This window comes from Humulus lupulus, chromosome 3 (assembly GCF_963169125.1).
Source record: "Humulus lupulus chromosome 3, drHumLupu1.1, whole genome shotgun sequence".
Lineage (NCBI taxonomy): Eukaryota > Viridiplantae > Streptophyta > Magnoliopsida > Rosales > Cannabaceae > Humulus > Humulus lupulus.
In genome coordinates, this window is record NC_084795.1 from 112,698,625 (window position 1) to 112,842,803 (window position 144,179).

The window sequence follows — 144,179 nt, forward strand, 5'->3', positions numbered from 1 at the left end:
ATGATGGTTTCTTTTTTAGTTTAGTTCGAGGTGCTAAATGATAGCGATCTCATTTGAGTAATTAATATTAGTTTACTAAAATATCATTTACAAGGAACTAAGTGTTTTAAGGATAAAATACAATGCGGGGGGGGGGGGGGGGGGGGGGGGGGTAAAAGAGTATTTTAGTCCCATTGTAGACTGTGTATAAGGATTGAGTGATAATTATGGTCGTAATAATGGATAACTATTAACATATCTATATTGCTTATAGAGCGTTCTATGAATTCAAGAGTGCAATTTCGAGTCCTTAGTGGAGTCACGAGGAATTAATAAGTTAGTAAATTTATTTGTTAAATTTATGATAACTTATTGGAGCTTCATTTCATAGGCCCATGGTCCCCATTGTACCTTGGATAAAATGATCTAGATAGTCTAAATTAATTGATTTAATTATCAATTAGAATTATCAAAGTTGACCATGTCAATTTATGATAGTTTCGTAGAGTTATGCAATTTAGAGAAGAAAAGAGATTTATCAATTGAGACAAATTGGTGTCTAAATTAATAAAAAAGTTTAAATTAATGTTCAAATTATAAATTATTAATTTGATAAAGGATTTAAACAATTCTTTAATTAATTAATCAATAGAAAATAATACTGTCCTTGAATTTAGGTCCAACGGGCTTATAATTAAATGGGAAATTTCACAGATCTATAGCAAATGAGAATTTCGACTTAAGGGCTGTAATTGCCTATTATTTTATTAATTTTTAATTAATTAAGTGACCTAATTGAGCCTTTAAAAGGAATGCTAAGTGAGAGTTCAAAACAGATGATCAAAAGATCTAGTTTTGAAACTTTATGGTTTTAGACACTCTCTATAAAACTTAAAATTATCAATAATATAGAAATCAATCACTTTTTCTCGATAAAACTTCTATGCACAAAATTTTTAAGAAATAATACAACATATACCAAATATATGCAAGATATGAGGGAAAATATAAAAAACAATCATATCTCTATTTTTGTAGGATTTTAACTAATCTATGATAACCTTGTCTTGGTTGGGGAGAGTAAAAAATATATCATTAGTGAAATAGAGTTGCAAACTCATTTAATAATGGACACCATTATTAACAACCTACTATGAGCTAAACTCACGGTTTCGATAATCATAGATTTAGTCCTAGCAATCACCGTTGGGGTGAGTCTATTAGAATTTGACCTATAATTATCTATCTTTCGAAATCTAACATTGTCAAAATAACTAATAAACACCTTCCGTAGTGGGACGAATCAAAGCTTCTCTCGGTCCCATTAAGCTATCGACCATGTTAAACTAACGATGGAGATCGAATACAATTCTTAAAACAAGCTCATTATATAATTAAGTTAAATATTTTTATTATCATTTTTTCGAAAATCAATGACTAAGGTTCTTCAAAAAATTAATTTGTAAAATAATTTTTAAAACCCAAGTCCATTAATTTTCTATTAATTCTAAAGTGTCACATTGAAACAAATTCATTAAAATTAGAATTAATTTGTTGCTAATCAATTATTAGGTTAAACTATCTAGAAAAATAAACCTAAGACAATTAAGTCCAACTCAGAGAATAGGGCATTAACAATTGAGTTTGCATGGAGGAGGGTTGGGTTCAGTATGTCATACCCTCCACTAAGGCCCCCTAACTTCCTTTATTAGGCCCATTATAATCATGCCAAACAAATGGGCCTTCACAAGTGGAATCACCCACAAGAGAGAAATTTAACATTTACATTTTCTAATGGGCCCAAATAAAACCTATCACATTATGAATATTTTATTTGGCAATCAAAACCACATATATATCCAAACATATGGGTCATTATATGCATCTAATCCCAATTGCAAAAATCACATATGGTACATAGATATGCCACATAATTGAATATTCTAATCATGTTACTAAATGAGCAATATCCATGTGTTTATGCAAAAATATCACAATTTTCACATTTGCAAAAATACAATAATTAATTAATCTAGAATTTATCTACACAAAATTAATAATTAATTAAATTTTGGTAAAATTCATAATTAACTAAAAAATTTCTAAAATAATGTATTTTATTTATCAACAATTAACTTAATTATGTCATTTTATGAAATTTATTTGTTATCCAAAGAGCAGGCACGGATGACGTGGCAAGTGATTTCTAGACACGTGGCTGACACCTGGCAGAATTCTGTTAGAGTATCGACCAGTAAAATATTGCAAGCATAGGCAGTTGAGCTTTTCCTACGACCAGCATTGTCATACACTCCACATAATTCAAGATAATTTTATAAAGATCTTAGTCAATCCCGAGATTGTCTCCAATAATTCCTGATTTTCCGATTAATTAGGAAAGAATATCTGTAACAAATTAATGTAATCTTTCTTGAGCCTATAAATAGAGAAAGATAGCTCAAGGAAAGGACTTTTGGCTTTCTAATTCTCTGAGATTAGGGTTTTACGAGTGTATTAGAGCTATCATATTTGGTATATTGTATTGTTCTTCAAAGGTTGTTGAAACTCATTGAACTCTAGTTCTTTGATCACTCCTCTGAATCTTATATCAATAACAACTCAAGTGGAGGTAGGTTATTACCAGATTCTGGGGCCGAACCACTATAAATTCCTGTGTGTTTTAATGTTTTTGTCATTATTCTCATCTCAACATTTCTCTCCATATCAAGCAATTTTGACTCCGTGTCAGTTGACCAAAATCAGGGTCAACATTCTGGTGCTTTCATTGAGAGCTTGATACAATATTGTTGAAATATCAATGGAGAAAACTACCAAGAAGACTGGACAGGCGGCTAGCGCTGCACCATCTCACCCGCCTCCTCCTCCTCCAAACGTGACCGAGGATGAGCAACATTTGGAATTCGATGAGGAAGAATTGGATTCCGAGATCTTAAGGAATACCCCAGGGGTATTGCAGGATGAATTGGCCAATTTGAGGGCCAGCCAAGAAAGTGCTGCCGAGATTATGGCACGACAGAAACAAGAGATTGAGTGACAGCGCCTTGAACTGAGTGAAAGGCAGGCAGAGATGGACCGTCGCCAGAGGGAGGCCATGGCAGCCCTCAAAGCAGCCTTGCAGCTGGCTAGGAATTAGGCTGCACCTACTTCACAGCCTGGTCAACCTACAAATGGGCCGCCCCAAAGGGGTCCTAATCCTAGCCTGCTGATCTAGCCCTCGAGCCCCCAAAGGCCCGAGCAGCCACCAATGCCTCAAGACGATGTCCCCCTAAGGGATTCTGAGGGGCGGCCCCCATCACAGGCTGGTCGTGGCAATTCCCCGCAATCAAGGCAGAATAGGGCCGGCCAGCCGCCCCGATGTCCTAGACGCCATAAGGGCGAAGAGCCAAACCCTCCGAGCAGAGGACAGCGTCCTTCTAGCAACAGAAGGAACTCAAAGACAGGCTCTGCGGTCCGGGGCCCCCCATGGCATGACAATGCACAGGGACCTACCGACCAACGCAGGCCACCCTCTAACACTCGGGAGGTTCCAGACCGGGAAGGCAACCGAGGGAACAGTCGATCCCATAGTAGCCAATCAAGATTCAGGGATGGCCACGATTATAATGAGGCCGACTCAGTCAGAGGAAATGTCGGTCGGAGAAATGAAGATAGAGGCGGGGGCAGAAGCCTACCACCTAGGGATAACCAACCCGAAAGACGTGACGCTGGGGGGCAGCCCAGACAAAATAACATCTTTAACCGGCTCGGAGCTAGCGAGCAGCGAAGAAGACACGAAGATTTAAGAGACGTACTCAACGATCACCGGGAACGGCATGACGAGTACGTTCCCCCAGCACCAGAGGTCCTGGCGATTCCTGGCGCCGTGCAGGCCCAGATAGATGCCCTTAACCTGGCAGTGCAAAAGCTGATCGGGGGAAGAACATCTTATATCGATCATGATAGGAGAAAGGGCACTCCTTTCGTTTAGAGGATAACTATGGCAGAAACTCCTAACAAGTTTAAGAAGCCTACGCTTCCGAACTTTGACGGGTATGGTGACCCGGTATCTCACGTCAACAAATTTGAGATACAAATGGATATTCAGAAAGTGTCCGAAGACGCTCGTTGCAGGATCTTTCCTCCAACGCTTTCTGATGCCGCACAGGAGTGGTGTTTTAAAATCCCTCCTGCAAGTATAGTTTCGTGGGAGATGTTCGTGAAGGAATTTTAAGGATAATTCTATGCGGGTTGTGTGCACCTGACTGAGGCAAATCAGCTGGTCGAAATACACCAACAAGATGCAGAACCACTGAAAGACTACGTTCAGCATTTTATGCGAGTAGCTGCAGGAGCGAAAACAGTGGGAGATGAAGGCAAGATGATGGCCATAACTGCAGGGGTTAAGCGCCGCACGCCTCTTTGGAACAACCTCAAAAAGCATGGAGTCAGGACTACCCAGGAATTTTTGGATCGAGCTGATCGATACATCAAGCTCGACCATGCCATTGCCAGCGAAGGAAAAACCCCAGGCAAGGATAAGGGGACTGCCGAGCCCACCAAAGCCGCCAATGGGTCCAAACCCAATGGCAATGGAAAAGGAAACGGGAACGACAATGGCAATGGCAAGAATGGGGGGAAACGGCCACATAATGAGCCTTCCCCCTATGACAACAAACAAGCCAAGGGTAATCGTTATGAACCTCGGTTCACTAACTACACTGCCCTTATTGAGTCTCGGGGAGAGGTGTATCAGGCCATGAGTTCTAGTGCGCCTTATAAGAAACCTGCCCTCATTCAAAAGGATATTTTGAGAAGAGACACTACCAAGTTCTGTCGTTACCATAACGACTACCGACATGATACAAATGAATGCAACCAGCTGAAGGATGAAATCGAGTTCCTTATTAGACAAGGACACTTGAGAAGATATGTACGGGCCTCGGGAAATTCCCAACGAGAAGCTCCAGGTGCCAACGAGCATGCGCCCACATGCCAACGCTCGCCACCTTTGCAGCCTGACCCCGAGCTGGCACTTTACTCCCCATCTGCGGAGGCCCGCATCTCGCGGGAAGCAGTGGAAAGGCGAGGGAACGATATGCTCGGACCCTACGCCACGACCAGGACATCGAGATGATGACTGTGGAGGACAGGGCATCGAACAAGGCTCGGTCAGAGGAGGGTGAAATAACCTTCTCTGATAGCGACGCCCAACATGTCCGGTTCCCACATTCCGATCCGCTGGTCGTGGACGTTAAAATCGCCAATATGATGGTGAAAATAGTACTGGTTGATATAGGAATTTCAGTGAACATCCTGTTCAAATCTTCACTGGAACACATGAAGTTTTCCGTTAAGGACTTGGAGCCCTGCAAACAAACAATTTACGGCTTCTCTGGTTAGGGACTCGCCCCGGCGGGGTCAATCAGACTTCCAGTGATAGCAGGTACAGCGCCTGCTACCAGGACATTACTCGCTACTTTTATAGTTGTTGATTGTCCTTCGGCGTATAACGCTGTCATTGGAAGGCCCATACTGGTTGATCTCTGGGCCGTCACCTCAGTTTGGCATTTGGTCATGAAATTCCCGACAGACGCAGGGGTAGGACGCGTGTTGAGAAATCAACGAGAAGCAAGGGAGTGTTGCAACACCTCAGTTACAAAGGCGAAGAAGGGAACGTCAAAGAGCACTCCCCCAGATGGGTTGCAGATGGCTATTGAAACGTAAGCCCAATCCGATGATGGAGTCACAAAATAGGGTGTTGCCCAAAGTGAGGATAGGGATTTAGATCCTCGCTTTGAAGATTTTGAGGAAAATGTTGGACCCGTCGAGGACCTGGAAGTGGTCCAACTTGACGAAAAAGGCCCGACCAGAGTTGTGAAGGTCGGCGTTGATTGTCCTTCGGCGTATAACGCTGTCATTGGAAGGCCCATACTGGTTGATCTCTGGGCCGTCACCTCAGTTTGGAATTTGGCCATGAAATTCCCGACAGACGCAGGGGTAGGACGCGTGTTGAGAAATCAACGAGAAGCAAGGGAGTGTTGCAACACCTCAGTTACAAAGGCGAAGAAGGGAACGTCAAAGAGCACTCCCCCAGATGGGTTGCAGATGGCTATTGAAACGTAAGCCCAATCCGATGATGGAGTCACAAAATAGGGTGTTGCCCAAAGTGAGGATAGGGATTTAGATCCTCGCTTTGAAGATTTTGAGGAAAATGTTGGACCCGTCGAGGACGTGGAAGTGGTCCAACTTGACGAAAAAGGCCCGACCAGAGTTGTGAAGGTCGGGAAAAACTTAGAAGCAACCACGAAGCATGCACTGGTGGAATTTTTGCAGAAGAACCAGGAAGTCTTTGCCTGGTCACACAAATACATGGCTGGGATAGATCCTGCTGTTATCAGCCATGTCCTGAACGTTGACAAAAGTTTTCCACCCGTGCAATAGAAAAGAAGGTTGTTCGATAAGGATAGATCGAAAGCCTTAAAAGAGGAAGTCAAAAAGCTGAAGGAGAATGGATTCATCCGGGTGGCGTTTTATCAGTTGTGGGACTCTAATCCCGTACTGGTTCCCAAGCCTAATAGCAAATGGCGAACCTGTGTGGATTTCACAAACCTTAATAAAGCCTGCCCAAAGACTGCTTCCCACTCCCAAGGATCGACCAGCTGGTCGATGCAACTGCAGGACATGAGATCCTCTCCTTGATGGATGCATACTCAGGATACAATCAGATTAGTATGCATCCCCCTGACGAGGATCACACCCACTTTCGGACCGATACGGGGTTATACTGTTATAAAGTAATGCCCTTCGGACTGAAAAACGCAGGTGCGACTTACCAGCGATTGGTTAACCACATGTTTAAGGAGTTGATATGAGTAAACATGGAGGTGTATGTGGAGGACATGCTGGTAAAGTTGAAAAAAGCAGAAGGACATGTGAAGGATTTACAAGAATGTTTCGATGTGTTGAACAAGTACCAAATGAAATTAAATCCTCTCAAATGTTCCTTCGGAGTCGGATCAGGGAAATTCTTGGGGTTTATTGTCAATTCAAGGGGAATCGAGGCCAACCCTGACAAGATAAAAGTCCTGATCGACATGAAGTTGCCAGAGAAGATCAAGGATATGCAAAGTTTAACTGGAAGAATTGCCGCACTAAATAGATTCATTTCCAAGTCGATGGATAAATGCGTCCCTTTCTTCAATCTACTTAGAGGCAACAAGAAGTTCGAATGGACAGGAGACTGCGAGCAGGCTTTCCAGGCCTTAAAGGTCCACATGGCACAGCCTCCTATTTTATCAAAGCCTATCGAAGGAGAAACTTTGTTCATCTACCTGGCGATCACTGAAGTTGCTGCTAGTACGGTACTGGTATGAGAAGAAGAAGGCATACAAAAGGCACTTTACTATGTAAGCAAGAGGCTAATCGGAGTAGAATTGAGGTATCCTCCCATTGAGAGGTTAGCCTATTGTTTAATCTTGGCCTCAAGGAAACTACGTCCTTACTTCCAGGCCCATCCCATTATAGTCTTAACTGACCAGCCCCTTGGGCAAGTCCTGCAAAAACCAGAGGCGGCTGGGCATTTATTAAAATAAAATGGGCAATCGAACTCGGGCAGTTCGATATTACATACTCACCGTGAGCAGCAGTAAAAGGGCAAGTCATGGCTGATCTTATGGTCGTGTTCACTGAGCTCCCAGACAACGAGCAGTGCGAAGAGTCTAGTGCCCCTGAGCCCCAAGATGAAGCTCCTACGTGGAAGTTATTCATGGATGGATCGTCCAACGAAGCTCACGCAGGAGTGGGAGTGATATTGATAACGCCAGAAGGGCATCAATTTCATTGCGCTATTAGGTTCGACTTCACTGCATCAAATAATGAAGCCAAATATGAAGCACTCCTTGCTGGGTTAAGATTGGCAAAAGACATGAGCATAAAGGTGCTGGATATTTACAGTGATTTACATTTGGTAGTGAATCAGGTCCTAGGGGAATATCAAGCACGAGGCCTCAAAATGGTGGCCTACTTAAATAAAACTAAAGATATGTTGGCTCAATTTGAGAAGTATACCCTCCAGCAAATACCTCGCGATCAGAATTCAAACGCAGATGCCTTAGCCAAACTCACAAGTGCGAAAGACGCTGACACTTTGAACATAGTGCCAATAGAGAAATTATGCGAGCCGAGCATACGAGCAGACAAAACCAATATGGAAATCCGAATGGAGGATACATGGATGGCGCCATACTTGGAGTATCTTATGAATGGTGTATTGCCAGTAGATAGAAAAAAATCCAGAACTCTTCAATGATAGGCTGCTAGGTATATACTGGTCGATGGTGTTCTTTACCGAAGAGGATATTCCATGCCACAGCTCAGATGTATTACACCGGAAAAGGCTAAAGAGCTGATGAAGGAGGCACATGAAGGCTTCGGCGGGGATCACGCTGGGGGGCAAAGTTTGGCAAAAAAGATTCTAAGGAAGGGTTACTTCTGGCCGACTATGAACGGAGACTCAATGGAGTTTGTACGAAGATGTGATAAGTGTCAGAGATTTTCCAAAATCTCGTGCGCTGCTCCCAATGAGTTAAAGAAGATGCAGAGTCCGTGGCCTTTCGCAGTATGGGGATAGACTTGATTGGATCCCTGCCAACGAGAAAGGGTGGAGTGAAGTACGCAGTCGTGGCGGTCGAATACTTCACCAAATGGGCCGAAGCTAAGCCACTCGCTACCATAACGACCAAGAAAGTTCTTGACTTTGTCATCAAGAACATTGTTTGCCGATATGGTTTTCCTCGAAAAATTGTCTCTAACAACGGTACCCAGTTTGACAGTGACTTATTCACAGACTTCTGTGAAAGACATGGAATCGTCAAAAGCTTTTCTTTAGTCGCACATCCACAAGAAAATGGGCAAGTTGAAGCAGTGAATAAAATGCTTAAAGACACCCTGAAGAAAAGGCTCAAAGATGCTAAAGGAGCATGGCCAAAACAGTTGCCTGAAGTACTCTGGTCGTATCGAACTTCTCATCGAACAGCGACAGGTCATACCCCGTTTTCCTTAGCATACGGGTATGAAGCTATGTTGCCGGTCGAGTTAGATCCCCCCTCACACCGACGAATTACATATGACTAGGACCAGAATAGCCAACTGATGATGGAGTCCCTAGACTCACTTGAAGAGAAACGGGAAACAGCCTAACTTCGAGCAGCTGCGTACCAGCAAAAGGTCACCCGGTATTTTAACTCGAAAGTGAAAGAAAGAAAATTCAACGTCGCAGATCTAGTGCTACGACGAGTTTTCTTAAACACTTGCGACCCAACTGCTGGAGTGCTCGATCCAAATTGGGAAGGACCATACCAGTTTGAGGAAGTCCTTCATCCAGGCACCTACAAGCTTGCACGCTTAAATGGAGATCTCGTTCCACGCTATTGGAACGGAGAACACATGCGCAAGTATTATCTATAAACAGTCCTTTTTAAAGGACTGGCTTGTATTAATTTTTACTTTTTACAAGTTTCGAAAAAGGGTTAGCCACGTTGTATGGCTAATCGCTTATAAGTGTAAGATCTTTTTAAGATCACTCGTAAAGACATGTTTAGTCCATTTTTAATACGAGATTATGAGGGACTGTGCGCAGCCAGTCATTTTTGCGAACCTTTGTAAATTTATTTTTACAAGTATTTGTTCATTACGTGTGTTGTTTTGCTGTATTATAAGTGTTACGTTTCCTACCGAGCAGTAATGTTTGCACAGGTCATGGTCAAGGCAAGTGGCCAAGGACCTAAAGCTCCTCGATCACTTGAGGGGCATATAAGGTACATCGATAGCAAAGCATACCAAGAGGTATGTAAACACATGAATAAAATGAGTGAAGGCATGCTACAGTACTTAGAGTATTTTTCAAAATTTATATTTTGTTAAATCAAGCCAAAGTACTATGCTAAGTTCGGTCATGTGAACAGATGTTATAATAGATAGAAATATTATAATATCAAAGGGCATTCTTTTACACCGCGAGCAGTACTGCTTGGATGTAATTGTTTAAAGTAAAAGGAAAGTTTGCTGCCCATGCAGCAAATTTAAAAATAAAAATTTAGTCTTTACATCACAACCCGTGGGTCGTGTAATTAAAGAAAAGAAAAAGAATAAAAACATTTAAGGAGCATTAGGAGCAGGAGGGTCTTGCTCAGCATTCTGGTTGGTCGCATCCTCGACAACTCCCCCTTCCTCCGCGCCAGCAGCTGGCTGGATACTTGGGGAAGCAGGGACCCTTGCTCTTTCTTCTTCTGCTGCCAGCCGAGCAGTGCAGTGGGCTAACTCATCGTTCCTGGCATCCTCTGGTAGGTAGTTGAAGTTGGCACTTCGGTTGTGTTTCCAAAAGTCGTAGAAACACCGAAGTGTCGCATTCTTGTACCTCTCTAGATCTTTTGCATTGGTGAGCTTCAACTGCTCCACCTGGCTTTCAAGAACAACTATGGTCTTTTCCTTAGCAAGGTGCGCCTCCTTAAGTCTCTTGACTTCACGATATTGGATTCGACTGGATTCCTGAAAATCGTCCTTCTGCTTCTTCAAAGCTGCCTGAGAAGCTTCATTCTCCGCCAGCTTTGCCACCAAAGCATCCTTCTGCTGGGTGACCACTTCCAACTCCCCAGCATGCCTGGCTTCTGCAGCCTGAGCTCCTCGATGGCTTTCGCGTGAAACTCCTCGACGGCCTTTGCCCGAGCCTGCTTGAAAGTAGCAGTGGCGCGAGTACGAGCGGCAGTTATTGTCAGCATGGATTGCTGTCAAGGAATAAATGTTAGACTATATTACAAAAAGGAAAGGTGAAGACCAAGAGGAAGAATACTTACACTGGCCACTTCGTTAAGAGCCCTGTTCAACCCCCATGCTCTCAGCTTCAGCCATTGCCTCCCTGCAATGGTCATGCTTCAAGATATGAGCAAGGCGATCTTTAGCTGATCGCAGGGAGCGGTTCGAGAGTTTGGTCCCAGGAAGTTCTGCTTGCGGGGTCTGTTCCCTTCGGGCCGCAGGCAGAGGGTTGGCAGCAGGATCAGTCTCCTTTTCAGCAGGAGCAGAAGGCTGGGTAGAAGGTTGGCTAGTAGGTCCGTCCTTGGACGGATCATCTGTTCGACCCTTCTTGGCTGGGGGTGCATGGCTTGATTCGCCATTATGCCTCCTAGCTGATTTTCGTTGAACCAGGAGGACCTCCTCTTCCTCCTAGGTCTGATATAGATCGAAAACGTTGGGGGAAGCCATCTCTACAGATAAAGAAAAACATGCAGACAGTAAGACAAAGGCGGATAAAAAATCATGGCAAATCAGAAAAGAGGTCACAAAGTTTAATACCCGAGCTACAACTACTGGTCACTATACTACTGACTCTATTAGTCATACACTCACTATCTGGCACGAAGAAGTCTGGCCCTAGATTTGGAGTATACGTAAAATTGTCGTCCCCGTCAAACAAGTAACAGGGAATTGGCATGTTATTTAAAAGCAAGATAACAATACCGTTTTCATCTGAGGATTCATCCAAGTCTATGACAGACTCTGTTTCATTTTGTTTCCCCTTGCCTTGGGGCACAGAAGGCCTCTCTGCTGAAGGGACGCCAGTGGGTTCACTGATCGTAACCCCCGTTGGCCTCCTTCGGGGAGGAGACGCCGGAGGTTGTTGCTCGGGATCCCCCTCGGCCGTGGCATCTGCAACCATGGGTCCTCTTGTTTCATGGCAAGGAGCCAGGAGGCCAGACAACCTCAGATTTTCATCAGTGACCAGGGACTTAACGCTTTTTTCAGCGTCTACCATCCTGGCCAGTGCGTTGGACCTCAACACCATGTCTAGTGTTGGGTTCGGACGTAACCATGGTACAAAAAGGCACAATATACTTTAGAGAAGCACAGAAGAGTTTTCTAAGGAAGAGTATCGACCAGTGAAAGTAGCATTTACCTCCTCGAGCGAAGGCCAAGTTGTTCGTAGTCATGCCTGGCGTGAGGAAGTACTCTCTATTGTACTGCCCCACGTTGGAAATATGAGTAGTGTCACTCAGGAACATTCGGCTTCTTTCCTGGTGACAGAGATGAAAAATGCTCGTCCCGTATTGTTGAGGGTTGGACTTAAGGTCGAAGAGGAAGTTGACCTCATGAGGAGTATGTTCTGGCCATTTTTTGAGTTTATAAAGGATATAGAGTGCGGCTAGCACTCTATATCCATTTGGGATAATTTGAAAGGGGGCAACACCAAAGTAGTTGGCCACCCCCTGGTAGAAAGGATGTAGAGGGAGGATAGCCCCCGCCTCTATGTGGCATCTGGACCAAGCGCAATAGACGCCCCCAGGCAAGTTAGCTCTTTGGTCGGCAGCAGGGATTATGAGATTAACCCCGGTATGAGGATACTTCCTACGATAATTGGCAAGCATCCGAGGAGTCACCTGGTTGGTAGGAGAAAGATACCACTCGACATCAGGAAGGTTTTGATGAAAAGGATGAGCCCTGACTTGAATACGAGGGTCTGGGTCGGCATTTTCTCGACCACTGGTCGAGAGAACCCTAGCCTGCGAATCAGGCTGGGCAGGAGAATTTGGATTGTTTTCAGGGTTTGGTTTTTTCTTGCCTAGAGACTTAGAACGGGCCATTCGAGGTGGTGATGGTCGAGGTCTAGAATAAACTCTGGAAAATGGAATCTCATGAACTCGGTCGGTCGGTTGTTCTTCGCCTTCAAGCAGCTGTGCAAGAAGATCGTCGTCGATGGGCCGCTCACCTCCCCATAAATCTAGCATTAAAATCTGCGAACAGAAGAATGGGGAGGTGAGGAAGAAGAATTTTGAAAGTTTTTTAGAATAACGCTGGTCGAAGTATAAAAGTTAAGCTTTTATACAACAACATTCTAACAAAAAACTATATTTTTCGCACGAACAGTTTGAGAAACATATCAAAAAGTGAAAGCAAAAAGTTTTTTGAAAAAGCTTTTTCAACTCCTTTTAGGGCAGGAAAAACTTGGTTTTTCAACTGGCATAAAAATTGAATTTTTACTTCGGTTTTACGTCCTAAAGTCGTGATCTCAACTATCAAACTAACTCGTGACTCGTTAATGGCAGAAGAAATATCATCCTATACAGTATCACCCATAAAACCCCCTACTATCATGCATCTCAACCCAGAAACAAATGAACTCAATAGTCAATCAACAGAAGCATGCCCGACAAAAATATAGAGCATAAAAGTTATGAGACTTACCAGAAAAAAGATCGTGGAGATTTGAGAGAGTTTTCGAGGGACGGAGAACTCACGGACTGAATCTTGAAACGCTGAAAGACGGTCTCCAGAAGAAAATGGAAGCTCTGATTTTAGGGTTTCATGAAAGAGTAATAGCTTGCGTAAAAAGGAAAAGAAGACTTTGGAGAGACTACATATATTTTTGTCCGTGGCATTAAAAGGGAGTAATCATCAATTTCCTCTTTTTCGAAGCATTGGGAAGGGTGATAGCCGTCGAAAGGTTACTTGGGAGCCGAAAATCCGTGATTAGACAATGGTAGGTTACTTTTCCCAAGATTGCACGAATTATTCTGACAGGTCTGGTGGGGTAACCGAAGGGTCGTTTCCTTAAAAGTTTATTTATTGCTCATAATAAATAAACTTGGGGGACAAATGTTATCCAAAGAGCAGGCACGTATGACGTGGCAAGTGATTTCTGGACACTTGGCTGAATTCTGTTAGAGTATCGACCAGTAAAATATTGCAAGCATAGGCAGTTGAGCTTTTCCTACGACCAGCATGGTCATACACTCCGCATAATTCAAGATAATTTTATAAAGATCTTAGTCAATCCCGAGATTGTCTCCAATAATTCCTGATTATCCGATTAATTAGGAAAGAAGATCTGTAACAAATTAATGTAATCTTTCTTGAGCCTATAAATAGAGAAAGATAGCTCAAGGAAAGGACTTTTGGCTTTCTAATTATCTGAGATTAGAGTTTTACGAGTGTATTAGAGCTATCATATTTGGTACATTGTATTGTCCTTCAGAGGTTGGTAAAACTCATTGAACCCTAGTTCTTTGATCACTCATTTGAATCTTATATTAATAACAGCTCAAGTGGAGGTAGGTTATTACCAGATTCTAGGGCCGAACCACTATAAATTCCTGCGTGTTTTATTGTTTTTGTCATTATTCTCATCTCAACATTTTTGTCCATATCAAGCAATTTTGACTCCGTGTCAGTTGACCAAAATCAGGGTCAACAATATTAAATTAATAAAATTAAGGGTTTATACCTTTTTGGACCCTGTGTTTTGTCCCATTACATGTTTGGACCCTGTATTTTGACAAATTACTTTTTGGACCCTATGTTTTGTAAAATGGTTAAAATAGAACCATAAACTCAATTTTGATGAAGAAAAAATTGAATATAACAACACAGCTTTTAAGCAAAATTATTTTATTTTTATTCTAAATTATTATTTTGGTAAATTATTTGTGATTTTAGTTGAGAAAACATTGACCAAAATAGAGTTTAGGGTTCTATTTTAACAATTTTACAAAACATAGGGTCCAAAAAGTAATTTGTCAAAACACAGGGTCCAAACAAGTAATGAGGCAAAACACAGGGTCCCAAAAAGTATAAACCCTAAAATTAAATATAATATGTGTGGGATATTTTATTTTATAGAATAACTGCACAAAAATCTTATATATATTAAGATATTAATAAAACTAATTTCTATTTTTTTTTACAAAAATAATTAATTTTATTATTATGAAAACTAAAATATCTTAAAAATATATATTTTCAAATTCAACCAAAATATCTTATTCCTTTTTTAAAAAAATATCTATTTTCAAAACCAACAAAAATATCTTAGATATATACCATAACTTTAAAAATCAATATCTAATTTTTGAATAAAAATAATCAATTTCATCAATATGGTTATAAAAGAGATATTTTGATAGTTAGAGTTAATTTAACAAAATATAATAATTTTAAATTGAGATATTTTTGGCAAAAAAACTTTGGTGAAAAAAGCCCGCCGTGGGCCCGCACAAGGCCACCGTACGACCCCAGTGACTTTTAACTGTGTGCCAGGCACACAAACTGCCCAATCATTCCAAAAAAAAATTCAAAATTTTGTATAGTTTTTCAATCCTAAAATAAACAAAAATTGCAACAAATACACATAAACACAATATGCTTCATACTAAAACAAATTTCAATCAATTATGCTAAACATATCTCAAAATTCATTAAACATATTCATGCATAAAAAAATTGATTACCAAGGCTCTGAGGCCAGTTGTTGGGAATACATTTTACATGATCATAAATATTTTCACGTATGTTTCATATATTGAACAAACTAACATATAAAACAACCTAGAAACATGTTTCTAATGAATTTCATTAAATAAATCAAATAACAGAGTTTAAGAATCTTACATTTATGCGGCGGATATTGAGACTCATTCCTTCACTCTCTTGCAAAGTAATGAGAAGAGAGTGAACTGGTTCTTCAAACTACACAATCTTCCACAATTTCATTTGATCAGTAGACTAGAGTGGAAAAATCTCAACACATGATATGGGAAAATTATAGAAAAGAAGAGAAAGGATATGAGCAGCTAAAATAGGTCTCTTGAGTCTATGTTTTTACTCTATTCACTTCACTATACCACACAACCACAAAATACTTAGACTTAAGTATCTATTTATAGCAACCCTTTATGGTTAATTCAATTTAATTAAATAATTAAAATAATAGCTTAAAAATACCCTATATGGCTAAATACTATAGCATTTTGCCAAGCCTTGGGAAGCTGGTAATGAACAAATTAAAGGACTTGAATAATACAATCACTTAGAATACTAACCACTCAGAATTGAGATTGAATTGACCTATGGTCAACTTTATGATATGACTATATTAGATAATAACGGTACATTTACTTATCTTTATAAAGTAAATATTGGTTCAATCCGATGTAATAAATACATCTAATCTTATCTACTTTGCTAATGTTCAGGAAAGAACATAACACTACAATGTGTAAGTAGATCATATCATAGATTGGAAAGTCAGTGTGATTACATTACTATAAATATGATTAGCTATATAATTGGGATTTAATAGAAGTTTTTATTAAGCAAATAATCATGAAAATAAAACATGTGAGCAAAGTGATTGACCAAGTAAAAATATGATTTCTATTCTTTTATTGATAATAAAATGAGATTACAAAGAAATTGGGTTTTAATTAGAGCATAAAACCCCAACAGGGCAAACTTTTATGTTCCTGAATATACGACGCTCTCGATTTGATACGGACCTCCCAAGTTTGGGCCAAATACCTTGGCACCAGGATCTTGGGTTGCCAAGAAAACCCTTGGCAACATCAAGCCTTTGACACCAAACTTCCTATCTTGTACTTTGAATTGAAGTATCTAGCCACATTTTGCTGGTAGGACGCTACATGAAGTTGCGAATCTTCCCAGAATTCCTTCACCAGGTCTAGAGATTCTCATAGTAATTCATGATTGGTGGTTGGGTCATATGTATCTCATCAGTATGTGGAGATAGCTGCTTCAACTAGTAGGATGACCTCATATCCATAGGCCATGGAGAAAGGAGAATGGCTGGTAGAAGTCCTGACAGTGGTGCAACCACTCCACAATGCCTACGCAGTTCTTCGCTTGTTCTAACCTCTTCTTTAAAGTGGCCTTAAGCGTCTTGTTGACTACTTCCACTTGTCCATTTGCATGTGTATGGGCCATGGTGGAGAATCTCTTAGTCACCTCATGCATTTGATAGAAATCGGTAAACAATTTGATGTCGAGCTAAAGGCCGGTGTCAGACACTATCTTTATCGAGATTCTGTAACAGCATACTATGTTTTTTTATGACAAAGTCTAGCGCCTTCTTGGAAGTTATGGTAACGAGAGGCTCAGACTTGACCCAATTCGTAAAGTAGTCGACCACAACGACAGCGTACCTCACTCCTCCCTTTTCGGTGGGTAAGGTCCCGATAATTTCAATCCCCCAGACAGCAAAGAGCCAAGGACTTGTCATCTGGGTAAGCTTATTTGTAGGAGCTTAGGGTATGCTGGCATAACTTTAGCACTTGTCGTAGCTCTTAACATAGTCCATAGAATCCTTATTCATGGTAGGCCAAAAAGTAACTTTGTCTAAGAATCTTCTTGGCGAAGCTCCGACCCCCAGCGTGGTCCGCGCAAAAGCCCTTGGGCACCTCTCAGAGAATAAGGTTTGCTTCCTGATGGGACACACAGCGTAGAAGGGGTATGGAATCTGCACAATTTGGTGTCCATGATCATATATCATGGTGCCTAGTAGAACAACCTTCGAGTTGCTCTCTTATCTACTGGCAGATTTCCTGAAACAAAGATATTTGATTATCGGTTCCATCCAACCATCCTGTTGTTGTATGACTTCTACCTCTTTGGGCGCAGAAATGCTTGGGGTAGACAGGTAATCGATTGAGACCACGTTGACTAGTTTAGCATCTTTAGTGGCAACAAGCTTGGCCAGAGCATCTGCGTTGGAATTCTTTGTCTATGGAATTATCGAATGGTGAACTTAAAGTTGTGTAACATTTCTTGAGCTTTCAATAGGTATGTAGCAATTTTCATTCCTCGGGCCTGATACTAACTGAGCACCTCGTTTACCATGAGTTTAGATTGTTAAAGATCTTTAGGCCTTCTGGCTTGAGTTCCAGAGCTACTCGGAGACCGGCAATGAGTGCCTCATACCTTTGAGGCATCGAAGGCAAACCTTATGGCACTATGGACACGATGACCTTCTAGGGATACCAAAATAAGTTTGGCTCCTGCACCATTCTTGTTGGAGGAACCATCAACATAAAGTTTCAATGTGGGCTTGACAGCAGGGGTTTCTCCGACACTCTCTTGTGCTCCCATGAACTCGGTGATAAAGTCTGACAGTTCTTGGCCCTTCATGGTCATTCTCAGGTGGTAAGTTATATAAAATTGACTCAGCTCAACCGCCCATTTGAGGAGTCTTCTAGAGGATTCGGGCTTCTAGAGGACTTTCCTCAACGGATGATTGGAAAGGACTCTGATCGAGTGCCCTTAGAAATATGGTCTCCGCTTCCGAGAAGCCACTAGCAGGCAAAATGTCAACTTCTCCATCAACGGGTATCTGGACTTTGCACCTAGGATTCTCTCTCTTATATAATAAACAGGATGATGGAGACGTATTTCTTCTCACACTAAAGTTGCACTAAACAAAGGTTCTTTATCAATGGGTTTGGACAAAATGGGAGGAATGGCCATGTGTGTCTTCAGCTGCTAGAAGGAATTTTTGCATTCCTCCATCCATTAGAACCTTTGACCTCCTCAGAGGGTATTAAAGAACGAAATGCATTTATCAGTCACCTTGGACACGAATCGACTCAAATCAGCTATCTGACCAGTCAAACTTTGTACATCCTTGTGTTTCCTGGGAGAAGGAATTTCCACCAAGGCATTTATCTTCTCGGGATTGGCTTCAATTCCTCGGGAGCTAACAATAAATCCCAAGAACTTACCCGAGGCCACACCAAATGTACACTTCTAGGGATTCAACTTCATCCCAAATCGGCGAAGAACCGAAAAAACCTCTGCTAAATCTTTCACGTGGTCGGGAGATGTTCTTGACTTTATTAACATGTCATCTACATAGAACTCCATGTTTCGCCCGAGCTAGTTTTTAAACATGCGGTTCACCAGTGGCTGATAGGTGGCACCAACATTTTTCAACCCAAAGGCCATAACCTTGTAACAATATACCCATTATCAGTGCGAATACTGGTATGTTCCTGGTCTGCAACATGCATGAAGGTCTGATTATACCTCGAGTATGCATCCATAAAGGATAGAAGCTCATACCCGGACATAGCATCAACCATTTGGTCAATATTTAGTAAGGGAAAATAATTTTTTGGACATGCTTTGTTCAAGTCTGAGAATCCTATGTATGTTCTCTAGGGGTCATTAGGTTTGGGCACTAAGACTGGCTTTGGCAACCACTTCAGGTATTGGGCTTCCCGAATGAATCCATTGGAAAGAAGTTTGTCTACTTCTACTTTTAATGTATTTGCTCGGGTCGTACCTAGCAATATCCACTTTTGTTGACCAAGGCAACACTCGAATCCACATTTAATGCGTGTCACATGATGTTTGGATCAATGCCCATCGTGTCAGAATGTGTCCAAGCAAATACATCCAAATTTTCTTTAAGAAAAATCACCAAGGCTTCTCGGACTCCTATGCCCAAATTCTTTCCCACCTTTTTCTTTCTATCGGGGTTTGAGGTGTCAAGAATAACCTCTTCGACTTCTTCCACAGGTTCTATGGATCTATCCTCTTGAACCTGTGGATCCAACTCCTCGGACCCTGAATTCTCTTGGACCGCCTGGACTTCCACGTCCTTGGGGGCTGCCTCTTCTTCCACCATGATGGGGTGATTGAGTGACATGTTGTAGCACTGTCCAGCTTCTTTCTGGTCTCCGCACACAATGCGTATCCCTGCCTCAGTGGGAAATTTCATGCACAAAGGGCGTATTGATGTGACGACTTTGAACTCGACCAAGGTCGGATGAGCAGTCTACCACTACAGAAGTATAATATTTAAAAGCTTGGTGAGGGAATTCTCCAAGTGTCACGAGTAACTTAACCTGCCCTATAGAGATGAGTCCTTCCCCCGAGAACCCATATAACGTCGATGTACATGGGGATAAGTCTTCAGTTGTCAACCCAATCTTCTCGAAGGCTGGCCTGAATAGGAAATTCACCGAGCATCCATTATCCACCAAGATCCGAGCAACCATTTTGTTAGAGCTGTGGTTCTCTATGACAAAGGGATTGTAGTGGGAGAACTGCACCCTCTGTGCGTACTCCTCTTAGAAGGAGATGACTTGGTCCGTTATACGCGGAATCTGTGTGGGCAGTTGGGATAATACTGACACTTCGTCATCATGGTTCAGTGCCCGCGCGTAGCGATTTTGGGATCCTCTAGATTTCCCCCCAGGTGAGGTCCTCCAGAAATGGTCCCCACTCGTCTATTAACAAGGGGTGGCCCATGGGCTACTTGCTGTTGTGGGACACCTGGTACCGGGACTACAGCCTGAGGGGGTACCGCTTGTTGTGGAGGTACTGTTGTGGGATCTTGTGTTGTATGAGCTCGGGTTGTTGCGTACTGGTGGAGGTGTCCTAACTTAATGATATTTTCTGTAACGTCCCAAATTACCTAACAAGGCTTAGTGCCTTGATTAAGGGGCCAGAATGGCAATTTATGGAAGTTATGTGTTTATGTGAAATATATGCGTGTAATTATATGATTATGTGAGTTATATGATAATATGACCAGAAATGCATGTTTAGGTGTATTAAATATGCATGTGGGCCCGTTTCTTATTGGAAATTTTTGTAATTTGGCCCGTTATGGGTATATTTGGAATATATGTGCATATATGTAATATATGTGTGAGACCACAATATTATGTGGATATAATTGGGTTACTCAGCACGAGATGATCCTAGGGAGGAAGTTAGTGGGAAAGACACAACAGGACTTAATATCTGACTCAGGGTGAGTCAAAGGGTATTTTGGAAATCTAGTAAATTATCGGGTTATCGGGGAACGGGAATGAATATCCGATGATATATTTGGAGTTAGTGAAATCAGGAGGGAATATCGGGGATTTTGACCATTTTTCCTTTGGGGACGTTTTTGGTAACCCAAGCCTCAAGATTTGCTTAAGGTTACTTAGCGTCTAAGTAAACCTCACAAATACTCAAACAGAAAAAGAAAATGTTCTCCTTTTCTCTCTCTTGGCTACACACTCTCTCCCTAAAACTCCTTGGGAATTCTTGCGGTTTAAGGAGAATCGAGACTAGCTTAGGCTCGGGATTGCTTCGGGAAAGACTTACCATCGATTGGGGCAACAAGGGGAATGATTTCTAGTCCTAAATCTCTGTGTGTTTTTGGTTTTTAGTTAATATTTTGGAGTTTTAGAAACCTAGTTTTGAGTTGGGAATTTGATAGGGTTTTGGCCATGCTTTTGCTTAGGTTTTGATGGTTTTGGGCTACTTAATTGATTGGGGACTTTACTTTTGAGATTTAGCTATGTTGGGATAGGATTTGAGAGGGATTTGGCTTGAAGAAGCGGCCCTATTCTTGGGGTTTGCCGCTCTCTTGAACGCTGGGAGAAGCAGGTGCCTTTGGGCCATTTGAGCCGTGGCACGTGTCGAAGCAGAGGAGAGCTTAGGCTCTCTGCATTGGGGTGGGCCACAGCTCTATCATTTTGAACCGCGACGCTTGAAGGGTTTGAGCCCTGGGAGGGTTTTTGAGTGCGGGAACTCAAACCTAAGGGCTCGAGCTCGATCCTACTACCTGGTTTAGTAGAATTCGACGTCCCGAAGGCTAGGACTCGGTCCAAAAGCCTTTATTCGCTCGTTTTGACGAGATTATCTATTGGTTATGACTAGGTTATCGCTAAGGGTTCGGAACTGGGATCGTGCTCGAGGGTCGTTCATAATACACGTTGCACTCGAACCTAAGGTAAGAAAAATTCACCCAATATGTGATACATGTGATTAGGGCATGGCCCGGTTGTTGATTATAACTATGAATAGGGCTTCGCCTCTGAGAATGAACATGAATTAGGTTATGGTAGGAATGATTCCTAGTGCGCAGCGAAAATTACAGTAATGGTGGTATTGTATACAACAAAAAAATTTCATATAAACAACTTTATATGAGAATCTTTTAATATGCAATATGTTAATCACTATATATATAATATGTATATGGAAAAATAATACGAAACGATTTACCTCTTATAGCCTATCAAGAATCCTTGAATCTTTTCGTATATATGTTGCTATTCCTATCCTCTTTAGAGTTCTCACACCTAGATCTTCCAAGACGTTCTCTACACCTCAAGATGTGGGTGGGCACATAGAGAACAAGGTTCTATTTTGTGAATCAAAAGTATTCTCAACTAATGAGACTCTTGATTACAGCCTAAAGAGAAAAGGGTTTTTTTTTTTTGTGAAAAACATGATAGTTTTTCTTCTCTGGAAGATCTTGTTCTTTCTATTTTCTATCATATAAAATATATAGACATTATTACCATAATAATAATAAAAAAAATCAATCATCTTTTAATAATAATAATAATGTTAAAAGACAAAGTCTAACATTCCATTTTAAAACATGTTTTAAATTTTTTTATTAATTAATCAAAATTAAAAATAAAAATAAAAAACCAATAACTGTTTACATTAGAAGTGCCACATGCATAGAGCAGTCCAAGCCCAATAGTGTGGCATATCCCTGAAACTGGGATTTGTTTTTTTTTTCATGTGTTTTTTATTTTAATTAATTAATAATTAGAAATCCAAATAATGTATCATGTTTTTAAGAAAAAGATAACAACTTAAATTTCAAAATTCAAAATTTAAATTTCCATTATCATCTTATTATTAATTAAATAAATATAATAATCAAAACCAATTTTTACTATCCATATCTATTTATTCACACTTAAATAAAATAATTGATTAAAATCAATAGTATTTCTACAAAATTTCGAAAAGTGCATTAATTCAATAATAAATTGTGCAATATCAATTATCACATAATTGCATATTTATCCCGAAGAATAAATATTCTCTCAAATAGCTCATTCACAGTTTAATCCTTGTATCAACTCTTACATTGATTAGTGTTGATAGAGCCGCCTCGAGGACCTATGGACCAATAATTCCAAGCTCCAATAAATAAAATATTATTAACCAAACATCTTTGATTCAATAATCATATTTATTAATCTCATGATTATTCCACTATAAATATGAGACTGAATTCTTGAGAATTATAGACATATATTTACAGAGTACTTTATTGTAACCATAAAGTGTCCATTGATATAATCATTACATACAAATTAATCCTCTATTGATGATTCATAATTAAGTGGGAATAAAATTATCGTTTTACCCTTTTAATTATATATTGATTCCTAATGTACCATTGACTTTACTAGTGAAGGTTAATTCATAATCTGATTATGAATTTGACGTCAATAACCTTTTCAGTTCCAAAAGCCAACCCAATAGGAAATCATCATTCAATCTATAAGAAGGTATAGATTCCATGTATGTTAAGCTATGTCCCCAACCATATACATCATTGAGTCCCCCAAACAATAGTTCTTGGCCTTATCATTCTGCCAAACCATAATGCATGAATCAAAGGATCAAATGACATATATAGGAGTTCATAGTAACTTTAGGATTAAGATCAGTTTGTATATGATCATTAGTTGATGTATTTTATAATACTGCAAAACAGTATTTAAACAGGTATTATTACATCACATCTGGTCCAATTCTACATAATCTCATCATGTAAAGTACCTCCACTAAAGTGTCCTACTACACTAGTAACTCAGATCTAGGTCACATGTATTCATAATACTAGTGGACCATACTAGTAGCAATTAATCTAAAGATTCCATAAATTTATTTTATTGCAAACTATTTAAGTTCGTCATCTCAATCTCGATCCTCTCATACCAAAATGAGATTAAGACCACATAGATGAACTTGGGAATTTTCTGATATTTACTTAATATTATTATCAATAGTATAGTACATAAGCTATATATATATACAATATTTCTATTCATTTATTTATTACATTAAAATCATTGTCTACTTCAATTGCTTTGAGGATACAATTCTCAACAATCTCCCACTAGCCCTAAAGGAAATGAAGAATTTTCCTTAACCCCATGCTTCTTACATGACCTTGAAAAGATTTAATAGATAAATTGATTTGTAAGATTTTCTTCAATGGCAATCTTCAAGATAGCAACATCTCCTCGGTTGACTATCTCTCGGATCAAGTGATATTTCCTCTTGGTGTACTTTCGCCTCTTGTGACTTCTGGTGTAACGACCCAAAAATCACTTATAAGGCTTAAGGGCCTTGATTAGTGTGTCGGGAGGGCATAATTGGTTTCTGGGTGATTTAAATGATTTATTTCATGATTATGGGATAATCTTGCCTATATGATTATATGAATATATGAAATTCATGTTTACGGGTGTGAAGTATGCATAAGGGCCTTGTTTAGCTTAAAGGGGCATATTTGTAATTTTGGTCTGTTGAGGGCATAAGTGTGATTATATGTTATAATTTTGAAGGCCACATTATTATGTGGATATATTTGCAGTATGTGGATATATTTGCAGCATGTGGCTTGAGGCGATCCTAGGGAGCCAGTTAGTTGGAAAGTCACACAGGACCCAATACCTGACTCGGGGAGAGTCAAGGGGTATTTTGGGTATTAGACATTTATTTGAGTTATTGGATTGTGAAAATAAATATTTGCAGATATATTTGAAGTTAGAGAGTTTAGGAGGGAATATTGGGGAAATTTACCAGTTTTCCCTCGGGGACGTTTTTGGTACCCCGGGCTTTGGGATTAACTTAAGTAAGATAGAACAACATAAAGGAAATAGATATAACTTTACCAAACCGGACCTTCTCTTTCTCTCAGCTCACTCATCACTTTCTCAAACTCTCTCTCAAGCTAACTTGTGGAAGCCAAGGGAATTTGGGCTAGAAACTCAAGGATTTGAGATGGAATCTTGAGGACTAAATCAGTAGAAATTTGGTGGTTCACATAGAAGATGAGGTAAGCATTGAATTATGATGTTAGCTGTTTAATTCTGTAGTTTTTGGCATGGTCTTAGGTGTTCTTGATATTAAATATTGAAATAAAGCTTTGGATGAGGATTTAAGTTAGGTTTTGTTGGGTTTTGATGTTGGGAACATGTTAGAACTATTGTGATTATTAAATTATGTCATTGGGATTGTTTTGGGTTAATTTGATTGAGGTTAGATGGTTGAAAATGGGGATTCTTTTGGGTTCGAAGGGGTCGGGCCGCAACTCTGTCTTGTTGTGTCACAACCCTCTAGAACAGTTGGGATCCAAATTGAAGGGCGAGCCGCAGCATGGGAAGTGCTGAGCCGTGGCCCGTGTGTGTTATGTGGAGAGGCTGGGCCTCTGGTTGGAGGCGGGCCGTGGCATGGGGGGTTTAGGGTCGCGACTCTTAAAAGTATTTTTTACTTTAAGGAGGATTTAGGTGTGGGAACTTAACCTAAGTTGATCGAGATCAATTCCACTACTGTGTTTGGTGGGATTCGATGTTCCGAAGGCTAGAACTTGGTTCGGAAACCTTTATGCAATTATTATTATTGGAAAGCCTTATCTTGGTTGTGACTAGGTGTACACTAGGGCTCGGGAAAGAGATCGTGCTCAAGGGTCATTTCTCGTAATCAGAGTGTTCGGAATTAAAGGTAAGAAAATTGCAACCAATTGTGTGAGTATGTTGGGACTAAGGGCTCCCTATACTTGTATGCATTATTGTATGATGGTATTGTGCAATGTGAACATGAAATAAATGGCCTAAGAGTGTCGGAATTAATATTGGTGCACAGGATGGGGCTCAGCCACTGGTAGCTGAGGACAGCTTAATATTCAGTAAGCTCAGTTTAAGCGAACTGGAGTCAGTGGGGTAAACAGAGGATGCGACCTAAGGGTGTCAACCCTGGTTATTATGTGACTTTATTATTGATGTTATCTTATTGAATATGATCTACTGATATTTGATTATTAGAATGTGGATTTATTGGTTATGTTCACTGACTATGTGAATGTTGTGGACTGCTGAGTGTTTTGTTATGCTTAATGAATTATTTGATTATTGATATTGTTCATGCTATGATGTTATGGCTTTCTTGCTGGGCCTTGGCTCACGGGTGCTACATGGTGCAGGTAAAGGCAAGGGTAACTTGGATCAACCCTTATTTGGAGAGCGCTAGAGGGGGAATGTACATAGTCAGCTGCTCGGCCACCACGGTCGTGGGATGGACAAGAACAAGAGAACCTTAAATGTCTATTTTACCCTTAGATTGGCCAGTATTCGAATATACCTTGAGATTTTCTAATTGTCCTTTATACTCTATTTCTTTTGGGATCCCATGTATGAAATGTTTATTTAAATGAAATGTTTCTTTTATCACCAAAATCTTTTAACCCTAGTTCAATAATGGTTTTAGTGACACATTTTCAACTAAATAACTTGATTAGCAAGTCTTGCACCTTTTTAAATACACAATGTAACAGTCTTGGCTACCTAGCATGTTACATCTTGTTTCCTTTGAATTAGCTACTGCCTCACTGTTATCACATTACCAAACAAGTGCCTTATCCAGACCTAGAAAAATTTCCAGATCAATATAGAACTTCTTGAGCCACACAGACTCTTTAGTTGCTTCACAAACTGCTATGTATTCGGCTTCCATGGTGAATTCTGCAATACTAGGTTGTTTAATACTTCTCCAAACTACAACACCTCCTCCAAGTGTGAAAACTGATCTAGATGTTGACTTTCGACTATCTTTGTCTGATTGAAAATCAGAATTAGTATATCCAATGGGGTTCAGATCTCCACCTAAATACACAAACATGTAATCTCTAGTATGTCTAAGATACTTGAGAATATTTTTTAATGTTGTCCAATGACTTAATCCAGGATCAGATTGATAATGGATGATTATCCCTACTGTATAATAGATGTCAGGTCTAGTGCATAACATTACATATATTAGACTACCTACTGTAGAGGCATAGGGATACTGTTTCATGTCCTCCTCTTCCTGAGGTGTTTGCGGACATTTTTCTTCAGACAATTTAACTCCTGACTGAGTAGGCATGGTGCCTTTTTGGAGTTTTGCATGCCAAAGCGTTCTAGCACTTTACCAATATAAGTTGTTTGAGACAGTGCCAAAATTTTGTTCTTTCGATCTCTACAGATCTGAATTCCCAAAACATATTTGGCTTCTCCCAAATCTTTCATATGGAAATGCTCAGGTAACCATTTCTTTACTTTTAATAATGTTTCTATGTCATTTCCAATGAGTAGAATATCATCAACATAAAGAACGAGGAATACCACAATCTTATCTTTGATTTTTTTGTATTCACAAGGTTCATCAACATTTTGTTCAAAACCAAATGTTTTGATTGTTTCATCAAATCTAAGATTTCAAGATCTCGAAGCTCATTTAAGTCCATAAATAGACTTAAGATGCTTGCAAACTTTTTGATCTTGACCTTTAACTTTGAACCCTTTTTGTTGAGACATGTAAATGGTTTCGTCAAGATAGCCATTTAGGAAAGTTGTTTTAACGTCCATTTTCCAAACCTCATAATCCATGCATGCAGCTATGGATAAGAGTATGCAAATAGATTTGAGCATGGACACATGTGAAAATTTTTCTTCATAATCAATTCCTTATTTCTGTGTGTAGCCCTTTGCTACTAGCCTTGCTTTGAAAGTCTCTACTTTCCCATTTGCTCCTCTCTTCTTCTTGAATATACATTTGCAACGAATAGGTTTAACATTCTCAGGTGGATCTTTAAGAGTCCAAACAGAATTGGAATACATCGATTTCATTTCAAGGTCCATGGTGTTTAGCCATTTTTCTTTGTCAGAATCTTCCATTGCATCTCTATAAGTCAATGGATCATCTTTGTTTGTGTCAGACACAAGCATCTGAACTTCATGTTCATAGCGTACTGGTTGTTTACCAACCATCCCTCTACGACGAAGCTTTCTATTGTTTTGACCTGAACTAGCGATATCATCTGGCCATTTTTCTCTTGCCATTGCTGGTGATTGGTCTTGTTTATTTGAGATCAATTCCTTAAGTACAACTTTACTTTGAGGTTTGTGGTTATTTATATAGTCATGCTCCAGAAAAGTAGCATTCGTAGACACAAACATTTTGTTATCTTTAGGACTATAAAATATATCACCTTTTGTTTCTTTCGAATATCCTATAAACATGCACACTTCAGTGTGTGATTCCAACTTCCCAGTCTTTCCTTTAAGAACGTGTGTAGAGCAACCCCATATACGGAAATGGCGTAAACTAGGTTTAGTACCATTCCATAATTCCAATGGTGTTTTCTGAATAGACTTAGATGGAACAACATTGAGTATGTATAGAGCACATTTTATTGCATAACCCAAGAATGTCAAAGGCAATGATGATAAACTAATCATCGATCTAACCTTATCCAATAAGGTTCTATTCCGTCTTTTTGAAACACCATTTTGTTGTGGCGTTCCAAGTGTAGTGAGTTGGGATTGAATTCCATGCTCACGCAAATGGTCCTCAAATTCATAGTCTAAGTACTTTTAGTGATCTACCTACTTGCTTTTCAGCTTCTGCTCGGAATTCCCTAAACTTATCATAGGTTTTGAATTTCCTTTTCATTAAGTATAGGTAACCATATCTTGAATAATCGTCAATGAAAGTGACGAAATATTTATAACCTCCTCTAACTAGGACATTTAGTTGACCATAAACGTTCGTATGTACAAGTTGAAGTGGTTCTGTGGCTCTTGAACCTTTAGCACAGAAAGATCTCTTGGTCATTTTTCCTTCTAGGCAGGATTCACACAGTGGGAGAGAACCAATAGATAGTTCTCTTAAAAGACCGTCCTTTGTTAGTCTGTTTATTTTGTCCAGACCAATATGTCCCAATCTCAAATGCCACAGATATGTTTCACTATCAAAATCTGTCTTTTTTCTTTTAGATCTGGGATTTGAAGTTTTAAATGATTCAAAGTTATAAACATGCTCGATATTGGACTCTAACATGTAAATTCCACCTTTAGATTTTGCAAAACAAATATCAAAACCATATTTCGAAATAACAATCGAATTATTATTAAAATAAATATTCAAAACTTGATCATGCAATTTTGATAAGGAAATCAAATTTCTAGTGAATCCAGGAATAAAATAAACATTGTCCAGCACAATAAATTTATTATTATCAAAATCTAGGCGAGCTTTTCCAACTTCAGCAGCCAAGATCTCCTATCCACTTCCAACTCTCATGGTCACCTCTTCATGAGCTAGCTTCCTCGAAGTACTAAAACTCTTCGAAGAAAAAGAAACATGATTAGTGGCTCCGGAATCAACTATCCAAAATGAAAAATCACCTTCCACTAAACAATATTCTAAAACAAGCAAATCAAATTTATCCTTCTTTTAGTCTTTCAGCTCTATCAGGTACTTAGTACAATTCCTTTTCCAATGACCGTCAACTCCATAGTGAAAACATGCTCCTTTCAAGCCTTCTTTTTGGAGTTCTTTGCATAATTATTCTTCTTGGAAGACTTGTTGGTCTTTTCTAGTTGTTTGTCCCTTTTCTTGTCCTTTTCTTGGCCACCCCTCCTTTTCTTTGAATTACCATTTGAAGAGGAAGGCTTGGATTCAGAAACATTTTCCTCCTCGACCTTGGTGGAACTTTTGTTTAATGACTCAAAAGTCTGCAACTCATTCAACAGTTGGGTCATATTGTACTCCAATTTGTTCAAAACATAGTTGGTAGTGAATGCCGCAAAAACTAGTGAGAGAGATCAAGTATCACACTTACTTGAGTTCTCTCATCAATGGTTGCACCATGGATTTCTACATCCTGAAATATGCTGATCATGTCTAGGACATGTTCTCTAGCAAAAATATTTTTCTTCATTTTCATATTTATGAAGATTCTAGTAGCATCATGTCTGCACTTATCAGATTGCTGGCCAAACATGCCTTGTAGAGATTCCCAGATCTCATAGGCTATTTCAATAGTTTCAAACTTCTTTCTGAGCACATCGCTCACACTAGCAAGCATATAACATTTGGCCTTATTGTTAGATAAGATCCATTTGTCGTACTTCTCTCTAGCAGTTTTGGCAGCAGTGAGAGCAGGAACCTGGGGACATTTCTCATTAAGGACAAACATGTGATTTTCACATATCAAAACAATGTTCATGTTTGATTTACATTTCATGTAGTTATCATCAATCAATTTTTGATTAGCAAGTAAAGCAGTTGCAGGGTTTGGATTGGACATATTGTTGAAAATTAAATAAATAAAATATAATGAATTAATGCATATAATAAATATCAATTTATATTTGGAATAGTAAATAGGATGGATGAATGCAACACATAAAATAACACACAAAAATTGGTTACTAGTCCACGACAAATTAATTTAAAAGTTAATGGACCGCCTTAGGGTAAGTCAGACTAATAACTAATTAATCTTTAGACAAGATCTCAACTCCATAAGTGAATACTTAAAAATCTCATTTTTTTTCTCTTTTGACTTATGAATTAACGTTAGTTTGGTCAAGATGCACTAGTCGTGCTCGAAAGCCTAGCTACATCTTCGGAGTGTAACCCATTATTTTTCGATCAATGACTTAACTCAAGAGTGTGTCGTAGGGTCAGTGAAACTTGAATTACATCACTAATCTTATTCTCTTATGAGAAGTCAACCTTGTGATAAAATAAACATATTCGGAAGCCTTTCCTTAGGGAGGTTGCAAACAGAGGCAACACGAGGCCATTCCTATGCCTCTCGGTGTTCAACCAATAATGGAAACCATGGGACTTATTGTCATAATTTCATCTCCCACTCACTATTTTAAAAATTGTGTTTTTCTCAAAATCAATATTTTTTTATTTGGCTGTAAAACTAATTAAATTAATTTTACCAAATTATATTCTAATAAATACTAATCCAATTATGCAAAGTAAATAATCGTGCCCTAGATTTTATTTTTCCTTTTTCAAATAGAATACCATTATATTTAATAAAATAATTTTATTAAATAAGAAAATAAACAATTTTAAATTCTTTTTACCATCTTATCTAATTAAGACTAAATTAATTATATTAGTTATCAAATATATATATAATCAATCATAAGCATGTTTCTAAAAAAAAATGCATGCTTAATATGTACTATGTAGGTAATATGTATGGCATGTTGTTATGCATGATAAAGCATTAAACAATATAATCATTTTCAAGCAAATAAATAAATAAGGGTTGGGTGCTTTGGGTATTTCTAGAAAATTACAACACTTGAAAAAAATACACAAAAATAATAAAACTAACTAATGCCTAATAAAGAGCAACTCCTTTTATCTTGGACCTTATCTTTTAGTCTTTGGATCATTACAATTTTAATTAACCATTATGAGTTAAATAACCTTTTAATTATTTTAAACAAATTTAAAATAATCAAAGTTTGGGTTTTAATACACAACAAGTTATTGGGGCCCAGTTGGAATTTGGACTAACCACAATTAACTCAAAATTAATAATTAAAATACATTTATTTACATTAGGCTTAAACAGACACAAATGAATAATTACACATCTATAAGGGTTTTCAAGACACAAACCCTAATAGGTATGTCAATGGTGATCGACGACTGGCAGGGGTGTGGGTGGCTAGCAGGGGGCGCGACTTAGAGTGGATAGTGCTGGAGGCTCGGCGCAGGGCTCAGCATGGGCGCAGGGCTCGGCATGGGCGCGGGTGCACAGGGCTCGTTGGGTGGGGGGTCCGAGGGGTGCGCAGGAGCGCACAGGCGCAGAGCCGAGGGGTGCGTACAACTATAGGGGCAGCGACTCAGACCTCGGGGTTTGTGCTTGGGGCTCGGGCCATTACAGAATTATTTCGAGAATTTAAAAAGAAATAGCAAAAATTCCTATGCCCCAAAATGACTTATAATTTTTGTCTATCTAGAACAAATTAAGAAGCTTTCCTAACCCAAAAACCTCATGAAAACCATGTTGGTAATGTAATGCGATTTTATATTGTCAATAAAAATAATAGAAATTATTTAGTTTCACAACCGTGTTGCTTGCTTGTTTTATTACATGATTATTGAAATGATACAAACATTTATAAAATCCCAAACATATGGATAATTACAGTTGTAGTGAGTAGGTCACAATGGATTATAGTTGTAATTATATGTTCAAAAGAACGAGTCCTAAGATTAAGTTAGTCCATTGGATTTTCACTGATGTGGTAATCTACGATATGATCTACTTACACATTCGGGTTCTTATCGAAGGCATTGACCAAGTAGATGAGATTATATGTATATGTTACATCGGATAAGGACCGATATTGATTATTGATTGATAAATAAGTATCGTTGTTATCGAATCTAATCAATGTCACAACGTTGACCATAGATCAAGTCGATCTTAATTCTGAGTGATAATATTCTGCTAATTATATTATTTAAATCTTTTGACTTGTTCGTTACCAGCTTACCCTACGGTCTAGCCCATACTTACATATTGAAGATTTAGTTGTGTAATTGAGTTGAAGTATTATTCATAGATATGAAATCTATAACTTCTGCATGAGAAGTGAAAATATGATTTCGTTAATTGATTTTTTTGAAAGGTTAAATGATTGATATTTCATTTCAGTTATTAAATTCACTGAAATATCATTTATAAGGAACTTAGTGGGAGTTAAGGATAAAATACTGATGAGGGGTAAAATGGTAATTTGTACCCATCTCGTTAGTAATTCATCGATAAAGGATTGACTAACTGTAATGGTTATAACAATGGATAGCACATTTATAGTTTGGAAAATGCGTTCTATCAATTGAAGAGTTCAATTCCGAGTCTAGAGTGGAGTCACAAGTTATTAATAAGGTAGTGAAATTATTTGTAAATAAATTCACGGTAACTTATTGGGGCTTGATTTCATGGATCCATGGTCCCCGCATCACCTTTGAGTAAATCATCTAGAATGTCTCAATTAATTGATTTAATTATCAATTAGGATTTTTAAAGTTGATTAGATCAATTTTGAAAAATTTACAAAGATATGAGATTTAGAGAATAAAAAAGAATCTTTGGGTAAATTTATTAATATTGATAAATTGGTGTCAATATAAATAAATAATATTAAATCAAGTTTCAAATTATAATTAGTTAATTTGAATAAGGATTTAATTAATTAATTAAAAAATAAATAAATAAACAATAAGTTTTGAATTTAGGCCAAATTGAGATTTATATTCAAAACAAAGAGATTGGGCCCAAGTCTATTTGTGGGAGCCCAAGGCTTTTATTTTTGTTTATTATTTTTAATTAATTTGAATTTGAATTTAATTTTAAATTTAAATAAAGTCCATTAAGTTGCCTATATAAGGAATATGATATCTAGGGTTTTCAAAAGTCAGTCTCAGTTGATTAATTGGGTAAGTGAAAACCTAGACACTCTAATCCTTTCTTAGCCAATATCTCTTCTTCTCTTCTAGATCTCTATCTCATGTGTTGGGAACTAGCCCACACTAGTTCTAGGTTGATCAAAGGCTTGGTGAGGAAGACTCTGTTGTTGATCTAGTTCAATCTCTTGATAATACTCTGCTATAGAAAGGAATCAAGGGTTAGAGAGATTGAAGGAAGGAGTTGTCCCAATTGCTGCGTATATGTAAGTTTTTATACTTAACTCTGTTTTGTATCAATTTCATAGGAGCATGTTATAGGAATTTACATGTTTGTTTGCTAATATGTAAATTACATAAAAATAAATAAAGATGCTGCAATATGTATTTTGTACAATTGGTCTTAGTGCCATAGGTCGCTAGTTTACTTTCATGAATGAACATGTATGAAATTGATTGATATGTTATGCTGTCTATTGGATGGTACATGTTTATGTTTTGTTATGTAAATTTTGCAATAATTTGGTTGTTTTTTTTATTTGTTTTGGGATTGAAAAACGGCACAGAATTTAAAAAAAAAAAAAAAAATTGGACTGATTTGGCAGATGTGGGTCACGCACGCATGAAAAAGCTATTGGGACCCCGAAGCCGTACGAATGACCCGCGCAAGCCCCCAGCGGGCTTTCCCACAAAAAATATATTTTTTTTAAAAAAAAAATTGGATATTTTGTGTGTAGTTAAGTTTAAAATATTTAAAATTGATTATCTGATTATTTTAGATATTTTATCTTTTTAAAATATTTTGAATTGGTTGTCTCATAATCATAATATTTTAAGATATTTTTTTTATTTTGTTATAAATGAAATATTAAAATTAATTATCTAATTATTCAAGATATTTGTATTGTTTAAAATATTTATAATTGGTTATCAGATAAGTTTAGAAATTTTAAATTTGATAAAAAGATATTTTGATATTTTAATATTGGTATTTTGATATTTTAAAATTTGTTAAAATATTTAAAAATAAAATATATTGTCATTCCTAACAACTTAACAACCTAGTTTAAATTAATTTTTTGAAATTGAATTCTGTTTGATAAATTCTATTTTAATTAATTTTATATTTTGCAACTTGTTTAATTAATTATATTGAATTTTTTCTGATGAATTCTATGTTAATTAATTATGGTATTTTACAAAATAGTATATTGTTGTGATATATTTGCATAATTTAATAATACATGCTTATAGAGTAACATGTTAGACTCATCCAATTATTAACATATCAAGCATCTTTATTAAGTTATTTTTTGCATTTGGGCTTTAAATATACGTGTAATGATTGCCCAATTTTTGTATTTTAAAAATGTGGGAAAACTCAAACAAAACTTTCATAAAATGTTAGATTTTATTTGGGCCCAACTGAACATGTAAAGTTTAAATTCCTCTCTTGTGGGTGATCCATTTGTGTAGGCTCATTTGCTTTGCATTACTAGATGGGCCTAATTAATTGAATAACAATTAATAAAACAAAGGTTCAAATTTCTATCTTTTTGGGGCTTTATGTGGAAGTTAGGGAGTCTTAGTGGTGGGTTTGACATACTGAACCCAGCTCTCCTCCATGCAAGCTCGAATTGTTAAGGTCCATTTACCTAAGTTGGACTTAATTGTATTAGGTTATTCTTTTTAGTTGGACCTAATAATTGATTAGAAACAAATTAATTCTTCATTTTGGATTAATTTTCAATAGTAATTTTAGAATTAATGGGAAAAATATAAACTATGGTTTATTGATTATTTTAAAATTTTGGCAAACCTAAGTTGATATTTTTCAAAGAGAATAAAGATACTAAAAGATTTAATAATGAGTTTTAAAAATTTGAATTCGATCTCCATCGTTGATTTAATAAGGATAGAGTTTAGTGGGGCCTCATGGCGCTTTCATTTCGTCTCCCTACGGAAGGTGTTCACTGGGCTTCTTAACATGGTTAAATTTCTTAGGATAGATGGTTATAGATGGATCTTCTATAGACTCATCCCTACGGTGACTATGGAAATTTAGTTTCTAATAATCGAAACCGTGGGTCAAACTCATAAAGTAAGAAATATATGTGACTCTCACCTATCGGGACACATGAGTTTTCGTTACTTTGATTGGATGAAAAAGTAGTTAATAAAAGTCTATGAAGTTTTATTAATTGAGATGTTTCTCTATTTAACTAAGTGAATATTTGTGACTCTCGCCTACTGGGACACATGGGTTCATGGCTAGTTAAAGTTCCTAAGAAATAGAAGATAAGTGTTTTAGTATTTTGCTTATCTCAAAACATTTTGTATATTTTGCTATCTCTAAAATAATTTAATGAATAAATGTTTGTCAAGCAATGCATTGATTTTTACTTTGTTGATAATTGTAGCTCTAGGCTACCCACCCCGTACTCTCTCTAATCTCTAAAAGGCTACTCTATGGAGAGAACCTCACGAAATGTTTGTCCAACATCAACATGGTGTTGATTATGGACAACATCAAGTTCATGATAATCAAAGATATTCCTATTTTTCCTATGCAACAATCAAAAAATCCTTCAAAGAGGATTGTTGATGGTGGTTCGAGCAAAGGAAAGAAGGAAAATACTACTAAACAAGTTCAAGGAGAAGTTGCTTTAAGCTTCTTCTTCGTAGAGAAAATGAGGAAGAAATTCAAACAAAAAGAATAAGAAGTCCACTGGCAAGGCATCAAATGCTACAAAGCAGCTTTGAGCAAGGCCTGATTATAAGTACACAAAAAGGGGGTGTTTCCAACTGGAAGGAGACTGGGAATTGAAACAAGATTACCTGGCACTCAAGGCATATGGAACCCAAGATAACCGATTCATGTGATTTTAGATGATGATACTTCGGTTTTGAATCGTTGAATCAGATCTACTAAATATGCATGTGTGTTTTTACACCATTTTACCATTGGGAAAGCCATGAAGGATAAAAAGCTAAATCTTGGAATCCATCAAGGGTTGTTCGCATCAAACAAGGCAAAATGATACGCTTGAATGAAGTTTGGAAATAAATATATTGTTTTAAGACAATGTTTATTTTATTTCGATTTTCAATGGAAATTTTAATTTCAACTTTTCTTATTACATCAACAACAATTTGTAGTTACTTTCACAAGTAATAAATTCATATTTCTTTAATTGGATATGAATTGTGGGGTGGATGTATGAAAAACGGGCTATACCTATTGAAACTAAACGAACCCTATGTTCTAAATAATGAGTTGTTTAAGATAGCTAAATTTAGCACCGCTAAACCACAAAAGGTCTGTAATGTTAAAAATGACGTACTTTTGGCATCTTTGCTTTAGTCATATTTGTTATGATAGGATTCAAAGACTAACAAAGGTTTGGGCTATTGAGGGAACTCACCAAGGGTGCCCTCCCTGTTTGTGAATCTAGTCTCGAGGGTAGAATGACAAAGCGTCCATTCTCCGGGAAAGGAGAAGGGACCAAAGAACCACTAGGGCTAGTATGTTCAAATGTCTTGGGACATATGAATGTTCAAACGAGGGGTGGTTATGAGTATTTCGTCAACTTCATCTACGATTGCTTTAGAGACTCATGTAAGTACCTGAAGCATAGGAATTTTGAGAATTTCTTAAGAAGTTCAAAGAATTCATTGTTATGGCTTTAAAACCAAATTAGGTAAAACGATAAAGATCTTGCGATTTGATAGGGGTGGAGGATATTTGGATAATTAGAACCAATATCAGTTAATTGAACTTGGAGAATTGTCTAAAACAACTTCCCCAAGGACTCCGCAATAGAACAGTGTTGCTGAGCTGCGTGAATCGAGCATTTTTGAAAATATGTGTTCTATGATAAGCTATTCAACTCTACCGACTTCTTACCCATATATTTTCTGGAGACATACTACCTAGACCGCATGTGACATTTTTTAAATGTTGTGTCGTCTCAATGCTGTCTCCAAGACACCACTAGAATTATGGAATGGTCGTGAACTTGGTTTACGTCATTATGGAATTTGGGGGTGTCCTGCTCATGTCCTAAAGAAAAATGTAGGAAAGCTAGAACAACGAATTGAGGTTTGCTTGTTTGTTAGCTATTCTAAAGGTACTCAGGGTGGTTTGTTTTATAGTCCAGTAGACAGGAAAGTGTTTGGCTCTACAAAAGCTTCTTTTTTGGATAACGACTACATAATTAATTTAAAGTGTCATAGCAAAATAGTATTAGATAGAAAAATGATAAGCTATTGTTCCATCCTCACTGACGCAAGTCGATGAAAACAAGGTAGATCTAGAAACCACTAATCCAAGTCAGAAAGTTACAGTGCCTCGTCATAGTGGGAAGGTTTCTCGGAACCCGATACATATGAAATGGATAGTGAAACCCACAAGCTGGTTGGGGACACACGTAACAATGATTTATAGGCCTTTAAATTGGCAATGGGTAAGTTTGAAATGGATCTTTGACTTGAAGCCAAATACAAGGAAATAGAGTCTAAGTACTCTTAATTTTTCTGAGATCTTGTAGATGTGTCATTGGACTTTAGGCCTGTGGGGTGCAAGTTGATCTATAAGAAGAAGAGGGGAGCTGATGGAAAGGTCGAGACATTTAAGGCTCGACTCGTGGCAGAGAGAGAAAGTTGACTTAGAGAAAACTTTTTCTCCGGTAGCCATGTGAAAATCCATTTAGTAAACACTTATCCATAGCCACAACTCTTGATAAAGATATAAGGAAACAGACATCAAAGAATCATTTTTAATGGCTATCTTGATGAGACAATTAACATTGATCTATCAGATGGATTTAAAGTAGTGGGACAAGAAAGTCGGCAAGCTGTGTAGGTCATTCTATGGACTTAAACAATCTTCGCGCTTCTGGAACTTAAGGTTAAATGGAAACATTAAGACCTGTGGTTTTGAACAAAATGTAGTTGACCCTTTGTGCATCCTAAAATTCAGCACGAGTCTTTTATTTAGCTCATGTACAGCTGGCGAGTAAAGGACAGTAATAGATGATCCATAACTACGTATTTTCTCCACGAAGGCAGCACGATTCCCCGAGTCAATAACACAAGCTGGGGAATATAAAGCAATAACTATGAGCTTGTAACGATTATAAGGCATAGCATCCGTGACACGATCTCACGGTGCATTCAGCTCAGGGTACGCTAGAGACCTGACGTATCCTTGGATCCCTATAAACCCGGATATGTTATATAGATATGCATGGTCAGACATTGCATGTCCACGGATCCCTGAAATCCCAGACACGTAATATAATCGGGCATGGTCAGGCATGGCATGTCCGAGTATCCCTAAGGATCCAAGATCAGTTTTACTTAATGATCAGACCATGCCTTGGGAAAAATTATAATATTTATAATTAGTGTGGCACATGTAACACTGGGGGTCAAGTCACATGATGACCCCAAGACCTGTCCAAGGATTTTCTCTATAAATACTAAGACCTTGGATAGGGAAAAGGGAGAAAATTTTCTGTAAAGCAAAAACTCTGTCAAAATTGAGAGAGAAAATAGTAATAATATAGCCTTGTGGACTAGGTAGATTTTAACCACTGAACCACGTAAAAAGATGAGTGTTCTTGAGAATCTGTTTCATAATACAACTCATCATTAAGCACTAATTCATCCAAGATATATTCTTAATTCACTGTTGGCAAAGAACCGTGTCAACACCCTTGTATTTAACAACTTAGGGAAAAAGACATTGTGGTGCTCTTAATACTTTATGTAGATGATATCTTACTCATTGGAAACAATGTTAAGAAATTATCAGACATAAAGAACTGGCTGGAAACAAAATTCCAGATTTCGTTGCAGCAAGTCGTGTTCTTGGTATATAAATCATCACGGAAAGAAAGAAAGAACTGGATTTTGGCTCTAATTCAAGCGACCTACTTCTCTGAGGTGCTTGGTCGTTAAACCTTGGAAATGAAAAATAGATGGAGGTCGATATCTTTGATGGACTAGAGACTATATGTTAGTATTTTCAGGTGGATCTTTGAACCTGTTAGGCTAAACAGTTTCAGATTTTAGACAGATGTTGATGACAGGAAGTCTACTTCTGAAATATGTGTTTGCTCTTGGGGTGGAGCTATGATTTGGAGAAGTGATAGGTTGTTTGCCATCTCAGTAGCTGTGATTTGGAGAAGCGTTGGGCTACCTACCATTTCAGAATCCACCTTGGAAGCTGAGTACATAGTTGCGTCCATGACGACTAAGGAAATAGTCTAGTTGAGGAAGTTCTATACAAATCTCATTGTTATTCAAGAAATGGAGAAACCACTCATTTTGTCTAGTGACAGTGTTTAGGCAATAGAAAAATCGAAAGAACCTCGAAGCTACAAAAGAGCAAAGCATATAGAGAGAAAGTACCACATTATCGAGGATGTGTGGTGAAGGCGTGGTGTGTAGGTGATGAAGATAGCATTGGAAGGTAGCCTTTCATATCCCTTTACAAAGATATAAGAAGAGAGCATAATTGTGAAGCATGTAGAATGCATGGTTTCGAGAAACATGTCCCATTTGTTTTAAAAGGGCAAGTGGGAGTTTTTTGGGTTTTATACCCTTCTAAAACCATGTTGGACATGTAATGCAATTTTATATTGTCAATAAAAGTAGCAGAAATTATTTAGTTTGACAACTGTGTTGCTTGCTTGTTTTATTACATGATTATTGAAATAATACCAACATTTACAAAATCTCAAATATATTGATAGTTATAATTATAGTGACTAGGTCACAGTGGATTATAGTTGTGATTATATGTTCAAAAGAACAAGTCCTAAGATTAAGTCAGTGCATTGGATTTTCACTGAACTGGTAATCTACGATATGATCTACGTTCACGTTCTGGGTGTGATGTCTTATCTCAGGCATTGACCAAGTAGATAAAATCGGATTTATATGGTACATCGAACTAGGACCGATATTGATTATTGATTGATAAATAAGTATTATGGTTATCGAATCTAATCAATGTCACAATGTTGACCATAGGTTAAGTCAATCTTAATTCTGAGTGATAATATTCTACTAATTATATTATTTAAATCTTTTGACTTGTTCGTTACTAGCTTACCCATAGGTCTAGCCCATACTTACATCTTGGAGATTTAGTAGTGTAATTGAGTGGGAGTATTATTCATAGATACGATATCTATAACTTCTACATGAGAAGTGAAAATATGATTTCCTTAATTTATTTGTTTAAAAGGTTAAATGATTGAGTTCTCATTTCTATGATTAAATTCATAGTAATATCATTTATAAAGAACTTAGTGGGAGTTAAGGATAAAATACTAATGATGAGTAAAACGGTAATTTGCACCCATCTCGTTAGTAAGTCATCGATAAAGGATTGACTGACCAGAAGGGTTGTAACAATGGATAACGTATGTATGGTTTAGAAAATACGTTCTATGAATTCAAGAGTTCAATTTCGAGTATATAATGGAGTCATGAGGAATTAATAAGGTGGTGAAATTATTAGTAAATAAATTCACAGTAACTTATTGGAGCTTGATTTCATAGATCAATGGTCCCCGCATCACCTTTGTGTAAATCATCTAGATTGTCTCAATTAATAGATTTAATTATCAATTAAGATTTTAAAAGTTGACTAGGTCAATTTTGGAAAATTTATAGCGACATGAGATTTAAATAATAAAAGAGAATCTTTAGGTTAATTTATTAATATTGATAAATTGGTGTCAATATAAATAAATAATATTAAATCAAGTTTCAAATTATAATTAGTTAATTTGAATAATGATTTATTTAATTAATTAATTAAAAATAAATAAATAAAAGGGTTTGAATTTAGGCCAAAATAAGATTTAAATTCAAAACAAAGAGATTGGGCTCAAGTCCATTTGTGGGAGCCCAAGGCTTTTATTTTGTTTATTATTTTTAATTAATTTAAATTTAAATTAATTTTAATTTAAAATAAAGCCCATTAAGTTGCCTATATAAGGAACATGATATCTAAGGTTTTCAGATGTCAATCTTAGTTGATTAATTGGGTAAGTGAAAACCTAGACAATCTAATCCTTTCTTAGCCACTATCTCTTCTTCTCTTCTAGATCTTTATCTCATGTGTTGAGAACCAACTCAAACTAGTTCTAGGTTAATCAAAGGCTTGGTGAGGAAGACTGTGTTGCTGATCTAGTTCAATCTCTTGATAATACTCTTCTACAGAAAGGAATCAAGGGTTAGAGAGATTGAAGGAAGGAGTTGTTCCAGTTCTGTTGCGTATATGTAAGTTTTTATACTTAACTCTGTTTTGTATCAATTTCATAGGAGACTGTTCTAGGAATTTACATGTTCGTTTGATAATATGCAAATTACATGAAAATTAATAAAGATCCTGCAATATGTATTTCCTAAAATCCAACCCTTAAGAACATAAACGATTCATACATAATCATCCATCCATTCATATATTACACATAATATTAAAAATGTGTATGATACCCACACAGTATTTACAATATGCAGGGATTAAAGATGGCTCTGGTATCAATTGTTAGGAAAAAATCCTAGTGCGCATCAGAAATTGCGATAAAGGTAGTATTTTATGCAATAAATTAATCAATTTGTATATATAATATGTATATGGAAAAATAACATGAAATGATTTACCTCTAGTAGATTATCAAGAATTCTTGAACCTATTCGTATATATTTCAATCTTTCTATCCTCGCTAGAGTACTCACACCTTGATCTTCCAAGACGTTCTCTACACCTCAAGATGTGGGTCGGCATATAGAGAACAAGGATCGATCTCTTGAATCAAAAGTATTCTCAACTAAATAAACTCTTGATTATAGGCTAGAGAGAAAAGGGTTTGTGTTTTGTGAAAAACATGATAGTTTTGTTTTCTCTGTAAGAACTTGTTCTTTCTATTTTCTATCATATAGAATATATAGACATTATTACCATAATAATGATAAAAAAATCAATCATTTTTTTATAATAAGAATAATGATAAAAGACAAAGTCTAACATTCAATTTGAAAACCTCTGTTAAAATGTTTTCTTAATTAATTAAAATTATAATTAAAAATTAAAAAAATCTATAATTGATTACATCAGAAGTGTCACACGCATAGAGCAGTCTAAGCCCTATCGTGTGGCATATCCGTGAAAATGAGATTTGGTTTTTTTTTTCATGTGATTTTTATTTTAATTTATTAACAATTAAAAATCCAAATAAGATACTATATTTTTAAGAAAAAAGATAACAACTTAAATATCACAATTCAAAATTCAAAATTTGAATTTCCGTTATCATCTTATTATTTATTAAATAAATATAATATTTAAAACCAATTTTGACTATCCATATTTATCTATTCACAATTAAATTAAATAATTTATTAAAATTAATTTCTTTGATTTTTACACAATTTTGAAAATTGCACAAATGCAATAATAAATTGTGCAACTTCAATTGTCACATAATTGCATATTTATCCCGAAGAATAAATATTCTCTCAAATATCTCATTCACAGTTTAACCCTTGTATCAACTCTTACCTTGATTAGTATTGATGGAGCTGCCCCAGGGACTTATGGACCAATAATTCCAAGCTCCAATAAATAAAAGATTATTAACCAAAAGTCTTTGATTCAATAATCATATTTATTAATCTCATGGTTATTCCACTATAAATATGAGACTGAAGTCTTGAGAATTAAAGACATATATTTACAAAGTACTTTATTGTAATCATAAAGTGTTCATTAATATAATAATTACATACAAATTAATCCTCTATTGATGATTCATAATTAAGTGGGAATAAAATTACCGTTTTACCCTTTTAATTATATATTGATTCCTAATGTACCGTTGACTTTACTAGTGAAGGTTAATTCATAATTTAATTATGAATTTGACGTCATAACCTTTTCAGTTCCAAAAGCCAACCCAATAGGGAATCATCATTCAATCTATAAGAAGGGATAGATTTCACGTCTATTATGCTATGTCCCCATCCATATAATCATTGAGTCCCCAAAACAATAGTTCTTAGCCTGATCATTTTGACAAATCATAACGCATTAATCAAAGGATCAAATGACATATATAGGAGTTCATAGTAACTTCAGGATTAAGATCAGTTTGTATATGATCATTAGTTGATGTGTTTTATAATAATACGAAATGGTATTTAAACAAGTATTATTAAATCACATCTTGTTCAGTTCTACATACTCTCAGCATGTAAAGTACCTCCAACAATGTAACGACACAAAATTGCTAATAAGGCTTAGGGCCTTAATTAGTGTGTCGGGAGGGAATAATTGGTTTATATGTACGTTTAATTGGTTAAATGCGTGACTATGTGGCATGATTGATTAATATGATTATATTCGTATGTGATATGCATGTTTACGAGTATTAGATATGCATGTGGGCCCTTTATAGCTTATAAGGGCTTATTTGTAATTTTGGCTCGCTGAGCGCATAAGAGTTATTATATGAGATCACATTATTATGTGGATATATTTACAGCATATGGCTCAAGTTGGTCCTTGTAAGCGTATTAGCAAAATAGTCACAACGGGGTTTAATACACGGCTCGGGGGTATGTGGCAATTTAGAGAATATATTTTGGGAATTATTAGATATTGAATAAGTATGTGGAAATTTATTGGAGCGACGAGATTAATTGGTAGATATTAGGAACATTTGAGGAGCTAGCGGGAATTGGGGAGAAAAGACTATTTTACCCTTAGAGTAATTAATTGGCTAAGTAGTTTAGAGGAGGACATTTTGTTGTTGGGGATGTGATCAGCTAAAGACCTAGAGGTATTGAGAATTCACTAGACACATTAGGAAGATCCCAAACTCACTTTTTCTCTCTCCCTCTTCTCTTACATGATTTTCTCCATATTTTTCTCTTGCTCTTGAAGAACTTTGATGAGCTCAAGCTTTGGAAACAAAGGGGTTTAGTTGGGAATCTTGGGAGTTTAAGCACAAGGGTAGAAGGCTGGAAGCTTGTAAGGATTCAATCAATAGTTGAGGTAAGAATTTATCTTTGGTTATTTTAGAGAATTTAGATCATTATGGTGAAATTAAGGTGAGTATTGGGTGATGAATTTTAACTGATTTGGGATAGTGAATTGAGTAGGATTGTTAAGGTTTTGTGTTTAAAATATGTGCTTAAAAGGCTTGAACACGTAGTTGAGTTTAATTCGGGTTGGGAGGCTTATTAGGATTGAATTCTGAGGAATTTTGTTGGATAATATGTTGAGAAAACCCATAAATTCTGGGCACGAGGGGGTGCGCCGCTACCCAGCATACCCAGAAAGCCTGGGTGTGCTCTTTGTCCTGAAGGCGAGACACGGCCCTAGGAGGAAAGTCATGGACCGCCTCCCCTGAGGCTTGGGGATTTAATCTCTGACTTGGGGGCGCGTAGTGACCCTTAGGGCTAGGTCGCGGCCCACCTTTGGGATTTTTCCATAGGTTGGATTCTAAGATTGGAAGGCTGGGGGGTTCGAACCTAAGCGGTCGGGACGATTTCTACTACCTAGTTTAGTAGGAATCGAGGTCCCGGTGGTTATATATTGTTCCTAAGTATTTATTTGGATTAGAAATTGATGATTACCCATTGGCCATTGTGACTAGGTTAATCGCCAAGTCTCAGGACTGAGGATCGTGCTCGAGATCGTTCTTTATCCTCCGCTCGGAATTCAAGGTACGAAAATTGCACCCTTGTGTGCCTGTGTTGGGACTGAGATTCCTTGTATTTGGATATATGTGTTGTGTAACTGTGATATTGTTATGCGAAATATGAAATGAACGTCAGATAGTCGAAGCTGATGACTTGCACACAAGACGCGACCTAAGCCACTGTGAGCCGGGGTCAGTTAAATAAACAATGGACTCGGCCTAAGAGAGCCAGAGTCGGTTAAGTAAACAGAGGGCTCGGCCTAAGGTCACCAACCCTAATCACTTGTATATTGATTGGGATATATTTATTAACGTATATGTTTGCTATTAATAATTTGATGCTTATGAATTGTTGAACTTATTCGTGACTGTTTTATGATTGATTGATTGCTACTACTCATTATGTATTTGTTGTTATGGTTATCTTGTTGGGCCTTGGCTCACAGGAGCTACTTGATGTAGGTAAAGGCCAGGGAAAGCTAGACAAACCATGAATTGGAGAGCTTTGGGGGCGAGGTGTACATTGTTTGCTGCTCGTCTGCCACAGCCGAGGGATGTTACAGGGCTAGAGCCTAAAATTTTATTTTGCCATTAGAGTGGCCACAATTTGTGTATAACATTTGAGAATTGTAAATTATCTTTTAAACCCTATTTTTTTGGGGATTCCGTGTACCAAACATTTATTTTAGTGAAAATTAACAATTTATGATCAAAGTCTTTTAACCCTAACCTGATAGTTGATGTTAGGAACACATTTTTATTCAAATGACTTGATTAGCAAGTCTTGCACCATTTCAAATAACAGTGTAACGATCTTGTTCATCGAGGGCGTTACAACTTGGTATCAGAGCCGTCTAGGTGTAAGGGTTCTTGAAGACTAGTTGGACATGTACACTTGCCGCTAAAGACAAGCTCACCTCACGATTTGGTAAATTTATATATGCGATTATATTCCTAAATGTTTGAATGAAATATAAATGCTTTGTTGCATGATTAATAGGGAGCATGAGATACTGATAGGGCCTGGCCCTTGACTGTTGTGTGACTATTATGAGGCGTGCTTATGAGCATTTCTACTGTATGTTAATGAATATTTGAATGATTTTGTCCATTTTGATTGCTTATGGTTTATTGAGTTTCAATGGTGGACTATGGAAAGACTGTTAACCTGTCATCATTGCAAGACCGCTGAGTCGTTGATTGCAGATAAACTTGGGTAGCTATGTGTCCAATGCGATCTATACGACTAGCCAGCACAGGGTCTGGGGCAAGAGATGATGATTGGGGACAAAAACCTCCGCCATTCCCTGAGAACTGGCAGCAGATACTTGCAGACATGCAAGCCCGATTACAGAGTCAAGAAGAGCAAATCCGTCTTTTGATACAACAGGCTCCGTCGTTGAGTGTTGCACCTATTATGCCACCTGCTGTGGCACCAGTTATACAGACACCTGAAGTTGGGAACAGGTGGGAGCCACTGTAATGCCTTACTCCCTTAGAGCCATTACCAAGTGATTTATAAATGTGCCACTAGCTCGCTAATCGAGGATTAAGACTAGACAGTGTGTTCAGATTAAAATAAAGACTCATTTAATAAACATTAAGTTTAAAATGTTGGTATTTTATTGAAATATGTAAAAATATTACATTGGGATCCCAAAACACTGTTTTGAGATACAGTTACTAACCAAAGATACAGTGCAGTCAACCTAAGCGACAAAACCGAACATTTACCACGTGTTCCTTAAAATACCCTAGCCATGGTGGCTAGGTAGGCCAAACATGTTCACACCGCTCCATGCCCTCCAACTCATGGTTGTAAGAACCAGCTTCCTTACTCTTACTTCCACCAAAGAGCACCCGTGAGCCGAGGCCCAGCAAGAGAACTTCAAGCACATTATGCAATAAAAATATATCTAACAACTCATATTCAATCAGAGCAATAAACAGATACCAGATCCTACTAGCATGCTCAACTACATAGCATCTAGACCAACACAAAAGCACGATGACATAACAGCCTCTGCAGAACCAATCTCAGATGTAGTTCATGCTCTGACTCTGATTGAGAATAAACCAAGATATCATCAATGAAGACGATCACAAACTGATCCAGATAATCCTTGAACACTCTGTTCATCAGATCCATAAAAGCAACTAGGGCATTAGTCAATCCAAAAGACATGACTAAGAACTGATAATGCCCATACCTGATACGAAAAGCAGTCTTCGGTATGTCTCCCTCCTTGACCCTCAACCGAAGATAACCAGAATGAAGGTCGATCTTTGAAAATACCTTTTTACCTTGCAACTGATCAAACAACTCATCTATCCTTGGCAAAGGATACTTGTTCTTGATTGTTAACTTATTCAGTTTTTTGTAATCAATACACATCCTCAGAGAACCATCCTTCTTCTTCACAAACAGAACTAACGCTCCCCAAGGTGAAAAACTAGGTCTGATAAAACCTAAATCTAACAGCTCTTGCAATTGCGCCTTCAATTCTTTTGACTCAGCTGGGGCCATTCTATAAGGTGCTCTAGACATTGGCTCTGTCCCTGGTGCCAATTCTATCACGAACTCAATTTCTTTGTGCGGTGGAAACCTTGGTAAATCTTTTGGAAACATATCCAGGAATTCAAAGACTAATCTGGTCTCACTGGCACGACCTGAGTGGTGTCAACCACACTGGCTAAGAATCCAACACAATCTCCTTGCTATAAATCTCTAGCCCTGAAAATAAAAAACCATAGGTATGTGATGTCCATGCATACTACCAACAAACACAAAAGGATCCTCACCTTTAGGCTCAAAGGTGACCATCTTCTTTCTGCGATCAATGGTTGCCCCATACTTTACCAACCAATCCATACCCAGTATCATGTCGAAGTCAGTCATAACTAACTCTATCAAGTCCACTGACAACTCTCTGCCCTACACTGTCACTGGCAATTATCTAACCCACCTTTTGGATACTACCAACTCTCTAGTGGGCAATAAAGTTCTGAACCCCACAGCATAAAAATCACAGGGTCTACACAATCTATCAATAATTCTACTAGCAACAAAAGAATGTGTAGCACCAGAATTAATTAAAACATTATAAGGGGTTCCAACACTAAGAAGTTGACTTGTAAATATTGAGGGTGAAGCCTCAGCCTCTGCTTGTGTCAATGCGAACACTCGAGCTGGGGCCGAGTTGTCCGCTTTCTTGGGTTCTTCTTTTCTTACCTTAGGGTAATCTTTCTTAAGATGACCTACTGCCCCACAAAAAAAGCAGCCCCTTGCCCTACACTCTCCCAAATGACGCCTCTTACATCTAGGGCATTCAGGATAAGGCTTCCAGGCCTCACTACCACCTTTACAACCCATTGAAATAAAACAGGGTCGCCTATCAGGACCTAGAGTTGGGAAGGTGTCAGGTAACTTCCTCTTCTGATCACTGGGGCCTCCACCCCTTCCAACACCCATAAATGGAGAACTTGTTCTCTTGAACTATTTTCTGGCTACATTGTCTCGCCAGATCTTATTCTCTGCACTCTCAGTTGTGAGTGCCTTCTCGACCACCTGTGCATAGGTAGTAACCCCTGCCACAGTGGTAATACGAACATCTCGGGCTAGTCTAGGTTGTAGCCCCTGGAGAAATCTCTCCCTTCTGGTCGCATCAGTGGGCACCAGCTCCATGGAAAAATTTTCCAATCAATCAAACTTCAGGACGTACTCAGTCACTGACAAACTCCGCTGAACTAACGTAATAAACTCCTCAGCTTTTGTTTCCCTGACGGCATCATTATAATACTTCTCGTTGAACAGAGTCTGAAACTCTTCCCAGCTCAGGGCATTGATGTTTCTGGTTTGGGATATAACCTCCCACCAAATTCGAGCATCCTTCCAAAACATATACGTGGCACAAGCCACCCTCTCATTACCAGTCACCCTCATGAAGTCTAGGATGGTGGTAATGATGCTCATCCACTGCTCAGCTATGGCAGGATCTGCACTGCCTTCAAAAACTGGAGGTTGCTGCTTTCTGAACCTTTCATTGAGAGATTCCCATTTGTTACCAACCTCAGGCAGTTGCTGGCACCGATACAGGAGGTGCCTTAGATACGCTAGCTACTACAGGAACCTGCTATTGTCTTAGGAGGCGAAGTTCTTCTCCTTGCCTAAATACTGTAGCCTGCAGCTCATTAAATAACTGCTACCAGTTTGCAGGAGCTGGCTGTGGAATCTAACTCTAGTCATTCTCCTTACCCTGATTATTATTCTGGCCTTGATCACCCTGGCCAGCTGGTGATTTGTCTATCTTGGAATCATTCTTATAAACTTAAACCTTGCTGCAATAGTCAATACGGCCAGTCAGGTAGTGATAACTAAACCTCTTGATGCCTCACGGTCTAAGAACAGGCAGATAACTCTCATATTCCACAGTTGTAACACCCTACTTCCTTAGAGCCGTTACCAAGTGAGTTTTAAGACAAAACAGTGTGCAATGAACTCGCTAACCGAGGTTTTTAAAACAAAAGTGTGACTAATAAAAAGGTAAGGCTGTAATATTTGAAAATGCGTCGTTTCATTAAAAACTTTTAGTATTAAACATTTGGGATCCCAAAAATAAGGTTTGAAAACTATTTACAACTTAAAATGAGTTTACAGTTGATTAATTATAAAAATCATATATTATTACAACCATTTCTCGAATAAACCCCCAACCAAAGCAGTCGGGCAGGCCAAACATGTACGCGTCGCTTCACGCTCTCCGTACTCATGGTTGGTTGACTCAATCTATGCCCTTACCTGCAACACAGAGCACCCGTGAGCCGAAGCCCATTAAGAAAACTCATGCAGCTCATAACATATGCAAATTATACAGTTAATCATATCAGATAGTCCACATATAAACAAGTCAACCATTGGACTAAGCAAACACGGCCATGCCGCCCCAGAAGCCTTACCAAAGCCTGGGGTCTCGGTCCTCACCGTAGGGATATCACATGTATCCACTGGGTCCTACCCTGACTATAAGCATCCCATGTGCTAAGTGTTACTTCTGGCCCCACTGCCGTTCTCGGCCTTTCGCCGTTCTCGGCTCCGCGCCGTATCATTCCACTATAATCACATATAGTATAACTCAAACAACATTCAAACAAATATCAATTAATTTTAAGTCTATACCCTAACATGTAATGCAATATAGGGTCGTGCCCCGCAATCACACTATGGGCCCATGCCCTATCCTACGGGTGTTATAGTTTTCCTACCTTTAAATTCGATAGCTTAGATCACCTGACTCCTTGAGCACGATCCCACTCGAGCCTTAGCGCACACCTAGGCACAAACATAGGTCAAAGTCAACACTGAACCCCAAGTCCGAATACCTAGCCTCGGGACCACTCCCGAGCCCCCCGGGAAGTCCTAGATCCCCAAAACAAAGTTGCGGAATCGAGCCTCGATCCCTAGGTCCAAATCCCTCAACAAAAGCCCAAAAATCCCATTCTGTGAACAGTGCAGCGCTACAGCGCTCTAAAGAGGGCGCTGTAGCGCTACAAGCAGAAACACACCCCCAGAAGCAGGGGCTAGCGCTACAGCGCCCACTGACTAGCGCTGTAGCGCTAGTTGCAGACCAGCACTACCCAAAATCGCCTCCTGCGATTTCCTTCCACCAATTCAACCCCAAACTTGTCCAAATCTTTACCAAACTCAAAATCAAGCTTATAAACACTCTCCATTCATCCCAAGCATCCCCAAATCTCAAAACCCAAGCACAAACATCCCAAATCTCAAGATTCACCATGATCAACCCTAAACCCAGAAATTCAGTCAACAACAAAGTTAAAGGCTTAGAATTCTTACCATTGATGCAAATTTCGACCTTGATTCTACCCTAGACCTCCTTAGCTTGTTCATCCTCAAAGCTTGCCCAGAAATTCCCTAAAATTCCCATCAACCCAGCTCAAAACACAGCTCAAACCCTTAAAACTGAAATTTCTAAAAACTTACCTAAAAAGTTGATGTGTTCTTGCTAATCCTTGCCAAATCTTCAAGTCTAACCCAAGATCCTTGATGCTCAGCCTATCATTGCTCTCCACTAAGCTTTGCTCCAAGAAATTTGAAGAGGAATAGTGCAAGAATGCACAAACCGATCCTTTTAGAAAAACCCTCTGTTTTCTCTCTTTTCTTTCTTTCCTTTTTCTTTCTTTTCTTTCTTTCTCTCCACAGCCAACACACTTTCTCTAACAATCCCACTCACTAAATAAAGCCTCATTTAATCTATCTCTCAAAAGCCAATTGACCAAAATGCCCTCCCCATTAATTCTAAACCCTTTTGTCCAAGTAGGGCCGTTTTAGTCATTCACCCAATTCCCGCTAATCCTCAAGTGTCTCTAATATTTTCCCGTTCCCTTCCAACACCTGATAAATCACCAAATAAGTATCCCCCATCATCAAAATTAATCTCAATCTATTCTCTAAATTCCTGCTTATACCCCCAGGCTCGCCCCAAGCCGGGTATAAATTCCCGCCATGACTTTTCCGCTAGCCTGCTCACTGGGATCGTCTCGAGTCACAAATCACAGATACACCCACATACCACTATGGTCTCCACAATCATCACATATCAATGCAGTTATGCCCAACATGGCCAAAATTACAATTATGCCCTTCTAACACGATCCGGGCCTACATGCATACTAATATACATAGCCATGCATCTCATATAAACAAATAGTCATATAACATGCTTTAAATCATAACCATGCATTTAACTCATAAAATCACACATAAATCCCAACATGCCCTCCTGGCACACTAATCAAGGCCCTTAAGCCTTATTAGCTATTTTGGGTCGTTACAATAGTCATACAAACATACAGATAGAAACATGATTATAGCATTCAACATTTTACATGTATCAAATAATAGTTCACAATAAACAATATTGTTAAGTATGCTTTGGCAATAACAGTACTAGTAAGTACGTTCTTGCTAATAGTACAGTATTCAAGGCATAGTTTTAACATGGTGTCTCATGTAAACAGGCAAAGCATTTATACTATATTTAAGCTGTTAGATATATAACAACATAAATAGTTACCAAACCATGAGTCGAGCTTGCCTTCAGTGGTGAGTGTACAAGCTCAGCCAGTCTATAGGAACCCTAAACCTTGGCATGCTTTGATACCAAGTTGTAACGCCCTGGTTACCCCAACACAGTTACTGTGAATTTTGAACTATGCTTAACTCACTAATCAAGTTCTTTGGTTATAAACGTGCTTCTATGTGTTATTAATAGGTTAAGGTGTAAAACCAATCAAAAGGAAAGGATATATTTTATTTAAAACATGAAACTGTTCATGGGCCCATAAAATGTTTACAAGTTATTTACAATCCAAAATGGTCATTATAGTTTCAAATTTACGAACCCGCCGACCTAAGCGGCAAAAATAGAGTAAACCCCCTAGTTCCTCTGAGAACTCCTTGGCCATGGTGGTCAAGTGGCCGCATATGTACACATCACCACCTAAGCTATCCACTCAAGGTTGGGTGAGCATTTCTTTCCCTTTACCTACACCACATATCATCCTTGAGCCAAAGCCCATCATGAAAACTCAATACTGCAAGAATATAATATCAAACGATGATCATAATAATCATCCAGGGCTTTTAGCCCTAATTAGAAGAGTGACAGTTGTAAAAATCACTAAGGTGGGTTCCGTTCCCACTAGCCACGTGACGATACGGTCACCTGGGCTTTACAAATAAGTGATCACGTCACTAGCTTAAACAGAATAAGTGATTGATAAGCAAGTCACCAATGCAAACCAACTGAGTGACCATAGAGTCACTAATGTGGGTTCCGTACCCTTTATCCATGTGACGATACGGTCACCTGGGCCTTCTGGCTCCATCTCTGAGTAACTAGTCATAAAACTAGGCAAGCGCTTTTAGTTTTCATCGAACTTAGGGTCGGTCCGACATTAATGCTCATAATGAGTCATCCAATGCAGAAGTGGATTAGATCTAATCTTTTATTGGCTCTGTGTTCTTGATGCTTATGCCATTCTTGACTCTTAAGTCAGTAACATACGACTAGTGCTCAATACCGCTGTCGAACTTGACTAGTAAGTCATAGCTTCATAAACAGTCTGACACCATTGCGGATTCTGACTAGTAAGTTAGTGTCATTCACAAATAAGCAAGATTTGCTAAGCATTTAATATGCAATCAATGTCCACATTTAAACACTCAACATGCCTCAATATTAACCATGCATGTCATATATATAGGGTGCAGTTTTCTTACCTCTAGTTCGAGCGAGAAATAGTAAAAGAACAACCCTTGAGAACGATCAACCTTTTGATTCCTTAGCGGTTACCTAGCCATAACCAATATAAACTCCCATCAATAAAATGAGTAATAAAAGGTTCACGGACTAAGACCTAGCCTCCGGGACATCGAATCCTACTAAACCGGGTAGTAGGAACGATCCCGAGGCCTAAGATTTGAGTTCCCATGATCAAAACACCACTTTGGCCACAAAAACCCTCACGCACCGCGGCCCTACCTCTCTGAGCCGCGACCCCCAGCCAAGACAGAAGCGCCAACCTCAGGCACCTGCACCAAGCGCCGCGGCCCTCTTTCCCCAGCACCGCGACCCCCAGGCCCTTCAGCTCCACCGCTTACCTACACCAACTCGAGTCGCGGCGCCCAAGAACAAGGTCGCGGCCCCACCTGGAAACTCAGCCATAACCCCAATTTTCCACTTCTAAATCCTTCCAAAAAACCTACCCAAACATCTCCAAATCCAAAAATCAAAGTTCCCAAACATCCCAATGATCCAAAATCATCAAATCCCAAGGCTCAAACAAAGCAAAAACTCATCAATACACAAAATCCAAATTAGAGCTTAGAAACTCTAAAACTCAAAACTTAAAGCTTAGATTACCTTTGATTAAGTTGTTTCTCGCTAAATCCTTCGGTCAAGAAGCTTCTAATATTTCCTAGGATCGCCATGCCTCGATCCTTGCTTGATTCTGACTCCTAAAACCCAAGTGTCCTTTGAAATTACGACGAACGGTCAAAAAGGATAACGAGTGCCAGAGAAAACGTGTTTAAACGTAGTTTTCCTTCTGACAGGTTACTTCAAGCTTAAGTAAAATCAAGTATATCCTAATGCTCGGGGTCCCAAAAATGTCCCCTATGGTAAAATAGTCAAAACTCCCAGAATATCCTCCTGATCTCATTAACTCCCAATATATCATCAAATAATCATTCTCATTACCCATTATCCCAATAATTGACCCCGTTATGACAAAACCGCTAACTTGCATCCTAAGATCGTCTCATGCCGAATAGCTCAAACATATCCACATAGTAATGGGATCTCATCCATAAATCACAAACATGCACCAAAATATACAATTATGCCATCAACAGGCCAAATTACCAAAATGCCCTTATAATGAAATGTGGACCCACATGCATGCATTTATCATCATATAATAATATAATTCACATAAACATGCACAAAATAATTTAATGGCATAATAAATCCATTTTGGCCCTCTCGGCCTCCTAATCCAACCATAAGCCTCATTAGGGATTTTGGGGCATTACATATAACATACCCCAAAATACCTCTGGACTTCTCCCGAGCCGAGTATTTGACCTCATTGTGACTATTCCGCTAATCTGCTCCCTAGAACCATCTCGGATCACACATCTCAAATATATCCCCATAAAACTGGGGTCACACTCACAACACATGCATATTTACATTTATGCCCTCAACGGGCCAAAATTACAAACACACCCAATTCACAGAAATGGGCCCACATGCATATTTAATACACACAATCATGCATGTCTAATCACATTACCACATAATTCATATATTATCATAATTAAATCAATTATTGTCATCCCGGCACACTAATCAAGGCCCTAAGCCTTATTAGCAAATTTGGGACGCTACAACTATCCCCTCCTTATTAGAATTTCGTCCTTGAAATTTATTCACATACGTTGGAACACTAATCTCGCAAACCTGACTTTAATCCCAGATTTAAGTTCTTTACTTGATTACTACTTACGACATTCTCACGAGAATAGTAGTCTTAATCTGTAAGGCCTTCTTTCTTTTATCCAGAATTTCACTGACTTTTACTTACATAGTAAGTTCCACGAAGTTCCCAGGGTCTCCTTACCCAATCATGGGTTGTACTTGTCACCCCTTTCTTCAACATTGACACCAGTAACATCTCATAAGCCTCTACCTGTACTGGGGTAAGGCCAAACTATAGGCCCCTGGCCTAATCCCTATTAGGATTTCACAAACATAAGTTAACTCCTCTTTTCCTTTCTGAACCATCATATCCTTGTTAGTTCATAATCCCAGAACTCCACGTTCTCATGTCTAGACTTGCGAATTCTCATATCCTTGTAATAACACAGACACTCCTAACCTTAACGTTTCTTAATAATTTCACTGGTCCTTGAGACATTTATGATTTAGGGTACTTCCTGTCCCTAAGTTCACTTTCTGAAGTAAGCACTTCTCGTTCCTTGACTCACAATATTCTACTCGATGTCACTCTACGATCCCCTTTTTCCAGAACCTGGAAGTCCATAGGTTCCCATCTGACACCATCACCCTTAGTATCCAATGGAGACGTGCAATCTCCTCTCATACCCATTCTCTCTTTTGATACCTCATTCACACCAACCACAGTGTGCCAACATAATAAGTCAAATCACAACTTTCATATGTATTTTCCTCATTTGTGACTCAAGGTGGTCCGCCCCTCGAGTTCATAATCATATCATTTTATACCAACTCCAGGATAAACTAGAATCCTAATAGCCCTTCTGGCCTCTAATTATAACTTTTTATTTAATAAAACGATTGGGCCATGCACCTTCCGATATACAAAGTGTAGTTCCAATATCCAGTCAACTTCCTGGACATAATAATCATAAGGGGTGACTTAAGGTTCATCCCGCATCTTCCCCTCAATGCCAGTATCCTTCGGACCACTCATCCGATCCGCATAGTTTAACTCATTTACTCCAAAGTGGTAGGATTCTTAACCTTTCCTACAAGATCCTCTTCCTGTGTTTCACATACATTCATTGGAATTTATTTGCCAACTATCAACCGCAGGTTCTAAATCAAACTCAGTCATTACATCATTCTAGCCGTGGTTAACCAGCATGACTATCATCTTCCTATTCATTGTGAGGTGCAAACGATCACTCGAACAGTTACACACAACGCACTTTAACTCATAACATAATGCACCAGAACTCCATATTCTAAGCGAGGACGATGTCTCTCGCATCGTTCTCCTGTACCAGTCCATACATACAAACTCTAATATTGTGGCATGTGAATCAATCTTTATACCAACTTTTGAAAATCTGGTACACAACCATCCATTCAGATCATCTTTATGTTCTAATGTTGCCCCATTCAAAGTATAGATGTCCTCAAAGATACCTCATATAGTAGTAGACATGTCCCTCTGGTCTCACTATGCTTTTCGCCCCCAAGGCGTTCCCTTAGTAATTTCCTTTCAGTTTTTATCTTAATTACATTATACATGATCCCATTACTGTCCATAACATGACCTTGAAACCTTACCTGTATCCTTGTTTCCTTAACCTTGGTACTATCAGTACGGGTGTTATTCATGTTCTGCTTCTAGCTGGGAGTAGTCTGAAAATTCCCTGATCAATCTGAATATGACTCATCAACATTATCCTTGTACTCTCTGCTTATTGAACTTACCTGGGCCACTGGTGCACTGATCAATTTAGAAGCCTTTATCAAGACTCCGCCCTATCCTACTTAGTACAAGTGGAAATTCATGTAACGCCTCTTGCCTTGATCCTTATCAGGGTAATTCTTGAAAACATTATCCTATCCTCGTAGACTTGGCCCTTTTCTTGTCAAACCGCATTGACGTGTCCCATGATAAAATTCTCCGTCTGATCAACCCTCAACTAAAACACATATTCAACTAACCTTAATTCTTCCTGCTGAGCTAAATCTATACTTCATAATGTCTCAAATACTGCTTCTATCTCTGCCTAAATTCCATTACATGCACTTCCGCAAATGTGGTAATTATCCCACCAAATCCTCATGAACCCATCTGAAACTTTATCCGCCGATCCGGTATTCATCTGGTCTATCTGATATAACCTCAATGGTATCTTCCTCAATAGCTAGGCACCCAGCAACTGCAACCGGGTTCTTTCCTTTAAACCTCAGAAGTCACCATCTTCTTCTTCAATCCATGGTTTTCCTTTATTTAACCGACAAATCCACATTCAAGATCACCTCCTATTCCTCATAAAACCACCTTAATCAATTAAATTTATAAGCAGAAACAAGAATTAGAAAGCCAACCAGTCGCCTCCGAGGACCAACCTCGGATTCTAACCATAACAAAACATTCACTCAAGTTGGGGTAGAGTTATCTGTACTCTTTAGTTCTTCTTTTAATGTCTTCGAACAACTCTCCTTGATAAGCCCTACAATTCCTCACTAATAACATGCCTTCATTCCACTCTCACTCACATGATGTCTCCTGCGCCCACAATATACCATGTAACCCCTCCGGACCACACCGTCGCCCTAATGACCGTCCTAAACACTATGAACTCTCCTACAGGACCACGAGTAACAGAACCATCAAAGATCTTTCTTTCCTAGTTACTGGGCCTCTGCCCCTACCTGCTCTCACAAATAAAGATACCTTTGGTCGAGCTTTCTGCCCATCAGCACTCTTACTTCATGCCCCTACTCCTGCGTCCTCTATAATAAGGGCCCTCCCTACTGCCCAAGCGTAACTAACAATTTCCTACACTAGAGTTATCCTAACGCATTGGCCATCCCAGGGTTCAATCCTCAATTGGATCGCTCTTGTCGGGTCACATCCATTGATACCAAACAAAAGACAGATTTGGCCGATCTACAAAGTTCACTAGCATAACCTGTCACTGTCATGCTATTATGTACCGAGTTCCTAAATTCATCGGTCTTTGCAACCCAAACTGCGTCATTGTAGTGCCTCTCATTGAACCATTGTCTGAGTTTCCTTCCAACCTACCAAGACAATATTCTGAGTGTGGGATACAACTTCCCACCACGTTCGGGCATCCTCCCACATAATGCACGTGGCACAAGTCACTCCATCATTGCCTTTCACTCTTATATATAACTGAAGACGGAGCTAACCATGCTCGTCCACTGTTCAATTCTAAATGGGTCCAATCCTCCCTCAAAGACTGGAGGTTAAAACTTCTAAAGTCTTTCATATAGTAATTCTCATCTATTTCCACCATTAGGTTAAGTCATATCTGGTGCCATTATTGCCAACCCTCAAAAGGCAGCGTTACCTAATGGAACCCCATTGTCTACATCACCTAATCTCTTCCTTTTTCCTTTACAATCCTGTAGGTATGTCAGCAAACACTTGCCTCCATTCCCAGAGTCGATGGATGATTCTGGCCTCAACTGCCATCATTCACACTGCCTGATCCAACTGCCTGCCTCAGATACACAACCTCCAAACCTTTTTGCAGCCAACAACCTGGCCTACCAGCCCTGATACTCTTATACAACGCTAAACTACAGCAAGGCAAATCAACATAATAGTCAAAAGATGCACACACTATGATACAAAACCAAAATGCTCATGCATCAAACCTCATTCCCACAAATCACGTACATATTCATCATGCTCCCTATTCTAGCAGATAAGGCAACTCACATCAACAGTTTAAAAAAATAACACATTAATTAGGTTATTTTAATATATAGATAAGTGTTTAATTATGTTATTTATAGTCGATTATATAACACTTTTTTTGTGTTATACTACACTTTAGTATAACACTTTTTTTGTGTTATACTACACTTTAGTATAACATTTTTTTTGTGTTATACTACACTTTAGTATAACACATTTTTTGTGTTATACTACACTTTAGTATAACACATGTGTTATATTAGCTTAGAGAAACATAATCTTTTTCTACTTCCACAAAACTAGGAAAACAAATATGAAAGTTGAAGCCAAATAAGGTAACATAAATAGATTTTTATTAATTACTCAAATGTAATTACAATATTTAGTCTACTAGTCTAGGCTTAAGAAATCATATTACAACATAATTTATGCCCAATTCAGATTCCTTTATCACTAAATACAAAACAAGAAATGTATACAAAGATTAGTGAAATACATTCTTCCATTCTAAAGGACTAAACTACAAATTTTGTCAAGAATTGCTCCAAATAAATCATCTCAATATACCTGCACATTGTAGAAAAAAAGTCATTTTATTATTTAGAACATAAGACTTAAGCTAGTTTCCACCTGTAAACATATAAAGTTTAAATTAAATTTGTAATAACTCGAATACTTGACGAAAAGCAGGGTATAACAAGATGCATCGAATCTCATATCTCATTTAAAGGAGAGGCGTAATAGAATATGGAGCTCAAACAGGTACTAAACTCTAGAATATGGAGCTCAAACAGGTACTAAACTTTAGACCTAAGCAAGCTTGGTACTCCAATAGTAGAGACCCCCAGAAGTAGAAGCATAACAGAAGCTAGATACTAAAAATCAAACACAAAATAAGACAAAAAATCTTTCAGATCAAACCACTATATTCACACAAACATGTAGAAAAACATAAACAAAATAAAAGAGAGAATTGGTAACTAACAGCTAGCTGGGTATAACTGTGATTAAATTAGCTTTGAGCCAACTAGTACAGGCCATCCCTTAGGTGCCTAAACTCACAACCAGTTAAGTCTATCAATCTCAGTATCTATACATGCAATTTATGCCATGAAATACTCCCAAACAGACGAGACAACAACAAGCTAATAACAATATATATACCAAATGTGTCATTAAATAGAAATTCTTATTTCTTCAAAGTAATCAGACTATAGACAATTTTGATTTTACTAAACATTGTTTATAATTAGTCATCCAACATAAAAGTTGAAAATTGCTGCAGTGAAAGAAGCTATAAAAACAGAGGAAACCAAAGCACATGCATATCTAGAATTATCAAAGGAAGTACAACATCAGAAGCAAACCTAAATGTACCATCAGAAGCAAGAGAAATGGTAGACATAACAACATTAATAAAACTAGAAGCAGAATAGAACAAGTGTGAAGCTTGAATTAAACAAAAATCTCTACTAAGATACCAAAATGAATTAAAAAAAACTGAAGCTTGAGAAGATGAGATTTTCAGATAACCAGTACTAGACTAGTTAGAATCTCACATCCATTACTGGAGGAAGAAACCTAAATAATTAAATAATTAAAAAGAAACTAAGACATACCATAAACAAAATGACACAGGCATTATTTGAAGTAAACAACTAAATTATTGCCAAGAGAAAAGAAACACAGGACTGTGTAATTAACAAATTCCATAATGCTAACCTTCACAAGATCTCCTAGCTCCTCGTTGCATTCTAATTTGTCTTCTGCTAGCCAATTTTCCAACAAATTATTCTTGTTCTGATTCACAACAAGACGTGATAGTTCCAATGACTCGTAAGCATTAAGCTTTCTTCTGGTCAAGAGAGTACCAAAATACTGCAAAAGGGGTGGTGTTTGCCCAGTTTGTCCAGGAACACTCTGCAACAATAAGAATAAGAATTAATTACTAATCATAAAGGTTCAGCATAACTTAAAAGTATTGTAATATCCAATTCCACTTCTATTCGAGCTGCCTGATACTGTCTTTTTCCAAGTAATTGACAGGTACTTTTATCTCAATTAGGTTCATAAATTTCCAATTGTTTAAAAATTATAGAAACAACCATTTGAAATTGGTCTCCGATCCCCGGCCCTCTAAACAAGGGGAAATGGCCATTTTGACAGGTATCCCATAGTAACAAACTGCCACAATATGGAATGCCACGTTCTGTATCATTGACAGAGAGTTTGTCTATTCTACAGTCTACACAACCTGAATTTGAGAATTACTTTAAATATACATAGTAAAAAGTTACAGAATAACTTGACCCCAACATGACAACAAAAGCAAACTGGAAAAACCTGAAATTTGGCAACTGTATCAGGAGTACGAAGTAATAAGTTCCTGAAATACATATGGATCCAAACTTACACTTTCCAGTCTTGAGGTCAAATAAGCAAGCTTCAGTTTCAGGCACATGGGGGTGCCCCCATAGCAGTCTTCATTGGATGGTGATAGTTGCAATTGGATTTAAACTTATAATCCCCTGTTTTTAAGAAGAAAGTACACATGGGGGTGCCCCCATAGCAGTCTTCATTGAATATTTTATATTATATACTGGACACATTCCACAATGTGTAGTTTAATTATTTTGACATAGTAACAACAGTTTTAAATGAGATGCCATAACCCACGCAAAAAGATTATTTTGAACTTGAAATGGCTTACATGATACATTTAGTTCAAACCTTCACTATTATGCGAAGGACATGCCGTTCCTATGAAAAAAATGAAAAGAAAAATTTCTCATTGATTATAATTTGTTTAGAAACCGGCATGGCCAAAATACTGAGGTGTCCTTGAATATATTTCTGAATAAATTTATTTCACTACTTTGCATCAACCAAAGCATAGACCCAAATGCCAAAATTTAATTAAGCTGAACGGCTGATGCTAATGTCAATTGAGTTTGATGACAGACACTAAAACAAGACAAACCATGATACAAATAAAGGTAATAATTTTTTTTAAGTGTAAAGAATCTCAATATTGAATTATTTGTCATTATTATTGTTCACAGTAAATCAGATATCTATATAACTAAAACATATCCTCCTTTCTGTTGGTGGGCAGTAACTGATATTGAATAATTGACACTGTTTAAATCAATGTAAAGAAGATAAGGACAATGGAAATAAGTAGACCAGAAATAGTTGCATCAGTCTAGAGAAATATGACGATTAGAGAAATTTAAAAGATTGAAGCAATTTCAATAGAAATACTGGGTTATAAGAGGCTACAAATACTCTGTTTTCTTAAGATCCTTGTTCTGCTTGAAGTTGGCCCAGGAAAGAAGACTATCCACAATGCCAGACTTTGCCACTGCAAGTTTAAAAGGTAAAACATAAACAAAGATACAGAAAGTAATGATAAGAGTGCATCTACATAAATAAGCAAAGAGCTTCCCGAACCTTTCTTTAAGAACTCTAGTGGGAGTTCACATTTAGACCCAAAACTGCTTGGACGAATGGTAAGAGTTCCACCCTTGATTGTGGCAATCGAATTTACAAAGCTAACCTGGTTTAACAAGAGAAAACAATCAGAATAAAACACCCTTAAAAGTGCAGAACAACATCAAAGTACTCTCATTTAAAATAAAAATTCAAATACCTGTTGAAATTGCCCATCACTAAGGCTCACACAAACCTCCCACCTGTCATTCACTTTCTCTGTGATCCTGCAGAGAAATGGTCAAAAGAGTATGTTAGCAAAAAAGATAACAAATGAAGAAAAATGAAACACAACATAAGCTCAAGGGCCATTACTCAGATAAGCTCAACATAAGCAAGATTTCCCAATGAATTCCAGTCCCAGAGTACCAATATTGTGGCACCCATTAATTGTAAGATGAGTAAGTTGCTTGCAACCAGTGGCAATAGCTTCGAAACCCTTGTCACTTAGGAAATAGCAGTCACTTAGAGTGAGATCTTTTAGCTTTTTACATCCATTCCCAATGGCACGTAAACCCTTGAGTTTTAAAATCAGGATGAAATGAAAGAATAAGTACTGAACTTACTAGAAAATAGAATAAAGATATGAAAAAAAACCAAGCTGTTATCACATCTCTTCTATCTTATAAACTAAGCTACCCAATAGCATTTAGAGGCAATCAATAGAAAAATTGAAAAATGAACCTAAGAGCAAATGAAATAGACAAAAAAAAAAAAGCAAGTATGCGCTTCAGTTCTGCAGCCTCCTTGACAGTTATGGAAAGGTCTTTTTGAAGCTTTTCATTGCAGAAGTCCTTGAGCAAGTGATCGGCACGATAGCAAGTCCCAGTTTTCTCATCTTTAACCATAAGGTCAGTAAATTTATCAACATGACCAGATGCTTTGAGAACAACCTCTGGGGTGACACAGGGACAGTCAACCTCCAACATGTTCTCCTCAAGAACAAAATGCTGCAGCAACTTACTCCCAATACTATAATCAGCTGCTCTTGCTGCCTGCAAAAGTATTAGAGGTGAAACATATAACACAAACAACAGCTAAACCCGCAACCTGCATAATCGAGCAAAACCAAAGATTGACAAATAACCACCAATAATTTGTAGACTCACTATAAATTGTTAAAGAATAAATTTAATAAGAAAAATAAGGGAAAAATTAAATACTGCTCATTAGGAGAAAAAATATCAATCGACATCAACCTTAGTAAGTACATTAAGATTAAAAAAAATACAAAAACTGCTATATAAATGATAAACAAAATTACACCATAAAGGACTGACAAAGAAGAGAATAACATACCAGTAATTTTAGATATCAAACGGCTATTAATAAATAAAAAAGGGCTTTTAGAGAAGCAACAAACGTTTAAAAATCATTTTAAAACAATCTTTTTTTATACGCTCAAAGCATAATCATGAATTTCATAATTTTCAACTGAAAGGGAAAAATAACATAAATAAGAGAATTAGAGAGGCATAAGAGATTAAAGACAATTCATTTAATTTCTAAAATTTCTTTTCACCATTATCAGATGCAAGAGAATGATAACTTGGGGAAGAAAAATCAATTTACTCTAGCATATAAAAATAGATTTTGCCACTGTAAGAACATTTTAGAAAAGTAAATGACAAATAAAAGAATTTTAACAAAAAATCATAACTAAATCTATTTTAATAGTATTAGAAATAAATTGTAGACTAAAACTGTCCAATCTAAGATACATTTTAAAAGAAATCATAAACAAAATCAAAATTTGGGGTGTGGGCAACACAGGGAAGGTCACTCTTCTAAAGTAACATATCAATGAAAAAAACCAAAACTTACCTTAATGATAATGCGGTAAGCTCTGATACATTCCACTAGACTAAGAACATTGCCAATGTACTCTAATAATGAGAAATATATAGAAGAAATGGCTTACCTCACCAAGGTGTTGCAAAATACTATAAAGTCCACCAAATATTGTACAGAATACCATATCTGTGTGTCCATGAAATATACCTGTAAAGTAGAAATAAAATAATGTGTCAAGCATTTATGCTAGACCAAGTTGATCTATAAACTAAGCTTCTAACTTCTTCCCTAATTCTTTGTTCAAGATATTTTACAGTGTTCGTCATTAATAAATTTAAACTAAGATGGGCTTCCATAACTAGTGCAGATATTATCAAGAAGCGAGTATGACAAACATCACTCACAACTACTATAGGAGCCCATATTGCAATTATTGCACCAGCGTTATTTTGTACTGCAAGAGAAGCAATTTTTTTGGGGGTTAGATTTAGTAGCTATACCAGGTTTCTGATTAATTTTTTTGGACAAACTATATACAAAGGAACAGAGAAAACCTTTTGGGAAAAGCTCATGCCAGTCATAACTTTTCACACCAATTTTCATGATCTGCTTTGTTGGTCCTATGAGAGGCTTTATCTGCATTATTCCACTGGCCGCAGTTAACAGTAAGTATGCTTTCATGTTTATATTTAACTAGCATAAGAATCAGAAAGATTACAATGAACAGAAATGCTAAGAATTAATTAGCTCTGATTTTATATTTAACTAAAATCTGTTTCTTGTCAAGAAAGCGAAATAATAGCAAAAATATGAATTCTAGTATATTTCTTAAACCTTCAAAGTAATGCTAGTTGCTAAATTCAACATCTAAGAAAAAACTTGGTGCAAGATTGATCTAGAACTTCTAAAAGAAGAAAAAATGCCTTTGTGATGAACTTACCTGTGTCCAAGCAAGTAGATTGAATATTCTCAAATTCAAAGAAAAACAAGGAGATAACTCAAGTGATAGTGCAAATTGGGTGGCAGAAGTAGTCATAAGATTCTCTGCCATTCAAGAGCCACAAGTTCATAGTTAAAGTAACAGTTAACACCAACTAAAGTTTTACTAGTCTTAAAAATACACATGGAAAACTTTTTAAAACATGAAAACACATCTTAATTTCTTTAGTGTTAATTGAAGATATAGAGGACAAGGTGATTGTTCTTTCTTCTTCATCAAATTAATAAAAGAAACATAGGAATAGGATAAGTACATGGCATATTCAAATTGCAAAGAATAAACACAAATTCATTATAGAAGTAACAAGAGCAATCCATTAAATGTAACAAATGTATTATTAGAGAGCCCTCAGATCTCATAGCTATATCAGATCATTAACAATATTAACCACAGATTATTTTCAAAGCCCATTTACATCTTCACCCACCTCGTAAGAGATAGAGAGAGTAGTAGTAGTAATAGTAGTAAAGAAGGAATGAAAGAGAGATAGATAGATAGATATGATGGTGGTGGTGGCGATAATGAGGCAGCAATATATAAAGGGCAATTATGAAAAACCAAGGAGAATTTGTTTCCAATAATGAGTTTTTCCATCACAGGGCAGAAATACTATTATGCATGATATAATCATCACTAGAAGTCAATTGAAAAGATCAGTGAACAATACAATCCAGAAATAAACACAAAAATGAAGTGAAAGTTCCTCCCTTTAAGTGGGTAGGTTCATATAAAGCTTTCTAGGCTGCATGTCCATCAATTAACGCAGCAAAAAAACTACTCATAAACATTTGCCATCATCTATTAAAGAACCCATTAACATACCAAACCAGAACAAATGCCCTCAGAGACCATTTTAATATATAAATGCCCTCAGAGATTAATGCTAGAAATTTCATGAACATTGAAAATTCATTAAGAACCAATCACATCTTCAAGGTTTAAACACCACCACTTCAACCATCACCTTTGGCATTCACCAGCACCAACAACAAACACAGATCATCATCACCACAGCCAACATGAGAAAATAGTAATAAATAAATAAATAAAATAAAATAGGGGATCATGGTGAGTACCAAAGATGGTGAGAGCAGAAAAGATGGAAGCTCAAAATGAAATCAATGCTCATATCAATACAAAAATAAAAGTTTTCATCATCAGGCATAAAGTAATCTAGAAACAAACTAAAGACTTCTATAATACCACTTCACAATTGAGACCTCCACACATCCTCAACCTTGAGCCAAACACAAAAACATAGAAGAGAGAGAAAGAAAAAAAACAAAAGCAGAATGAGAAGAGATGCATACTGCCGTGCCTACCTTCGTTGAGCCCTTCGGCTATGCTGAGCTCTGCCAAGGTCGAACCCCACTGATGCACCTGCCCAAACGAGCCCCCAAGCCTCCACGTCCTACCCAGCCCCTGCGCTGTCGAGCCCAGACCCGAGACCCCCCCACCCACCGTCGAGCCCAACCCTCGAGCCACCATCGTTGCTGTCGAGCCCAGCCCCGAGCCCCCTGCCACCGAACAGCCCAACCCCGACCCCCTTGCTGCCGTCGACCACCATTCCCCGAGCCCCTGCCGTCGTCGTTCGGGCCTAGCAGAAAATATGCGATAGAGAGAGGGAGAAAGGGTTTCTTTCTTCTATATTTAATTTTATTTTACATGTGAAATTTTTTGAGAGAGTATATATTATTTAGCGGGAGTCCTAAAGGTACCGCCTTTTTTTTCTTTTGGTTACCATCCTTACTATAACTCTTTTTAAATAGTCTTATCTTATTGTGTTATGGAAATGGGTGTTTGGTGTAGTGCGAGGCCCACCATGAGAACTTCAAGCACAATATACAATAAAAATATATCTAATAACTGATATTCAATCAAAGCAACAAACAGATACCAGATCCTACTAGCATGCTCAACAACATAGCATCTAGACCAACACAAAAGCACGATGACATAACAACCTAACAATACAGTTGTCCAATAACACATTAGCACTATAACACGACAACACAATAATATGACAATATATTCACACAACAATTCAATATTACAAGAGCACATAACAAAGCAGCCAACAAGCTAAACACATAGCAGCCATGCCGTCCTAGGTGCTTTACCAGGCCCTGGGTTCGCGGTCTGCACTGAGAGGATGACTCCAGCATCCTAGGAGGGACTCGCCCTAACGGCTTGCACTCCATATGCTCAGATTTGCACTCCGCGTGCTTAACACCGATCCCAGCCCCTTGCTGTCCCCGGCTCTTGCCGCTTTCAGCCCTTACCTCTCTCGGCTTTTACTGATTTCAACTTTTGCCGCTCCGACCCTTGCCTTTCCCGGATTTTGCCGATTTCGGCTCTTTTCGATCAGTCATAATCACATGTATGATATAACAAACATAAAACAATACATACAGTACAACACATCACATAGCTCTGATGGGTACAAACAGTTCTCTTACCTTGTGTCCCGAGATGACAATCCAAAGCGATCCCGAGCACAATCCTAATCCTGAGCCTGAGCGGTAAGACCTAGTCACAGCGCATCAACAATAGCCATCCATCAAGTTATAATCCATTAAATAACTTTGGGTTACAATTCTAGTCTCTGAGACCTTGGATTCTACCAATCCGGGGGTAAAATCATTCCCGAGCCTTAACATTTGAGTTCCTAAACCTCAAACCCTCAAATGGCCAACATCTAACACTTGAGCCGCGGCCCAGCCCCTTAAGGGTTGCAGCGCGCTCAAGTCAAAGGCAAAAGCCTCACTGGTTGAGGGACACAGACCGTGACATTCCCTTCCTTGGGACGCGGCGCGCCATGCTGCTAGAGGCTTTCCAGCCTCTTCGAACACACGGGTCACGACGCCTAAAGAACAGGGTGGCGGCTCAAGCCTAAAACCCAGAAATCACACCATTTTCTATGTTTTTCCTGAACTCAAATCACCAAAATTCCACCCTAGACATGAACTACAGCCATAAATAAGTCTCTCAAGTATTCCCAAGTACCTTAAACAACACCACCACAGTAATAGCTAAACCAAAACTCCATCACAGCCCAAAATTCAAACCTTGAGTTTGAAACTCAAGAACATCAATTTCAAACTCATATTTCAATAGGGAAGCACAATAATTCACTTACCCCTTCTGCAAATGATGACCCTAAACCCATCCCCAACTGATCCTAGCTTGATTCCTCAGTCTCCAAGCTTCCACATCTTCAATTCAGAGTCTCACCACAAGAATTTCTCCAAAACTATCAAAGCCACCAAGAGAGGAAGGAAGAGCCGAGAGAGAGAGAGAGAGAGAGAGAGAGAGAGACAGCTGAGGAGTTCTATCTTTCTTTTCCTTCTAAGTGTTTCCCTTAAGTTCTACAACTATTCAGAATAGCTGAGTCATTCAATGGTCAGGTCTATCCCTTGGAAAAAAGACCAACATACCCCCAAATCCATCCTTAACATCTTAATGTCACCAAGGGCAATCCTGTCATTTGCCACATCCCATTAATTCCTCAAGTGTCCTTAACAAATTCCCATTTAATCCCGACATGTCTAAACCATTACTAAACTACTACCCATTACTTGATAGTTCCCGAAAACATATAACTTACCCCAAAATATCTCTGGACTTCTCCCGAGCCGGGTATTTGACCCCGTTGTGACTATTCCGCTAATCTTCTCCCTAGAACCATCTTGGATCACACATCTCAAATATGTCCCCATAACACTGGGGTCACACTCACAACACATTCATATTTACATTTATGTCCTCAACGGGCCAAAATTACAAACACGCCCCAATTCAAAAAAATGGGCCCACGTGCATATTTAATACACACAATCATGCATGTCTAATCACATTACCACATAATTCATATATTATCATAATTAAATCAATTATTGCCCTCCCGACACACTAATCAAGGCCCTAAGCCTTATTATCAAATTTGGGACGCTACAGCCACTGTATGAGCGGTTCTGGATACAACATCCTCCAACCTTTGAGGGAGGATCAGATCCACTGAAGGTCGAATAGTGGATGAGTATGATTACTTCTATTCTGGATTTCATGAGGGTGGAAGGTAATGACAGGGTGGCCTGTGCCACCTATATGCTTAGAGAGGATGCCTGTATTTGGTGGGAGGTGGTATCATAGACCAGGGACATTTCTACCATAAGATGGGATAGGTTCAGAGATCTGTTCAAACATAAATACTATAACGTTGTCGTCAGGGCAGTGAAGGTGAATGAGTTTGTGGGGTTGATGCAGGGAAACTTGACAGTTACTGAATTTTCCTTGAAGTTTGACAAGCTTGCAAAATTTGCACTAGACCTAGTGCCTACTGATGCAGCCAGACAGGACAGGTTCGTCCAAGGGCTTAATGCTATGACATCCCGGGATGTGAAGATTACATCAGCACCCGGGTAGATTACTTATCCTCAGGTTGTTGAGAAGACTCTTACTTCTGAAGAAGCAGAGAATAAGATCTGGAGGGAGAACGATGTGAGACGGGAGGTTCGCAAGGCGGTGCCTCCATACACATGGGCTTGTAGGGGCGGAGGCCTCAGTGATTTGAAGAGGTAGACCCTTGACACTTCAACCACTGTCAGTCTTAAGAGGAGGGGTCGAGGTGCTCAGGGTGGCTGCCAGGGAGCCTGTGAGACATGGAGAAGTTACCCAGAGTACACGATGTGCAGTAGGCATCATCCGGGCAAATGTCTAGCAAAGGCCTGTTATGTGTGCAGGGTGGTGGGACACTTCAAGAAAGACTGACCAACAGCAAATAAGGAAGAATAAGGGTAGGCGGACAACTTGACTCAAGCTTAAGTGTTCACCTTGACGTAGGCAGAGGCCAAGGCTAGTCCCTCGGTAGTGACAAGTCAGCTTTGTAGCGTTGGCTCTTCTTATACTGTATTGATTGAATCTGGTGCTGCACATTCATTTATTTCTAGTGAGGTAATATATAGATTGTGTAGACCTAGTGAGTGTTGTACTGCAAGGTTTGGGATGATATTGTCTACAGGGGAACTGGTAGATTCTAGGAGGTGGATTAGAGCACTTCCAGTGATGGTTGATGGTAGGGAATTATCAGTGGATTTGATCGAATTGGGTATGGATGACTTTGATATGATTCTAGGAATGGATTGACTAGTCCGATATTGGGCTACCATTGATTGTAGGAAGAAGATTGTGACTTTTGAGCTTGAGGGAGAGGATCCCTTTGTTTTTATGGGTGCTATGAATGGACCTCACATACCTATGATATTAGCATTAAGGGCTAGGAACCTATTGTAGGGAGGTTGTATAAGTTTTCTATCTAATGTGGTGGATACCACCAGGGTCATGCCAGCAGGGCCGGGAGAGACCAAATTGGTGCGTGAGTTCTTGGATGTGTTTTATGAGGATTTACCAGGATTGCCACCACACAAGGAGTTTCAATTCGTTATTAGTTAGCGCCAAGTACAAAGCCAGTGTCGAGGGCACCTTATAGGATGGCTCTGGCAGAATTGAAAGAGTTGAAGATATAGTTACAAGAACTTCTGGATTTGGGGTTTATCAGGCATAGCTGCTCGCCATGGGGTGCTCCGGTTTTGTTTGTGAAGAAGAAGGACTGGACTCTGAGAATGTGTATAGATTACAGGGAGTTGAACAAGTTGACGATTAAAAATAAATACCCCTTACCAAGGATCAATGACCCGTTCGATCTGCTGTAGGGAAAGACGGTATTCTCAAAGATTGATCTTCAATCTGGTGATCACCAGCTTAGGATCAAGGATGAGGATATACCAAAGATGGCCTTTCGCACTAGGTATGGGCAATATGATTTCCTGGTCATGTCATTTAGTTTGACCAATGCCCCAGCAACATTCATGGACTTGATGAACAGGGTGTTCATGGATTTCTTAGATCAGTTTGTGATTGTCTTCATCGACGACATCTTGGTTTATTCTAGTTCAGAGGCAAAACATGAACAGCATCTCCAGCAGGTATTGCAAAGATTGTGAGAGCATCAGTTATATGTCAAGTTTAAGAAGTGCAAGTATTGGTTACAATAAACAACATTCCTTGGACACATTTTTGGTGAAGATAGGATCAAGGTGGATCCAGCTAAGGTGGAGGCAGTGAGAGATTGGCAGAGGCCAAGGAACGCCTCAGAGGTTAGGAGCTTCCTTGGATTATCAGGTTAGCACAGACGGTTTGTGGAAGGATTCTCAAAGATTGTTGCACCGACGACAGAATTGACACAGGAGAATCTGAAGTTCACTTGGTCAGATAAGTGTGAGAATAACTTCCAGGAATTGAAGCGACGATTGATTACTGCTCTGGCGTTGAGTCTTCCTTCGGAGGGAGGGAAGTTTGTGGTATATTGTGTCCCATCGAGGTTGGGTTTCGGATGCATGTTGATGCAGAATGAGAAGGTTATTGCTTATAGGTCACAACATCTGGCGCAAACTTCGCCAGTCTGTCAAATCTCAGGGTATACTCAGTAACTGATAACCTATTCTGAGTCAGGTTGATAAACTCATCAACCTTCGCAGCTCGAACTGCTATGCTATAGTATTTCTCATTAAAGATACTCTTAAATTCTTCCCATGTCATAACTGCAACATTCCTCCGCTGACTTACTACATCCCAGCAGATGCAGGCATCCTCCCTAAGCATGTAGCTAACACAAGCTACCCTTTCACTTCCTTCGACCCTCATAAAGTCCAAGATCAAGGAAATCATGTTCATCCACTGCTCTGCCCGCAGTGGGTCCAGTCCACCCTAAAAGGTAGGAGGTTGTTGCTTCCTGAATCTTTCGTACAAGGGTTCCCACCTGTTCTCAGTCACAGGCTGAACTGGAACTGGCGCCACATTCTGCTGTATTGCCAACCCTGTAACCTGTGGAGGGGCCTGTTGCCTCATCTGACAGAGTTTATCCTCTATTCTCTGCAGTCTAGCCTCCATTTCGGCCAATATATGTTGCCAGTTCTGTGGGGCAGGTGGAGGGCCCTGACCCTGATTGTCATCCTCGACCCGACTGCCGCGGAATCTAGATGATTGCCGAGGCATTACAACTATATGTCTGCAATCAGTGACACCGCTCATCAGGCATGATAACAAAATCCAATTCCACCTCCCATTCCCAACAACCAACCAAAATCAAAAATCCAGACAAGATACAAATAGCATATAACACACAACGGGCCTTGCCCTGGCATCATACATATGTTATCACACTCGTCATGCTCTTTATAAACTAAGCAGGCAAACAAGGCATTCAAACACATAGTCAAGTATATTAATCAACCATACCAATCAACCCTGAGTCGAGCTTTTCAGTGGCAGCGTGCGTACATGTTCAGTCAATCTCCAGAACGAATAAACCTTGGCTCACTCCGATACCAAGTTGTAACGCCCTACTACCTTAGAGTCGTTACCAAGTGAGTTTAAAATGTGCGATTAACTCGCTCAGCGAGGTTTTTAGAACAAAAGTGTGATTAAACAAAAAGACAAGGCTGTATTCTTTAAAAGTACTCCATTTCACTAAAAGTTCCAAGAGTTTAACATTTGGGATCCCAAAATGAGGTTTGTAAAATATTTACAACTCAAAATAGATTTACAGTTGACTAATTATCAAAAACAGAGTTTAGTATAGCCATTTCTCAAAATGCCCCCAACCAAAGGAGTCGGGTAGGCCAAACATGTACGCGCTGCCCCCACGCTCTCCGTACTCATGGTTGGTTGACTTTCTCTTTGCCCTTACCTGCAACACAGAGCACCCGTGAGCTGAAGCCCAGCAAGAAAACTCATACAGCACATAACATATGCATACCATATAATCACTATAGCAGATAACTCATATCTAATCATACAATCCATAAGATTTGAACACATACACGGCCATGCCGTCCCAGAAGCGTTAACCAATGCCTGGGATCTCGGTCTACACCGTAAGGATAACCCATGTATCCATTGGGGTCTCACCCTAACCACGAACACTCCATGTGCTAAGTGGTATTCCCGGCCCCACTGTTGTTCTCGGCCTTCGCCGTTCTCGGCCCTTCGCCGTTCCCGGCCCCTTTGTCGTTCACCCTACTACTACCACATTTAGCATTCTCAAATAACACTCAAATATATATAATAATTCATTTAATGCTACATCCTAGCAATAATACAATCTAGGGCCGTGCCCTGCAACAAAACTATGGGCCCAAGCCTTTCTCTATGGGTGCTACAGTTTTCTTACCTGTATCCCGAGCTTTCCGTTGCACCACGGCCGCGAGCACGGTCCTCTAACCCGAGCCTCTTCGGAGACCTAGTCACAACACATATAAAACATCCTTTAATACTAACCAATCCAAAACCACTTCCCGGGACCAATCCCACACTCTCAGAATCCCTCAATTCCTAAAACCATTCATCGGAAACATCCCCCGAACCCTTGGAGCAAAAGCTCAAAATTATGAAATTCCATGTTCTGAAAATAGCCTAGCGTCGCGGCGCTGCACTAGAGGACCGCGGTGCCCAGCAAGATAGAAATCCTTCCCCTTTACTGAAGCAGCCTCGCGCCGCGGCGCCCAAGAACAGGGCCGCAGCGTTCCTTCGCGAACCCAGAAATCTGGGTTTTCCTCTGCATTTTCCCCGAGCCAAAACAATCCCAATTCAACCCAAACACATACCTAAACCCTAAAATACGTTTAAAACTCCAAACAAACCATTTAACAAACTATAAACCTCAACAACAAGCTCAATTACTCACTTATACTCAAAATCCACACTTGAGTTTAAGGTTTCAGAAATTTAACATTAGCTCTCCAAACTCAAACTAGAATTTGAGTAGGATGTAAATCAAACCTCCAAATTCCTAAACCTTATTAGATATGAAAATTCAAACATATTTAAAATCCTTACCTCAACCAAGAGTTCAACTTTGAGCTGATCTTCCCAATCAAGTCCCAAGGTCAAACCACAACGTCTTGCTGAACCTAACTTCAATTTATCCCAAAAGTTCCAAGCAAAGCACATAACTCAGTTCCAATTCCATGATACTATTAGCTAAATCCCATAACGCATACACAGAATTTTACTTACCTCAATTCACTGAGTAATCCTCGAAGTTCCCTTAGCTTAAGTTCTCTTCTTGATCCCAAGAGGTTTGCCCTTAGTTTTCCCTTTCCTCCTCTAGGTTTCCTTTCAATTTCAGCAAGAACAAGATAATGCCTAAGTGTAAAATGTGGATGACTCTTTTCCCTCAGCTGAAGGTTCTTTACCTTGCCAAATTACTATCCTATCCTCCCATAGTTATCCTCTCCTAACTAAACCTCAAGGGCTCTCTTGTCATTTCCCCTATATTACAATTCTACCATTTCTTCCACCTAAACTTCTTACTCCCAGCAGTTACTAATGGTTACACAGGTTACCCAATCACCAATAACCATTAACCACAAATTCACAACTTAACTCATGAAATTCCCCAAAGTACCCCTAGGCTCCTCCTGAGCCGGGTATTAAATCTTGTTGTGACTTTTGAGTTATCTAGCTCTCTAGGACCGTCTCGGGATGTGCATCACATTAATAACACCACACTCACGTGGTACGAATAACGTAATATCATTAACACATTTACGCCCTCATGGGGCTAAGATAACCAATTTACCCCTAACATACAAACAAGGTCCACATGCATATTTATACCACCTAAACATGCATTCTAATAACATATTCATTTAAATTCATATATGATCATATTAATTCACTTATTGCCCTCCAGGCACGCTAATCAAGGTCCTAAACCTTATTAGCGACTTAGGGTGTTACATTCTTCTTCCTGCAATCAATGGTAGCCCCATATCTGACCATCCAATCCGTCCCTAGAATCATGTCAAAATCCTCCATACCTAACTCAATAAAATCTACTCATAGCTCCCTTCCTTCAACCATCACTAACAGTGCTCTAATCCATCTCCTAGACACCAGTTCCCCTGTAGGCAGTATAGTCCTAAACCCCGCAGTATAATACTCACTAGGTCTAAACAATCTATCAATCACCTTAATAGAAACAAACGAATGTGTAGCACCAGCGTCAATCGATACAGTAAAAGGAGAGCCAGCTCTAGAAAGCTCACCTGTCATTTCCGAGGGACTAGCCTCGGCCTTTACCTACGTCATGGTGAACACTCAAGCTGGAGTCAAGCTGTCCACCTTTTCTGCTTCCTCTTTCTTTGCTGTTGGGTAGTCCTTCTTGAGGTGTCCCACCACCCCGCACACATAACAGGCCTTTGCCCGACATTCGCCCAGATGGCGTCTTCTGCACCTCGTGCACTCTAGGTAGCTTTTCCATGTCTCGTCGCCTCCTTGGAGGCCGCCCTGAGCACCTCGACCCACCCTGTCAGGGCCAGCAGTGGTTGAAGTGTCAGGGGTCTTCCTCTTCAGATCACTGGGGCCTCCGCCCCTACAATACCTTGATTACGGAGGCACCACCCTGCGAACCTTCCGTCCACAGCGTTCTCCCTCCTGATCTTATTCTCCGCCTCCTCAGCATTAAGATCATTCTCGACAGCCTAGGCATAAGTCATCCCCCCACGTACTGTTGTAATTCTCCCATCTCAGGCTATCATTGCATTAAGCCATCTAATAAATCTGTTCTGTTTAGCTGCATCAGTAGACACTAGATCTGGTGCAAACTTCGCAAGTCTATCAAACTTCAGAGCATACTCTGTGACTGTCATATTGCCTTGCACTAACCCCATAAATTCATTAACTTTCACTGCCCTGACGGCAACATTATAATACTTCTTACTGAACAAGTCTCTAAAACCCATCCCAACTTAGAGTAGAAACATCCCTGGTCTGTGATGTCACTTCCAACCAAATGCGGGCATCCTCTCTAAGCATTAGGTGGCATAGGCCAACCTGTCATTACCTTCCACCCTCATGAAATCCAAGATAGAAGTGATCATACTCATCCACTATTCGACCTTCAGTGGATCTGGTCCCCCCTCAAAGATTGGAGGATGCTGCACTACAACAATTATGCCCATATATTACATTAAAATATAACATATTTTAAAAAACGCTATTGTTTGACACGACTACAAATTTTATTAGGCGGTAAATTATTCACTTAGGCGCCAAATGAAAGACAAAAGCCAAAAAATCCCTAATAAACCGACGCCTCCTCTGTTTCTCTCTCATGCTCTATCTTTCTCTCTCAGCAACTCTCTCGTTCAATCTTTCTTTCTTTCTCTCTGTTTGTTGCAGGTGTGTAACAAGGTGATGGGGTCCGCGGCTTGGGTCGTGTGACAGGGAGGCTTGACTCGTGGGTCTACGGCGTGGCTCGCTCGTGGGTGCGACGGTGCTTGCGGCGGTAGGTCTACGGCGTGGGTGCGACGGTGCTTGAGCTCACGATCTCCGAGTAATATATATGTGCTCTTTTGGTGGCTGACCTTGCCATTTGTGGTGGACGCAGTCTTCGTATGAGGGTATTAATTATTTTTACACTGTTTAATTTTCATATGTTGTTTACCACATCAAATGTTTGTTCTTGAATCTAGGTATATCTTCTTTTTGAATCTTGTTATTATCTATGGATTTCTTTTTGATTCTCGGTATATCTGTTCTTTCGTAGTTCTCAATTTGGGGTTATATATATTATCATGTTTGACTGAGAAAGTTGAAAATCTATGTTGGGTCGACTAGTTCTAGCTTTGGAAAAAAAATTAAGGTTTAATAAATGCCTCTTCTTTTTTGTGAGCATTAGAATTTCGGGTGTAAGTTTTCTTTTTCTCCCATAAAGACTTCAACTTTTTTGGGTATTTTTTAAAAACAAATAAAAATAAACAACTTTCCACAGTAAAACATGTTATTTATCCAAATTAATATGTATTTTATGTCAAATGATGGATCAATTTTATCATTTAAAATTAGGGTAATCTTGTATCCATTTTAGTATTTTCTCCAAAAAAAATTCCCTCTCTGGATGGTTCCTATATGATGAAATCTATATATTGGGACAGAACTTGAAAAAATTCATGAAAGCTGCAGATATTAATAGAAAGGATTGCAGAATTCTGCAAGGTTGAAGCTACAGTTCTTTACAGAATAGAGCCTCGAAGCTGCAGTTCCTTACAGAAAAGTCCCTCCTACACTTCAAGAACTTCTAAACACAAAGGAAGGTTTTTTATTTTCATAATTAATGAGTACCCTCTTTTAATAAGAAATTGCTCTTGACTATCTAAAGTTGTGGTGTTTTTTTATGGCAGTTGATTGGGAGTTGTGAATAAGAAAGACTATTGTAGCTTCTAAGAGAGAAAGGCTTATAAAATTTGGGAGGAAAGAAGAAATGAAATCTCTTTGCAGGTACTTTCAAGTTCCTAACTTTTGTTTTTTGTTTTTTATTTTCTATGTATTCAAGTTCTAATCTTGTTCTTATTTCAAGAGGTTGTAATTTTCTAAGCTAAGATTATTGATTTGTATATATTTTATTATCAATTAACTATAGATTAGCTCCATAGATTGAGGTTAAAGCTTTAAAGGACTTTTGAATTGAGCTTTTTATGCTTTTGTATTATGGTGTATTGGATGGATATATTTTCTTTTATAGAATTTGCTGTTTTGGTGTGCTTTTGATAAGCAATAGATTGATATTTGTAGCCAAATGAGCCTTGTTTGTTGTATGCTTGCTATGCTACCTACTTGGCCTTCAAATCTCTAGATAGGATCCACATTAATGTTTTCGTAATTTTCCTTGTTGTCTAGATTAGCTCCATATATTGAGATATGCTATGTTAGAACAATATGCATTTTTATTTTTTTATTTTAAGTTAAAAAAATATATTACCTCATATTTAGTAGTGGATAAAACTTTGATCAATGACACTAATGTTTCTAAAAGATTTTTTGTCAACAAACATGGCTTTGGGTATAATGCAAGATACATTTATATATAATTAGTGCTAGTGCCCTCTGTGTATATATGTTGTCTTGTTTGTCTGGTGGCACTTACACTCTGTTTCGGTCTTTGATTATAAAAAAAATCTGAACATGGATGTTTTGCTTAGCTCTCTTTCCTAAATAAAAGAGTTAAGTTATGGAGTATTATTAATAAATTGGATTTATTACATTGCAATTTAATCAAATACTTTTCTGATCTTGAATTTCTGTAGCTTTTGTGTTGTAAAGACTGATTTTTCTCTGGTCTTCATCAATTAAATTGAATCCTTTAGTGCAGGAATTAGCTATAAATGAGTAAGAATCACTACAACACATGTGGTTCTCTTATCTTGTTGAGTTTAAATCATTTAATTGTGTTTTTGTTATATTTATTGTGATTTGACTATTGTTTTTTGAACCCTGATCTTTTTCCCATTTTTGTTTTTTGAATGTCTCTAATCATAATTTAAACTTGTAATTGACAAAAAAAAAATCAAATAAATAATCATTATTCATGAAGTTCCAGCAATAGATAACTCTTTTTCATAATAAAAAATTTGTGACTTTTTCATCTCTATAGTATCATCTTATTTTTAGTGTAAAAGTCATTAGTAATTATAGTGATAGAGATTTGTGCTTTGTTGTGCCTTTGAGTTTAACTATGTTCTGTGTTGAGTTAAAGAGTTTTGATAAGAAAATATATCTTGCAAAGATGATATATGGGTGTCAATCAACAATGTTTGAAATTGTTTTAAGTATTGTTTGTAGCTTTAATTTATATATGTATAAGGAAAAGAATAAACAAAAACTTTATAAATATATTCAAATGTGTGACTTGGAACTTTTCTTAGCTGTTTTTCTTTTCTTTTTTTTTTCTGCTTAAGTGGTGCTTGTTCTTATTTCAATTATTTTTTTGTTGTGTTGTTTGTTCTGTGAATAGATCTATTGTAGTGCTCCTGAGGCACGTTTAAAAAAAAGACTACAAACTCATTTTTTTTCTACTAGTTTCAGCAGTGCCTTTGTTTTTGTGTCTGAATATGTGGTTTATAACGATGACAATCTACTTTAAGCAACATGAGTTATGGTACTTGATAATGTAATAACCACTTCAGGTTGATGTGATTTGGGTTAAACATACTAAAATTTTTGGTAAAACTTAGTGCTCTCAAACCCCAGATAAAAGGAAAAGCATCAAGATATATCTATCCACAGTGGACTTGTGCACATTCATTGATTTTTTGTGCTCTTTATGAGAATTTAATGGATTTGCTCTACAACTTTGCTCATAATTTTGGGTTTGTTGTGTTGGCTATGTTTTTTTATTAATGAAGTGCTAATGCTTTCTTCTTGGAGGCTGATCGGTTCATACCACACTCTGTAATAGTGGTAAAAGTATAACAATTAGTCATGTGAATTTGACACTAAGACAAATTTTATGGTGTGATCAAATTTAACATAAAATCTTACACTCTGTCCATGTCCATACAACTGGTATAATGAATCTATCTAGTATACTATACATATAAATTTAGTGTAATGAGTTATATATAATCTATTCACATCTATAAGACTAAACCATATCAGTAAACATGTGGTTAGGGTCATGATTTGCTCTTGTGAGCTTTGCAGTTTTTTTTCTTGTGGGAATCTACTTAGCAAATTGCTAGTTTCTCCTGCCTCGGAAGGAATTAAGGTTGAACAAATAAAAGATAAATAAAGTGAAAAGTACATCTGCTTGATAAGCAGTGAAAAGTACATTTTTTTTTTCCTTTTGTTTCTCAAGAAAATTCTTGGGGAAATTGGTTTTTTTGCAAGTTTGTACATTATTTTTTAATTATTTACAGGGTGTTGCAATGCTTCAGTAGTCTAATGCAAATTCTACATCCCAAAATCAGATGCAATTTGTGATTTAATATGATTTTCATTTACATATAATCCAACTTAAATGTTTTTTATCCAATTTTTCGTTACCTTAACAATCTAAAGATGAAAGTTTATGTTTTTGGCTCTTATGATTATGGTTTTTCCCTAAACACCAACTATGTGAATTTTTATTTATTGATTGAATCAGTCTTTCTATTTTTTTTTCAGTGTATTTTGTGATGTTTGTCTAAGTATACCCTGCCATTGCTATATTTTTGGGGCAGTTCCTTATGTTTTTTTTCCCAGAGTTGTTTGATTATGAGATAAAGGGTTTTAATCAATTTCCTGAGCAAGGAGGTGTTTTAAGCAGTTTTAAGCGATACAATTAGTCCCATATTGATTGTTATGATACAAACAAATGTATTTTGAATCTAACAAGGAAAGAAAAACCATTTCGTATGGATGTTGATGTTGAAACCAATTATATTATATTGTATCCTTTGAAATAAACTATGAATTATATTGTTGTCATGACTCCTCTGATATGTTTCTCAGTGTTTATGGACAGCATACATATATATGAGTTCTATTTTTGAGTATTGGACAGTCCATAATTTTGTCTATTACTTGCTTTGTTTTTGGGTATGTTTCTTGAGAAGTATCAGAGTTTAACCTGTCTGAAAATTAGAGTAAGAGATATCATTTAACTGTAGTTTTGAAGCTTTGCCCACCCTTTTCCAGTTTTACTGTATAATCTTGCTGCGACTCACAAGTCGGGCATACAATTTATTAAGAACTAGAGCTATGAAAGTGGTTAATTGACCAAGACGTTTGAATTTTGTTAATAGAAGTAAAAAAATGTATAAAGGATGCTTCTAAAATCATATTATATCTTGTATCCAATAGGGATAGTTTAAACAGTCATGTATGCAGTTTCTTCCTATAAAATCAGAAGTTCGAGTCATTTAAAATTTAGTTTTAAATAGTAAATATTGTAGGTTAAGCGGAAAGTTTTCATTTTCAACAAAAAAAAAAAATCATAGATATATTTTTTTATTAAGACGTAAATGATGCCTTTAAAATCATGATATGTTGGATAGTTTAAATGATAAGCCATATGGTTTGAACTCGCAAAATTTAAGATTTAAGGGGAGTCTAGTTCTTATACATATATTCAGAGTTATTTGGTTGAACATTTTCAGGAAATTTATGATAGAGGTAGTGACATAATAATAGTGGGGCATGGAATTATAAAGGCGGCAAACCCTGCTGAGGCAGCTCGTGAGTATCGTCTCCAAGGATGGGATGCATACTTGAATAAATGTGATACATGATGCAGCAATGTGATACATTGGTGGCTGATGCTTTATGGGAAACAATACATGCAGAGGTCCAGGATTTTGTCCAGAATACATTGGCTACTATGTTGAGGACTACCTTTCAGAAGAAGATGGATCTCTCTAGGTGGGATTTTACATTGTTTTTAGTTATTTAAATGCTTAACATATTTGTTATTTACTCTGATTGACTCAATTGGACATTCCATCTAAAAAGTTGATGCTACCCTGATATACACTATGCCTAGAATCATTACACTAGTAAGACACAACAAATTTCGAAATGAAAATATTTCCTTTCCTGAATTTCAAGGCTAATTCATTTAATATCCTATTATGTATATTAGTTGTATTACGAGTAGGATGTTCCAAAAAACTTATATGTTGATTTGATTGCTAATTTTCAGGATTCTTTCTGATATGCGGACCCTTTCAGCAGATTGGATGGCAAACACAAGCAAGTCTGAATCTGAGATGCATTCTCTGCAGCATGGAGGGGAAGAAAGCAAAGGAAATGTATTTTTCCCTAGGCCTGTTGCACCAAATGCTTCTCAGGTTTCTTTTCTCTCACTTTTAATTAATGTTTCTATTTTTGTGTGTTTTAATTCTTTGATGTTAGCTCAGTTTCTATTATCAAAATAATTGTAAAAACTTATGTTTGAGATGAATTGGACTAAAGGAAACACTTTATGATGAATTGGTTCAAATTTTTTCACTTAACTATTAGGGCAATATCTTTGTACACCTTCTTCTGTTTGTATTATTCTTGTCAGTAGAAATGATTGGACAGGAATATTTTTAGTCTTATACAGTGTCTGGTGCACTTTGATAAATTTTAGTATATAGATTAGTATGTTTTCTTTAAAAAATTAGTAATAGTTATGAAGTTAATTTGAAACTTACAATTTGTCAAAATCATATCGTCAAAAGAAGAATAAAATGATAAAACAAACAATAAGATGAAAGGAAGATTACATAACGAGCAAAGCTGGTTAAGGAAGGAAACACTAAAACATTGTTAAATCCACTTCACTAAGAAACAAAAGAATTACTTCAGCCGCTTAGCTGAGTCCTACAAAGTAGGAATTCATAAAAAGAGGTAGAACTAAACAACCTGATCCTTAAACTAAAATTGGATAAGCTCTTAATCAAAATCATATTTAGGCTTCTTTGTTTGATGCTTTTGATAATTATTGAGAATTAGTTGGCACTAATTACTTGAATATGTTTTCTTCAGCTTCTAAGTGAAGAGGTGTTTGATTTCTCAAGAGGAGAGTGACTCAAAGTAAGATAAAGGAGCTTAAACAATCATTGAACAGGTAGATAATTTATGTTTTTTTTATTTTTATTTCATTTTGGGATGCATTTCATGTTTTATATTGTATTGTTTCATGAGTGCTCTTTTTTTTTTCCTTCTGTAGACTTATCATTTGCTTATAATTATATATATATTAAGGACAGTTCTTTTAGATATCCTTTGATGAGAAGTCATTATGCACTTTTTAAGTTATTTTTATTCACTATTATACACATATTTTGATACAATGTCTTCCGGGTGAACTGCCACCACAAAGTCAAGTGATCTGATCACTTATCTTGGACTTGTACCATTATTCTTAGGCATCATCTTTGGGTATTCTGTTTTTTATATTGGTTTTAGATTTAGAGTTTTTGTGTTTTATGTTTCTGTATATAGTTTGTTTGTTTATCCTAGTTGTGTTTACTGTTTACAACATGCTATACATGCTGCTAGTTTTGGGAATTTTGTTTCTGATAGTGATGTGCTATGCAGCCTAGTTTTGTTTTCTGGTTTGTCCTCTCCTGTATCATTGGCTTAGTAATATAATCCATTTTGTATTCTTTGGTTTGAGACACTATAAGCATAAAAAATAAAGTATAGTGGTTTTTTTGTTCTTCAGAATGAGTGGTTTGCATGATTGGAGAGTAATAGATGGCACGTGAGGTGGAAAGCACAACAACCTGGGGTTCATAGTCAAGCACAACAATCTGAAGAACAGCTACAACAACAGCAACAATAGCATTAGCAGCAACAACATCATCCAAACTATAGTTTGAAGTAAAAAATGTTCAAGATTATAAAACTTTATTATGTTATGCTTTCAAACTTAAGTTAGAACTAATATCTTATGAAGTAGACACATTCATGGTTTGAATTAATTAGTTTTTAATGTAATACTTATGGTTTATCAATTTATTGAGAATTACATTTTATGATTAATTTTGTTTTTTTTTATCAAAATACAATAATGAAGATCTTTTAATTAAAAAAAACCATATAAGTATACTTATTAAAATAAAATTTAAAATATATTATCCACACTAAAGTAACAAAATTTTATTACTATATGTTACGATTTAGAAACATATTATAAGCGTAAAAAATCGTTATGGTTTATATAATATAACAAACTAAAAATGTTATCAAAATTATCAAATGTAACAGTTGAAAAGTGTTATGAAAAAAGTACAAGATTAAACTTTAAATTTATAATTAAAAACTCTATCTAAATGTTATTATTTCAATATTATAGCACCTAAAAATGTGTTATTGAATAGTTTAAGATAACACCGAACATAACATTCAAAAACTGTTATAGAAAAGACTGGACTTTTAATAACAGGGGCTATGTTAGCATTTTCAGAAGTGCTATCAATAGTCCCGGATAGCAGTTTTTAAGTGTTATGAATATTGTTTTTTCTTGTAGTTCTGCCTCCTGAACTGCTCATACAGTGGCTCCCACATGTTCCCAATCTTAAATGTTGGTATAACGGTGCCACAACAGGTGGCACAATAGGTGCAGCACTCCTTGATGGAGCCTGCTGTCTCAGTAAGAAAATATGCTCTTCCTGACTCTGTAACCGAGTTTGCATGTCCGTAAGTATCTGCTGCCAGTTCTCAGGGACTGGCGGAGGGTTCTGGCCCTGGTCATCATCTCTAGCCTTAAATCCTGTGTCAGCTAGTCGTATAGATCGCCTTGGACGCATAGCTATCCAAGTTTATCAACAATCAACAACTCAGTAATTAGACAATGATGACAGGGCAACCATCTTTCCATGATCCACCGTTGGAACTCAACGAACCACAAGCAATAAAGACGCAAATAATCATTCAAACATTCACTCGCACACAACAGCAATGCTAATAACCACGCCTCATTATCATCACATAGTAGTCAAGGGCCAGACCCTATAAGTATCTCACACTCCCTATTAATCATGTAGTAAAGCATTTATATTTCATTCAAACACTTAAGCATTTAATCACAAGTATACAATTACCAAACCCTCAGTCGAGCATGTCTTTAGTGGCGAGTGTACATGTCCAGCCAGTCTTTAGGACCCTTAAACCTAAACCGCTATGATACCAAGCTGTAATGCCCTGGATAACCAAGACCATTATACTATATATTTTAAATAGTGCTAGACTTGCTAATCAAGTCATTTGAATAAAAATGTGATCATAAAGTCATAATGTAACACCCCAAATTTTCTAATAAGGTTTAGGACCTTTATTAGCGTGCCTGGAGAGCAATAAGTGAGTTGGCATGTTAATATATGAATTTAAATGAGTATGTGGTTAGAATGCATGTTTAGGTGGTATAGATATGCATGTGGACCCCGTTTGTATGATAGGGGTAAATTGGTAATATTAGCCCGCTGAGGGCATAAATGGGGAAGCCTGCAGAAGGCAATGGGCACACAGTTACAGTTTAGTACCGCTTATCATCCTCAGACAGATGGACAGTCTGAGAGGACGATTCAGATATTGGAGGATATGTTACGAGCCTGTGTGTTGGATTTTGGGGGATCTTGGAGTAAGTATCTCCCATTGATTGAGTTCTCGTACAACAATAGTTATCACGCAACTATCGGTGTGGCTCTGTATGAGATGCTGTATGGGAGAAAATGCAGATCACCGATACACTGGGATGAGACCGGTGAGAGAAGAAACTTAGGTCCTGAGATGGTACAGAGGACCAATGAGGCAATTGAAAAGATTAGAGCTCGTATGCTCGCCTCCCAGAGTCGCCAGAAGAGTTACTCAGATCTGAGATGCAGGAGTGTAGAGTTTCAGGTCGGTGACCATGTATTCCTCAGGGTTTCACCCCTGAGAGGAGTGAAACGATTCAGTGTTCGGGGCAAGCTGAGTCCCAGGTTTGTTGGCCCCTTTGAGGTTCTGGAACGAGTTGGAGAGGTAGCTTACAGATTAGCGATGCCTCCAGCTCTATCAGGGGTCCATGATGTGTTCCACATATCCATGCTCCGGAAATATGTATCAGATACTACTCATATGCTGAGTTATGAGAACTTGGAGTTAGATCAGGATTTATCATACGAGGAAAAGCCTGTTCAGATCCTTGACAGGAAGGATAAAGTCTTCCGGAGCAAGACCATCGCCTTGGTTAAAGTACTGTGAAGAAACAGCAAAGTTGAAGAAGCGACGTGGGAGCTTGAATCTGATATGCGGGAGTGGCATCCTGAGTTGTTTAGGTAATTTCGAGGACGAAATTCTTGTAAGGAGGGGATAATTGTAACATTCCAAATTTGCTAATAAGGTTTAGGACCTTGATTAGTGTGCCTGGAGGGCAATAAGTGAGTTGGCATGTTAATATATGAATTTAAATGAGTATGTGGTTAGAATGCATGTTTAGGTGGTATAAATATGCATGTGGAACCTGTTTGTATGATAGGGGTAAATTGGCAATTTTAGCCCGCTAAGGGCATAAATGGGGAAGCCTGCATAAGGCAATGGGCACACAGTTACGGTTTAGTACCGCTTATCATCCTCAGATAGATGGACAGTCTGAGAGGACGATTCAGATATTGGAGGATATGTTACGAGCCTGTGTGTTGGATTTTGGGGGATCTTGGAGTTAGTATCTCCCATTGATTGAGTTCTCGTATAACAATAGCTATCAAGCGACTATCGGAGTGGCTCCGTATGAGATGTTGTATGGGAGAAAGTGCAGGTCACCGATACACTGGGATGAGACAGGTGAGGGAAGATATTTAGGTCCTGGGATGGTTCAGAAGACTAATGAGGCAATTGAGAAGATTAGAGCTCGTATGCTCGCCTCCCAAAGTTGCCAGAAGAGTTACTCAGATCTGAGACACATGAATGTGGAGTTTCAGGTCGGCGATCATGTATTCCTCAGGGTTTCACCCCTGAGAGGAGTGAAACAATTCGGTGTTCGGGGCAAGCAGAGCCCCAGGTTTGTTGGCCCCTTTGAGGTTCTGGAACGGGTTGGAGAGGTAGCTTACAGATTAGCGATGCCTTCAGCTCTATCAGGGGTCCATGATGTGTTCCACGTATCCATGCTCCATATATATGTATCAGATACTACTCATGTGCTGAGTTATGAGAACTTGGAGTTAGATCAGGATTTATCATACGAGGAAAAGCCTGTTCAGATCCTTGACAGGAAGGATAAAGTCTTGCGGAGCAAGACCATCGCCTTGATTAAAGTACTGTGGAGAAACAGCAAAGTTGAAGAAGCGACGTGGGAGCTTGAATCTGATATGCGGGAGCGGCATCCCGAGTTGTTCAGGTAATTTCGAGGACAAAATTCTTGTAAGGAGGGGATAATTGTAACACCCCAAATTTGCTAATAAGTTTTAGGACCTTGATTAGCATGCCTGGAGGGCAATAAGTGAGTTGGCATGTTAATATATGAATTTAAATGAGTATGTGGTTAGAATGCATGTTTAGGTAGTATAAATATGCATGTGGACCCCGTTTGTATGATTGGGGTAAATTGGTAATTTTAGCCGGCTGAGGGCATAAATGTGATAATTGTATATTATGATTCGTACCATGTGTAAGTGGTGATATGATGGTGATGCACGTGCTGAGACGGTCCTAGGGAGTTATTAGTTTAAAAGTCACAACGGGATTTTATACCCAGCTCGGGAGGAGCCTAGGGGTACTTTGGGAATTTTTTAAGTTGAGTTAAGAACTAGCGGTTAATGGTTATTGGTGATTGAGTAACCTGAGTAACCATTGGTAATTAGTAAGGGTAACAAGTTTAGATGAGAGAAATGGTAGAATTGTATGAAAGGAGAAATGACAAAAAGGGCCTTGGGGTTTAGTTAGGAAAGGATTTCTATGAGGGTTAAAGTGGTCATTAAGCAAGGGTTAGATATGTTTCAGCTGAGGGAAAAAGGGGTCATTCACGTTCAACACTTAGCCAAATTGAGTTCTTGCTAAAATTGAGAGAAAACCTAGAGGAGGAAAGGGAAAACTAAGGGTAAATCCCTTGGGATCAAGGAGAGAATTAAAGCTAAGGGAACATGGAGGATTATTCAGTGAATTGAGGTAAGGAAATTCTGTGTATGTGCTGTAGAATTTAACTAAGAGTATTATGGAATTGGAAATTGAGTTATGTGCTTTGTTTGGTAAACTCTTGGGATAAATTGAGGTTAGGTTCAGCAGGAGGTTGTGATTTGAGCTTGTAACTTGATTGGGAGGAGCAGCTCAAGTTGAATTCTTGATTGAGGTAAGAGCTCTAAACATGTTTGAATTTTCATATCTGATATGGTTAAGGAGTCTAGAAGTCTGGTTTACATTTCTCTCAAGCTTTGGTTTTAGTGTTTGGAATCTGAAACTCAAGTGTGGATTTTGCGTGTGATGGTGTGTTTGAGCTTGTTGGTGGTGTTTATAGGTTGTTAGATGGTTTATTTGAGGTTTTGGGTTGATTCTAAGGTTTGGGTATGCATTAGAGTTGAATTGGGAATGTTTTGGCTCGGGGAAAATGCAAAGGAAAACCTAGATTTCTGGGTTCGCGAAGGGGCGTTGCGGCCCTGTTCTTTGGCGCTGCGACGCGAGCTTGCATCAGGGCAGGGGGTGCTCTCTGACTTGCTGGGCGTCGCGGCCCTCTAAGGTAGCGCCACGGCGCAAGGCTATTTTTCAGGACAGGGAATTTTGCAGTTTTGGGCATTTGTTCCAAGGGCTCGGGGGATGCTTCCGATGCATTGTTTTAGGAATTTGGGGATCTCGAGAGTATGAGATTAGTCCCGAGAGGTGGTTTTGGATTGGTTAGCATTAAAGAGTATCTCTTATGTGTTGTGATTAGGTATTCGGAGAGGATCGGGATAGAGGACCGTGCTCGTAGCTTTGGTGCTTTGTGAAGCTTGGGATACAGGTAAGAAAACTGTAACACCCGTAGAGCAGGGCATGGGCCCATAGTGTTATTGCAGAGCACGGCCCTAGATTGTATTATTGTTAGGGTGTAGCTTTAAATGAATAATTATATGTCTGAATGTTGTTTGAGAATGCTATATGTGGTTATAGCAAAATGAACGGCAAAGGGGCCGGGAACTGCGAAGGGCCGAGAACGGCGAAGCCCGAGAACAGCAGTGGGGCCAAGAATAACGCTTAGCACAGGAAGTGCTTATAGTTAGGGTGAGACCCCAATGGATACATGGGATATCCTTACGGTGCAGACCGAGATCCCAGGCTTTGGTAAAGTTTCTGGGATGGCATGGCCGTGCATGTGTTTAATCTTATGGACTATCTGTTTATCTGTGAGATATCTGCTATAATGGTTGTATGATATGCATATGTTATGTGTTGTGTGAGTTTTCTTGCTGGGCTTCGGCTCACGGGAGCTCTATGTTGTAGGTAAAGGCAAGGAAAAGGTCAACCAGCCATGAGTACGGAGAGCGTGGGGCGGTACGTACATGTTTGGCCTGCCCGACCATTTCGGTTGGGGGCATTTTGAGAAACGGTTGTATTAAACTCTGATTTTGATGGTTAATTACCTGTAAACCTACTTTGGAATTTGTAAACACTTTATAAACTGTACTTTGGGATCCCAAATGTTAAACTCTTGGAATTTTCAATGAAATAGAGTACTTTTAAAGATTACAGCCTTGATTTTTGTTTAATCACACTTTTGTTCTAAAAACCTCATTTAGCGAGTTAATTCACATTTTAAACTCACTTAGTAACGGCTCTAAGGTAGTAGGGCGTTACACATAATCAGGTTAAGGTTAAAAGATTTTGATCATAAGCGGTTAGTTTTCATTAAAATAGATGTTTGGTACATCGGTTCCCAAAAACAGGGTGTAAGAAACAATTTAACGATTCTCAAAAGTATATACAACCCAGAGGCCACTCTGTTGACGCAGTTCTTCGCCAACAGGTAATTAAAAAAATAAGAGAAAGGGATTAGAGCTGAATAATGAACCAAAATAGATGAATGATCTTAAAATGGACTGATGACACGAATACGTTTTTAGGTGGTTCAAAGGTTAAAATCCTTCTACTCCACCAGCCAATATTATTGCTATATTTTTGGTATTTCTTACAAGGTATTTCGTTATACAATAGAATCCAACCCCTTGCAACTCCCAGGCTCTCCATATTTATAGGAGAGGGCACCTGGGAGTTGGTAAGGGGGGTCATCCCGTGACCTTCTTACCCATCATGTCATTTCCGTGACCCTCATGATTAATTCCTAAATCCTGACAAATGAAGTGTGGTCTAATCAATAGTTAAGGGGGATAATGGGCCGCACGGCCCAACCCAGTCGTGGGTGCCTGAACACGCACGTTCACGCTGCGTGTCCGAGAATTCAGGGATATATCAGACACGTGATGTCTGATATATGCACGTTTACATTGCGTGGTTAACTTTATAAAGGGTCACAACTTCCAACTCCAGCTCGTGCCTCGAGCTGGATGCCTTCTTGACCTTCGGCCTTCATATTCCTGACTCGGCTCTTAAATAATCTTGAGGTAAACCTTTGACAACAGCAGCTCCGGCCACGTGGCTAATATAATTATGCCATATCTCAGCTCGCTAATAGCCCGTGGAAAATTAGGGCGTACATTTGCCCCCCAAGCCTCTTCTCGTGGCACACGACATCATCTGGGGCCACAGTTGGGGCTTTTAGGCTTCTCCATGGATCCTCCATATTCCACCAATTACGCAGGCGCCGAATACGTGGTGCATCGTGGTTGGTGACGGTACGTCTTCCGAGAACCGCATTAAATGGCCTAGCCTATACTCAACCATCGTTTCGCCTTTCGAGTGGAGAGCCTCGGATCCCACATCAGGGCAATCCAACGGCCCTCCTCACATGGCCATTCACGTATATAAAAGGGGTGGCCACCTTACGCATGGGCCACCCGTTTATTTGAAAATTTTCTAAATTTCCCATCTTCTTCTCTCTTCTCACCCTCAAAAAAGCCTCTTTTTCTCCTAGTTACCGTTCCCAGCATTCCAGAGGATCGGGTGCAAGGGCTCCTTTGAGGTTTTGGTACCAGTTACTTCGTCGAGGCCCCAACCCAGACGACCCCTTCATCCCCCTCACAGCAAAACACTTTGTAAGTTTTCTGACTGTGCATGCTTTAAATTTTCTTTACATTGTAGCATAGGTGAATAGTTCATGTAGCTGCATGCAATATTCCGTTGGTTTTTTGTGGGTATGAAGGGTGTAGGTTTTTATTTTAGGGCATCGATTGTAGAAGAAAACCACTTAGGAGCATGCCTCATAGGGTGCGTTTTTTGGGGAAATCTTCTCGGTAGGATTTTTTGGTATGCTTGTTTAAAATATCCAGCATTTTGGGGTGCAAAACCAGGTATCTTAGGGGACACGCCTCACAAGCGGCTTTGCACTTCTTGCCCACTGAAACTTTCCTTCCAAGGCAAACTTTTATCCTGACCCTCCTGACACACGAATTCCGAGTAATCGGGGATCCGTTGGGAGCACAGGCGCGTGTTCATAGAACCGCGTGGTCTCACTCTCCACGGGCTGAGATTACCTCAGCCCGTGCAAAGGAAACACCTCTTCAGATTCTTTCTTATGCTTAGGTCACCTTTTCTAAAATTTCTTCTTTTGTTCGCTAGGCGACCAGATGGGACCCAAGAAGAACGCTCCTAAGAAGACCGCAGGCAGCTCGTCCTCCCAACAATCCAAAGGAAATGAGGTGATGACAGACTCCCTAATCCCCGTCTTTGGGCCGGCCGTGGAGCAGGAGCTCGAGGTGGCGCCCGATGCTTTTTTCAAGGCTGAGAGGATCGTCTCGAAGATCAACGACCAGGGGAAAGTGAATAAAATATTCCTTTCCCACAGCATCGAGCTGGGGAGGGGCGCCCTGATCGCCCGACCTCCCCTAGAAGGTGAGCGGAGCTGCGCGCCGCTCGACGAGCACTTCAAGGCTGGGGCCTTCCTCCCGCTGGACCAATACTTCGCCGACTTCCTCAACTACGTGAACTTGGCTCCTTTCCATCTCCCCCCCAACTCCTACCGTTTGTTGGCGAGGTTGAGATATCTGTTCCTGAAACAGGAATGGGAGGTCCCCACTCCAGCGGATATCTTATATTTTTTCTGCCTCAAGGCCAGCCCAGAGCAGCGGGGCCGAGGTGACGGGTTCTACTACCTGACCTACTTTCCAAACACGGCTGCGGTCATCAAGCTGTCCAGCCACCCCAACGACTTCAAAGACCAGTTCTTTATGTCCAAGGGGTTTCGCAACTGCGAACTTCATTACTTCAACCGTCCTCGTAAGTACATTTTGCTCTTATCTCGTAATTTAAGTATTGATTAGTTCCCCTTTATCAGTTTCTGCAGCCATTTTCACGAGGACAGACAAGTCTGTGATCCTCGGGAGTCAGTACGAGACACTGGCGGGTCTGCCCCCCAGTGAAAAGGACTATCGCCAGCTCGTGACAATTGAGACGATGTTGGCATGCAAACTGATCTCTCCAGGCTAGACTTTGGCCCTTAGGAGACCCCGAAGGCCTCCCCCAGCTCACGAGATGTGGCCCATCCCCGAGGAGGAGGCCGCGGGGGAAGGAGAGGAAGAGGACGAGGTACCCCTCATAAGGACGAGGAGGAAGTGGGCGCTGGAGATCGCCCAAGGAACGGACGAGGAGAGGATCCAGTCCGGAGCAACCGCAGGTCCCTCTGGGCAAGGTAATCCTTACATGTTCAGGGACTTAGATAAGGCCACCGCCGATCCTCGATTAGCTAGGTTTAATCCCAACCAGCCCGTCCAACGCCATCGAAACGACCCAGACCTCGACGTAACCCTACTCTAGTGTGTCGACCGACTCGTGCTGGATTACGAGAGTAGCCGCCCTAGGGTTACTGTTGTCATAGACAACACCTTAGCCTTTAGGTCGGCCTTCTTTGAGGAGTATGGGACTAATCTCCGGTCGTGGCCCTCTCTTTGGGAGGGTACTGTTGCTGCGGGTCTTAGGCAGTATGTAGAAGAGTCTAGTCCCGAAACAGATTCGGACCCAGAACCTGTTCCAGCTCGCGAAGTCATTGTCTTAGATTCCCCTGCAGGAGCTCCGGGGCCGATGGTCGTGACCATAGATTCCTCTTCTAGCTCGGGGGGTAGGATCCCTTTCAATATATATACTTGAGTTCCGCTTTTTCCCTAGGTGCGAATTCCGGTAGACCCCCAGGCCTTGAAGAAAATTCCTGACGTCTTTCGGGGGACGGTGTACGAGACGGCGACCTACACCGTCGACCACTACTACAGCGCCACCGAAAAGGACCTGTGGGCGATCGAAACAAGGAGCCCAGAGAGCGTGATGGAGTCTTCACTAGGAATGGCTCTAACGGTAAGCTGGCGTTATGTTTTGTACTCTTTGGTTATCATGCATCGCACGTTCTTTCTTTTTTTTCTATGGCAATTGCCTCTTTTCTTTGTAGGGCGCCTTGGCTCTTCACCAGAGCATATCCAGGTCCAAGGCTCGCCTCGAGGACATGAGGGGCAAGCATCAGGCTGTTTTGGCCGCACAAAAGACTACCTTGGCTGCCCTGAAGACTACCCAAAAGCAGGAACAAGAGGCCAAGGATGCCTTGCCGGCCGCGCGGGCTGAGCTGGACGCGTCCCGCCCCAAGCTGGAAGAGGCCGAGGCTAACAAGGCCGCCATAGCCGCTGTAACAGCCGAACTCGAGGAGGCTAGGACTGCCCGGGCCGCGCTAGACTCTGCAAAAACCGAGGCCGAGGAGGCAAAGGTCGCCTTGGAAAAGGAGAAGGCGACTTCCAGCTCCGCCATGGAGGACATGTTATTCCACTGCTGGGTCTTCAACTCGGACGACGACTTCTCCTTCCTAGGAGCGGATGTCTGGGAGCCCTTCCTGGAGGGGGTTAAAGTTTGTCTTCAGCAAGAGGCGCCCTCTGAGACTGGGGAGACCTCCGCAGCGGCCGAGTAGGAGGGTGAGACGGCGACCTCAACGGAGCAGCCCAGTGGGGCCTAGGGCCTTTCTTTTTCTTTTTTGAACACATTTATTATATTTTTTTTTTTTTTGTAATTTTTGTATGAGGTTTTTTCACCTAAAGACAACTGGCTTTATCAATTTTTGCTTTTAATTGGTTTATATCCTTTTGCCTCTATGCACTTTGGTAATAGTATTAGTTTGTTTATTTTTTTCTTAAGATAAGTCCTGGTTGCTCCCCGGACATTGCCTTGAAAACTTACTCCGCGTTAATTCTTGATATAATATCTCGTGCTCTTTAGAAAAAACAACGATCAATCAATCTTGAATTAACTTCTAAGTTTTAGGACCTGGTCATGTCCAGGACGTTAGTTTGAAAACTTAGTTCGTGTTAATTCTTGACTAATATCTTGTGCTTTTTAAGAAAAACACCGATTAATCAATTTGAATCAACTTCTAAGTTTTGAGACCTGGTTATGTCCAGGACGTTAGTTTGAAAGCTTAGTTCGTGTTAATTCTTGACTAATATCTTGTGCTTTTTAAGAAAAACATCGATTAATCAATTTGAATCAACTTCTAAGTTTTAATCTGACCTAGTTATATCCCGGATAGGACTTAGTTCGCGTTAATCCTTTATCAATATCTCGTGTTTTTTAAGAAAAATAACGATCAATCGATTTGAATAAACTTCTAAGCCTTTAAGGCAACCTGGTTATATCCAGGCACCATATGCCCCCCAAGTAACTAGGAAAGGGTCTTTCGTGGTTACTTGAGATTACATCCACAAATATACACAATAATAAACAAAGATTTAATTCTCATTGCTAAAAAAAAAAAGGGTGGCTTTTAAGCCTTACAAGGGTGTTACTAATAATATTTCTTCAAATGGATGGCGTTCCAGGCTCGTGGGACTGCTTCTCCATTGAGCCGAGCTAATTTGTAAGTTCTTTCTTTATGACCTCGGTGATTTGATATGGCCCTTCCCAGTTCGATCCCAATACTCCATCTTTGGGATCCTTACCGGCCAAGAAGACTCTCCTGAGGACCAGGTCGCCCATGCTAAAGGCGTATTTTTTTACCTTTGAGTTGAAATAACGAGTGATTTTTTGCTGGTAATGCGCGAGCTGAAGCTGCGAATCTTCTCGTCTTTCATCAATCAGGTCGAGGGACATGCAAAGTAGTTCGTGGTTGTGGTCCTGGTCATACGCCTGGACTCTATGCGAAGATACCTTAATCTCGACAGGGAGGACTGCCTCACTCCCAAAAGTTAGGGAGAAAGGAGTATGACCCGTAGGAGTCCGATGCGAGGTCCGGTATGCCCACAGAATCTGGGGGAGATGTTCTGGCTAGATCCATTGGCTTCGTCTAGTCTCTTATTAAGGCTCGCCTTTAGCGTCTTATTGATAGCCTCGACCTGGCCATTTTCCTGGGGATAGGCAACGGATGAGAAGATTTTCACAATTCCATACCTTTCACAAAATTCGGTGAAGAGGTCGCTGTCGAACTGAGTCCCATTGTCGGATACGATTTTCTTTGGCAGCCCGAATCGGCAGATAATGCTCTTGACCACGAAGTCGAGGACTTTCTTGGAAGTGATTGTTGCCAAAGGTTCTGCCTCAGCCCACTTCATGAAGTAGTCGATAGCTACCACAGTGTAGCAGACCCCGCAATTTCCAGTAGGGAGGGCGCCAACCAAGTCAATTCCCCAGACCGGAAATGGCCATGGGGACGAGATCATCTTCAGCTCGACTGGGGGAGCTCGGGCAACTATGGCGAATCACTGGCACTTGTCACATTTCTTGACGTGCGAGATCGAGTCCTTTGATAGAGTGGGCCAGTAATACCCTTGCCTTAAGACTTTTAGGGCCAAGCTTTGTCCCCTAGTGTGATCCCTGCAAAAACCCTCCTGCACTTCCTGCAATATGGCCTTTGCCTCACCTGGCAGAACACATCGTAAGAGGGGTAGGGAATGCCCACGTCAGTACAGCACCCCATCTACTATCGTATACCTTGGAGCCTGGTACAGTACCCGCCGTGCGTCATTACGTCCCTCGGGTAACTTTCCTTTGGTGAGATACTCGAGGAGGGGGTCATCCAGGTTGGTCTGGCGTCAATCATCTCGACCTCCGCCCCGAACTCTTTTATGCTTGGTTTCTCCAAGAACTCTATCGGTACTAACCCCAAAGCCTCCATCTCCCCGGAGGTCGCGAGCTTGGCGAGGGCGTCTGCATTAGCATTCTGCTCCCGAGGTATCTATTCGATTGAGCCTCGCTCAAACGTATATAGTTCGACTTTTACCTTGGCCAGGTAAGCGGCCTTCTTGGCTCCCCGTGCCTGATACTCACCTAGCACCTGGTTTACCACGAGCTAGGAATCGCTGAAGCACTGAACGGAGCTGGCCTTCAGCTCCTGGGCTACCCTTAGCTCGGCCAGCAAAGCTTCGTATTCGGCCTCGTTGTTGGAGGCCTTGAATTCGAATCTCAGCGCCGAGTGGAATGTATGCCCTTCTGGGGATATCAAAATTATTCCAACCCCGGAGCCGTTCTCATTGGATGAGCCATCCACGAAGATCTTCCATGACGCCTGGGTCGAGGTGACCTGGGGTGACCCTTCCACCGGATCCTCCCTGAATCCTGTGCACTCTGCCACAAAATCGTCTAGGGCCTGACTCTTTATTGCATTTCATGGGGTGTACAGAATCTTGAACTGACTGAGCTCGATAGCCCACTTCAGCAGGCGTCCCGATGCCTCAGGTTTTTGCAAAACCTACCTTAAAGGTTGATCGGTCATGACGTGTATAGAGTGGGACTGGAAATACGGCCTGAGCTTTCGGGAGGCCGTGATAAGACAGAACACCAATTTTTCCATCAACGGGTATCGGGATTCGGCTCTGAGAAGTCTCTTATTGATGTAATAGACTGGTTTTTGAACCCGGTCTTTTTCTCGGACCAATACGGCACTAGCTGCATCCTCTGTGACAACTAGGAAAAGGAAAAGAAGCTCTCCTGCCTTTGGTTTGGACAATACGGGCGACTCGGCCAGATGTGCCTTCAGGTCGAGGAACGCACTTTTGCTCTCCTCTGTCCACTCGAACTTTTTATTTCCTCGGAGCAGGTTGTAGAATGGCAGGCACTTGTTGGTGGATTTTGAAATAAACCGATTAAGGGCTGCCACCCTTCCTGTCAAGCCTTGAACGTCCTTACGTGACCTAGGTGATGGAAGCTCGAGCAATGACCTGATCTTATCGAGGTTTGCCTCGATTCCTCTAGTGTTGACAATGAAACCCAGGAATTTTCCAGACGCAACCCTGAAAGTGCACTTCTGCGGGTTAAGCCTCATGTCGTATTCTCTCAGTATCTTGAAGCATTCCTCTAGGTCAGAAACGTGGTTATCGGCAGTCTTTGACTTGACCAGCATGTCATCAATGTACACTTCCATATTCTTCCCGATCTGGTTGGCAAACATTCTATTCACTAGTCTCTGGTATGTAGCTCCGGCGTTCTTTAGCCCGAACGGCATGACCTTGTCACAATAGACATTAGTTGGGGTCATGAAGCTGGTGTGCTCCTGGTCTACCGGGTTTATGGCGATCTGATTATAGCCTGAATACACGTCCATAAAGGACATGAGCTCGTGCCCCGCCGTGGCGTCCACCAATTGGTCGATCCTTGGCAAGGGAAAACAATCTTTGGGGCAGGCTTTATTCAGATCGGAGAAGTCGATGCAGGTCCGCCATTTCCCGTTGGGCTTCGGGACCAGCACGGGATTGGTGACCCAAACCAGAAACTTGGCTTCACAGATAAAGCCGCATTTCTTGAGCCGGGATACTTCTTCTTCTAAGGCCCCAGCCTGAGTTGTCCCTAGACGCCTCTATTTCTGGGACTTTGCAGGAACACTCTTATCCAAATGAAGGGTGTGCATGATGACATTTGGACTGATTCCCACCATGTCCTTGTGCGACCATGCGAACACATCCAGGTTATCCTGCAGAAATTTGATCAGCTCCGCCTTCCTCTTGCCACAGAGGTCTTTCCCGAGCTTAACCATCCGTGAGGGATTTTGCGGATCGATATTTACTTCCTCGAGCTCTTCGATAGCTTGGAGCTCGGACTTGTCCTCGCCTATTCGGGGGTCAATATCCTCACTTAGGACGTACTTTCCCCTTTGGCGCTCTAAGGTTTTTCAATCTCAGGATTAGGCAAAGGTTCCTGAGATTCCTCTTCTCCACCTTGGATGGCCATTGCTAACTGCCTGAGTTTCAATTTTCCCTTCATGGAAATGTTGTAGCATTCCCTGGTAGCAAGATGATCACCACAGACCATGCATATCCCTGTGGAGGAAGGGAATTTCAGCGCGAGGTGGTGGATGGAGGTGATGGCTTCAAAAGCTATAAGCGTAGGTCGACCCAAAATGGCATTATATGCAGCGGGGCAGTCGATGACCACGAACTCGAGGAGTTTTGAGACTGTCCGAGGTCTCTCTCCTAAGGTGATCATCAGCTCGATCGTCCCTATAGCCGCTAATTCTTCTCCCGAGAAACCATACAGCATCATGGAGGTCGCCTTCAACTCGGCGACAGTCAAACCCATCTTCTCCACGTGGACCGGAATAGAAGGTTCACCGAGCTCCCATTATCGATCAACACTCTCCTAACCTTCCGATTAGCGAGCTGCACTGCTATGACCAGAGGATCGTTATGAGGGAACTGAACGTGGCTAGCATCTTCTTCAGTAAAAATGATTGGTTGCCTTTCCAATCGCTGCTGCTTTGGCAGATGCTGCTTGGGGACGAACTCTACTCCATTATGAGCCTTGAGTTCGTTGACGTACCTCTTTTGGGCACCCCTGCTCGTGCCAGCCAAATGAGGACCTCCAGAGATTGTGGATATCTCTCCTCCTATCACTGGAGGAGGGACGTCTTGATCTACTCGAGACCCGGGCTGACTGACCGGGACTTCCAGAGCAGGTCGGCTTGCTGGAACCCTGTTCCGCGCATACTGAGCCAAGGGGCCGGCTCTAATGAGATTCTCGATCTCATCTTTCAGGTGTCTACAATCATTGGTATTGTGGCCAACGTCGTTGTGGAAACAACAAAACTTGGAGGTGTCTCGCTTCCCCTTCTGGTGCTTTAACGGCTCCGGTTTCTTCCCGGGGAGGCGAGCAAAGTTTGCTAGGAAGATGTTCTCCCTAGAGTGGGTGAGCTCCGTATAAGTCGCGTAGACCGGCTTAAATTTTTCTACAGACTTATTCTTCTTTGGGCCGTGCTCGTTGCCCTCGCCGTTCCCCTTCCTCTTGCCTCCACCAATTTGGTTATTCTGTGAAACGTTCTAGGTCGCTGTCATGACCTCCGTTCCCACTCTAGCGGGCTGCTCAGGAACCTGGCTGGTTCCTGCAGCTGAGGCTTAGGCCTCCTCCAAGTTGATCCACCCCTGGGCCCTATTTAGGAATTCGTTTACTAAGCTGACTCTCTTCCTTTGTATTTCATTCCAGATTCCCCCTCTAACGAGGATTCCAGTCCTCAAAGCCATGAGCTTGGAGCTATCATCTGCGTATCTGGCTCGAGCAGCGACGTTGGCTAACCTGCTCAGGTAAGCCTTCAGAGGCACGTCGGGTTGTTGTCTAACGTTAGCCAGGGAGTCGGCCTTGACGCAGGCAGCCTGGGAGGCTCGGAATGCTCTTTTGAAGTCAGCAGAGAAAGTCTTCCAGGAGCTGATTGACTGCTTCTACTTTTGTTTGAACCACTCTCTGGCCAGCCCAGTCAGTGTGGAGGGAAATATCAGACACCTCACCTCGAGGCCAATGTTGTGGGCCATCATCAGGGTATTGAACATACCCAGATGATCTAACGAATCTCTGTCTCCGTTGAATTTGGACTGGTGCGGCATACGGAAACCGGGCGGGTATGTCGTTGCTGCTATGCTGGGGGCGAATAGCTCAAGCTCGTCCCCCGAATCATATTCGTCTTTTTCTTTCCCCGACAGGAGCTTCCTCATTAGCTCCTCCATCTGAGCCCGGCGCTGAAGGGTTTTGTCCTAATCTCCTTGGTTATTCCAGGGCTGTTCAATAGCTCCAGATCCATTGTATACGTTTGGTGGGTTATTGCCCCTCCTATCTTAAGATAGGTTATTTGGGACATTCCTGCCATTACGTACCTCGAACATGTCTCCCCTTGAGCGAGCATGGCTGCCACCTCCTACCGGGTCCCCCCTATGAGAGTTAAGGCGATCTCATATGTCACCCCTCAGGGTGGCTTGAGGACTTTGCGCCGATCTTAGGTGCTGGCGCAGGTCTCCGCCAGAAAGGTCACTTTGGCGACTTTCGGTCCAGTAGCTCCCGTTAGAGAAGCTCGGAGCTCACCTCTGGGGGTGAGGATCCGGGCTTCCTCTGGGTGCCCTGCTACGATGGGAAGGTCCTGCGGATAGCGGGTTTCTCCTGCTTCTCCCATAAGTTGGAATATCTCGGATAGGCCGAGGAGGAGACGAATATCTTATTGGTGAAGGAGGATGTCTGACCGGGGATGCAATCCTGGTTTCGTCAGGGCGAATCAGGTTAGGTAAGGGCCTTTCGGCCCTGCCAACTTGCGGGCCTTGCGCCTAGCGATCTGGACAGGGCGCAGGACGGCTGGCCGGGACGGGCTGTCGCTGTGAGCCCTCCCTGGATCTCCTTCTAGAATTCCCTCGAGCCCTCCTGGACGCGCTCAAGGCTGGCTGTGAGCTGGGAGTTGAAGTTCGGACCGAGCGACTATACTGTTGTTCGGCTCTGGGTAGTTCTTCGAAGTTTGCCTCTCGGCGGTGCGATGAGGGAGTAGAGTTGGGTGTCGGAGGTCTGGCCGAGCGGCTAGGCCTGGACCGATTACCCCGGCGGGACTTATGAGTCTCGCCTTGCCTCTTTCTGACGTTAGCGTCAGTTGTAAGAAGGGGTAGTCGGGCCAACACCTCCTTAATCTGCTGATTGGCTTTCGCCAGCTGACTCCTCAGCTGAGCATTCTCCATCTCTACCACCGTGTAAAAATCCGGATTTGGATTAGGTGGCTGGGGTGCCGAACTTCCAGTGTCATCCTGGCCTATTGGCTGCTTGCCCGACCGCTGCTGAACTTTGAGATTTTGCTCACCGGAGATGGCGGCATGATGGGCCCCCTGCCCATCATGTTGGTCTGCCTTGTTACCGTGTCTTGATCAAGTGGTCACCGTAGCTGGATACTTGCGATAGCACCAATCTAACAATCTCTCGATGAAAGCACCAATCTGTTGACGCGGTTCTTCTCCAACAGGTAATTAAGAAAATAAGAGAAAGGGATTAGTGTTGAATAATGAACTGAAACACATGAATGATCTTAAAATGGACTGATGACACGAATACGTTTTTAGGTGGTTCAAAGGTTAAAATCCTTCTACTCCACCAGCCAATATTATTGCTATATTTTTGGTATTTCTTACAAGGTATTTCGTTATACAATAGAATCCAACCCCTTGCAACTCCCAGGCTCTCCATATTTATAGGAGAGGGCACCTGGGAGTTGGTAAGGGGGGTCATCCCGTGACCTTCTTACCCATCATGTCACTTCTGTGACCTTCATGATTAATTCCTAAATCCTGACAAATGAAGTGTGGTCCAATCAATAGGTAAGGGGGATAATGGGCCGCTCGGCCCAACCCAATCGTGGGTGCCTGAACACGCACGTTCACGCTGGGTGTCCGAGAATTTAGGGATATATCAGACACGTGATGTTTGATATATGCACGTTTACATTGCGTGGTTGACTTTATAAAGGGTCACATCTTCCAACTCCAACTCGTGCCTCGAGCTGGATGCCTTCTTGACCTTCAGTCTTCATATTCCTGACTCGGCCCTTAAATAATCTCGAGGTAAACCTTTGGTTACCTCGAGCTAAAGAGGTAGGACCTGACAACAGTAGCTCTGGCCACGTGGCTAATATAATTATGCCATATCTCAGCTCGCTAATAGCCCGTGGAAAATTAGGGCGTACACACTCTAATGGCAAAATACATATTTTAGGTTCTATCGTTGTACAATCCCTCGACAGTGGCGGACCCATAGCTCTCCAACTCATGGTTGATCCATCTTACCCTTGCCTTTACCTGCACCACGTAGCACCCGTGAGCCGAGACCCCGCAAGAAAACCATAGCAACAATACATATTCAATGAAGATAATCAATTAATTCACAAGACAGTTAAACAGATATTCAACAAGCCATAACATCAAGCTGACACCAGTAAACATTTATATTTAACAGTATATCCCAATCAATATGCAATACTCAGGGTCGATGCCCTTAGGCTGCACCCTCTGTTTAACCCACTGACTCCGCCTCGCTTAGGTCGAGTCAAGTGTTTATCTAGCTGACCCCAGCTCACAGTGGCCGAGCCGCGTCGTGGGCGCAAATTATGAACCCCCAGCTCTCTTAGGTCATTCATTTTATGCTCACATGACATTATCACAATTATACAACATATGTATTCAAATATAGGGAATCTCAGTCCCAACACAGCCACACAAGGGTACAGTTTTCTTACCTTTAATTCCGAACGGAGATAATGGAATGGTCCCGAGCACGATCCTCAATTTCGAGCCTTAGCGATAAACCTTGTCACAGTGTCCAACGGTTAATTGTTAACTTCCAATCCAAATAAATGCTATGAGACAAAAACTAGCCTTTGGGACCTTAATTTCTACTAAACCGGGTAGTAGAAATTGTCCCGAGCACCTAGGTTCAAACCCCCGATCCTTACCAATCCTAGAAACCATTCTAAGGCTAAATCCCTAGGCAGGTCGTGACCTAGCTTAGTGGGTTGCGATTTTCCCCCAAGTTAGAGAGGAAGGACCCAAGCCAAAACGGAGGCGGGCCGTGACTTGGCATAGTGGGTCGCGGCGCGGCCCCCATCTCAGAGAGCATCCCAGGGCCAGAAGGCCACATGCGCGGCAGTGTCCCCAGAGCTGGGTCTCGACGCATCCCTTCGAGCCCATAAATTCTGGGTTTTTCTCATGTTTCTCCCAGCCAACTTTCCCCATAATTTCACCAAACAAACTTCCCCATCCACCATCAAGTTGGATACAAATTTATGGCTTCTAATCCCCCAATTCAAACACAAAATCACAACAATACATACTGAAGTCTATACCCCAACTCAGTAGCAATTCATCACTTAAGTTATACCCAAGAACCTATAATTATACATGTTTTAAGCTTCAAGACTACCCAGCTCAATTCAATAAATTAAAGTTAAAATCTTACCTGAATTGGTGACTTAATCTCCTCAAAATCCTTTGGATGACTTTAACTTAGTTCCCCTCTGCTTGAACCAGTCCAAACCCTGTCTAATCCTTTAATCCTCCTCTGTTTTCCAACTTTAATTCCCAGCTTAAGACCTAAGCTTCTGCCCTTTTTCCTTCCTTAGCTCCAAAGCATATTGAGAGAGTGAGAGAGAGTGAAACCGTGAGAGAGAGAGAGAGAGAGCTGAGAGTATTCAACCAATTTCTGAGTTGTTCCTAAGAGTTACGGAATATATCATTTGTTTAAACAAAAGATCATTATGCCCCTTTTAAACCTATAACCTTCGAAGGGTACCAAAGGGTAAAAGGGTCATTCTGCCCTAGTTCCCGCTATCTCCTCAAATGCTCCTAATATCTACCAAGTAATCCCGTTATCCAATTAATTACCATTTATTTATTCAGTTTAGAATAATTCCCAAGATATTATCTAAATTCTGAAAAATACTCCCAGTCTTTCCCTAAGCCGAGTATTAATCCCCGCTGTGACTGTTTCGCTAGTCCGCTCACTAGGACTGTCTCGAGCCATACGCTGCAAAAATATTCATATAATTATGTGGCCTCAACACTTTATCACATATAATCACAAATAAGCCCTTATAAGCTATAAATGGCCCACATGCATATCTAATACTCACAAACATGCATGTCACATAGTCATATAATCATATTAATCATGAATGCCACATAATCAAGCATTAAACCATTAAATCACACATATACCAATTATGCCCTCCCGACACGATAATCAAGATCCTTAAGCCTTATTAGCAATTTGGGTCGTTACATAAATATTTATGAATTATATTAATATAAATTCAAATATTATAAAATAAATTCAAATTCAAATGTTATGAAATATCATTATTATAATAATATATAATACAAGACTTTATATTTAATTATAATATTAATATAAATTTAAATTTTATAAAATATTATCACGATAATAATATATAATCCTAATTTTTTTACTCGTTATATTAATATGAATTCAAATATTATTATGATAATAATATTTAATTCAATACTATATATTTAATATTTATATTAATATAACTTGAAATATTATAAAATATCATTATAATAATACATAATACATATTCTTAATTTTTGTTGACGCCGTTTTTTATCAACTTAAATAGTAGAGCAATTAAACAATAAAATATTGGAGCAAATGAATAAAGAGGAAAACAACATAATTTTTACGTGGTTCAGTAGTTAACTCTGCCTAGTCCACGAGTCTATATTATTAAGACTTGGGAGTTTTCAGGAAACTTTTCAAAGAAGAGTTGCCCAGAGTGTTCTCTCTAGAAATCAGAAGAAAAAAAAAGGTCATTTACAATGGTGTTTCCTTCTCTATTTATAGGGAAGGTTGCATAATTCATTCCCATATATTTCGGGAAGATATTCTATAAATCAATTAACATAATGATATTAAATGCATTATCTCCTACATACACGGAAACCTCTCATGAAGATCGGGAATGAATAACAGATTAAATGATATCCCTTAAATATTGGGATTGTACAAAAATAAACATGTTCACACGTAGTGGGTTATCCTAGATGATCCATCAAATCTTCGAGATTAGCAATTTGCATTGAGTCTGTCGAGACTATGAGTCAATCACGAGTTTGCCACCCAACTTCGCGCTATGCTCGGGACAAGTAGATGATAACGAGGCTATCGTATCCAAGCTTGCACTTCCCAAGCTCGAGCTATCTCGCTCGAAGGAAATCGGTGAAAAATATATTTAAGTGTCATGTCATTGCGAGCTTAGAACATATTCAAGGCTACACACCCTTGAGCTTTCGAGGTCGGTATTTTCAGCAAAGCGATCTGACTGAAGGATCATATGACGACCATGCATATTTCGAGCTCACACCTGATGAGCCCAGCTTTCGGGATCATAACTTTTTATCTCAAAATCTGGGTGTAACATTTTTCCCCCTCAAAAGTATCAGGACGAATCCCATGAGAAGGAAATCTTTTAACTACCCTTCTTGGAAACTGTACCATCATTTGTACTCGAGTGTAGATAGGCGTTAGCCTTTCATTGAAAATTATAAGACATTTGACACTTGGGATCCCAAAAACATTGTTTAGAAATATTCACAATTCAAAATATAACCATAGTCAACTAAACGAAAAAATTCAAGTTTAGTACAATCGTCTCCCAAAAACACCCCTGGTCGTGGCAGCCAGGCAGACCAGACATGTATGCACCGCTCGTCACACTCACCATACTCAAGGTTGATCGACTTTCCCTTTGCCTTTACCAGCACCATAGAGCACCTGGAAACTCGCACTCCGCGTTCGCAGTCTATATCGTAAGGATATCCCAGGTATCCCTTGGGGTCTCGCCCTGGCAACTCGCACTCCGCGTGCTAAACGCTGCTCCCGGCCCCTTGCCGTTCTCGGCCTTCGTCGTTCCTGACCTTCACCGTTCCCAACCATCATCGTTCCCCTGTTTATATACACACATAATATAACTAAACAAATATTTAAACATATATAAATGCAATCAAAGGGCGATGCCCTGCAACACAGTCATATAGGGTCGAGCCCTGCAACACAAGCTCCAAGCACCGACCTCCCAAGCATAGTTCCCTATTCCGAGCCTTGCCGAAACCCTAGTCACAACGCATTAACAATTTCCACCCATCAAGTTCTAATCCATTAAATTGCTTTGGGGTCATAATTCTAATCTCCAGAACGTTGAATTCTATCAATCCGGGTGATAGAATCCATCCCGAGCCTTGACTATTGAATTCCCGAGCCTAAAACCTCTCTAGAACCCAAAAATTCACAAAGCGCCGCGGCCCTAGGGACTCATGCCGCGGCCCCCAGCTCAACCAGAGGCCCTGCCTCATTTTAGCCCACACGCGCCGTGGTCCTTCTTGAAGGGCACCGTGGCACGCCTTCAATCCCAGACGCCCTAAGTTCTAAGGGGCCGCGGCTCAGCAAGAACAGCGCCGCGGCCCGACCCCTTGAGCCTAGAAAAACCCACCATTTTCTCTACCAAAATCAAGCCAAATACCCCTGAAATCCATCTAACAACCTTATTTATTTATCCCAGAAGTTCTACTATGATTCCAGCAGCAAAACCTAACAAACTCTAGCTTTAAAACTCATAAAACCCCAAAATTCAATCTCAAACTTTAGAACCTTAAGATAACCATAAACGTAGCCAAATAATCACAGAATTCAATGGTTAGAATCACAATTAAAGATTTACCTTAGCCCTACTTGAATCCACAGATTGATACTGAGCAATTTTCCAAGTTAGAAGCTCGAATCCTAGCTTGATTTGCAAAATTCCCCTTGGTAAGACTTAGAGAAAATAAAGAGAGAGAAGGGAGGATTCTTGGGTCGGTTTAGTGTATTCTGCATGCTTCTTATGTTTTGTTTTATTTAACTTACGTCTATAAGGTTACCTCAATGCTCGGGGTACCAAAAACGTCCCCGAGGGAAAAATGGTAAATTTCCCCAATATTCCCTCCTAGACATTCTAACCTCAAATATATCTCCAAATATTTATTTCCACAACATGATAACACCATAAAATGATTGACACCCGAAATACCCCCGACTCGCCCCGAGTCGGATTTTCGACCCCGTTGTGACTTTCTAGCTAATTTCTCCCTAGAACAGTCTCGGATCGTGCAACACAGATATATCGTAGGTATATCACAATTATCACATTTATGCCTTCAGTGGGCTAAAATTACAATCATGCCCCTAATAACCAGACGGGGCCCACATGTATATTTAATTCACCTAAACATGCATCACTAATCACATATTCACACAAATTCACATATTAGACAATAATTCACTTATTGCCCTCCAGGCACGCTAATCAAGGCCCTAAGCCTTATAAGCGAATTTGGGTTGTTACACTTTGGGTCTATAAATACACCATCGTCTTCCTCATTTCAACTTCACGTTTTCAAGTTTTCAAAGAAAAGGGAAGAATAAAAACCCATAACTTAAAACTCGTTCTATTGTTGTATGTTCTCCAAGCCGAGGAAACAAAGCACCATTGGCCTGTTCGATTCCGTGAGGTCATTTTTGCAACCCCTCCATCGGTCATCGATTTCTTTGTACCCACCAGCCACACTGTGTAAGTATCTGTTCTATGTTCATGTACATTCTTTTTTTCCATGCATTTTTATTGTTGTAGTAGCATTTAGGCACATTTACTAGTTTTGTACTAGAATGCTTTAATCAATACCATGTAGTTTTTAGGCTCTTCTGTTGTTAAGATTTTCCAAACCCAGATTTTCGCATAAATGATGCTAATATGGCTTTTACTGGGTTATCTTGATTTCGACTATCGTATCGTGTAGACCAAGAAACTGGGTATAGGATTAGGGTTTTCAATTTGCACATTTCCCAAAAATATCACCTTTTGAGTAACCGCCAACTTTTTCCCTGAAAATCTGGGATTCTCAAAAATAAATCCACTTTACCCCTTTACGTGGAATGCACGCTCCGAGACTAATCTCGCTCTTTTGACTGAGCTCATTCCATAGTCTCGAGCATTTGAGCTCAGACCGTCTTGATTTTCATTCTTAATCTCTTGTTCGTCTGGCCGTCACCATTTTTCTTTCTTGCTAGATGTCGCAGAATTTGGAAAAACGATGGGGGGTAAAACTCGTGATTCCTTACTCACTGGCAACTCCGAGCCCGGAATCACCTTTTACTCAGAATCAGCGCTTAATTCAGGAGCATGAACTAAGGCGTGAGCAAGAAGGCACCCGATCTCACTTTTGATGCCAAATCAACGAGGTTGAAGAGAGAAAAAGGAAGAGACTTAGGGTCGCCATCTACCCAGATCCAGACCCCGAGCCTAGACCAATCCCCCTCGATCCTACCCTTAAAGTAATGGTCGCATTTAAACTGGGCGATCTCAAATTTTCACTGATGGAAGAACCATCAAATCCCCCATCTATCTCGCAGCCAACCTCTATTCCCACCTCTAGGGGAGAATTTTTCAAGGCCGAGCTTTATGGGAGCTCGATTTCTTCACTAGGGAAAAGCTCTGACATCTTGGACCTCCACGAAATTGGACTATCAAGCTCGCTGAGGTGTCGAGCTCCTACCTCCCACGAGCGAAGCTGTCGCACTTCGGGAGATGTTAATCCTGACAATAAGTTAAAATATGCGGCTTGGAGCCAAGGGCACATGAGGGCAGGGGCCTTATTGCCCTTGAAGTCCTTTTTTAAGGACTTTTTGGATTTTTTCGGGCTCGCTCCCTTCCAACTCAATACCAACTCATATAGGGTTTTTTCAGCCCTGAGGTCACTTTACCATGAGCTAAAGTGGGAAGGACCTTCACGAAAAGAGATTTTGTATCTCTTTTGCTTGAAAAGAAATCCCCCCCGAGCTCGGGGAGGAGATGGTTTCTATAATCTCTCGAGCTATCCCCGAGAGAACAAAATCCTCGAGGACCTGCCAAACCATCCTCCCAACTTCAAGGTGGCGTTCTTTTGGATGGACGGCTTGGCACCCTGCAGACATTATTCGTTCAGGCAAATCCGTAAGTATACGATCTTTTTTCTTTTTATGCTCGAATTTTTGCTTAGGCTCAAACCACTCATAATACATTCACTTCTTCAGCCAACTATCATCGTCCTACTCCCACTGGAGAGATGAAGGAGCAAAAGGAGACTTTGCTTCAACTCCCTTATGGCAGGCGCTCCCTGTTTTATCTTCTTCATGAAGATAAGCTTCGGGACTGTGGTTTCTTAGAGAGGGTTCCATCCACAAATGATTGGTCCAACAAGAAGTACACCAAGTGGGAGTTTCTGCCTCTCCCAATTGGCAGCCTTCCTCCGAGGCGAAGCTCTAAGGCACGATCCCTAGCTCACCGTTTTAGGAGTCCGTGCTTGGGGAACGAGGCCAATGACAAGGCTACGAGCTCGAGTGACAGAGGTACAGTCATCCTTAGCTCGGATTTATGGTCTCCTTCTCTTCTTAAGCATAAACCCGACACCCTAATCTTGTGCCCAGATGATAGGGACAATTTTTATGTATGGTCATGGGTTGATGAGAGCGTCCGTAGGTTTGATAGCAGGTTAGGGAAGTATGATATTATGTATAGCCTGAATGAGGTCTGGAATGGAATAGCCGTCCAATATAAGACGAATGATTATAAGGACCTTTCGAGGTTGACTTCCGCATATAAGGAAGGGACCCCCTACCTCTTCCAAAGATGGGGGAATTACGTGGTCGCCAAGCACGAGCTCGAGGGAGATTTCCAGTTAGGTTCCTCGTTACTTTTCCTTTTATTCCTTGTATGTCTGCATTATGCTAACTTCTGTGTCTTGAAATTTCTTATAATGTGGTGTGGCTGTGCAAGAACTATGGATTTTGATCTCGAGACCGTGCTCGCCAGGGGTGAGGGGGCTAAGAAGAGTAAGTGCCTGAGAGCCTCGCAGAAGTCTGATCGGCCTGCTAAGGTCTCTAAGAGGACCGAGAAGACTCCTCCTCCCCCAGCTCCCATTGTTGCAAGCCCGGCCGCGGATCCCGCCTCCCAAGTCGATACGTCCACCACAAATGCTCCTCCTCCGCCTCCTGTCATCAAGATCCTTCCCACACTCGACCCTCCTCCAAAGAAACCAACGTCCAAAGGGCGTCTATTGTCAATTTCTACTCATGTTGATGAGTATGTCGTCAACAATGCTGCCGGGACCCATGGGGCAACACTTGGCTCGGACGTCCTGTCTCAGGTAGGCCAGAGCATTAGCAGCTTTAAGGCTCCCCAGTGGCAGTTCTTGAACAATGCTCGGGACTGCAACACCCTTTATGACAAGAGTGTCGAGCTCGCTGCTGTGGTAACTTCTCTCGCCTTATTATTCGTTGTTGTTGGGATTAGTGTATGTTCTAACTTGATTTGTTTGTGTGTCAGTCTCTTACTGCATTTGCTCAGCTAAATTATAAGCTGAACAATGAGGTCCACTCGAGCATGTCATATGCTTAAGAGGCAAAGGATCTCCAGCTCAAGCTCGCAGACGACTTTAAGGATGAAAAATCAAAACTAGAGGCTAAGGCTAAGCAGATGAAGTCTAGGATAGCAGAGCTCGAGAAGCTGAATGCCAGGCTTGAGGAACTTGAGAAGTTCAATGCCAAGCTTGAGGAGGAGAAAAATTCCACCTTCGAGTTAATAGAGGAGGAAAAGGCTCCTCTTCTCGAAGAGTTCAAGGAGAGGAAGGACCGAGTAGTTGGCCTGGCCATGTACAGGATCTGGGCCAGCAATGCTGATCTCGATACCAGCTTCCTAGGCTCTTTTGAGGAGAAGCTTGTGGCCAAATGGCAAGCTCGGCTTGAAGCGGAGGAGGCTACTCGGGAGGATGCAGAAAATGCCAAGGAGGATGCCGAGAAGGTTAAGGGGGGTGCCCCTTCCTCCTGAATCTCGATCCTGGGCTGCGTCCCTTTGAGACTTTTGTAATAGTTTTTATTATTTTTTGCTTTTTATGCCCTTGGGGCTAAGACAATTTATGGCTCGTAAAAGAGCTATTTTCTTATGATATTTACAATACCATATTTGACTTTACTTTAATATTTTTTCTTTACATCTCTTAAATCGAAATATTTTAAGCAATTTATATTAAAAGTTTGTCCTTATGTTTGTTAATTCATACAAACACATAGTGGATTTAAGCTCGAGGTTCAATACATTCATGTACAGTTTACTCGATGTATCCTTGTTCGATCTCGTTATTTGTCAAGGTCGGAACTTACTTTCACCATGCACTAGAAAGTACTTATATGGCATGTAAGGCGGGTAGTTTAGTTATATTTTTCTTTTCTAGTTACTTTTCGTTTTTCTCGGGTAGCTCCCCGAGGTTATGAGGTCGAAACTATCTTTTTGCAAGATATTCCAGCCTCGATCTCAACTTAATTTGAGATGGGTTTATCTATATCCCATCTTTTTGTCGATTAGTTTTAGCTGGTTTGTTCCAAACCTATTTAGGTCGTGTTTGGTTTGTAATCCATACACTTTTATATTGTTTATCTAGTTATATCTAGATCATATTTTGGTTATATCCAAATTATCTTGGCTCGCGCATTTGGTTACATCCAAACACTTTACTTTTAATGTCCAAATTATTTTAGCTCGCGCATTCGGTTATATCCAAATACTTTACTTTTAATAATCTGGTTATTTTAGTTCGCACATTTGGTTATATCCAAACACTTTACTTTTAATAATCTGGTTATGTCCAAATTATCTTAGCTCGAGTATTTGGTTATATCCAAGCACTTTTATTCTTTTCGTGTATGCTATTTTTTTTTTCAAGCTTACGGTATATATACCACTAATGCCCCCTTAATATCCTATGAGTGTGACCATAGGTTATTAAATTAAGAGAGTTTACAAAAAATACAGCATACTTAGACGAAAATGAACTTTATTCAGAATTGAACAATTTATTAACAGAAGCATAGTAAAGATAAACAAGCACGGTTGCAGGTGACATCATTCCTACACAATTGATAGTAAGGTCGTAGATATTTGCCATTCCATGCTCATGGTACCAATTCCCCGTTTAATCTTGCCAATTAGTAGACGCCAGGTCTGATAACTGACTCGATTTGATAAGGTCCTTCCCAATTAAGCCCGAGCACGCCAGCGGCTGGGTCTCACGTGGCTAGGAACACACGCCTCAGCACCAAGTCTCCCAATTCGAATTTCCTGTCAGGAACCTTTTTATTGAAATACCGAGTAGCACGTTGCTGGTATGCTGCATATTTTAGCTAGGCCCCGTCCCGTCTTTCTTCAATCAGGTCCAGACTTACTTCGAGCTGGAATTGGTTCGAGGTTTGGTAAAAAGCATGGCTGCGAATAGTGGGTACTTCGACCTCGATTGGTAGCATAGCCTCGCATCCATATGCCAGAGAAAATGGGGTATGTCCCATTGAAGTGGAAGTTGTGGTCCGATATCCCCACAAAACTTGTGGTAACTCCTCGGGCCATTTTCCCTTAGCTTCTTGCAAATTCTTCTTTATGGAACTCTTTAGGGTTTTATTCACAGCTTTGACTTGGACATTCGCTTGGGGATGAGCCACAAAGGAGAAGCTCTTTATCATCCCATTTTTCTCACAAAAATTGGTAAATAGTTCACTATTGAACTGAGTACCGTTATCCAATACTATCTTCCTTGGCATTCCATATCAGCAGATTATATTCTTTACCACAAAGTCCAAAACTTTCTTTGATGTAATTTTTGCCAGAGGTTCGTCTTTGGTTCACTTATAGGGAAGGTTGCAGAATTCATTCCCATATATTTCGGGAAGATATTCTATAAATCAATTAACATAATGCTATTAAATGCATTATCTCCTACATACACGGAAACGTCCCATGAAGATCGGGAACGAATAACAGATTAAATGATATCCCTTAAATATTGGGATTGTACAACAATAAACATGTTCACACGTAGTGGGTTATTCCAAATGATCCATCAAATCTTCGAGAACAGCAATTGGCATTGAGTCTGTCGAGACTATGAGTCCATCACGAGTTCGCCACCCAACTTCGTGCTATGCTCGGGACAAGTAGATGCTAACGAGGCTATCACATCCGAGCTTGCACTTCCCGAGCTCGAGCTTTCTCGCCCGAAGGAAATCGGTGAAAAATATATTTAAGTGTCGTGTCGTTGCGAGCTCATAACATATTTGAGGCTACACACCCTCGAGCTTTCGAGGTCGGTATTTTCAACAAAGCAGTTTGGCTGAAGGATCATATGACAACCATGCATATTTCGAGCTCACACCTTACGAGCCCAACTTTCGGAATCATAACTTTTTATCTCGAAATTTGGGTGTAACAATTTTTATTAAAAAAATTATCATTTTTGTATAAAAAGATTATCATATTATATATATATATATATTTTTTTAAATCATAAACAATATTTTTGTTTAATTTTTTATATAATATGCTTATGTCATTATTTTATATATAATATTATTTATTTATTTGAAATTTATATGACTTGTATACAAATTTAATAAAAATAAATAATAAATTCTATAAATAAAACTAAGCAAACGTGCATTGCACGTTGATTGTATCTATTATATATACATCTCTTCTATATAAAAAAAAAATGTGTAGATAACGGAAATTCTTGATTTTAACAGTTTGTTTTGTTAACTTGAATGGAATATTCTAAATATTTAACGAAATATATATTTAAAACTAATTAAAATTTGATATTTATTAATTATATTAATATAAATTTAAATTTATAAAATATCATTATTATAATAATATTTAATATAAAACTACATATATAATAATTATATTAATAAAAATTCAAATATTATAAAATATCATTATTATAATAATATATAATACAAGACTAGATATTTAATAATTATATTAATATAAATTTAAATGTTATAAAATATCATTATTATAATAATACATAATACAAGACTATATATTTAATAATTATATTAATATAAATTTAAATGTTATAAAATATTATTATGATAATAATATATAATCATAATTTGTTACTAATTATATTAATATGAATTCAAACATTATAAAATATTATTTAATAGAAGGCTATATATTTAATACTTATATTAATATAAATTTAAATATTATTATAATAATAATAATATATAATACATAATCTTAATTTTTATTAAAAAAATAATCATATATGTTTAAAAAAGTTATCATATTATATATTTTAAAAAAATCATAATCAATATTTTGGTTTTATTTTTCATTAATATATTTGTGTCATTTTTTATATATAATATTGTTTATTTTTTTAAAATTTATATTACAAATTTTATAAAAATAATTAATCAATTTTATAAATAAAATTAAATAATGTGGATTGGAAGTTGATTGTATCTAGTGTGTGTATATATATATATACTAGGTAGAAGCAGCGTGCAATGGATGTGTGCTTAGTTTTAAAGTTGTAAACATTGTCTGTAATTTTAATAAAACATGATTCATTATTTTTTTTTAAATATATAATAGAATAAATTATAGTTCTAGCGTATATATAAATATTTATATCAATATTCTCTACGTATATGATATCTAAACACAACGTTGGCATAGATATATATATATATATTTACATGACATATATGTAAAATACAATAATATTTAAAAAGAAATTAATAATATAAATAAAATAAGAATAGAAAAAGTCATAGTGTAAACAGTAGTATACATGCATCAACTATTTTTAGTTTCTAATGTATCTCACAATGTCCTTTGGTTAATTCGATGAAGAAAAAGAGTTCACTCACTTGATAAAAAATATAAACTATCACACAAATTCATAAGATAAAAAATGTATATGAATGTCTTTATTATTTTTAAATAAATATGATTTAATTATTTTAATTATTATAAAATATCTTTAAAATATCATATTTAATTTTTTGTTTTTTTTTTTTGTTTAAGTTTATGTTTGTTCAATATTTTAAATTTGGCAGTGAGAAAAAATATTATATATTATATGTTTAATGTAATATTAAGTTCAAGTTTGATTAAATTTTATTTAAGTTATTAAATATATAATTTTATTACTTTTAAATAATTATCATGGTAAAATATCTCGAAAATATCATATTTTAATTTATTTAATTATTTATTTATTTATTTTTATTTAAGTTTAACTCATGTTTACAACCTATAGTTAAGTATAAGAATATTCTCTTAAATATAATAATAAATAACTCTTAAAATCAACAATTTATATATAGGGCAATTTTTCTATAGGGGCTTCACTTTAAGCCCTACTGGTAGGGCTCTCAGTGTTTCTCGACCCATGAATAGTTTTCAGCGCGATTTTTTTTATGACCGTGTATATTGTAGATATTTAGAGCATCCTGCAAATTTTCAGAAAATTCCGAATAGTTTACAGTGTCGAAAACTAGGTTCAAACATGTTGTTTTCCACGCGCATAAAAAAAGTAGTTACATGTGCAACAACATGTTTGAACTTAGTTTTCGGTACTATAAACTATTCAGAATTTTCAGAAAATTTGCAGCATACTCTAAATAGTTACAACATATACGGTCATAAAAAAAAATTACGCAGAAAACTGTTCACGGGTCGAGAACACTGAGAGCCACACCGATAGGGCTTAAAGTGAAACCCCTATAAAAGAATTCCCTATATATTGTGTAACAGCCTTTTTTATATGAATGTCAAAATATGTTTGTGTTGTTTCATCTACAGGGTTTGTTGTTCAGTCTTTGAATTGTATATTGCTTATATTGTCTCTGTTAGTACTACTTAGTCTCCAGTTACATCTACTGTGTGCTGTAGATTAATAAGTACACGTCAGCTATTATCGGTTTAATTAGAAACGTGTTAAATCTTGTTAGCTGCTTGTTTAGTTGATCAGTTAGTGGTTAGGGTTGATATAAATAGATTAATCTGTTTCCAACAATCTAACCCCTTTTCTGTTAGTTTGTCATTGTGAGAAAACAGAATCTTGTTTTTCTCTCTTCGTTCCTTCTTTCTTTCTTCTATTCTTGTAGGTTCACCATTGTTGGAGGTGAAGCTTTGTTGTAGAGCTGTGGGAGGTTCTAATCTGATTCGAAGGGAGTTCGAATCTGGCTAGTAGAGGGATTCAACTAGCTTGCTCGAGGGGATCTTGAGTGTTTGAATCGAGGGATTCGGTTCACAAGTTCCAAGGGATTTGGAAACTGTTCTTGAGTGGTTATTCAAGTTTTTTAGGGTAATCTGTAACTTTTGTAATTGTAAAGATGTTGATTTCATTTCTGAACTGGTTATTGTAATTAACATTGGATTTATTAGTGAAAGTTACATCTTACCTGATCCAAACACTAGTCGGCTGGAATTCGTTCCCAGTGCAGATGAAGCTTGTAAAATTCTATGTGTGATTTTACTTTGCTTTAAATTGTTTGTCTTGTTCTAGTAGATCAATTCTTGATTCAAGAAGTTAAGTATAACACTTTCAATTTGGTATCAGAGCCTTCTGGTTCTATGAGAAGCAGTGATTCCCTAGGCTTACTATAAGGTTTTTTTAACCTAGTGTATAATTCACTCGGTTGTTGATTCTTGTTTTTTTTCTGCATTTATCTACTATTGAACTTTCTGTTGCACTAACCCTCTTGGAGTTCCATCTCGAAGAGTGTCACAAGTTTGTTTGTCTCTTGTATGATGGAAATGTTCAGGGAAGGAGGTTCTACTAGTCGTCCACCCATGCTAGAGGGGGCTAACTACCTTTACTGGAAAACGACGATGAGAGCCTTTCTCAAGGCAGTGGATGAAAGAGTGTGGATGGTTGTCGAGGAAGGTTGGATCTCGCCAAGGGAAATAGAGGGCGAAATTGAAAAACCAAACCAATGAGTGCCTAGACACCTGAGGAAATTGAGCTGGCCAACTACAATTCCAAGGCCATGCATGCTCTGTTCAATGCAGTATCCACCAATCAATTAAAGGTGATCGCAAACTGTGAGGTTGCCAAGGATTCTTGGGAGAAATTGAGGATAAAGAACGAAGGTACTGATGCGGTAAAGAAGTTTCGGCTTAGATCTCTTCCAAAGGCATTTGAAAATCTTTCAATGGATGAGGATGAAACAGTTGCAGAATTTCATGCTAAACTCTGCGACATCTCTAACGAGTCATATGCTTTAGGAAAGATGTACTCCAATGCAAAATTAGTTCGAAAGATTTTGGGAGTCCTACCAAGGCGTTTCAAGTCCAAAGTTACTTCCATTGAAGAAATGATGGATGTTGAGACTTTAGATCTGGATGAGGTGATCGGGTCCTTACAAAACTATGAGATGACCTTGAAAAGGTGGAGCAAGAACAAGAAGCCAAAAGATTCTGAGAAGGATAAACCAGAGAGCGGTGTGGCGTTTGTTCACAAAGAAGAAAAGTCTAAAAGTGTAGATCTATCTGGGGACATGTTTGATGAAACATTCGCACTGTTGACCAAAAACTATGCTAGATTCCTCAAAAAGAACTTTAAGAAGAATAACTATGGAGGGAAGGAAAATCAAAACAGGAAGCAACCCTACAACGGTCCCAAACAAGGTCAACAGCCTGAAAAGAAGAATCGTGGAATCCAATGTCGTGAGTGTGAAGGATTCGGTCACATTCAAGCCAAATGCGCTAACACACTCAAAAAGAAGAAGGCGCTTGTTGTAACCTGGAGTGACAGCGACGAAGATAAAGAAGAAAACAGCAGTGGTGATTCTGATGACGAAAAGCAAATGGTGGCCTTTATGGCAAGAAGCTCCAAATCTGAAACCTCAGAGGAAGAAGAATCATGTGGGTCCAATGAGGAGAGTCCCCAGAAACAAGCGGCGTATGAGCAGATGTTTGCTCAGTGGGGGCACATGGAAAAAAAGGCGAAAGCCCTGGATGACCTTAACAAAAAGCTTGAAGCTGAGAAACAAGCTCTAGAAACCCAAGTACAGAAGCTCATCAAGCAATTGGAGGAAAAAGAGAGTGAGATTTACAAGATCACAGCTGAGCTTGTCCGTGCTAACCAATCGTTAGAGTTTATTCCTCCTGGTACAGCCGCTATAAATCAGACGTTGTAGCTTCAGAATCCATATGGTGACAGAACCTCAATGGGATACAAAATGTTGTACAAAAAGGGGAATGATTTGTCAATTGAGGAGCCATCATTCGTTATAGCCAAATCTGATCCTAGCGGAGATGAGTCTGTAGGTAAGGCTGATGAGACAGATGTTAGCATTAGGGACAACACTGGGGGAAGAACCAGTTCTGTACACAAATCAGCCCAAGGTAATCGATTTGTCCCCATCTGCCACTTCTGCAATAGACGAGGGCACATTCGTCCGAGGTGCTACAAATTACAAAACTTTATCAAGCTCTTGGTCCAGAGAAACACAATATTTCTGGATAAGTCATCTAAAAGGCATGGGCGTTCCAATAGAAGTAGGAATGTCGCTCTGGTGGCTCATACATCTCTTGCTGCGTTCAAAGATGATATGTGGTATTTCGACAGCGGTTTCTCGCGTCACATGATAGGGAATAAGGACATTCTTATGAACTTTAGGGAAACAAGAGAGGGACTAGTCACATTCGGAGATGGGAACAAAGGACAGATTCTTGGTAAAGGAGAGCTAGAAATCGCGGGAGTTAGTCCACTATCAGAAGTGCTCTATGTGAAGGGACTAAAGGCCAATCTCATCAACAAAAGTCAGCTTTGCGACGCTGACTATACGGTAAGTTTCAATAAAAAAATTTGTTTAGCTTCAATAGATGGGTGTTCAATTTTGACAACAAGCAGGACAGCTGATAATTGCTATGCATTGTCCACTCAAATCAAGTGTCAACGAGTGTTCCTGGACAAACCTGATCTGTGGCACTATCGCTTGGGACATCTGAACTATCGCGATCTTAAAAGAATTGTGAAACTAAGGGCAGTAAGAGGGGTTCCGAAGTCAAAGGTTAATCGTGACAGACTTTGTGGACCATGTCAACTCGGGAAACAAATTAGAGCCTCACATCCGCCAGTAAATGCTCTTGCAACATCCAGAGTTCTGGAATTGTTGCATATTGATCTCATGGGACCCATGCAGAATGAAAGTTTGAGCAGAAAAAGGTTTGTCATGGTCTGTGTCGACGACTACTCTCGGTTAACATGGGTGGAATTCATCAAAGAAAAATCAGATACATTTGGAGTGTTCTCTGCCTTATGCCTAAAGCTCCAGAATGAGAAATCAACGAAGATTGTCAAAGTGTACAGAATAAGAAGTGACCATGGAAAGGAGTTTGAAAACAGGTTGTTTTCTGATTTTTGTGATCAGCTGGGGATCTTGCATGAGTTTTCAGCCCCGAAAACGCCTCAACAGAATGGGGTTGTGGAAAGGAAGAATAGGACGCTTCAAGAAATGGCAAGGGTAATGAAGGAGGCTAGGAAAATAACCAAAAGGTTCTGGGCTGAAGCTGTGAATACAGCTTGCTATATCAGTAATAGAGTACATCTCAGAACTGGAACTACTCAGACAGCCTATGAGATTTGGAAAGGTAAAACCCCAAACCTAAGTCATTTGCATATATTTGGATGTGCGTGTTATGTGTTGAAAGATCATGAGCACCTTGGAAAATTTGATTCCAGAAGTGAGGAAGGTATCTTTGTTGGGTATTCGATAAACAGTCGCGCTTACCGAGTGTTTGTCAAGCGGACTCATTCGGTGATAGAATCTATCAATGTCAAGTTTGATGATCTGGAACTGCAAGAAGAGTCCCCAGAAGAAGAAGAACAACCTGTGCTAACCATTCCTTCTGGAGGTATTCCTGGTCCCTCGACTCATACTCAAAATCCTACTTCCTCCACAAACACAGACCAGACTGTTTCAACTGAGAACCTCCAAGATCCAACTGATCCAGATTCTAAAGTCACCAGTAAGCAACAGTCCTCAACTGCACATGCCAAGCTATACAAGAACGGGCCACCTGCATGGATTCAAAAAGCTCATCCGCCAGAAGTAGTTATTGGGGATCCAAATGAGACTATGGTCACACGAAGGAAAATCGCAAATTTCATAGCTTATGCTTGCTATGTTGCTTTACACGAACCAAAAAACGTGGCTGAAGCTCTCTTAAATGAATACTGGCTAGCTGCCATGCAAGATGAAATGGAAAATTTCAAGAGACTTGGTGTTTGGCTTCTAGTCCCTTTACCGGATGGTGAAAATGTGGTAGGTACAAAATGGGTCTATAAGAACAAGTCAGATGAGTTTGGAACGGTTACACGGAACAAAGCACGACTTGTTGCTCAAGGGTATAAGCAGGTCAAAGGTATCGATTTTGACGAGACATTTGCTCCAGTGGCTCTTCTGGAATCAATTCGTCTCTTACTGGCTGTTGCATGTCATCTCAAGATTAAACTTCACCAAATGGATGTCAAGAGCGCCTTTTTGAATGGAGTCCTACAGGAAGAAGTTTATGTCAAACAGCCTCAAGGTTTTGAAGACCCACAGTTCCCCAATCATGTGTACAAACTCAATAAGGCTTTATATGGGTTAAAGCAAGCTCCACGGGCATGGTATGACCGTCTTACTACATTTTTGATGTCACATGGTTTCTCTACAGGAAATGCAGACAACACCCTGTTCATCAGGTACTTAACTGAAGGTATATTTGTGGCCCAAATATATGTGGACGATATTATTTTTGGTTCAACATGTGCCAGTGAAATTCCTAAGTTTGTTGACCTCATGACTAGTGAATTCGAAATGAGCTTAATTGGGGATCTTAGCTATTTCCTAGGACTTCAAATCAAACAACTAGACTGGTATTTTCATTTCTCAATCCAAGTATACCAGAAACATGTTAGAGAAATTTGGTCTAGGAAACTCAAAGCATGCCCATACACCCATAGGCATAACTACTAAGTTGACCAAAGATGAAACTGGAGAGTCTGTAGATCCAACTCTGTACAGAAGTATGATAGGAAGTCTCCTCTACTTAACTACCAGTCGTCCTGACATTAGTTTTAGTGACGGACTGTGTGCCCGATACCAAGCCAATCCTAAACAATCTCATCTTACTGTCGTCAAGCAAATTTTTAAATATTTAGCTGGCACAATAGATTTAGGATTGTGGTACTCATGTGATTCCACCATGTCTTTGGTTGGTTATAGTGATTCTGACTGGGCTGGCAGTGTAGATAATAGAAAGAGTACGTCAGTGGGATGTTTCTTTGCAGGAAATAATCTAGTGCATGGCTAAGCAAAAAACAGAACTCTATCTCTTTTTCCACAGCCGAAGCTGAGTATATTGCTGCAGGTAGTTGTTGCACTCAGCTAATTTGGCTGAACAAGATGCTCACAGACTATGGTTTTTCCGAAGATTCATTAGTCCTTTTCTGTGACAGTACAAGTGCAATAAACATGTCAAAAAATCCGGTCCAACACTCAAGAACCAAACATATTCATATCAGGTATCATTTTATAAGAAATATGGTTGAGTCTAAGCTGTTATCCATTTCTCATGTGCCTAAAAATGCACAACTGGATGATTTATTCACCAAGGCTCTTGATGCAAAAACCTACATTCATTTGAGACAAAGTATAGGTCTCTGTACCATCTGAGAGTTCTCTTGTTTTGTCTGATCACATTTTTTTTGTTTTGTCTATGGCTCACAGTTTCTGTCCCCTGCAGTTGTGGTTTCTGGTTTATTGATTTGGTCAGGAGTACATCCTTCACTTGATCATCTAGACAAAGATCTTCAGTCGAGTTCCTCCTAGCTAAAAAGGCTACCCTATCTAGATGCAAGGGGAAGAGTTGACTTTCAGTAAATATGTACCTCGGGTAGTTTGCTCCTTCCACTTGGTACATGCTTGAACCTAAGGAGACGGCTACATCTCTAGATAGGAGTGAAAGCCGTAGCTGGTTGATCTTGAAAAACTCAGAGTGAGCAAATAAAAAGAGCTGTTTTTACCTCAAAAAAAAATAATAATAATAATAAAAATTCAATCAAGAGTGAGTGAGCTTTCTTCTTTATGTGCATCAAAGTTCACATGAGGTCATCTTCACACACACATGAAGAATTCTGGCTGAGGGTCTTCTGTTTGCAAATCAAGAGTGAGGTATGTGCCTTGATCTTCTCATAAAGCTAAGCTGTCCTATGTTGCTTGAGGCTAATATTGTGATGTTTATAGCATTCTTTTCTAATATTGATCAGGCATTTTTTTTTTTAACAATGTTCTTTTTGCATCAATGGTTTTTGTGTGAGTCTTCTACTTCATTTTTAGTTAAGATACTCAGCTTGGATCTGTAATAGTCTCATCTGTCATACACTGATATCAATTTTTTTTTGGGTGTGAGTCCATTTAATTGAGTTGCATGAGTGTTTTTTAATTCATTTTTGGGAAAGCTGTTAGTCTGTTGAGTTCTAAACAACAAAAATAAATAACTAAAAATGTTCAAACGAAAAGGGTAAATGAGTCATTTCATTTTTTTTTGTTCACGCCTATATATTTCAACAGTGTTATTCTTTTTGCCTCTTCATTTGGGTTTAGAGTCCGACTCTTCTTCTTCTTAGTTTTTTTTACAAAAAAAAAAGGTGAAAACCAAAAATGCCAATCTGCCTTTTCGGCCTCCCCCTCCTCCGGCATCTTCTCAGTCAATGTCTGTGGCCATTGTTCCCGTTCAGCCATCGCCTCCTTCACCCACGGCTTCGCCTCCAGTACAGTCACCCTCACCGTCGTCCTCCTCAACCACGGGTTTGCCTCCTTCACCCAAAGGTATGAGCTCTCCACCTAGTTCCTTTCCTAAACGTTTTACTAGGTCATCTCTTGCCTCGTCCAGTCCATCCACCCCACTGTCCTCACCCAATCCCTCCAAACCCTCCACATCCAAACCCACCCCATCGTCGAAAAGAAAAACACCTCCGTCTTCACCAAGGTCTCCGCCTAAGCGACCAAAGAAAACTTCTAGGGCTCCAGCTGCCTCCTCTGTCCCTCCAGCCAATACCACTCTATACCATAGTCAGCCTACCCATCCTTTTTGCTCGAACCATAAACTAATGCGTTATAGGGATGAGGTTTCTCAGAGAAAATTGTGGTTTGAATACAATATTGCTATTGATGATTTTCCCCTCCATAAAGCCTTAATAGAATCTCGGGGGTGGCTCAACACTGTTACCAATCTCAAACCACCTTGTCCAACACTTGTCTGTGAGTTCTATGCCAATATTGATAATAGGATCATTAGTGAAAAGAGTGCTCTCAAGTACCGAGCCTACATTCGGGGAAAACGTTTTCCTTTTTCCCCCTCCATTGTGTCCAGGGTGTTGTCTGTTCGAAAAGAGTTGTCTCCTGACTTCAATCCTCAATTTACACCATCTAAGCTCGAAATGGGGGTTGCTCTTACTTGTTCTGATTCTTTTGAATGGGGTAATGGTGATCTGCCTGTTCCGGATTTATCTCATTTTTACAAGGTGCTTCATCGTATTGCCTTGAATAACTGGTTTCCAAATACTCATACCGCTTCCATCACAATTGAGATTGGTAAGTTCCTATTTGTTGTTGGTACTGGGGTCTCTATTGATTTGCCTGTCCTTATTTTTGGAAAGATTTTGGACGCTGCTTTAGCCACGGGAACAAGGAATGTTCTCCCGTTTCCTTGTCTGGTTCATCAAATTGCCTTAAGAGGTGGTCCGCAACTGACTCTTCATGATGTGCCTTCAGCTGTTCCATCCTTTGGTAAGTCTTGCAAAGCTCTTAAGTCCAACCAAGTTCTGCCTCCTACCTCGTCCACTCCAGATCCATCTTCTCCGCCTCCAGTTGGCAAGTCCAATTTGTAAATCAATTTGCAGCATTTGAGAAGAGATATGATGAAGATCAGAAACGTCAGAGGGCATTTGAGGCATCCATGTCTCAAATGGTATCTTCTATTCGAGAGACAGTATTGGTGCATTTGTCTGGGTCCAAGGCATTTCATCCAGGGTCTGTTTCTCCTCATGAGTCTCCATTGGTTCCTGATCACACTCCAGGTGCTTCTGATGCCACTCCCATGGTCCCTAATGCAGCTCCAATTGCTCCAGATACAACTTCGGTGGTTCCTGCTGCAACAATTGTACAAACTCAGGGGGAGTGTGTTCCATCTGCATCTGCTACTGTCTGTCCAGTTGCACATACTCAGGGGGAGTCATTTCATGTTGCTCCTACTCTGGATGCTGTTCTTGCTACAACTACTGTTTTTGTTCAAGCTCCTTTTTCTCCAAGTGTTGCTCTGTCTGCGTCAGATGCCAGTATACCTGCTTCTTCTACTGCTGATGATCCACAAGTTCAGGGGGAGCGGTCGTTCGATATCACTCCAGCTGCTCTGACTGCTGATGGTGTTCCCAAAGTGTTTCAGATGCGTGTTCCTAAGACTCGTTCTGGTAGAAAGAAATATGATCCCTGAAGGGGGAGAGTTTGGGAGTTTTATGTTTGGTTATTTCTGCTTAATATCGTATCAAAGACTATTTTTCTGTTTCTTTTGTTTCTCATCTTGCTTGGATGTATTTTGAATCTTTTTCTGACTGTGTTAGTTTTATTTGTGCAAGATTGAGATATTATGGGTCTGTTGGTAATCTATTTTTAGTGTTGCTCCGTTGGCTGTTTATCAGTGATCATATTTTGCCAAGGGGGAGATTGTAACAACCTTTTTTATATGAATGTCAAAATATGTCTGTGTTGTTTCATCTACAGGGTTTGTTGTTCAGTCTTTGAATTGTATATTGCCTATGTTGTCTCTGTTAGTACTACTTAGTCTCCAATTACATCTACTGTGTGCTGCAGATTAATAAGTACACGTCAGCTATTGTCGGTTTAATTAGAAACGTGTTAAATCTTGTTAGCTGCTTGTTTAGTTGATCAGTTAGTGGTTAGGGTTGATATTAATAGATTAATCTGTTTCTAACAATCTAACCCCTTTTCTGTTAGTTTGTCATTGTGAGAAAACAGAATCTTTTTTTTCTCTCTTCGTTTCTTCTTTCTTTCTTCTGTTCTTGTAGGTTCACCATTGTTGGAGGTGAAGCTTTGTTGTAGAGCTGTGGGAGGTTCTGATCTGATTCAAAGGGAGTTCAAATCTGGCTAGTAGAGGGATTCAACTAGCTTGCTCGAGGGGATCTTGAGTGTTTGAATCGAGGGATTCGGTTCACAAGTTCCAAGGGATTTGGAAACTGTTCTTGAGTGGTTATTCAAGTTTTTTAGGGTAATCTGTAACTTTTGTTATTGTAAAGACGTTGATTTCATTTCTGAACTGGTTATTGTAATTAACATTGGATTTATTAGTGAAAGTTACATCTTACCCGATCCAAGTACTAGTCGGCTGGAATTCGTTTCCAGTGCAAATGAAGCTTGTAAAATTCTATGTGTGATTTTACTTTGCTTTAAATTATTTGTCTTATTCTAGTAGATCAATTCTTGATTCAAGAAGTTAAGTATAACACTTTCATATTAATTTGAAATGCAATTCTAACTAGAGGCGACATTTTCCATACAATGGTTTTTTATTTATATATGTATATGTATATTCGTTGTTCTCGCGGAAAACGATGGAGACCACAAATTATACGTCTCTTTTGTTGACCTTTTTTTTTCTTTCTATATCTTTTGGCTTTTTCTCTAATTATTATTTGAATTTAATTTCTCTTCTCTAGAAAAGAGAAAGACTACGGCGATAAACAAAATGTACTTCTTTCTAGACGGAGATAAATAAGCCAGATGTACTACAATAAAAAAAACACGTGTACCGTCAATGCGAGAAAAAATGTTATATATAATAGCCTCCTACAACAATTAATATGTTATACTTACGTACCTCTTTTTTCTTTACCCAATACGTTTTTTATTTTCTTTTGTAGTGGAATACGTTGTTGTTGTACTTCTATTCAAAAAGATATTTACAAAGTACAAAGCTATAGAAACATTTTAATTATGATCTATATCTAGCTCATGCACTATTCCAACATAATGTAATTTAGGGCAATTCTGAAATGGCGTTGTGATTCTAACCTCTATTAGTATAGTTTTTTTTTTTTTAATTTGTTGTAAAGACAAAAATTATAATTATATTTTTTTATATGATAGCGTATATTGTAGTTATAGCATGCATGTTAAAATTTTTTTGAATAATTTAGAATATCGAATTCAGAGTTTAAATTATGTGTGTATACCTGTTTTTACTTATATGCATATAAAATAAATTATTTAAACTTTAATTTTGGCATCATAAATTATTTAAAATTTCTAAAATAATAAATGTGATGTATGTTATAACTACAATGCCTAATATCATATAAAAAAATAAAATTATAATTTTTGTAAGTGTCATTAAAAAAAATCTTATGGATAGAGGTTAAAGTGACATCCTAACTATAAAATATGGTCACAAAATTTAAATAGTAACAAAGCTACATTACGATGGTGGGAGAATATTTGTGAAAAGATTGATGTTACATAAATTTATATGAAACTTATTAAGAAAAAAAACACCAAAATAATATAATTATATGTAGAAATACTTACAAAAATATTGGACCAAAAAATAATTATAAAAAAGTAATTTTATGACAATTATTTATTGTCTTTTAAAGCATGACTTCGAGTAGCAAAATAATTACAGAAAAATTAGTTGTTTTTTGTTTGCTTTGAAACTTATTTAAGAGACTACTTTTTAATATATAGGTTATAATACAACTTTCAAACAACCAACCAAATAAATTATCAAAAAGTCTACGATAACTTCTTTTTTTTTTTTTTTAAAAAGCCACCAAATAGTATTCTATACAAGACTTTTTAGAGAAATTATTTTAATAAGTTTCTAAAATTGCTTTTAAACTTTTTTTTAAGATACTACATGATAAATTTTAAATGAAACATAAAAATATTCGTTTTTAGTAACTCATGGATTGGTTACTTTTAAATTGAATTTACATTTAAAATGTAATTAATGTTTTGTTAACCAAATGGAATAGTAACAAAAAAGTTACTTTTAAATTATAGTATAAAATTGACTCCTTCAAATATTTTATGGTGAGAAAGTAAGATTCTCATATACCGAAATGATTCACTCAAAGAATAGATCATATTGGTGCCACCTTTGAGTCCAATTAGTAATTAGTGGCACCGTAAAATATTTTTAAAGTGGCAAATATACCTACAAATTTGTTGGAGAACGACAATGATTTAGGCAAAATGGGTGATCAAATTTTGTTCCCTTGAGAAGCTCATTCCAATGATACAACCCTCTGCCTTTGGGGTGACAGAGTTTGTTAGAAAACACAATACTTCATAGTGGCGCGACTTTGACTAGTGCGTACATTGACATGCAACAACTTCTAGTGACAAGAATTTCACCGACAATTGATCTTCCCATTAAGCTAGCATGTGTGGGAGTAGGGTTGTTCATAGGTTTTTCTAACTCGCCCAACTCGAATAATCTGCCTAAACCAACCTGAAAATACTGCCAAAAATTACAACCCAAATAAACCGACAAAAATTTAAACCGCGCGCCCAATTATTATATTAGGCGGGTTGAAAATAAGTCTCACCCGACCAATATAACCTGACCCATCCAATTAAGGTTTTTATATATTTTTTTTAATATATTATATACACAGTAATATTTATATTTACAAAAAATAAAAAGAAACCCTAAGTTATATGATTACTAGTATTACGTCTGCTTCTTTCTTTCCTTTAGTTTATTTGTTTGCCTCTCTCTCTCTCTCTTGACTTTCTCTCAACTCTGCAGAGCACTCAGCACTAGAGTAGTCCATTTCGTCTCTCCCTCCAGCCTCCTTTCCGTTCAATTCAACGCCTCTGTCGACTTTTTCTAATTATCCCTCTTCTCTTTGTTATATTATTTCATATAATATAATATTAGATTAAATAATGTGACAAAATGTGATTGTCACACCTTGTAACATATAATTGAGAGTTACAAAATTAGACACATGTGAGTGCCCAAATGTGACATATTTTTTAGTTACAAAATCAGTTACAAATTTGTTACTCCCAAATATTACCCTATAATGTGTAGATTGTGTGTTACACATTTTAGTTTGGATTTCACAAGCCATTATGAAATATGGTTGTTAGAGACATGTTTTTAACTCTCAATAGGTGTATGGATGTTACAAAATCATGTGGGAAATGGTTTGGGACGTTTTGGAAAAAACTGAAAATTTTTGCTGAAAATGGCATGTGGCAGAAGCCACTGTTTAACCCTAGCCGCAGCTTGGGGGACAGAGGCCAGTGGCCGCGGCCAGTGGTGCTGACAGCCAATTTCTCTTTTCAGTTTTTTTTCCAATTTGAACGGCTCCAACATCTCAAGTAACTTCCAAATCTCTATTCGAATTCCATAAATATCCAATTAAATATTGGTGACAGCCATGAGGGTGGTGGAATTTGAAATTCAAAGAGTATGTCAAACTCTATAAATAGGAGTCTAATACTCACTTGTAAGACAATTCTATTTCTATCCACTAGAGCACTTGGCTAGAAATACACCAAAATTCTTGATTATTCCAAAGAGATATTTCCAATATTGGAGAATCCCTTAGTGCTTGAGATAAGGGAAAATAAGCTTTTGAAGAAAGGTTGTTGTTGCGTAAATTAAGAAATTAAAATTATGCAAGTGTACACAGTCGACAAACAAGTAATAAAGTGATAAGTTGAGTATCATCTCCCCAGGAATTGAATTAGCAAATAATTTTGCACAAATCAATTACCAAATAATTTAATAGTTATGAAAAATAAATTGAAAATGCTTAAAAATAAACTAAGATGACAATATAAAAGCAAGACAAATTCAATTTTGTGAAATGAGCTTGGATTATTAAATTCCTATATGTCAATTGACCTGTACGTTTTGTTGCAGCAAAATTACCCAGAATTAACAAGAATTCCAAATTAATTCATAGAACTTTTCCAAATCCTATAGTATTAATTATTTCACCTAATTTAACATATTCTTATGCCAATCAAGTTTAAGAACCCATAATTTAAGTATCAATTCATAATGGTTACACAAGGTAAATAACACATTCCTATGCTATTCACAACCATAACCTAACAAGATTATTCACTTGTGTTATTCAAATCTTTCAATTATTTCCAGCACAAATATAACTCAATATATTGCCATTAGTGGCCAATCAACAACAAGAAATCATCAATAAGCACATTTGATGAACAATGGGTGAATTGCTAAAATAAAATGCTAGAAAATTAAAATTAACACATTGAGTTAATCAATAATTCAAGCTTCAAAAGATTTAGTTCATGGATGAATTCAAGAGCACAAATCCTAAATCAAAACAGCCTATAACAAAATAAATCATAGTTTAGAAAGTACAAGAAAAATAAAATAAAACATTAAGAAGGGTAAGAGAATCAAGCCAAAAAGTTGTTCCCAAAATGGTCCTCCTCTCTTGAATCCATCTCTTTCTTCTTCTTTTTCTTTTTCCTCATTCTCCACTTTTCCTCAATGGTGGTTGGTGGTTATCCCTTGCTTCTACTGTGTGTGCCCCCCCAAAAGAAAAAGGAAAATGTTTATTATATATGATATTAAGGCTTCTTTTCCTTACTCCACGTGAGCTACTTTTTTTTTTTTTTTTTCTTTTTTAACATATGTATCAACTCATTTAAAGGCCCATATATCATCATTTACTTTCCAGCCCAAGTAAAGTTAATTGACAATGTTGATTTATACTGCTGATGTGGCAGCTCCTCATATTGACCCAAAATTGCTTGCTACCTGGACACAATGCTTCAGCATTGCTGTAGCATCCCGAGAATTCTTGTACAAAAAAAATTATAATTTTAAATCACATTAGCTCCTTTCCACTTCACTCAACTCTATAAAATTTATCATTTTCTTACTTATTTTCCCTAATAAAACCAAAACTAACTCCTAAACACAAATAAGAAGAAAATTACTCAAATCTATAGACAAAAACACAAATCACTCATCTTTTTAATCATATTATAAGCTAAAAGTATTAAAGATAACTCTATATGCAAGAGTTATCAGTTGTAAACCATGTTCAAGTTGGTGATCCCCAATGCTCTTCACTTTAGTTGTGTGAGTGAGAGATTTTTGTTTATTGTTCTTATTATTTCTTTTTCTACTATTGTTTTTATCTTCTCTTCTTCTATTTCCTATTTACATATTTATTTGTATCTTTTGTTTTAGAGTTATAGTTCTTACAATTCTCTTCTTCCTCTTATTTCTACATTTACTTGTATTTCGATTATTGTGTTGTAATTTTATTTATCTATCATCTCGTCTATTGTAACCTTTTGCATAGAGTTCTATCTTTGGTTTTACCATTTCCATTGAGTATAATATATATCTCTAACACTCTCTTGTCTCCGACATTAAAAGTGCAAGTTTCTGTCTTCAACAACAGCTAGACTTCAACTCCGGCAACAACAACAGCAGACAGGTAGCATAAATCTTCCAATCCATTCTTACATTCTCTTATTTGTTTTTGTGATAGAAAACCTTATTAAGGTTTTGGGTGTTTCACTGTTGCAAATGTTGCATTCTCTGGTTTTTTTTTTCTAGAAAACTTGGTTAATTTTTTGGGATTTTCACTACTGCAAGTGTCTTACATTCTCTAATTTTTTTTTGTGGAATAAAACTTGATTAATTTTTGGGTGTTTTACTGTTGCAAATGTGCTAATTTTTGGGTGTTTCACTACTGCAAGTGTATTGCATTTTTTTATTTTCTTTTGTGGCAGAAAACTTGGTTAAGTTTTCATTTGTGATGTGTATATATATGTATATATACACATATATGTATATAGCTATATTCTATAAAATAGTGCACAATGTGGGAACTCAATATGATTTGTATAAATTTATAAAATAGTGCATTCTCTCGACTCAATGGGAACTCATTATGATTTGTGGGAAATAAAATTCTTAGTTTAGATTGTCATGGTATATTTAAATATGTGTTGCGATTTGTGTCCTTAAATGGTATTTATGTATGAACAATTACTGTTAATTAAATAAAGTTAATATTTTACACTTATATTTGTATTTAATTATACATGTCAATATCATGAAGATCAAATATTATTGATGTGGTCTCGAATTAAGTATATGTATAATATTACATATACAAGAAGATTTAATTCAAGAGAATAATATATAAAAATTGTCTATAATTGCTAAATAAAGTAGGAGCTTTATTTAATAAAGATTATGAGTACGGTCTATCTTCTGTTTAAGACAGAGCAGTTTATCCAGACTATTAAGTGCAGCGACACAAAGAGATAAATGTACCGTATACAGTATAGATTGTATTGGGCTTGGACACAATGAAAGAAAGAACTTCTAATAATCTGCGTTAAAATATAGAAGTTCAACATTCATCAATCGATGGTGCTTTGAGACTTGACCTTAATCCTGAAGTGAGTAATGAACTCCTATTTGTGCTTTTCTGACTTTTGACTTATTGAGTAAGCTTCAATATTCCTACGACCGAATTCTTGATATCTTGGAGTCATACAACTGCAAGTGGCTATGAACATTCTTTACAAATATGGAATATGCTCCTTACTTAAATTAAAGCAGAATAGTTGTTCCTTTTAGTGTTGATTCGAGGCTAGAACATAGAGCGCTTCGTTTCTGTTAGAGAACAAAAATTCCATTCTATAATTAAATTTATAGAATCATGTTCATTAGAGAGTCAATGGAACTAATTGATAAAAACATAATTAGAAAGGTTAACGGATATTAAGACCTAGCTCTAATTATGAACCACTAGCAAAGGGTCATAACTCATGTAATGACAAAATCAATGGACAGCTTTATAGTCATAGCTTCTAATAATATAAGACTATAGTTTTGAGAATTCAACTATGAATTTCTAGTGGAGTAATTCATATTTAATAAATTAATTAATGGAATTAAGAGTTAGTGAAATTAATCAAGTTATTGGAGCTTAGAATTATGGGTCCATACAGGGACTACTAGCTCGATAACACAGATGTAGGATTTCGATATTAAAAGGACTTAATTAAAAACAATAAAATATTACTTTTAATCTCACAAATAAATATTATTTGTGCAATAATATTTATGAAATAATAATTAATGGCAAATAAAATTATATTGATAATAATGTGATTAATTTAATCATATTTAATTTTGTGGTATAATTGTATACTACATAAAATAATATGATAAAGACCCAACAAATAACATTTTATAGAGATAAAATAATATAGGGCCCAAAGCCCTGTAGTTGGCGCCAACCACAGTTCAAATGGACTATGGCCCACACATAGGCCCAAGATGATTATGGCTAGGTCTTCTTTTGGTTGTTATATTAATATAATATAAAATCATAAGAAATAGACATCAGATGCATTTTAATGTTATTTGCCAAGAGAGAAAAATAGAGAACTTTGTTCTCTCTGAATTGTGAGAAGAACATTCTCTCATGTGTTGAGATCAAAAAGTGTGTTCTTGTGTATCCTACCAAATAGCAGAAACATTCACATTTCTCCTTTTATTTGTTGAGCCATAGTATGGAAGATGGTGGGTTAAGAAGCTAAGACGTTATTTGATCTACATGTGTTCTACATATAGAAAATGTATTTGTAATTTTCATTTTATTCAGATTCACGTCGCATGAGAAATATCTAATTCTAGTTATGGTTCTTATAGTGATTCGATCTCATGCTTTAATAATTGTTATTATCGCATTGAAATATTATCTCATGCTTCCTTTGTACTGTCAATCACATGATCAAAAACCAACAATTGGTACCAGAGCCATGGTTGAGATCATGTATTATGAATCTGATCTATGTTTATTTTGAATGTATGAACACGTAGAGCACATGTTTTATGAGTGAGATTAAGAGTTGCTCTTATTTCTTATATATTTTGAACATGTTGAATGGATGCGATGAATGAGATTGATCATTAACTATATGATTCTCTTTGTTTTTGGTTTTGTTCTTAATTTTTTTTAATTAGATTCAATGTATATCCATATTATTTTGTTGGGTATGGGTTATTTGTAATTCTTCAAATTTATTGTTTTATAATTTGAGTTGTGTTTTATTAATGAGATGTTGTTCAATCAGATTGAATAGCTCCAAAAGAAATTTTTGGTGAAAAGGGCATCTGGGACTTTACGTGTCGCAGCGCTAATGCGATTCCAGGTTTAGTCATGGCACTGAGTGTCGCGACGCTGTGCAAGTGGCGATGCGGTGCACCATCCCAGATGTGTGTTTGTTAAGTTGTTGTCGTGAGTATTGTTTTGTGCAACAATAAGGAGTTTTATTTATATTATTTAATTAATAAGATTAGTTATTTATTTTAAATAAATGTATATTATAAAATTTTATATTATGACATTGATGAGAAATATTTTGGTTGTTAGTTGAATGACTCAAGCTTTTTGTTTAATAAACAAAAGGAGAATATTCTACTCCTTAAAAATAAGGAAGGTGGTGATGTTTACCAAATTCAAATTCAAATTTAAATTAATTAATTAATTATCTTATTAATTAAATTCAAAATTTGAAAATTAACTATATTAATTAATTATTTTATTGCCACTTAAATTGTTAATTGATAATTTTGGGAAACAAGACATTTATGTCTTAATTCAAAATTAAGAAAATGAATTGTTGAATTTTCTTAATTTTACTATTGTGGGTATTTGACTATTAAATTAGTCAAAAAGATTGTTTATGAAACAAGATTATTAGTTATCATTTCTTAATGAAAAATATATAATATATTGATATCAAATATTACTTTAAGAAATCACTAATAAGATTAATAGTTTATATTCATTTAGAGACATGGAAATTTTTTAACACCTTAATTGGAGTCAAAATTTAATTTTATAGAAACTAAGTAATTATTAATCAAATATAATTTAAGTAATTATAATCCCAATAGTTATAATTATAATATTAGATTAAGAAACTATTTATTATAAAGAAAAATAATTATGAACTATTTTTTCTAAAATTTGATAATAGTTTTGGAAACTATTAGTTATTAATTAATAATCTATGAAATTATTATTTAATAAATGGTAACCACTTTCCATTATTTATTAATTAATAATTTATGAAATTATTATTTTAATAACAAAAGTTTACAAACTTTTGATAAATCCTAATTTTGGAAATTAAGTCATCTCATTTAGAACCCAGGGTTAGAGTTTGAGTACACAATTCCCAAGGCCCACAACTAAGGACGAAGCCCATGGAGATTACAAGAAGTTTTGAAGTCCACGGAATGCCTTGGTGTATTTTTGTAATTTCTTTTAACATAGAGAACCTGGTCAATACCCTAATGTTTAATTATATAGTATGATTGGTAACATGTTGACATGATCGCTTCACATGCCATATAGAATACGAATGCCCACTCCGTGCATCATTTCAATGGCATGATATGTATGAATGTTAATTTTTATAATTAACATGTCTCATAGGATAAAAAAGTAGTATAGTTATTTTTCTACCATAAATGGATACAAATAATGTGAATTAGATTTAAGTAGTTAAATTAGGTAATGTCACATTAATAGCATGTTTAGATTACCTTAATATGTTTTAGGATTATTAATGAGTTTAATACCTAGGAAAAACATAGTTTAGAATTAAATAGTAATTGTTAATAATTATTCTAAATTTGGTAATCTTAGAATTTTAAGAGTTAAAATTTGGATTTACATGTTATTTAGATTTAATAGTTAAACTTTGGTAATAATCACTTCGCAATTAAAATATGCGATATTTTTAATAGAAAACCTTTTATTTCTAAAATACTAATTGGGAGAAGGTTATAAGGCACTATAACCTACGGTCTCTACTATTGGTTGAAAAACGTTGGTTCTAGTTAGGGCCTCGAGATGACTTTGCTTTCGCCCTCCCTATCGGAAGGTGTTTTGGCAAGGATTTTAACATATAGACCTCTTTATGATAGGGTTTTGAGATGTATTCCATCTTTGACCTATCCTATCGACGACACTCATGGGTTAAGTCGAGAAACTTGAAATAGTAGGTTACACTCAAGAAAAATATATCTACCCTAGCTGGATATATTTTTTACCAAAATAACGGTAATTGTTTATTATAAAGATATCAAATATTTTGATATAATAACAATTGAGAGTGTCTCATTTTAACTAGAAAGTATTTGACCTATCCAATTGACGATACTTACTTGTGTTAGTTATCTCATCGTTGTACTTATATGAATAGGTTTTTGTAAGCATGCATCATGTTTATTTTATTTCATTGTACGAATACTATGATTTATGGTGTATGAGTGTAAGATTGTATTTATTATTTTTCTTTTATTTAATTACAGTATTACAATGACTGGAGGAAACTCACATTTGCCTATTCTTGCTAATGACAAATTAACTGGTAATATTAAAATGCGAAAAAGTAACAAGAATCTATTGACAATGACTGAGCACACAACTCAGAAGCCTAGTATTAACAAAGGCAAGGGCATATAAGTTGCCTACTCTAACTGTAATGGGAATGGTTCCCACTGCCATACATATGGGTATAGTAAGAGGAACTGTAAAGAGAACCTCGATGAGTTAAAGAACAAAAAGGAAATTAAATCTGATTTGCTGGACACTGAGGCTTTTTTAGTGGAAAATAATTGTTATACCTGGATAGTTGATTCAGGAGGCACTAATCATGTGTGTTCTAATTTGCAAATTCTTAGCTCTTGGAGAGATCTCCGATAATGGGAGTTCACACTAAGAGTGGGGACAGGGGCTTTTGTTTCAATAGAGCAGTGGGAGAACCAAAAATTTATTTTACTAAAAATAAATTTTTATTTCTAAAAAACATCTATTTTATTCCTGATTTTAAAATAATTTAATTTATGTTTCAAAATATTTAGAACAATGTTATTCTATTTCTTTTAATAATAATTCAATTATTATTTCAAGAAATAGTTTGCATGTTTGTCACAAAAATCTAGAGGAATGTCTATATGTGATCATATCTGAAATATCTTCACTACTCAATAATGAAATGTTCAAATCTAAACAACCAAAGCCAAAATGACAAAGAGTAACTCAAGACGTTACGTATCTTTGGCACCTAAGAATAGGTCATATTAACTTAGATAGGATTCAAAAACTAGTTAAGGATGGGCCTATAAGTGAGTTAAAGGTCAGAACTCTACCATTTTGTGAATCTTGTTTAGAAGGAAAAATGACCAAAAGACCTTTTTCCTCTAAAGGTGTTAAAGTCAAGTAACCTCTCACTTTAATTCACGCAAACGTTTGCGGTCCAATAAATGTACAAGCTCGAGGAGTATTGTGTCACCTTCATTGATGACTACTCAAGATACGATTACTTATACCTGATGCAAAGGAAATCCAAAACCTTTGAAATTTTTTAAAGAATTCTGAGCCGAAGCTGAAAATCAGTTAGGAAAAACCCTTAAAATGCTACAATCAGATCAAGGTGCAGAATACCTTGACAAGGAATATTTAGATTTCTTGATAGAGCATGGAATTTTTATCACAGTTCACTGCACCAGATACTCCACAACAAATCTGTGTTGCAGAAAGGAGGAATAGAATTTTGCTGGACATTATGAGATCAATGTTCAGTTACTCATCGTTGCTTCTATCTTTTTGGGGATATGATTTACAAACAGCTGCATACAACTTAGACCTAGTTCCATCTAATTCTGTAGCTAAGTCACCCTTAGAATTATGGACAGGTCGCAAACCTAGTCTGAGGCATGTGCGTATATGGGGATGTACAACTCATGTGCTAAAAGCTAAGACTGTGAAGTTGGAACCAAGATCTGAAGTATGTTTATTTGTTGGATACACCAGAGGCACTAGAGGAGGTTACTTCTATAGTCTGACAGCTAAGAATATATTTGTATTGATAAATGCTACTTTTTTGGAATAAGACTATATGAGGGATTTCAAACCACAAAGTAAGGTTGTACTTGAGGAGTTACTTGGTGATAAGATCACACCATAACCTACTTTAGAAGTTGGAACAAAAGAAATCACAATTCCAAACCAGGATACTATAGTAGTCCATCGTAGAGGGAGAGTTGTAAGACAACATGTTCGTTACATTGAATTCGAAGAAGCACAAGTTGCAATATTAGATGACAATGTTGATGACCCATTGACATTTAGTCAAGCGATGAATGATCTTAATAAGGAACAATGGCTTGAAGCTATGAAACTCGAGATGGAGTCGATGTATTCTAACTAAGTCTGGGAACTTGTAGATCCACCTCAAGATATAAAACCCATTGGGTGCAAATGGATATACAAGAGAAAGAGAGGAGTTGGCGGGAAAGTAGAGACTTTTAAAGCGAGGCTAGTAGCCAAGGGCTACACACAGAAAGAAGGTGTGGATTATGAAGGAACATTTTCTCCTGTGGCCATGCTAAAATCCATCTGGATCCTCTTATCCATTGCTAATCATTTTGACTATGAGATTTATCAAATGGACGTCAAATTACTTTTTTGAATGGCCACCATGATGAAAGTATGTTTAGGTACAACCAGAGGGTTTCATAGGACAAGGCAAAGAGCCAAAGGTTTGCAAACTACAAAGATCCATTTATGGACTCAAGCAAGCGTCCAGATCATGGAATATAAAATTTGACCAAGTTGTTAAATCATATGGTTTTGATCAAAATGTCGATGAGCCTTGTGTATACAAGCAAAGCACAAGGAAAAAGGGGTCTTTCTAGTTTTATATGTAGATGATATATTACTCATTGGGAATGATGTGAATAAATTATCTAATGTAAAAGTCTATCTAGCCAACCAATTTCAAAGGAAAGATTTGGGAGAGGCAAGCTATGTTCTTGGGATACGATTAATTCGTGACCGCAAGAAGAAGTTGTTGGCATTGTCTCAAGAATATTATATAGATAAAAATACTTGGGAAGTATGCCATGCAGAACTTTAAGAGGGGAAACCTCCCATCTCGTCATGGTGTTCACCTTTCCAAGAATCAATGTCCTAAGACACCCCAAGAGGAAGATGAAATGAGATGAATACCCTAAACCTGTTCAGTAGGAAGCATAATGTATGCAATGTTATGTACCAGACCCGACATTTGCTATGCTGTGGGTATATTCAGTAGGTACCAGTCAAACACATTCTCAAATATCTTAGGAGAACGAGAGACTATATGCTAGTATATTCCAGAGAATTTGATTCCAATTGAATATACATATTCTGACTTCCAATACGACAAAAATTCTAAGAAATCTACACCTGGATCTGCTTTCACACTTGGGGGTGGAGCAATTATATGGAGGAGTATAAAGCAAGCTTGCATTGCTGACTCCACCATGGAAGCAGAATACGTTGCTGCAAGCAAAGCAGCTAAGGAGGGCGTATGGCTTACGAAGTTTTTGGGTGATCTGGAAATTATGCCAGACATGCATAAAGCAATTGTACTCTAATGTGACAACAGCGGAGTGGTTGCCAACTCAAGAGAACAGAGAAGTCATAAGAGAGCCAAGCATATAGAGCATAAGTACCACCTCATAAGAGAGATAGAACAAAGAGGGGATGTAATCGTTCAGAAGATTAATTCAGCAAACAACCATATTGATCCCTTTACTAAGACACTGCCTGCTATGAGTTTTGATAGTCATTTCTTAGACTTAGGATTATGCAACATGTCTCATATGCTTTGGGCAAGTGGGAGAGTGTTAGGATTTGGGCCCTTAAAGGGTATTTTTGTATGAACGATTACTGTTAATTAAATAAAGTTAATATTTTGCACTCATATTTGTATTTTATTATACATGCCATTTATCACGAAGATCCAATATTATTGATGTGGTCTCGAATTAAGTATATGTATAATGATATATATAAAAGATAATTTAATTCAAGATAATAATATAAAAATTGTCCGTAATCACTTAATAAAGTGGGAGCATTATTTAATAAAGATTATGAGCACAGTCTATCTTCTGTTTAAGACAGAGCAGTTTATCCAGACTATTAAGTGTAGCAACAGAAAGAGATAGAGGTACCATAAAGAATATAGATTGTATTGGACTGGGACGCGATGAAAGAAAGAAATTATGATAATCTCCGTTATAATATAGAAGTTCAACATTCATTAATCGATGGTCGTTTGAGACTTGACCTCAATCCTGAAGTGAGTAATGAACTATTATATGTGCTTTTATGACATTTGACTTATTGGGTAAGGTTCAATATTCCTACGACCGAATACCTGATCTCTTGGAGTCGTAGAAATGCAAGTGGCTGGGAACATACTTCACTGATATGGAATCTGCTTCTTAAATGAAAGCAGATTAGTTGTTCATTTTGGTGTTGATTCGGGGCTTGGACATAGAGCGCTCAATTTCAGTTAGAAAACAGAAATTTCATTCTATAATTGAATTTATAGAATAATTTTCATTAGAGGATCAATGAAACTAATTGATAAAGACATAATTAGAGAGTTTAACGGACATTAAGACCTAATTCTAATTATGAACAAATAGCAAAGGGTCATAACTCATGTAATGACTAAATCAATGGACGACTTTATAGTCATAGCTTCTAATAATATAAGACTGTAATTTTAAGAGTTCAACTATGAATTTCTAGTGGAATAATTCATAGTTAATAAATTAATAAATTGAACTAAGATTTAGTGAAATTAATTAAATTATTGGAACTTAGAACTATGGGTCCATACTTTCCCCGTACTAGCTCAAAACACAAAGGTAGGATTTTGGTATTAAAAGGAATTAATTAAAAATAATAAAGTATTACTTTTAATCTCACAAATAAATATTATTTGTGAAATAATATTTAATGGCTAATAAAATTATATTGATAATAATGTGAAATTAATTTTTATTGAAAATTAATTTAATCATATTTAATTTTGTGGTATAATTGTATACTACAAAAAATAATATCATAAAGGCCCAAAAAATAGTATTTTATAGAGATAAAATTCCACAGGGGCCAAAGCCCTATAGTTTGGCACCAACCACAGTCCAAATGAACTGTGGCCCACGTATAGGCCCAATGTGATTAAGGCGTGATCTTCTTTTGATTGTTATATTAATAGAATATAAAATCATGAGAAAGAGACATCAGATGCATTTTAACGTTATTTGAAAATAGAGAAAAATAAACTACTTTGTTCTCTCTGAATTTTGAGAAGAACACTCTCTCATGTGTTGAGATAAAAAAGTGTGTTCTTGTGTATCCTACCAAATAGCATAGACATCCACCTATCTCCTTCTCTTTGTGCGAGCAACAGTATGGAAAATGGTGGGTTCCTGGGCTAAGACGCTATTTGATCTACATGTGTTCTACATATAGAAAAGGTATTTGTAATTATACTTTTATTCAGATACATGTCGCATGAGAAAGATCACATTCTAGTTATAGTTTCTAGAGTGATTCGATCCCATTCTTTAATAATTGTTATTATGGTGTTGTAATACTATCCCATGTTTCTGATGCAAAGTTGTGGATGTCAAAATTACACACCAATTGTGAATATAGAAAAACTGCTGAAGGCGCAAAGCGCCTGGGGAGGAGGGTCTCGCAGAACGAGGCCCACCCTATCGTATGTCGAACATGCTACACGCACATATCATGTTGTCACAAGATGACACACTCCCAAGGTAGTCCCGGGGGACCTTGGGTCAAACAATGAGACCTTTGCCCCTCGCAACCTTGGTTCCATCGTCGCAAGGTCCCGAACATGCCCGCGTCTCGCACCTAGGAAGAACCTCTTCTCACACTTGGGGTTGCACCTCGGGTCTGGGTGGCCCTTGCACTAGCAAGGGGTCTCACACCAGTAGAGAGCCTCGCGTTCAGCAGGGCTTCGTGCCCAGGTGGTACCTCACGCCTGGCGAGGGGCCTCGCACCCAGGAAGCTTATCGTGCCCAAGGAGCACCTCACGCCAGCTGATGGGCCTCACGCACAGGGGGCGCCATGCTTAGGAAGCACCTCACGCAAAGGGAGTGCTTCACGCCCATAGGAAGCATCATGCGCAGGGAGCGCGCCTTGCACCCAGAATGGCGTGACATAGATCTAGGTGTCTCACCCCTAGGTGGTTACAGCCCGACCGCACCAAGCCCATTGCACCTTGCATCCCTTAACCAACTTTCAAGGTGATCATTCTTTAAACTTCTTGGGATCTTGCACCTCGCCAATGGGGCTCTTCCCTATTTTCTAAGGTAGGTTCCACCAGCAGAGCACACTACAAGTAGTTTGATACTTAGTGAAACGTAAAGAAGCTTGCGGCGTATGAACACTATGGATAAGTGAAAACATCTATGGGGCACATGGAACACGTATGGGTACAGAACGTACGTATCAACCAAAAGAAGACAAAGTACAGACATGGTGTTCACACTAGACAAGTGGTGGAGGTACGACATGGTACACTGCTAGGAATGTTTTTGGAGGCCTCTGGCACATATTGAAATCGACCACCACTCCTCCAACACCACTACCACTTGCACCACGATCACCTGCAACCTGGATATGCAGCTATGTGTCCCTTTGGGACCACAATGTACCAAGAGCCAATAATGCTCACCTATAAATAGGACATTCCTTCACCTGGGAATGGGGTCAGAAAATTTGGCATTGTAACTAAAGATTCTTGAGCAAAACAAATATTCTCTTCATTTTCACTCTGCAACCTGATTCTAAGTTCATGTAGATATCCTAGTCTCTTCTAGGCTTTTATACATGTCTTCATTTACTCTTAAGCTCATAAGTTTTCTGATCTAACTTGGTTGACGAGTTCTTACTGTCAATAGTTTGGCAACATCTATGGGAAGGACAAGTATCAATCCCTGCTCTTCCATCAATTCTGACAAGAAGAAATGCTAAGGCGTTCAAGACGCGTACGGGGATCTCAGGATGTCGAGATTCACATGGATAGAGACCAACTAAGAACCTCCAGAAGAGACCCTCCACCACTTGAGAATGGATGTATGCCGGAGGAACCTCCAGCCCCTGGAGAGGAGAAAGCGACATCATCCTCGGCTCTCAAACCTAACAAAGGTCATCTAGAACCATCATCCACCCCAGTGGGAGGCCTGCGTATGAACCCTCCTCCTCGACCACCGGCTGTGCTGCGCTCTGGCCACCAAGATCCAGGTCCCTCTATGCACAGACCGGGAAAGATTCCTCGGGTACACTCCGTGACCTCCAATTCCAAAACACGCTTTTATGAGGATGAGATATGCAAGTTGCACAAAAATAATCAAAGGCTAGAAACCACACTAGAGAACATGCAGGAGGTTCTAAGCGGCCTATTGCAAGGGAAGTCAAGCATGCCCCTTCCCAAGCATAGGGAGAAGGATCATGGGAAAGGAGAGACCATTATCCCCGTGGATGATAGGAAGACCCAAATTTCCATTAGCAACACTTCCCAGACAAAGCACCATGAAGGCCAAAGGTCAGCAAAGTACCCTCAAGAATAAGGGCGAGGGAATGATGCTGGTCGCAAAAACGAAACTGAAGTTGTAATGCCCCAAATTTTCTAAAAAGGTTTAGGACCTTGATTAGGAGGCCGGGAGGGCCATAATTGCTTTATTATGTTATTAAATGATAATATGCATGTTTAGGTGTATTAAATATGCATGTGAACCCATTTATGAGTAATTAGGTCATTTTCATATTTTGGCCATTTCGGACATATTTGGCATATATGTGATATGTGTGTGGTGCTTTGTTATTATTTGGTTATGCCAGGGTTACCCAGCACAAGACGATCTTAGGAGGTAAGCTAGTGGGAAATTCACAACGGGATTTATTCTTGACTTGGAGTAAGTCAAGGGGTATTTAGAGCATTACCGGGTTATTGGGTAATGGGAATAAATATTTGGTGATAAATTGGGAGTTAGTAAGATCAGGGGGGAAATTCTGGAGGTTTTGGTTATTTTGTCCCCGGGAGTGTTTTCGGGACCCCAAGTGTTAGGATATGGTTGAGGCTACTTAAGCTTGAAGTAACCTTTTAAAAGAATAAAAGAACGTTCTGTACGTTCTCTCTCCCTTAAAGTTCCATTTTCGTCTCCCGATCGCATTTTCGAAGGTAACTTGAGTTCCAGGACTCAGATTCAAGCGAGGATTGAGGCGTAGCGATCCTAGGGAAGATTAGAAGCTTATTAGGCAAAGGATTTAGTTGGAAACAACTCAATTGGAGGTAATTCAAGATTTAAGTTTTAAGTTTTTAAAAGTTTTTAAGCTTGAATTGGATTTTGCGTTTTGATGTGTTTTTGGGTGATTTGAGACTTGGGTTTTATGGGTTTTGGATCATGGGAATGTTTGGGAGCTTTGATTTTGGGATTTGGAGATGTTTGGATAGGTTTTTGGAAGGTTTTAAAAGTGGAAAAACCAGGAAAAGTGGCTGGTGCGAGGTTGGCAGCGGCCTTGTTCTTGGGCGCCGCGGCCCTAGATTGAAGAAGGTGGAGGAGGCTCTGCCAGGGGGATGGGCCGCGGCATGGTCCATGTAGGGTCGCGGCCCTTAAGGGAAAAAAATGTCAGAAATGTGTTTTTGTGATGGGAACTTAACTCTAAGGGCCTGGGATCGATCCTACTACCTAGTTGAGTGGGATTCGGTGTCCCGGGGGCTTGGGTTGGGTTTGGAAGTATTTATTTACCCATTTTGATGAGATTTTATATTATGGTTGTGACTAGGTTATCACTAGAAACTTGGAATCAGGGTCGTGCTTGTGGCTCGTTTATTGGTAACCTGTGCTTGGACCAAAGGTAAGAAAACTGCACCCTGTGTTTATGTGACATGCATGACTATTATTGATGCATGTTGGTTGATTATTAAAGGTGAGATATGACATGCATGGCTATTATTGGTGCATGTTGGGATGTTAAGTATAATGCATATGATGCACGAGAAATATGTGATTAGGACATGCTTTGTATACTGAGTATGATATCGTTCAGAGCTTGAGCCTCTGTGTTCGTGCATGGTCCTAATTGTGCTAGTACTTGTTAATTAAGCATGCTGAATACCTTGTATATGGATATTGTGTTATATTATTTCATATAATATAATATTAGATTAAATAATGTGACAAAATGTGATTTGTCACACAAATGTGATTTGTCACATCTTGTAACATATTATTGAGAGTCACAAAATTGGACACATGTGTGTGTCCAAATGTGACATATTTTGGAGTTACAAAATCAGTTACAAATTTGTAACTCCCAAATATTACCCAATAATGTGTATATTATATGTTACACATTTTGAGATTGGATTTCATAAAGCCATATGAGAAATGGCTGATAGAGATGTAATTTTAACTCCCATATTGTGTATGGACGTTACAAAATCAAGTGGGAATAAATTGGAACGTTTTGGAAAAAACTGAAAAATTCGTTGCTTAAATTGACTGAGCGCCGTGGCGCCTGGAACGAGCGCCGCGGCCCTAGTGGCTGACAATTTCTTTGAATTTCGGGTTTTATTTAATTTTGAACGTTTCCAACAGCCAAGTAACTCCCAAATCTCTATTTTAATTCCATAAAACATCCAATTAAACATTGGTAACAGCCATGGGGGTTGGTGGAATTTGAAATTCAAAGGGGTATCTCAAACTCTATAAATAGGAGCCTAATGCTCACTTGTAAGACACACCATTTTTCATCCACAAAGCACTTGGCTGAAAAATACACCAAAATGCTTGATAATTCCAGAGAGCTATTTCCTAGAGAGATCCCTTAGTGCTTAGAGAATAGGGGGAAATAAGCTTTTGGACAAAGGTCTTGAACCTTGTTCAAGTTGGTGATCCCCACTACTCTACACTTTGGTTGTGTGAGAGTTTGTTTGTGTTTTTCATTCTTGTGTTCTTCTTATTTACTTGTATTGTTATAGTATTGAGTTTGTAATCTTCTTCTTCTACATCTTTTTATTTACTTGTATTTTGAGCAATTGAGTTGTAATAATTATTTAATAAATATTATCTTGTCCAATGTATTTTTGCATAGAGTTGTATTTGGTTTTTCCATAATTCCATTGAGCAATAAATATATATTCTCTAACATATTGGACATGTGATATATGTTTGGTGGCATGACTTACTTGTGTGTGGCACTGACTTATTAGTCAGAATCGGCAATGGTGTT